This window comes from Populus alba, chromosome 2 (assembly GCF_005239225.2).
Source record: "Populus alba chromosome 2, ASM523922v2, whole genome shotgun sequence".
Lineage (NCBI taxonomy): Eukaryota > Viridiplantae > Streptophyta > Magnoliopsida > Malpighiales > Salicaceae > Populus > Populus alba.
Genome location: NC_133285.1, coordinates 12,359,751 through 12,477,653, shown reverse-complemented (window position 1 = coordinate 12,477,653; position 117,903 = coordinate 12,359,751). Strand labels below are relative to the sequence as shown.

The 117,903-nt window shown below is 32.3% G+C and overlaps 8 protein-coding genes and 2 long non-coding RNA genes across 17 annotated transcripts; 3 read left to right on the top strand and 7 right to left on the bottom strand.

Moving 5' to 3' along the window:
• Positions 1–691: 691 nt before the first annotated feature.
• LOC118046833 (probable galacturonosyltransferase-like 7) lies at positions 692–4,155 on the bottom strand. Its single transcript, XM_073407263.1, has 2 exons — positions 1,132–4,155; positions 692–1,030 (listed from the first exon to the last, which is right to left on the bottom strand). Exon 1 carries the CDS (start codon positions 3,599–3,601, stop codon positions 2,498–2,500), a length of 1,104 nt encoding a protein of 367 aa, XP_073263364.1. The 5' UTR covers positions 3,602–4,155; the 3' UTR covers positions 692–1,030; positions 1,132–2,497.
• Positions 4,156–35,922: 31,767 nt separating this feature from the next.
• Positions 35,923–36,657, bottom strand: LOC118046835 (uncharacterized). The gene has a single exon (XM_035055885.2). The coding sequence runs from the start codon at positions 36,513–36,515 to the stop codon at positions 36,054–36,056; it is 462 nt and encodes a 153-aa protein (XP_034911776.1). The 5' UTR covers positions 36,516–36,657; the 3' UTR covers positions 35,923–36,053.
• Positions 36,658–38,515: 1,858 nt separating this feature from the next.
• Positions 38,516–39,922, bottom strand: LOC118046836 (uncharacterized). Its single transcript, XM_035055886.2, has 2 exons — positions 39,473–39,922; positions 38,516–39,386 (listed from the first exon to the last, which is right to left on the bottom strand). Exons 1-2 carry the CDS (start codon positions 39,551–39,553, stop codon positions 38,880–38,882), a joined length of 588 nt encoding a protein of 195 aa, XP_034911777.1. The 5' UTR covers positions 39,554–39,922; the 3' UTR covers positions 38,516–38,879.
• Positions 39,923–41,842: 1,920 nt separating this feature from the next.
• On the bottom strand, positions 41,843–42,922 carry LOC118046837 (GATA transcription factor 16). Its single transcript, XM_035055887.2, has 3 exons — positions 42,630–42,922; positions 42,398–42,520; positions 41,843–42,284 (listed from the first exon to the last, which is right to left on the bottom strand). The coding sequence occupies exons 1-3, from the start codon at positions 42,651–42,653 to the stop codon at positions 41,988–41,990; spliced, it is 444 nt and encodes a 147-aa protein (XP_034911778.1). The 5' UTR covers positions 42,654–42,922; the 3' UTR covers positions 41,843–41,987.
• A 1,899-nt stretch (positions 42,923–44,821) lies between these two features.
• LOC118046838 (uncharacterized) lies at positions 44,822–47,610 on the bottom strand. Its single transcript, XM_035055890.2, has 3 exons — positions 46,806–47,610; positions 46,304–46,681; positions 44,822–45,376 (listed from the first exon to the last, which is right to left on the bottom strand). The coding sequence occupies exons 1-3, from the start codon at positions 47,209–47,211 to the stop codon at positions 45,015–45,017; spliced, it is 1,146 nt and encodes a 381-aa protein (XP_034911781.1). The 5' UTR covers positions 47,212–47,610; the 3' UTR covers positions 44,822–45,014.
• Positions 47,611–49,280: 1,670 nt separating this feature from the next.
• Positions 49,281–54,678, bottom strand: LOC118046839 (importin subunit alpha). 2 transcript variants are annotated; one of them, XM_035055892.2, is made up of 10 exons: positions 54,301–54,678; positions 53,998–54,186; positions 53,774–53,905; positions 53,464–53,649; positions 53,199–53,362; positions 53,019–53,097; positions 51,628–51,756; positions 50,996–51,123; positions 50,522–50,901; positions 49,281–49,746 (listed from the first exon to the last, which is right to left on the bottom strand). In XM_035055892.2, exons 1-9 carry the CDS (start codon positions 54,526–54,528, stop codon positions 50,523–50,525), a joined length of 1,614 nt encoding a protein of 537 aa, XP_034911783.1. In that variant the 5' UTR covers positions 54,529–54,678; the 3' UTR covers positions 49,281–49,746; position 50,522. The 2 variants fall into 2 exon arrangements, with proteins under 2 accessions (XP_034911783.1, XP_034911782.1); XM_035055891.2 differs by having other exon boundaries at positions 49,281–49,743; positions 54,301–54,676.
• Positions 54,679–69,580: 14,902 nt separating this feature from the next.
• LOC118046841 (uncharacterized) lies at positions 69,581–80,181 on the top strand. 4 transcript variants are annotated; one of them, XR_012169093.1, is made up of 8 exons: positions 69,581–70,108; positions 75,070–75,166; positions 75,990–77,041; positions 77,176–77,252; positions 77,345–77,436; positions 78,217–78,440; positions 78,894–79,541; positions 79,722–80,181. It is a non-coding gene; the product is annotated as an uncharacterized lncRNA (long non-coding RNA). The 4 variants fall into 4 exon arrangements; XR_012169095.1 differs by lacking the exon at positions 79,722–80,181 and having other exon boundaries at positions 75,990–76,120; positions 76,202–77,041; positions 78,894–79,088; XR_012169094.1 differs by lacking the exon at positions 79,722–80,181 and having other exon boundaries at positions 75,990–76,120; positions 76,196–77,041; positions 78,894–79,088.
• LOC118046840 (protein FAR1-RELATED SEQUENCE 11) lies at positions 79,374–85,866 on the bottom strand. 4 transcript variants are annotated; one of them, XM_035055895.2, is made up of 5 exons: positions 85,664–85,866; positions 83,821–84,830; positions 82,610–83,050; positions 81,671–82,531; positions 79,374–80,905 (listed from the first exon to the last, which is right to left on the bottom strand). In XM_035055895.2, the coding sequence occupies exons 2-4, from the start codon at positions 84,796–84,798 to the stop codon at positions 81,671–81,673; spliced, it is 2,280 nt and encodes a 759-aa protein (XP_034911786.1). In that variant the 5' UTR covers positions 84,799–84,830; positions 85,664–85,866; the 3' UTR covers positions 79,374–80,905. The 4 variants fall into 4 exon arrangements, with proteins under 4 accessions (XP_034911786.1, XP_034911785.1, XP_034911787.1 ...); XM_035055894.2 differs by having other exon boundaries at positions 79,375–80,910; XM_035055896.2 differs by lacking the exon at positions 79,374–80,905 and having other exon boundaries at positions 81,321–82,531; positions 83,821–84,781; positions 85,664–85,865.
• Positions 85,867–101,539: 15,673 nt separating this feature from the next.
• Positions 101,540–102,530, top strand: LOC140955327 (uncharacterized). Its single transcript, XR_012169289.1, has 3 exons — positions 101,540–101,877; positions 101,967–102,019; positions 102,148–102,530. It is a non-coding gene; the product is annotated as an uncharacterized lncRNA (long non-coding RNA).
• A 6,029-nt stretch (positions 102,531–108,559) lies between these two features.
• Positions 108,560–109,288, top strand: LOC118046842 (uncharacterized). Its single transcript, XM_035055898.2, has one exon. The coding sequence runs from the start codon at positions 108,582–108,584 to the stop codon at positions 109,137–109,139; it is 558 nt and encodes a 185-aa protein (XP_034911789.2). The 5' UTR covers positions 108,560–108,581; the 3' UTR covers positions 109,140–109,288.
• The last annotated feature ends 8,615 nt before the right edge of the window (positions 109,289–117,903 follow it).

Sequence of the window (117,903 nt, the reverse complement as noted above, 5' to 3'; positions counted from 1 at the left end):
TTTTTTCCTCGTTAATGCTATTAGGGCAAAATAACACTTCATCCCTTTACAAAAGGTAAGACTCATGGGCTATAAAAACCTTATAAATCCTTCAATGAAAAAAATAATTCATAATCTTCATTCTTTACTGCATATTTATTTTTAGTCTCTCCTTAAAATATCAGTCTTTTTTCTCTGAAAAATACCTATTTAAATATTAAAGAGTTCCTAACCAAAAAAGATTTTTTACAGAAATCGACAACCAGTCATCATTAAATTATTAGAATCAAAAGATTAACCAATTCTCCTAAACATAAATATTGACACTTAAACTATTTAGATTTTTGAGACATCATCAGAAAACCAACCTTCTAAAATGTAGCGTTTACCTTCTAAAATTTGCTACTTTCTTTGTTTAGTGTGTCGGCAGCAATGTTGCGAACATTTCTTGTTCAAAATACCATCATCCTGGACAATGTCGTGAGACATCCAGTCGAAGTTTATAGATTATGCCAAGGGACCGATTTGCTTTGTTTTGTTTTGAGATATTGTGTTCATTGGAGGTAAATTGGATGCTGAAGGCAGCCATGTATCTTTCATGTGTGGACCGATTGATCATGACATGCTATCAGCCTTCAGTAGCCTCTCGATCGAAGCATGCAAGATTGCTCCCTTTTTCTTCTTCTTTTTTTGAACTTCAAAAAAAAAAAAAAAAAAGCACACATCAACCTTCCATGCCACCCACATGAACAACCTACCCTCTCCAAAAGCAAAATAAATACTGAAAATCTCGTGTATTCCGTGGCCTGGAACACGTACTTCCTCACTTCTGGAGAACCATCTGACCATATCAAATCTCCATTGAATAGACTATATATATATCAATAAATTAACTTACGTTTTCAACAATTTGTGAAGCGAAGCTGTCAAAGTCAGATTCATCTTCTCTGTGATTTCATTAAACACTCAAGGCTGTTGCCATGTCTTAATCAAGCATTACTGGTATTATATAATGATGTACACAGAAACATCTCATCTGCAGACGGGCAGCCTACAATGGAAATACCCAACAAATACCAAGTTTTTTATTTCCATAATTAATACGATAGATTCAAAAAAAAAAAAAAACCCCAATAATGGTGTTGGACTAACCACATGTAACCAGCTGATTCCAGGAGAGTCCAGGCAACAGGCCACGTGTGATGCCAGGGCAAAAGGAATCGGTCCCCCTCCCTACTTTGGACATTTGCTACGCAACAATGACATATGGGTCCCTCTTTTGATGCCACAAAATAAATTTGATCACCCAACTTCCAAGCTTTTTTTATACATACATTTCTTCAAGTCGACTTGTCAATAAATAAATAAACATACAGAAATAAGACGTGGTTGCCACCAAAATGCGCAACGGGGCAGGAAGGAGAGGTGGTTCACAAGTCCTCCGCCGCTGCCACCAAAGCAAGGCAAAATACAGCCCATGGACTTCGCGACTAATAAAAACTTGACTCCAAATTCTTCCAAATTAGCTCCGACGGCCGGCACCACTCCCTTGTTTTGGATACAAGGCATTCGTTTTGGCCATTACACAAAATGGACAGCCGCCTAGCAAACAAGTTTTGGCTCACATGCCCCAGTCCATGGCCCCTACCCTTTTTGGTTCATTACACTCCACCTACACGCATGTAAGCTTATCGTTCAAATGTCTCTTTCTTCCTTTTTCTCACTTTCATTGCTACCAGTAGAGTGTCTCTACAGAAATTCTAAAAAAAGGGGTGCAAAGAGGGGAAAAAACTATTCCAAGTCCCTTTCCCAAGCACTGTAATACATTACTCACATGGCCTCCGATTCGTCCGAAAAGAAGACAAAAGCCGCCCTCCGTGAAGTCCACCCTCCTAACCCCCTTTGCCGTGTCAAGTGTGCACCACATTACCCCATACCTTCTGACTCTCACCACTAACCTCACGGGCACTACTAAAAGGAGAGAAGAAATTCACAGGAACTAAAACAAAGCAAATGGTGCCGAGACCGAGACCGACACCGACACCGACACCGACACAGAACAAGTTTACAATTGCAATTTGCAATTGATCTAATAATTTAATGGCATTAAAACACGCAATTCGGACACTTCACTGCTACTATTTGTCTATTCCATTCAATATGAACTGTCTCCCTCCGTAGGAGGAGGACAGCTTTCTCCCTCTTCTTTAGCAGATATGTTCTGTTTTGCACTAATTGCTGCAAACTTTAACTACACACCAAGATGCACCACCATAACAAATTGAATGCCCCCCTTGTTTTTATTTTTATTTTTCAAAGGCAGGAATGATAGAATAGAATACAAATCGCCTCAGAAATAACTTGAAATTAAAACTAAAAAAAAAAAAAAATGAGGTCATATGAAGAACAAATGCCAAAATATGAGAAATTATAAAACAAAAAAAAGAAGAAATAAATAAATTAACAAAAAAAAGTTCCTGAAGGGTAATTAATTTACCGGCGAGTAGAGTAGAGTTTTTCAAGGTGGGTGTCCGTACAAATCGTATGGTGCCCACAGTGCATCTAGAGGGCACGGTTGCTTTGAGTCGAGCCGGAGCCACGGCTTTCCACTACCTGACCAATGCAATAGACTAACCGGACCCGGATGCAAGTTCCGACAACTCCCTCTCACATTATCACCACCTAACCCATGTTGGTTCCACCGGTGCTCAATCGGCGCCACGTGTCCCGCAAACACCAAAAGATACGACGGCAACGAACCCAGTTCATAAATCCGGTGACTCTTCTGGATCTCCATCCACCTCTCAATCCGCTTCGTGTACCCGGCCCATCTCCATTTCAGCAGATCTATCACCATCACTCCAGTGTTAAAGTAACAGGGTTTCCGCCCCCGAAATGTCCCTGAAAACCGCTTCTCAGACCAGAAATCCGCCGTGAAATACTTGGTGAAGTTGGCGTGGCAATATTCCGGAGCCCCGATTATTCTAGAACTCAAATTAGTTGCCCACAACTTTGCAATATCATCAACGACAACTAGATCAGAGTCCAAATAAATCACTCTTTTAACACATGGCTCAAGCAAATCAGCCAGATAATTCCTAGCATAATTGAGTGGCTGCTCCAGCGCTTGCCTAACTGAGCTGGAAATGAGGCTGCGAACAATCTCCGGATCGAAATAATAAACTTTGAACTTCAATTGAGGGAAAGTGGATCGAACCAGGGATTCCAAATTGGTCTCAGATACTAAAAAATGGAAGAACACATTCTCCGGACACATTGAGTGCTGCAGAATTGAGTGAACAGCAGCAACTGAGCCACGAAGATACTCCACGTCGAGAGTAATCGCTACGTGGACCAATGAAGGATCACAGACACTGGTTTTGCCTCTGCTTCGGTGGTCGGAGAAGCCGCATTCATCAGCATTGCGGAATATAGTCGATTTTCGGAAGGATAGCTTGGTGAGGGAATCGGCAGGGGAGAGGGGAAGGGGGAAACGGAGGTGACCGTCGAGATTGGAGGGGTGAATGGCTTCAGCTGGAGGGAAGGATTGGAGAGACGGAGAGAGTATAATCATGACAAGAGCGGCAGAGAAGAAGCCTGAAAATCGTAGAATCCAAAGCATTTTAGCACCGTAAATCCCTCTCCTCCTCCTCTTCTTCTTTGATTTGAAATCGAATCGATCTGCCACTATTGAGATAAGGGACGATCGAAGGAACGTCAGGGTTCCCTTGAGGTCCGCCAGGCTTGCTTGGTCTACACTCTCTGTAGCAGCAGTTGATGGGTGGATTAAATGAAAGGATTCGATTCTCTCTCTCCCCTCTTCCTTTCAAAGTAGTATTACCGTGAGAACGAAGCGACTAGAAGAATCCATGAAACGAACCAGGGGGCACAATTAGACCCCTGGTGCTAGCGTGCGCCACCGTGAACTCTACTCCCCCTCCCCCACCTTACCTGCACCCTATCCCTCAGTAAAATGAAAAGAGAAGAGAGAAGAGAGAAGCAGGGCAGAGAGAGAGAGAGAGAGAAGGGGCGCTTTGCCTTGCCTTGCTTTGCTTCTCTTTATCCAGCTTAGCTTTGTATTGCTTTGCGTTTTCCACCATAGACAAAAGGCCAACTCCCTAATTTTATAAAAGAATAATAAGATGCAATAGTAAATGGTGGCAGAAGAATTTTAGGAAATAAAAATCTGTTATCTACGATTTGATAAATGAATATGTTAACCGTATTTGCATTGCAGGGAGTAAAACTAGCAGTGCTCTTTTTTTAGAAACAAACTTACAGCTGTCCTTTTCTTCTATCACAGTTACGATTGTGTCCCTACACCTTCACGTGCCTTCTCTCCGCGCCTCTCCTTCCTCCTGTTCTTAACCATTTATCCTGGTTCCCTTCCAAATAGAATCTCAATTTAATCTTTGATGAAAGAAAACAATGTGCGATTATTGTAGATGCATACTTTTTAATTAAGAATTAAGAATTTAATAATTTTATTCTGTAAAATAAAATAAATATTAATAAACCAATAAATTATATATAAAAAAAACAATCTTCATCGCATCCCCGATATAATAATTTAAATTTTATAAAAAACATATAATTGTTAACATCCCCAAATATTCAAATGATTCAAAATAAATATTAAAAAGGACACATGTTTTCCTTATTAATGTGCTTTTTAAAAAAAAAATATAATTACTAAAAGTTTCTTTAAAACAAAACTTAGTTACAATCTTGAAATTAAGTTTTAATATTAAAAAAAACATGATGAATTAAATAATTCTATGCGAATGTATTAAAAAATATAAAAATAATAAACTTGAGAAAAATTATACAAAATATTTACAATAAAAAATTTAAAAATATTTTCATTTTAGAAAAATTATGCATATCTAGTTTATATATAATTATTCAAAAATAAATTATTAATATCACCTTGAAAGACGCTAATATTATTTAAAATAATTACATGATTGAGTAATTATTTAAACATCATTTAATTAAATTTATTTTAAAACAATTAAATTATAAAATACCAAAAGAGAAAAAAAAAATAAAAAGTCAAGCATGTATGGGCTAGATATGCATGCTTATCTCACATGAAAACTTAGACTTATGAACTTAAAAACCTAGGCTCTCATATTTAATTTTTATTTTTTTTATTAAAAGGTACAATGCATCATTCATCATAGTTGTTTGTCAGCTATCTTTTTCTATTGCCAAAGGTGGCTCTAGTAATAAAAAAAAAAATTAGAGTCTAAGTTTTTAGATTCAAAAAACTCATATTTAAACTATTTTTTTCCACCCAAAACATGAAAAAAATAATCTCATGAACCTTTATAACATCATTTCTATCAGCAAAATACATTATAATTACTTCAAAAAACTCAAAATCAAATAAAAAATTTATAAGTTGTAATCTACTTTTTCTATTATCATTGAAGGTAAAAACCAATTTCATTGAGTTTTTCTCTCAAAATCAAACTCATGGACATCAAAATCAAAGTTATTAGTAATCGGAATCTGACCACCTAAAAACTTTCTTTCTGCTTAAATTTTTTCAATGACTTTTTCTCTCCTTTTTCAAGATATAAAAACTAAAACACATGATAAATAAAGTTTAGGATCTAAACTAAAAACCCAAAAATAGAAAAGATCAAATGTAAAACAAATTAAATTAAGGGACTAAAATGTAGATTTACACACATCTTGAAAAAATTAAGGGACTAGAATTAAAATTCCCATTGGTGTTTACCGACTGTGTTTAGTGATGGAAAAAAATTAGGTCAATAAATATCACTGCAATATACTGACAAAATTTTTTTATCGGTATTTCTATTTATATTTATTAATTTTCTGGTAGTGATGGTAAACTACAGTTAAAAATCAAAACATTACCGCGAAAAAATAATAAGCCCATGAATAAAATAATAAATAGATAAATAAATTTGATGATAAGAAAATGATTCCAAGGATTCAATAAAATAATTGATATAATTTATGCAATTGATGAATAAGAAAATTTGAATTTCTGACAAAAATTCACAAATTAACTAATTTTACAGTATCAAATATAATTTTTAGGCGGAGTTTCTTGATCACAGTTATTAAACTCAGGCCCGACCCAGCGGGTCGACCTGGGACCCGATTGACCTGGGACCTGGTAGCTGGATCAGACTGAGTTTGTTAAAAGACTGGCTGGTGCAACAACCTGGCAAAACCTGGTCAACTTATGACCGAGATGAACCCGGATGAGACCCGATGTTTTTTTTCTTTTCAAATGTGGTTTTTCTCCTATACCCCTCTTTTTTCATATTTTTTTAGTTAGTTATTAACACCTTTTAAAGTTTACTATATAAATATTAGAAAAATATTTATTTTTTCAATGTGAGATTTGAAACCCTTTAGTATCTATATTTTATGTTCCTAAGAAAAAAATTATTTTTTCAATATGAGATTTGAAGTCCTTTTATATATATACTCTATGTTCACAAGAAAAAAAGTTATATTCTTTTAATGTGAGATAAAAACTTTTTGATTTAAATACTTCAACTTAAAAGAATGATATATAGCATCTTTTCAATTTGAGATTTGAAACCCTTTAATATATATATTCTATGTTCTCAAGAAAAATGTTATTTTTTCAATGTGAAATTTGAAACCTTCTCGTATATATGTTCACATGAAAAAAATTATGTTTTTTTAATGTGGGATTTGAAACCCTTTAATATATATACTCTATGTTCTAAAATAAAAGTTACTTTTTAATGTGGGATTTGAAGCCTTTTTATATATATATATTGTATGTTCAAAAAAAAAATTATTTTTTTTCAATAGGGGATAACAAAACCTTTTAGTTTAAGTACTTCAAATTAAAAAAATAACACAATATCTTTCAATATGAGATTTGAAACTCTTTAATATATATATATATACAAAAAAAAAAGTTTTTTTTTTAATGTGGGATTTGAAGCCCTTTAGTATATATACTTTATGTTAATAAGAAAAAAAATTATATTTTCAACGTGGGATAAAAAACTTTTTAAAATATTCTTTTAAATTTTATTATGTATAACATGTATAATCTATATTCATATGGATTTTTTTTCTTAATTTTTTTTATATAAAATATAAAATTTTAAATATTTTTTGATGTTTTTTAATTAATCTGGATTGACTTATAAAACTTTAAACCCGATATTTTAATAGTGTCATTTACAAGCCAAGTTTGACATTAACCATGCCCGTGACCTGATATGATCATATCCTGGATTGTCAACCGGAGTTTAGAATAAAAACTTGTTATTTTGGCAGTAAGAATATAATTTATGTGAAAAATACAAGAGATATTAAATGAAGAGGTCAAAACTATAATTAAACATAAAATCAGCCTCCAAAAGACAGCAATGGATTTTTTTGGAGAGAGAAGGAGCTTCTCTCCTTTAGTTTCTCAAAATTTCCTTAGAAAACTCACTAAAAATGGAGAGATTAAGTGAAATGAAGGACGAAAGGAGTAAAAGGAAGGATCTATTGGCAAGGGTTTATAAGAAATAAGAGAGAGAAAGTGGCAGCTAGAGAGAGAAACAAGAATTTGAAGAGGGAGAAGAAGAAGGTCGGAAACCTTGGAATTATTGTTCGAGCATGATGGTTGTGGCTCTGCCTTTTCCCTTGGTTTTGTTGTCCCCTTTCCATGTTTCCTGGCTTCGATGCGAGCTTGGGCACCTTTTTGTTATTCTTCACAGGTTTAGTCTCTTCGTGGCCGCCCCTCTTTCTTGAAATTATTTACTATGGTTTCCAGCACTTGCAAAAAACTTAAAAAATGATGGCCTTTTCATCTGGCAGTCGAGGTCCATGACTATGCCTCTTTCTCCACTGTTTTCTTGCCAGCTCTAAGAACAAGTTGGTTTGTGTTTTTTTTTTTTTTTCTTTTTGTTAGCTTTGAGATGGTTTTCCACCTTTTTTTTCCTCAACATGTTTTTTTTCTGCTTAGTAGCTTCTTAGGTTGAAAGAAAAACTCGTTTTCTTAAGCTTCCAATGCATCTTTCGAATCCTTTTTTCGGCATTGCTAAATATTGTGCATGTTGTTTTTGGCTTTTTAACCCATCGCCTCTTTCGTTCGTCAAAACAAAACCTTTTAAGGGTTCTTGAACAACACTTCGGCATTTTTGCATGCCTTCGATACCTTTTTTGCTTTGTGTGCACGTAAACATGCCTTCTTATTGTTCAAGCATGCGATGTTCTTCTCTGTTTTATGATTTTTTGTGTTGATACACTGTTTTAGTTAGTGAATTTCAGACCAGCATTCCTACAGAAAAGGATCAACGTAGGCGAGGTTGGGTGGTTAGTGTTCCTGTAAAAGAAGAAGGTCGATCGAGAGAAAGCTAAGTGGAAAGTGCAAGGAATGGATTTAGAAAGTTCTTACTGTTTGCATTTTTACATGGAAGATGACTGTCATTTTTTTGCCCATGCATCGCGAACCATTTGCTAGATTGGAATTGATGGATGATCGACAAAAAATGCCCATGGAGGAGCGCAGGCACCTTTCCTATTTGATTTTGATTTTGATTTTGATTGTTCATATGCTTCTTGCATGGAGATACTGATTTGTTTTCCCTTTTTACTCTCTCTTGCAGGTTGCTTTGAGTTTTGAAGCCACTAGTTCACCTAACCTTGAGTGGGACTCCTAGTTAAAAAACCAAAAGATACAGCCATGAAAATAAACTAGGAGAGAAAGGTATGACAAGAGTTTTTATCAAGTCAAGATTGACATCTCAACATTATAAAAATTGACATCTCAACATTATAACCAAATAATCAATCCAGTGAATTATGATTATTCGGGCACCGGTAGAAAGCAGAGTGTAGACATGAATGTTCAATTATTCGTTCATTTGTTTTATATATATATATTTTAATTTTATTATTCAACAATGAGTTTATTAATAATTGAATTTTTTAAATTTATTTAAATTTTTTTCTATAAGATTATCACAGCCTCATTATCTAGTCATGGGCTTAGTAGGTTTACCCGGGTTAGCTCAAGTTATTTTATTTATTTATTTTCTATGAGATTATTCTGGTCTCATGACTCAAGTTGATTGTGATTTTTTTTTTGTGTTATTTTTTTATTGATTTTTTTCAATTTATTCTATCAATATTAAGTTGATTGAGAATTAAATTTTATAATTTATTTTGATTTAGTATCTATGAAGTTATCCTGGTCTCATAACCTGATTCGTGGATTTGACAAGTTTACTTAATTTATCTTGAGTTTTTTTTTTATTTAATCATTGGCTAATTGAAAATTGAGTTTTATAATTTATTTTTTATTTGCAAGTTGTGGATTTGAAAGATTAATTAGGTTGAGTCCAATCAATCTAATATGTTGTCATCTCAATATTTTAAAAAATAATATCATCTTGAAATGTTCTAGGTCAAATTATATTTTTGTTAGTTATCCAGGTTGTTTTTGGACTAGTTGAGTTGATCGGGTTATATCATATCAACTTCTTAACAATAATTATTTTCCAGTAGAAAAATATTAGCTATGCTTAGATGTTTTTTATGTAAAAAAAATATATATAACCTGTAATGGAGCGCAAACCAATAATTTAGTTAATGTACTGTGTGCAAGTGACTGAATAATTGTATAAATTTATATATTTTTTACTTATTTAATTATTTATACATAATTAATGATTTGACTATGTTATCATAATTTTATTTATGTGTTATCGAAGTTGTTATAATTGTTTGAACAAAAATAGTACACAATTTCGTACTCATAAAAATACTTAACTTAAATTTGATATAATTTTTATAGTGTTTAATTATTTTTTTTTTCAATTTTTTTATTCATTAAAATTGAATTTAAAAGATTTCTATCTTGAAACTAAATCTAAAGGTAATAAAATATTTATAATTTTAATGTGAATAAGATACATACATTCACATTTGGTACATATTTAAGAAAAAATGTTATAATTTTACTATTTAAAATAGATTAGATCACACGAAGTTTTCATACAAATTAACCTATAATTAATATTTGTAAGATTCACAATTCATATTTATTGCTCATATGAAATTTTAGGACGATTTATTTGTATGCATGATATATTTCTTCTATACATGTGTGCAAATTTTAGTATGGTTAATCTGTATGAATATTATTTTTCCTTTTCTACATATATGCAAATTCAAGGCCAGCGATAATTCATCCCCCAGGAATTGAAATAAAGAGATTTCTCAGTTACTTTGTATTTAGATCGTATTTCATATCTTACTATGAATCGGAGAGTATTCTGCCTAATTAGGTCCTTCACCAAGTTTCTTGATAATGCTAATATTTGTGCCAACGATTAATTGATTTAAGTAGATGGAGAATAATCATTCAACCCCAATCTCAAGTGCGAGTTATGTCCACTAGCTTTTTAATTAAATATAATGTTGATGTTCGATTGATTCTTTCAATGCATATATTATGAATTTTAATTTCATAGTAAATGCAATTAATTCTTTTTTTTTTTAACATATGCTTATATGAAATGCACAATATTAGACATATAATATATATATATATATGATAAACCAAGATTTTATCGGTATATCTTTATATAAAAAAAATTGGATCAACAAAAACATATGAATATAAATTTTCTAAATTTTTGGGTGCGTTGGGCTAGTATGCACCAGCATAAAACACACCCTAATTAAGAGATATTGGTTTTGACACTAGCCAGACCTAATCAAAATTGAGCCTAGCAATGCATTAGGCCCAAGTATATTAAGTTTGGCGCTGGCTAGACCCAAGAGATGAGTGAGGCTGACACCTTATTTGGTATGGCGCTAGCTTACCCTAACCATGACTTTGGGCTAGCAGTGTGTCAGGCTTATGTGTGTTGGGTCTGCCGCTAGCCGGAGCCACCCATGACTTAGCCTGGTAGTGTGCTAGGCCTAGGCGCGTTGAGTTTGGCGTTAACCAACCCAAGAGATGATTAGGTTTAACATCATTAATTATATATATTTTTACATAAAATCGTTAAGGAATTATTTCTCAATAAATAGACTTAATTAAACTAGTCTATACTCCACCAACACCAATAGGTGTATTAAAGTTTATCATGGCTCGTCATATCTCTATTTTTTAGCTGGATAAAATGAGTAAAGTATATCTCACAATACAACTAAAAAAATATCAAAAAAATGAAGTTACACTCCAACCCTTTTTTCCCATAAAATTACAAAACTCATGAGTTATAAATACAACATGAATCTTTCAAGATAAAGATTCATAATTTTTATTATCTACTACATATATATTTTCAGAGCATTCAGTAACTTTTTGCAGTTATTAGCCATAAGCTATTTTGACCTACCAAACACTAAGTACAAGCTATAATCACCTTGGTTAAGGAGAATATGTAAAATTGTTATGACCAATTGATTATCCAACCCGAAAATTCTATTTCTAGACTACTGAATGTTTTAGGAAATTAATGGTATATAAAATAATTTCTGATAAAATTTAACATACTTGTATTCAAAGTTATTTTCTCTTATATGTTAAACATGAATATCACTATATTTATTATTTCTCTTCCCATTACATGTCATTAGCATTTCTATATAGCTATACGAGCCTCATTAAAATTTTTAATTTTCATATTATAATTGAAAGAAAATAAAGCTACAACAACCTTTTTTTAGTAAAAACGACATTTCTAATGTTGATTGATGCTGAAGTTATCATGCTTGTATAATCTCTTAACAAAGAACATATAGAAAATAGTAAAAATCTAAATCCCAATTACTCTTAGATGTAATTCATCATAAATTTTAAATCATGAATTGTCTGATTTGGTTTTAAATGTGGTTATAATTGTGGTTCAAAGTGTTATTTACTTAGAAATGCATTAAAATGATGTTTTTTTTTTAAAAAAATTATTTTTATGATCAATACATAAAAACGAATCCGGAAAAAAAACAATTAATTGTTAACAAAAAATATTAAATATTTTAAAAATACAGATTGAACTACGTTTCCAAACGGTCCCACGTATCAATCCACCGAGCCAAATGAACATCATTTTCTTGAACCTTACACTCATCTACGTATCAACTAGCAAGGCAAAATATCGCTGTAAAAAGAAAATGTGCACATCGAAGACCTATTCCTCTAGAATTAAAATTTATTAACCCTTAATCCTAGAGGTGTAACTTAACTAGGCAGACTCTAGATTTGCTCTCTAAAGATCACCAGTTTGAGTCTCACAAACCTCAGAGCCACTAGAGGCTTACATGATCGTTAACTTCTGGGCTCGTGGGATTAGTCTAGATGCGTGCAAGCTGGCCTGAACACCCACGTTAATAAAAAAAATATATATCAACTCTAAGGGGTATAGCTTAACTGATTAGATCCTAAGTTTGCTTCATAGAAATCACAAGTTCAAGTTTCAAAAATCTTAGGGCCACTAGAGGCTTATGTTCGTTAAATTCAAGGCTCATAAAATTAGTCGATGTACGTGTAAGTTGACTCAAACACTTATGCTAATAATAATAAAAAAAATCTAGTAACAATCAGAACTTGAAAAATCTTTGTGACAAAATTCAAAAGTTACAGATTTGTAATATTTTTTAGTTGATTTATATATTTTTTTATTTTATTTAGAAATATTATGTTTATTTTTCAATTTTATTTAGAATGTTTTGTATTAACTTGTATTTGAGAATAAGACCATGTTTGTTTTCCGAAAGTAGTTTTCAAAAAAACCACTTTCCAAACTTTCCTGTGTTTGTTTGTCATTAGGAAAGTTGGTCAACGAAAAACACTTTTCGATCAAAGAAAAATTTGATTTGGTTTCCAGGAAAGTGTTTTCCATTTTGACTGTGTTTGTTTTCCGGAAAGTGGTTTCCGGAAAATCACTTTCCAAACTTTCTTGTGTTTGTTTGGCATTAGAAAAGTTTGTCAGCAAAAAAAACTTTCCAATCAAAGAAAAATTTGTCTTGGTTTTTTGGAAAGTGTTTTCCTGAAAAATTTAGGTAGAAAACACTTTCCGGAAGTTGTGAAAATTTTAGAAATGTCATTAGTTGTTGATTATATCAAATTTGATCCTCAAACTTTTGATTGCTATATATATTTTATTTTTGAGTATTTATTTTTCAATTTCATCTCTTAAAATTTAATTTTTATATTAACTTTGGTCCTTATTTTTATAATTATATTTGCTTTTTCCTTATCATTTTTTTATTGAAAATTTTTATCTATCAAAGTTGGTCCTCATTCTTTTGATTGTTACTTATTTTACTTGAAATAATTTATGAAATGTTGATTATTATTATTTTAATTTCTTCATCTTTTTTTTTTTTTAATTTTTTAGATTTGATCTCTATTATTTTGATTATTATTTATTTTATTTTGAGATAATTTATAAAATTATATTTTTTTTAATTTTATTCTCATTTAAAATTTTTAATTTGTAAAATTCGTTCCTTATTATTTTAATAAATTTGAGAAAAATAAAATATTAGTAAGTAATTTTCCAGCTCATTTTTCATGAAATAACCAAATACTGGAAATTGTTTTCTAACTTATTTTTCATTACATACCAAACATCAAAAAGTAATTCACTTTTCCGGAATTCACTTTCTAAAAAAAAAAAAATTACTTTTCAGCAAACAAACAAGGGGTCTAAATTGATTATTTATAAATAAAATTTTTTATGTGAAAGTTTTTTTATTTTTGTTTTTATGGTACATTTAGAACTTATCAATTATTACTTTTTTGTATCATTCATTCTTACACCTTTAATTCTTGATCCGTTGCAATCGACTTTCATCCAAAATTTATATTTTTTTTTATAATCACTTTTAATTTAATTTTTATTTTTTGAGTTGTATTTAATTTTGGTTATGAAAACGTGGTATAACTTTTATTTTCTTGGGTGTTTTTTAAAATATATTTTTATTGAAAAAAATATCGACTTAGTTTTTTTTAGTGTTTTTAAATGATTTTAACATGTTAATATTAAAAATAAAAAATTATTTTAATATATTTTAAAATAAAAATACAGTTTTTAAAAATAATAAAAAAAAAAAGAACCTAATAAATACTCTTTTTGCTCGCTTCAACAAAATATCGAGAAAGTTGAAAGAGGAAAGTAAAAAACGCTGGTCTATATGAAGGAAAGCCACTGTCCATGCATCAGGAAAACACCAGAAGTAGTCAGGCAGGCTTTTTAAGATGTTTTGGCATAGGGAGTGAATGGGTGTTAGTGTAGACCAGCTGGCATGGTCAATCCAATAATAAAATTCCAAGTTTGATAGAAGTGTATCCACTGATGTGACGGTCCCATTTACAGAATGCAGGTGCACGGTGCACCTGCGCCTCCGCATTCCGGGCAGCACAGCTACTCCAATGATTGTCCTTGTGAAGCGTGTCCCACGGTGAGCACATTTTTTACGAGCACATAATATATATATATATATATATATATATATATATATATATATAAAAAAGTAAAAGGAAGCAATTATTCTAATAAACTAAGATATAATAGATACTTATAACTAATATATAGATATTTGTCATAAGACATGTATATTGAATTGACCTGCATGAGAATTTCATACGAAGAGATCACTTATGTCTATTGAAAGACTCACGTGACAATTATATAAGTGATCCTTAGACTTGAGATCATTTAATTATCTTATACAAAGAATGTTATGCTTTAATACTATTACATGTTATCTTAATCGATGTAACAAAGAGACGGCAATTAAGGATAACATGAACTATATGAAGGTAAGTTTGAGTGATCAAGAGAGGATTCATCATCGTTAATTGATAAAATATTTTATCTATTCTCAAATAGTATTGATTGAGAAATCATTAACCAAGATAGAATGAAATTTAAAAAGAGTTTCAAATCTTATTCAAACGATCAATAACTATTATGTAAAGAACAAACATGATTTAACATGATAGACATGCTAAATGTTTTAATGTTGAATCATAATATTATTAATGAAACAATATTAATTACACTAAGAAATCGGTTATTGAGAGATTAAGTCAAACCAATAATGATTTTTCTAATATTTGAGAGATTATAACTATTTTTTTTTATTTTAGTAAAAAAGGGCCCTTCGCATCCAGGTTTCTATCATAGTCTTAAAACTTGACTTGGCCCGATAAGTCGACTTGGGACTCGATCGACCCAGGAACAGAACCGGTCTGGTTGAAAAAAAGGGGAAGAAAAAACCCGATATGACCTTTGGTCAAAAACCCGGTTGCAACCCGTTAACTTTTGTTTTTTTTTACTAAAACGACATTATTTTGATTTTTTTTTTTAAATTGACTCGAGTGATCCAATCAAAATCTAGTGACTCAAAACTTGGAACCCGAATCTTGGATCTGGCCGGGTCTTAAAACTATGGTTTCCATCAATTGTTAATTTCTTTTCTTTTCTTTTCTTTTTAAACATGTGATTTCATGACATGTGTTGTGTTTTTAGACTATCATTCACGATCAAGTTAATGAAACCTTTTTATTATTATTATTATTATTATTATTATTATTATTATATTATTATTATCAAGAAATAGTTTGAAGGGTTAAGTTCAGTTTGACATGAAGTTCACCGTAATTTTTGATAATTTACCGTTGTTTAATTGAACGGGAAGGAGTATTTTTTGAACCAACTTGTGCATCAATGGAGACTAAATCTCCTCTCTAAATGATTTTAAATAATATATTGTGCACATCAATACGGCACATTCAAACCAACACTTTAAAATTACCTCAATAACCATTAGACCAAGGCTTTAAGATTATGCCCCCTTGACATTGCGTTAAGCTATTCTTTTTTTTGAAAAAATATATTTAAAATTAATATTTTTATCTTTTCAAATTGTTTTGATGTGCTATATTAAAAATATTTTTTTAAAAATATTATTTTAATATATTTTTAAACAAAAAATATTTTAAAAAATAATCCACTACCATACTCTCAAACACCCCAATAAAAATTTCATTTAAAACACATATATGAACCTATCTCAATATTTCACTCAATTTGACTTGGAAAATTGCAAGTCACAGAATATATTAAATGTATTTTTTTTATAGGAAGGTTAAATATAATTAAAAAAAACAAGATAGCTATTGCTTTAAGAACAAGTAACAGGAAGATCAAAGAGCAAACCCATCTCAATAAAAGTCGGGTGTACACTTTGTAAGGGTGAGAACTGACAATATTATTATTATTATATATATATATTTTTTTAAAAAAAAAACCTTGCAAAGGGTGTCTATCTGTCAATAATGCAAGATAGTTTTCAACTAGTTTTTGCTAATCGTCACAATGGAATTCTTGTTCCCATCATCGTCCATCGTATGTCAGAAAATGACCTAAAGTTAGCCCATTACACCCAAAATGGATTCAAATTTGTGCATCCATTATCGCCTGAAGGGCTACTCCCAGAAGGAAAATCGTCAATGAGTTTATAATTACCATCACCATGTTAGGGCAGCATTTCGTTCAAACAATACCAATCTGTTTGTTTTTATATTTTTAAAATATTTATTTAAATATTTTTTATTTTTTATTTTAAATTAATATTATTTTGATATTTTCAAATCATTTTAATATGTTGATGTCAAAATTAATTTTTAAAAAATAAAAAAAATATTATTTTGATATATTTTCAAGTAAAATATACTTTAAAAAACAATTATAATCATTTTAAAATAATTAATGATGTTTTAAATTTATTCTTTAATAATTATGAGACTTATTAACTTTAAACTTTTTAAAATTAGTTTGGTAAATTTAAGTTGACCGAACATATATGCTAATAATAAATATAATAAAAAAATCAAGTAATTTATGGTAACAGAGTAGGTAAGATGTTGCTTGTCAATGGGTTCATTTGTAGCAGCAGTCGAAAGATTATAGACGTTGGAGCTTGGCTGTCCTTTTTGGGCAGACGGACCGTTTTTCTCTGCACCATCTCTCCACTTTCTCTCTAGCCGTTGGCTGCGCAGTTGTCACGGACCGTTCATCTCATCTGCGCAACATTGACTCCGTCGCCAGTATTTTAATGACCTGACATGACTACGATTATTTTATTGAAAAAATAATAATAAGAATACTTGTTCAGTTGTTCTCCCCTCTAATGAAAGAAAAAGAAAAAAAAAAAAAAAAAGAAGTTATCGGGTTGCATCAGGGGCGGTGTATAGAGAGGAGGAAGTTATCGGGTTGCATCAGGGGCATCAGGTGTATAGAGAGGAGGAAGTTATCGGGTTGTATCAGGGGCGGTGTATAGAGAGGAGGGTTGGTAAGCCCGCCGGTTCCTCTCTGTGTTTTATTTTTTTTATACGATTGGAATTCATAAGAAAATTCTAAAATCTTTTTTTATGGTGAATAAAAAATCTACTTCGAGTTCGTCTGTGCAGTTAGTTCTTCCATCTCAATTACACGTTGACTATGCTCAAATAAAAAATAGATTAATAAATAAATATTAAAAACCTAAAAGATAAATATAAAATTAAAAGAAAACCAAAACATGTGCATACTATAGCCAAAACAGTATTTATTTTAAGAAATAAGGGGAGAGATTAATTGTGTAGACCGACTTGAAGTAAATTGCCGGAAGAAAAAAAAAACACTAGAAAAAAAATAAAAATATGTCATTAGAAGCTTGTATTACTGGTCCAATCATAATCATATTAAATAATAATAAATCATGTTTGTTATTTATTGTTTAAGTGATCCTTGCGTAAACAATTCTTGGAATTAACAAAGAGTTGTCCGAGAGTCATTTTCCTCTTTATTTCTCGTCGTCTATTAAGACATATTTACAAGGAATAAGAGTTAGGATGGAACAACCATATAATAGGTAATAATTGGTTTAATAATAAAAATTTAAAATTTTAATTTTTTTATGATTTTAGATTTGAATTTCGTGATTACTAATATAATAACAACTAAAAATTTACAAAATCGTTAACTTTAAAACTTAAAAGATTAGTTAATGCATGTACAAATTGGCTTAAATATCCATGTTAATAATAATAATAAAAAAAATCAGGATATAACTCTTTATCATTTTCCCTTATATTATCTTATTAATATAAATAATATTAATATAGTGATCAAAATATATTTGTCATCATCTCTCTCACACGTGCATCAACTCTCTCTCGTTAAATTTGTTTCCCCCCATGGTAAATGAGTAACCTCATGTAGCAAATCCAATCCACAAAGGGACCAATAAAAAAAAGAAAAGAAAAGAAAAGAGTTGTACTATTAACTTTAATATTAGACCAGGCTCAGTCCAAAAGATCAGGAATCAGAGCCCGGCTCGTTATTGGAAAAAAGGAACCATGGTATCTGGGTCTCGGAGTGGCCATAAAAATCTGCAACTCCATATAGGTAAATTCCAACTCAAATCTTGCATATACTTCGCCAGAACCAAGAACCAAGAACCAAGGTATTCTTCTGACGCGTGCATCTACCTCTGATTTTCCTAAAGCTTACGAACTCTTAACGTCTTCGTTTCTTTATATAATCTTGTACAAATCAATATATTGCTGAAGAAAAACATCTGGGTTTTAATCATCTAAATAGATGATTGTGTGATATGTTTGGATCAACAAACATCTGGGTCTCTTCTTCGCATGAACAAACTACTAATAGAGTGAAAGAAGAAGAAGAGGAAGATTGAACATGGCATTGCATTCTGATTTATGCATAAGCTTGTGTGAATCTGGATGGCTACCCATACATGTTACAATTAACTTTTTATGATAGTCTACGTTTTATATAATTTATGCTGTCTGTAGTTTGGATGTGATGCGGTACTTTTCCTTTGAACAGTTGAATGGGACTGCGTACAGTTGGTCGAAAAACCATGGAGAGCATCAAGCTAAAATTGGCTGTAGCTGGGGAAAAAGAGAGAGGAAGACGCGTCCATCAACAATGATGGATTTGGAGCTTCTCCCGAGTGGCATTTTGTGTGATATTTATTGATTTTTTGCACAGGAAAAGAATGTATTGATTTTGTGGATATATATATATATATATAGGGGGTTGATTGTTGCAATTAATAATATTATTATAACTCTAGTTATAAAAACAAGAGCCACTTGACAGGTTGATCCGCCAGACTTGTGACTTTAATCTTACTTTCAGTAAACTCCTGGTTAGGTTTTTAAAATTATGATAATACTTATTATTATCCACATGTTGACTTTAGTAAACCTGTGTTGACTTGTGACTTAAGCTTTGCCACAATCGACTCTCAAAGTTAGGTTTTAAAATTATTACAATAACAATTTTTATAATTACATTGACTCGGGTCAACTAAGGTTGATTTTATTGATTCGTGATACTAATCTTGTCCCGGGTTAATCCCAAATCAAATGGAAAACTATGATAACAACTACTGTTATTTTATGTTAACTCCGGTGAACCCGATTTAACCATCTTGACACATGACTCTGGCTTTACAATAAGTTGACCATTGAGTTTAGTTTTAAAACAATAATAATAACCATTTTTGTTTTTATATTGATTCAAATCAATTATAAACCAACTAGTGATCCGATGTGTTGTTCCATATTAGAGTTCTATTGGAATGAAAAACCTAAAGTAAAAATTTTTTCAAGTTTGAATCAATTGACTCTGGTCTTAAGTTACGGTCAAAAGACTGTAAAATCATAACATGCCTAATATCGATTTAAGAAATGATGCATATAAAACTTCGACTGGGTATAATAATAGTTATATATTGTTATGATGGATATGAAATGATTGATAAAAAAATAAATTGTCATATTGATGTTGTACTATAGTGATCACACATATAGTATTAGCACAACCCGTAGATTGCACATATATCTACATTTATAACCATTGTTTGTGTGTTATTATGGGAATCACATTTTTAATTGTGGTTGTTTGAGAAATAAGTCTTGTCGTTGTTCGATGTGCTAATGTAGGGGGGAAATCGCCTCAAGCCTTATTTTTCTTTCACCACCTAATAGGCAAAACCATAATTTTTGGAAAAAATTTAAAGATTTCGAAATCGAAATCTACCAAAAGGGAAGACTAGGAAAGAATGAAGATAACATATATTTCAACCTGTGATCTTTAAGAATTCGAAAGCAGTGAGGCAAGAGCCAAATAGGAAGCATTGAGCTTCATTCTTTGAACTTTCTCCTTAGCATTATGTTATTGTTTATTTAATATTGACCCTCCTATCAAGAAAAACCACACTGCCACCTTATGTAAGCTATTATTGCAGGATTCATGACAGTATCATGGAAGATCACACTACCAACTCACGTGAGTTATTATTGCATGATCAACTCATGCAACGGCAAGATTCATGACAGTATAAATCAATAATCACTGTAAGCTACAATCAAGGATTAGTCACTGTAAAGCTAGGATCAGTTTCTTGTATTTTTCCTATTACTATAACTAGAATCAGGGATTCGTTTCGTATTCTTTCCTTTATAAGCCTTCCATACTTAGCACTCTGTATTTTGTATATGTATTACATTCTGCAGTTTGAATGAATTAAGCAAAATTCAAAACTTTTGTCTTCTCCTTTATGGTATCAGAGCGTTTCAATCTCTAACGAGTATCATTCCTAAATCTTCACCATGTCTTCTTCCGCATGCATCAATTCAACCCCTGACCAAATCATCACTATCAATTCTGCTATTGCCATCAATGAAAAACTTACATCCTCCACCTTTCCACAATGGAGAGTACAATTTGAAGCCTTACTTATTGGTTATGATCTCATGAATTTTGTTACTGGTGATCTCCAGTGTCCTGCAATTGATATTGAAAACTCTAATGTCTTCAAAGCTGCAAACTCTCACTGGATTCGGCAAGATAAATGGATTCTTCATGCACTGTTAGCCTCAACATCCACCACCATCACACCTCTGTTTGCTTCATGCAAAACCTCCTATAAAGCTTGGAACAAACTAACACGTTTGTATGCTGGAAAATCATGTACTTGTGCGATGCAGTTAAAGGAAGATCTCACCCTCAATCATCATGGCAGTAGGACTGTCACTGAATTTCTCCAGGAGATTAAACTCACAGCTGATGAACTTGCCAGGATTGATATCCTGTTACTGATGATGATCTGACTCTTTATGTTTTAAATGGACTAGGTCCAGACTTTAGGGAAATTGCTGCACCAATACCAGGCAGAGAACATCCCATTCAGTTTGAGGAGCTACATGATTTGTTAATTGGCCATGAAAGTTATTTTCGTTGATTGGAACAACAAACCATGAAGCAGTTAGTTTCAACAACAAATTTTACTCAACACAGGCATTTCCTTGCTGGAAATAATGAACAACGTTTTTACTTCAAAAGTCGTGATAGCACCAAACGAAACATATACAATTCATGTTTTCACAAATATAAACCTAAGTGTCAGCTATGTGATCAGTTGGATCACATGGCTAAAACCTGTTCCAAACGCAATTCATCTGATTTTTCTGCAAATTGTGCTGCATCCTCTAAAAGCAAGGATTCAAAATGGCTAGTGGATTTGGCAGCCTCTCACAATATGATGATTAATCTTTCAAATCTATCTATTCATTCTGAATATGATGGTACAAATGAAGTAGTGCTTAGTGATGGATCAGGTTTGCAAGTATCTCATATTGGGTCATTATCATTCATCTCTCCCACTCGTATTTTTCATTTAAAAGACACTCTATGTGTTCTTGAAATTAAAAAAAATTTAATTTTTGTTCATCACTTTACCAAACAAAATAATGTCTATCTTGAGTTTCATCCCTCTTATTTTCTTGTGAAGGATCGGATCACGGGGGCGACACTACTAAAAGGTGCATGTGAGGATGGTGTGTACCCTTTGTTGGAAACAATGACTATGGCTTCCAAACGTGATATTGCTTATGTTTATGAACGCACAACGACATATGGATGGCACAAATGACTTGGTCATTCATCTTCCAAAATTGCTCAACATCTTATCCACACTTTTTCCTTACCTGTCAGAAAAACAAAAGAAAATTCATCTCTTTGTGTCTCATGTTCTCACAATAAAGCCCACCGAAAAACATTTCAATCTCATGGTTTTGTTAGTACAGCACCCCTCGAATACATTTATACTGATGTTTGGGGTCTGGCTCATGACATTGGTATTAATGGTTCAAAATATTACACTATTTTTGTTGACCACTATACTAAATATATATGGCTTTATCCTATGTCCCATAAATCATGTGTTCATACTATCTTTCCTTAATTTCAAAATCTTGTGGAAAACAGGTTCAACACCAAAATCAAAAGTATATATTCTGACAATGGAGGTGAATACATTGCTCTTAAAAATTATTTATTTGTTCATGGTATTGGTCATTATATCACTGCTCCCCACACCCCATAACAAAATGGAATATCTGAAAAACGACATCAACACCTTGTTGAAACAAGTCTCGCTCTTCTTACCGATGCCCATATGCCTCTTTCCTATTGGCCTTATGCATTTCAAGATGCAACATACTTGATCAATCGTATGCCAACCTCAACTCTGAATAACAAAACACCCTTCGAACTGCTTTTCCATCAAAATCTAAACTACATGAAACTAACGCAGTTTGGGTGTCTTTGCTATCCTTTGACCAGACCCTACAATACACATAAACTTCAAACCAAAGCCATGTCCTGTGTCTTCATGAGTTACTCTTTAACCCAAAATGCTTATTTGTGTTTAGATCTTCTCAACAAAAAAGTACATCACTTCAAACATGTGATCTTTGATGAGACATTCTTTCCCATAGCTCAAACTAATTCTTGTTCTCCTGCAAAATCCCAACCTACAACCAATGCTCTCGTTTCTTCTCACCTGGTTGCCATAAGTCTTCCATTTCTATATCCTGCACGACTACCAGCATCAACTGCTTCTGCACTGGGTACCGCTGCTCTTTCATCACCTTTGGTAGCTTCACCTCCAACGTCAGTTCCCTCACATGTATGTTCTCCTGCTCAAACTGAAACTTCATCTCAAAATTTAATTGTTAGTCATGCACCTGTGGTACTTCCCACTGTTGAACCTCGTCCCCATCCTATGGTTACTTGCTCTATGAACAACATCTATAAGCCTAAATGCTTGTTCATGGTTACCAAACATCCATTACCTCCATCTTTGGAACCTACATCGGTGACTCAAGCCTTAACTGACCCTCAATGGTGTGCTGCAATGGCCTCTGAGCTTACAAATCTTATATGCTATGATACATGGCATCTGGTACCACCTCCCAAGGGTTGTAACATTATTGGATGCAAGTGGGTGTTTCGAGTTAAAAGGCTTGTTGATGGCTTAATTGACAGATTTAAAGCTAGATTAGTAGCTAAGGGTTTCAACTAAAGACCTGGTTTGGATTATACTCAAAGTTTTAGTCTTGTAGTAAAACCAGTGACTATTTGCACTATTTTATCAATTGTTGTGATGCATGGATGGCCTCTCCATTAGTTAGACGTAAACAATGCATTTCTTCATGGCAATCTTACAGAAGAAGTATGCATGTTGCAGCCTCCTGGGTTTTAGGACCAATCTTCACCAGATTTTGTTTGTTGTCTTAAGAAGGCAATCTATAGCCTTAAACAAGCACCACATGCTTGGTATACTGCACTTAAACAAGCTCTTCTGGAATTTGGTTTTGTCAATACGAAGTCTGATTCTTCATTATTTGTCTATATTGTTGCGTCCACTACTGCTTACTTTCTGGTGTATGTTAACGATTTAATTATCACCAGTAACAACTCTCATTTTGCTGCAAGTGTTATACAACAACTTGGTAGGAAGTTCTCCCTTAAAGACTTGGGACCCTTGCATTTCTTTCTTGGCATTGAAGTTATTCCCACGCAAAATGGGTTGTTCCTCACTTAGCATAAATACATCAAGGATCTTCTTGCCAGAACTTGCATGGATGGAGCAAAAGATGTCACCACTCCACTGTCAACTTCGGTCTCTCTGAAATTAAATGTGGCTCAGCTGCTATCAATCCTACCGAATATCGCAAGGTAATTGGAGCATTGCAATATCTTTCACTCACTCGACCTAACATCAGCTTTGCAATCAACAATTTGTCATAGTTCATGCACTGCCTTTCTACAATTCACTGGACTGCCACCAAACAGTTGTTGCGTTATCTGAAGAATACAATTTTCCATGGCATCTCAATTCAGAAAATTGTTAACCCTCCTCTTACATGTTATTCAGACGCAAATTGGGCTGGCAATTTGGATAATTGCAGCTCTACTTCAGCTTATCTCATTATCTCGGTTCAAATCTCCTCTCTTGGAGTTCCAAAAAGCAGCATGTAATTGCACGATCATCTACAAAGGCTAAATATCGTGCGCTTGCCACCGCTGCTTCTGAGTCTATGCAGATTCTATCAATCTTTACTGAAATAAAGTTTTCTCTTCCTTAACCTCCACTGCTCTTATGTGACAATTTTGGTGCAACCAATCTCAACTTTAATCATGTTCAACACTCACGTATAAAGCACATCCAAATTGACTTACACTTTGTTTGGGACCTTGTTCAGAAAAATTCTCTTACTATTCGTCATGTTCACACAAATGATCAACTTGCAGACCTGCTTACCAAACCACTCTCCAAGCAGCGCATAGATTTTCTCAAGCACAAGATCGGTCTCACCAATGGGAGCCTGTTCTTGCAGGGGTGTATCAAGGAAAACCACACTGCTACCTCATGTAAGCTATTATTGCAGGATTCATGACAGTATCAAGGAAGATCACACTACCAACTCACGTGAATTATTATTGCATGATCAACTCATGCAACGATAGGATTCATGACAGTATAAATCAATAATCATTGCAAGTTACAATCAAGGATTAATCACTATAAAGCTAGGATCGGTTTCTTGTATTTTTCCTATTACTATAGCTAGAATCAGGGATTTGTTTTGTATTCTTTTTTTCATAAGCCTTCCATACTTAGCACTCTGTATTTTGTATATATATTACGTTCTGCAGTTTGAATGAATTAAGCAAAATTCAAAACTTTTGTCTTCTCCTTTACCTCCTTGCATATAGGGTGGCAACACCATTTTCTCCATTTGCAGTTTGTGCCTATACTGGTTTATCTCCCCCTTCCTGTGCCTCTTTCCTAATTTGCTGGACGCAGCCAATAATTGATTTTCTTGCTCAGGAATGTACTGGACTTGCCGCTATCTTGCATAATGAGCTCCAGTTTATCGAAAGATTCAAGAGGGCGGGGTAAACAAGTCTCCTTCTGATGGTTGATTGCATTGCTCTGATCCATGAATCCTCCACCCCCTCTTGTATCTTTTCTCGGTAGCACTGCAAGATTTTCTTGCTCATAAAGAAGTAAGACCAAATACAAGTCACTGTTATTTTTGTCATCTCCACTCTGCAGTACTAAGGTGCATGATCTTGAACCAGGAAAATGCAAGTCTTTTTGATATTGATTGATTCTTTTTTCTGAAAAATCTTCACTGTTTCTGCACATGACCAGAGCTGGAAAACATTCTTGTTCAACTAAATTGCTTGGATCCAATTCTCCAGAAAATACATGATCATGGTCACTAACTTGTAAAAGGGTGCTGCTTTCAGGGTTAGCTGAGCATAGATTATCTGAAAATTCCAAAGGGTAATACATTAACTGCAGTCTGTATGGTAGACTTGGTAGTTGACTATGTTTTGGATTGTGGCTTTGGTTAATGATGAATTGATTCCATGGTGATTAAAATTTCCCAGACCTGAGTTTCCACTGCAGGTTTTGTGATTCTAAAAAGGAAATAATGTATCATAATCATTTGTTTCTCTTATGAATGATAAAAGGAAGCTCTTCGCTTGCCTTTAGGTTTCTTCTTTTAAAAAAATAATAATTGAAAACACCGATAAAATGTTGTCGGCAATTCTATTGTTATTTTTTGACGGGTCAATTTGCGAATGCAAGATGGGAGGTAAAAATTGAAACCCTTGATGGAATATTTCGTCAATAATTTCATTGGTGATTGATAATACCAATATAATTATCAATAAAATAAAAATAATGATGAGTAACTTTTGAATCACGGTATTTCATCAGCAATTTTGTTGATGACCAATGGAATTTTTTATAAATAGTGATGGAATATTCAGTGGAGATTCATTCATGATTGTATAGCTCTTTGTTCTCTTGTGGTAAAAAAAAGCAAAGACCTGCAGGTAGTTTACAGTTCTTCTAATCAGACACAGAACAATAAGCTTCAAGTTTGAAATTACACAATAACTTCCCTTCTCCCCTGAAGTAATTAACGTTCATGTAAAAGCAATATTAATGTGGCTTCCCTGTCCGTAGAATCTATCCAGCTTAAGTTGAATCAAATCTAGCTGTTTATTGTAAAGAAGAAACAATGGTGATCAAATGAAGATAAAACTTGAGGTTGAACTTAATTTTCTGGCTGTGTGTGTTTCCTAATACGTTTCAAATGTGTTTTTGAAAAATTTTAAATTTTTTTTTACTTTGAATTAGTATGTTTTTTATATTTTCAAATCATTTTAATGTGCTAATCTTAAAAATAATTTTTAAAAAAATAAAAAAATATTATTAACATGTTTTTTTAAATGAAAAAATACTTAAAAAAACAACAACAATCATATTCCTAAATACGCTGTTTTTAATTTCTAAGGTTTATGGTCATTTACGTGGAAAAGTCTTGCTGTAAAACTGATCAAATGTATGCACTACGTTTGTGGGTCAGCAACATTCCCAGTTTCATTTAGATCGTATGCATGCATATCCTCAAATGCTGCAGTACTTACATTCTTTTTTAAATTTTGCTCTCCAGACGTAACAGTCTAGGAGGACTCAAACCGGCGACAATTTGCTGGGAATAATCCTTCCTCACGTCGTGCAACCCTAAAACTATACGAGCGAGCTCGTATGAATATTCTAATGCATTTGCTTGATATATCCGAAAAGTTTTATAGTTAAAAAGGTTCCACTATGTGAGGAACGGTGAAGTGCCTGACAGTGCAATATCAAAATAGATAAATTTGCAAAATTTATAATCTAGGTTATGAGATTAAAATAATTTTATTAAAATAAAAAATTACAAAGCTTAATTTAATCAATTTTTTTATAGAAAGATGAAATTAAAAAAAAATTTAAAAAAGATAAAAAATTCCAACATTAACTCGAGTTAACTTTTTAAACCCGTAACTCAAGTCATGAAACTGAGATTATCCTATAGAAGAAAAAAAAAAATCCTAAAACTTAATTCTCAATCAACTCAATGTTGAAAAAAAAAAAAAAAAATTTAATTAAAAAAAAAGTCCCACAACAAATCAAATAGCAATAAAAAAAATAAAAATCAAATTTAACATAAAACCAAAATAACAGTCTACCTTTCTTGGCAATTATCACACATCGCTTCCTAAGAAGGCACTTGCAAAGATGCTTCGAACTCCACCAAGGAAGAAGGAATTTTAAGATAGGAGGAAGCTAGAAGGGCTGCCAGAATGCAGTGGCTTCCATCACATGTTGATACATGTTTTGCAAGAGCTAACCAATTTCTCCTTGCTCATTCATTTTATCCCTTGGGGATAAACACTTGTTTGAGTTTTGATTTCTGAAGTCTTAATTATTATAGATCCATAAAACTTTATTTTATTTTGTCAAACATGAATTGCAAGATAATAAAATTAAATTTTAATTTGACCTCTGAAGCATTAATTGAGTACCGGAATTCTTCTTTAATATTGAAAGATTCTCATATCTAGACTACCAAAACAAAAACATTTAGTCATTTTTTAAAAGAAATTCAATGTGAAAGGATCAAATAAACAAAGAATGAGCAATAAAAGAAATCCAAGGACAAAAAAGGAGCCAAAATTTTTCCATTGCTCGTCCAATTTAGTCCCTTGATGCTAGCAAAAAAATGGGGATGAATATTTATTTAAGCTTGAAATTCAATCTTTAAATCTCTAATTGTTTTAAATAAATAAAATTTAGATCGTATGCATGCATATCCTTCTAAGCTCGCAATCATGGATATAAGATTGGGATAAGCCCATAGAAAAGAAAGCGGAAAAAAAAGCATGAAGACCAATTCTCAATCTGTCAAATGTTAAAGGATAAAATTGAGATAAAAATCATTTAATTGACTATTGACAGCAATGTGGTCTTTTCACAAAGTCCATTAGTTATTCTCAAATTGATTGGGGATAACTTGATCTTTTTACATTTCTAAAGCACAATAAAATAACTAACATGCCGTAAAAACAACATTTCAAAACTATCATTCAGAGGTTTAGTGGTATTTTCAACCTAGTTTTTTTTTATTATTATTTTTAATTATAATCAAGTTAATTAAGGAGTAATTTGGTATTTTCATAAATATAAAATAAAATTAAAAAAAAAAAAAAGCGGCTAGTGCATGCATGCGCCACCGTTTGAGAGGCATCAATGGTCTTCAAGCGATGCCTTACGACATCCCCTGACGACCAATTTTTTTTTTTTTTTGTGTCATTGGAATCGTTGTGGCGTCTTCTTCTTGTTAGGATGGGCATGGCAAAAATGATAGGGCACTTTGTCACCGACAATACTTTCTTTCTCTTTCATTCTCTTCTCTTTCCTCTCTTTGAATTTCATATTAGGCATTCAAAAGTTCAAGGGTGTCATCTTATTTATCAAGATTTCAACTTTGATTTATATTCTTTTAATTTCTATTTAGGTTTATATTCTTTTAATTTCTATTTATTGGTCTTAGCTCTTTTATAAAATTTTAATTTGTGTTCAGTTTCATCTTTTAATCTCAAATTGTGATATGTTATTTTTACAATTTGATCCTTATTATTTTAATTATTTATTTTGGTTTTTTTGTTAAATTGATTTTTCTTTTCATCAACCTTCAATAAAAAATTTATAGTTGTCATCTAATTTATTTTTTTATTTCAATTGTGATTGTCATTCTTTTAAGTGATATTTTTTTTTTGGATCTTTTTGTATATTTTTTTTTTAATTTCATCATTCAATATTTTGATTAGTTGAAATTATTGAGCTTTATGATTATTTTTTTTCTAGATATAGTGTTTGATCTAATGACCTGTGTCTTAGGTTTAAAAAGTTAATATAAGCTAACATCATTTTTTTTTTAATTTCATCATTCGATATTGATTTTTTTTAGAATGGCTTTTTAATTTTTTCATTTTCTTTTCTATCGTGTTATCCTAATCTCATGACTTGGACCGCGATTTTGGCAAGTTAGCCAAGGCTGACTTGGCCTTTATTACTAGGTTTCTCAAGCTAACTCGAGTTGAATCAGGCTTTTTGTCTTTTGTTTTTACCCGATTTTAATCATTTTATATTTAATTGGTTGAAGAATTGTGTTGTATCATTGTTTTTTGAAAAATAAAAAAAAAAGTATTTTTCTAAGTTATCATGATTACTTTTTTTTTATTTAATCATTGCCTATTTTTTATCATCTAATTAAAATAAAACCAACTTATTTAACTCGATTGGGTATATAACTTATGTCATAGATTTGTCTTCCTCTTTAAAACATACATGCAACACCTTAACATTATTTTTTACAACAACAACAACAACAACAAAAAATAATAATAATAATAATAATAATAATAATAATAATCCAATCCCCTGATATAATGCAGGTCCCCGTCTAGTGGTTAGTAACTGGAGACGGTTAACCTTTAGCAAGTGGGCCTAGTTGATAAGTTGGTGTACTGCTCATATTGTCACGCAAAGTTAAGGCTGTAAGAAAATCTTTTCTTGGGAATTCATTAATGTAGATGGTCTGATTATAAAACACAGTAAATGATAGACTAAAACTAAAACTAATATTAACGATATATATACCATTAAACCAAAATAAAAGAAGGATTATAACCAACATTATTTTAACTTTACATATTTTGAATCAATAATTATTTAAAATATCAATAAAATAAAAAACAAAAAAACACTTTTCCATATTAATAACTCAGTTATATAACACAATCATCTAATAGATAGTTAGTGGTAAGACGTTGAGACTAAAAGGTTTGTTCCTTTTATAATCTCAAGTTCGAGCCATATGGTTACTAATATAATAGCCATTGAAAGTTTACGTGATCGTTAACTTTCAGAATTTGTAAAATTAATTAAAGTATGTTTAAGCTGATCTGAATATTCATATTAATAATAATAAAAAAAACTCAATTATATAACACAATTATTCTCTTCTTTCTCCTCTCCTCACCATTACAAACAACCCATCTGGTTAACCACCATAAAACATAAAACCTAGGCAAATTCATCATTAAAATAATTTTATAATGATAACTAATAATATTTTATTAATTATTTCATATGATTCATTTTAAAAAAATAAAAAAATATATTAAGAAAGAGAAATTTCAGTTGTAGTATTCTTATTATTTTTTATGAGTTATAATTTTTTTTTTTTTATTTATGTCTGTCTTTATTTTTTAAAGTAAATTAAGTTAAATAACTAATAGAATATCGCTAATTATTTTCTATCTATTATAAAGTTTACTCGTAATTATCTAATATAAATGAATTTGTTATATATACCAAATAAAAAAAAATAGAAAAACTTAAAATTTAAGATCTAAAAACCGAAAACACATGACCATTTCCATAATCTTAGAAATACTTGTTAGGGAGGATGTGGAAGCTGGTGGGAGTGCGCGTCTGTTAAAGAATCATTCATGCAAGTTTAGTCAAGTGGAATGCAACATGCCATTGTTATCTCTCTCTGTTTTTCATTTTCTCAAAAGAGTTACCAAACACATCGAAGTTTCTTGAGAGTTTTTATTTAAACCTTGCAATGGGGACAACAACGACTCGACGTGGTTGAGTGACAGTAATGATTCCGGATTTGGTGCAACCTCCGTGGTGAAGCATTGAGAGAGATGAGCACTCTATCCAGAACCAGGCTTTCCGATTATAACCACCACCGGGTTAAAAAAAATATATATATGGGTATTTGAATTAATTTGTGCGTATCTCAATTAATTTTACGAACCTGAAATTAATAATCATATAAGTCTTTAGTGGCTATCATATTAGCAACCATAAAGTTGAAACTTAAAACCACCGGGTTAAAAAAAAAAAAAAAGTGGATATTCGAATTAATTTGTGAGCATCTCAATTAATTTCACAGAACCTAAAATTAACAATTATGTAAGTTTTTAGGAGCTATCATATTAGCAACTACAAAATTTAAAACTTGAAATTATATAAAAAATATTTTTTTTAATTTTTAATTTTTATCATTAAACCATTCTCCTAGCTAGTTACCACCAGCTTTTTATTTATTTTCTCATCAGATTGCACTAAAGGCAAATGATTGACCATTTACCGCAGTGCAGACCTGTAATTATTATTCTTAGTTATGGCCAAGCAAATATATATTTATATAAAGAAACAATATGGAGAGAAGTTTTGATAGCGATGAGATTTTTACTTTGATAATTGTAATTTAGACCAGAAACAACTAGAAATTATAGTAGAGTACTCTAACACGTGTGTGTGGCTAAAACACTGTAGTAGTGCTTTCCCCATGATTTTAATTTATTTTTTTAAGACTAATGAGGAAAAGATCTTAGCTAGTATTCATGCAACCTATTCAGTTCATGATGTCTTCTAGCCCCACCAAGCATCTCTAAAATCTTGGTCATTTTAGCGCTAATTGCTATATTATTTAAAGTATAAATCTTGGATTTGCTTGTATAAAAAGCTCATTACCATGTTTTAACAAGGTAATAATATACAATGTTTTTTTTTTTTAAATATCAACAAAAACATAGGACTAACATGTGTTATGTCTATGGCAAGTTCGGGTGAGCAAAACAATAAAATAATCGATTAAACCGTGAAAACTAATAAAAGATTAACTAAAAAAACCAAATTAGAAAAAAAAATTGAATGAACTAATTAAAAAACTTTAAAAAAATTGGTTTGGTTCATTTCGTTTCAGTTTCAAAAGCATGAACTAATTAAACCGGATCAAACCAAACCAGTTCAACCAAAATTAAACCCTACTATAAGAAGCAAACATATATTAAAACTTCTCTTTCTCTCCTCTTAAACCTTAACTCCCAAATCAAGTTGCCCTCTCTCTCCCTACTCTTTCCATCTCCCTACTTTCTTTATCTTTCTCTACCAAAATATCTCCTCCACTAGAAACCAACCAAACCAACTTCCATCACAAGGTCCCTCACATGAACAACCTCTCTCTCTCTCGCTCTATATATATATATATATGTGTGTGTGTGTGTACCACTAGAGCACGAAACGAAACCCATCAACAAAGCCTGATTCGTTCCTAAAACCCTTTTACCAATTAACCCGAACCAATAATTCCTCTCTTTTATCTACCAATCACAACTCAACCCACAATAACCCTATTATTACCCGACTACCCTTGATACGATCAAAATATTGATGTCTTCTTTCAAGTGTAAGAGTGTCGAAGTAATAAATAACCCGGCAAAACCGGAGTCAAACCATATGGAGGTTAACTATAATAATAATAATAATAATAATAATAATAATAAGAGACTTTGAGATGTAAGATTAATGTGAGGATTCAACAATGACAAAAACAAATGTCAATGTTAGAGATCCACTAATGGTATTAGAAATAAGTATAGTATAAACTCTTTTTATTAATCAGCTGGAAACCACACACAAAGAAGGTTTCAATCGGATGATTTATCCTTAATAGTTCATTATAAATTTTTAACATGAACATATTAATTATCTTATTTTAGTTACACCAAAATTTTAAATATTGTAAGGAATTCATGATGCTAACTTATGTTAACAACAAATCAAGTTTCTTTCATAGCATAGGTGTAGGTTATATACCATACAGTTAACTATGAAAGTTCCAAGCATTTGTTGTACCAAGTGTTATACAACACAAATCTAGATTAATCATTTAACAAGCAAGGTATTAAGAATTAGTAAGATAAAAAGATAAGACATGTTAATAGCAAGTTGTTTAGGATATAAGCATTTAAGTCCATATTGAGTTTATATTATACTTATTCTTACACCATTAGTGTAACCTTTTCACTTTAACATAGTAAACTTAGCTAAACATAATGAAGAAAAGAAACATAAATAAACAAGATAAGAATATAAATAAGATACAAGTTAACTAAGTAAAGGAAAGGAAATAAAAAGCATAAACAAGATATTAATGAAAGCGAAACTTAAGCATTACAAAAAATATAAAGAGAGAAATAAAGAATATGATCTTGATCTGAACAACCAAGATGCCTAAATACATGGCAAATGCCTCCTTTTATTGGCCAAAATTCAGAACTATTTATTTGATAATTAAATGTTGAGTAGGTGGCCACATTTTAACTTGGTGACAATTCTTATCTTCTTGAGTGCCAAAAACATCATAACTAACGTCATAATTTGAATAGATTTATACCATGAAATTTCTAGAAAATTATCTCAGCTTTCCAACAAAAAAAGAATCGGTGCATTTGGACTTCTAGAACTCGAGATATAAGTTGAACACTGAACAGTGTTTGGGCTGCAGAACAGATTTGAACTTCTCTGTTATTGCTATAATTTAAACTTGAAAACGACCTTTTTGAATCTTACACTCCGCATGAAAGTTTTAGGCCTGTGTCTTAGCTTTCCATCCATATAGAGCAGATCTAAATCCAAGTTCTACAGCTCCAATTATGACCCAATAACAGAACAGTGTTCTAATTTGAACTGAATCAACATCTCTTTTCTAAGCTTAGCCCTCTCTTTGTCTTCTCAATTTCAATAGTTAAACTCATCAATTAATCCCTTGATTTATGTGATAAGCCTGTATTTAAGATAAACATTTATCATAAATTAAAGGTATCTTATATTATTAGATATGTTATTATAAAAACATGCTCTAATTAAAGAGTTATTGATATTTCAAATGCAAAGTGATGATATTAAACCTTGATAAAAATACACTTTTAAATACTAATCAACTCTCTCATAGACAAGACTTGTATGTGCTCCCTCCCACTCAGCCGTCTTCTTTGCTTTATGATTTATTTTATTTTATTTGTGCATTTGTTAATTTTTTTCTTGTTTTTATTCTTTTTCTGGTAGCTTCCAGGTTTTGAAACTTAATTCAAGATATTTTATTTTTTTTAATGAGGATGGGTTTACATAGAAAATAATCATGGATGGTACGTGAGCCCTGCTGCCTCTTGTCTTCTTTATTTTTATGTTTTATGGATCTATGTATGACAAGAAGTATTTTGTTTATTTTTTTTATACACCTTAGTTTATACAAATTCTTCAGTGAATTGGTTAAAATCTTACGCTTAAATGAATTTAAAAATGATTTTGTAATCTTAATGCAAGTAGTTGTGAGGGCAATGAATTTGTAATTGAAGTGCCATAAATTTCTCTCCCCACCTCAGTGAATTTATTGTTGAGCCTATTACCTTGTGATGAAAGGCTGGCTTTTGACACTTGCTATGCTCAAATGTCTTGTTAATTGATGGACTTGGAAAACATTGAGAGTATTGAAGGGTGGGGTAGCTTCTGTTCATGAAATTCTTCTCCTTCCCTTGCGACATTGATTGTCTATCACCTTTCTTGCCTCTTATTTCCAAAAATTGAATTGAATTAGTTGATTTGAACCAGTTCTATTTATTTTGTTTTTTAATCTTTTTAAAAAAGTTTTAGTTTGGTTAAATATGGAAAATGTTCACATGAGAAGCATGAAAAGCAGGAAATGATTCTAATATTGCTCAAATGTTTATACAAATATTTATGAAAGAAAGCTAGACACTAGAAAAAAAAAATAAAAAAATACAAATGAATCGTGGAATCATGTGTATTAAAAAGCACATTGACCACTCCATTACTTGGGATGCACTACGATTCATGTGTATTTTTATACTTTTTTTCTTGTTATATTTTATTAATATTTAGATTATGTTAGATATGAGTCTCAAAATATTTAGGTGAATTACTACAGAAATAATTGTTACTAGAGTAATTTTTCAATTTAGTTTTTAAGAATATTTATTATATTTATAAATTGAAAGGTTAAATGTTAATATATACTCTTATAAAACGATGCCAAAGGCACCAAGATTATGAATGGATTTGGCATCCAGGCAGGCGTGCAGCACATGTTTCTAAAAACAATTGTGCAAGCCCAAATCGTCCCGCAGTTTAATTATGGGATCCCCGAAATTTAGTCATGCCAAGTTTTAAATTAAATTAGATAAAAAATAATGTGATTGAATGTCGTAAAAACACATTTTTATTTTTTAATATAAAAAATTCAAATAATATTGTTTAAATCTTTTTTAAAAAATATTAAAACAAAATCATTTTAAATTAATACAAATTAATCTAAACTTTTATTCCAAGTTATAAATCATATTATAAACCAGTCAGATTTAATAACTTTTGTCCTCCCATAAGATTTACATGAAATAATCAATTTTCTTTTAATTTTTTTTTTTGTTATTATTTTGATCTCACTCACAAATGTACATATAACCAATTAAAACCACCTATCAAATAATTTAAAAAAATAAAAAAATAATAATTTAAAGTAGAAAACAAAGTTGAAATTTATCATTTGAAAACACACAATTTAAACCCAATTTAATATATTAAAGGTACACAATATTAATGATTCCATGTTTCTATTTTCACTAATTATACAAGTATTACGAAAAATGCTTGATACTTCTAACCAATAGTAAAACACTACAAAAGATATTTTATTTTCTTTGTGCGTTATTGATCCGAAAAAGTGAGAGATGGCTAAAAAAAGTAGTTTTCTTGCCAACTGAGAAATTAATCTTAATTATTGCAATTAATTAAAAGAACACATATCGGTGTAGAAAGAGGACATTATATTATTATTCTTCCCTCATCCTTTGGGAAATTTATGGAACGATTAACAATCTGATTCTGGATTGATTTATTTGTCCATATATAAAAAAAAAAAAAAAAACCCTCCATGCCATCTACTCTGCAATCGCAGTAAGTTTAGGCATGAAGCCAAGCGTGGGTGCATCGCGTGGCACCAACTGACCCTCTGCCATCACCAGCGACTTGTAGATCTCATTGATCATCTTCTCATCATACTCCTTGATTGGGCGGGCACCAAACCCATCGCCGTACCCTGCAGTCCCTATCGCCCTGGAATTAGCAAACCCCAGCATCATCTTCACGTAGGCATCCCGTAGCCAGACAAAACACCTCTTCGGAGAAGGCATTTTCAAGGCTTTAAGCTTTGGCTTGACCTTCATCCGCCAAGCAAACCTCCTCCTCCTCCTCCTCCTCCTCCTCCTTGAAGTAGTGCTAACCGAACCCAGCTCCAACGGCCAACTCCTCCGAGTCCGACCTGACCCATTTATCCTCTCGTACCCTCTCCTGCTCCAGTATTCTTTCATCTTCGTGTATATCCTAGCAGAAACACCTTCCATAAACACACACACACACACCTGTGTATGTTTTTTCCGGTTTTTTTTTTTTTTCTCTTTACTTTTTTGCAGTTTATGTGAGAGAATTATGGGGTAGAGAGAGGAAGAAGGAGGGCTGTTGAAAGTTGTACATAAGTACACAAATTATATACCAATTAATTCTCTCACTTAAACTGCGTAAAAATAAAGAGATAAACCAGAAGAAATCAGAATCACATGTTTATTTTTGTTTTTTCAAAATATTAACAAAAAATTAAAAAAAAAATTAAATTAATATATTTTTTATTTTTAAATTATTTTTATATGTTGATATTAAAAATTATTTTTTAAAAATAAAAATATATTATTTTCATATATTTATAAATAAAAATATTTTAAAAAATAATTATAACATACTATGCGTGCAAGAAACAGAAGATCTTGGCCCTTGGATTCTGGTTCTCGTCAGTTGATGTAAATAGTTGTTGCCCACACTGTTTCTAGTTAGGTACCTGTCTTATCCCAAATACCACCGTCTTTTCTTAAACAGAAGAAAACTATCGCACGTGTTTTGAAATTTCGATAATAATTATTTTTTAAAAAAATAATTATTTATAAATAAATTAAAATAATATTTTTAATTTTTTAAATTTATTTTTAGCACTGATGAAATAAATTTTTTTTTTTAATTAAAATGTAAAATGCTCTAAATCAATAGAAGCATTTGAATATTTTAGCATGATTAAATATTTGTAAGGACAATTATGACCATTCAAATTATAGCATGACTAAATACATAGCTCCATAAAAGTTTGCTTATAGGCATAATTAAGACATGTTTGTTTTAGTATTTTAAAAATGTTTTTAAAAAAATTTAAATTTTTTTTATTTTTTATTAATTTTAAATTAATATATTTTTAGTATTTTAAATTATTTTGATGTGTTAATTTTAAAAAAATTAAAAAATATTATTAATATATAATTTCATATAAAAATTTATTTAAAAACCAATCACAATCACGTAACAATTTTTATATACCTGCATGAAGTTTCCATCACCTATAGGCATTGGAAAGCGATATTTAATGGTGACCGTATAGAGGGATCTAAAGTCAGTGTAAGAGCGGCCGTCGCCGTCTTTCTTTTTTAAACTGACAAAACAGGAGATGAGAATGGATTGGTGCTAGGTCTGACGAGAATTGGTTTTCAATTTTAGCTTTTTAGAAAAAGGCACGCCTGTAGGGCCGCACATTTACCGGCTCGGTACCTTCTTTAAGAGGAATGTGGCGGTCGGCCTCCCTTGCTGGAGGGAGCTGCGTGGGTTTCTTGGAAACATCAGCATAGGCATCTGGTCAGGGCTGCATGTCCTCGTGAACTTGTAGCTGATTTTCTTGCTCCGGTGTCTGCAAACAAAGTGCAAAAACCGAGCCTCCTTGCCTTGTTTCCTTAGCAGAGGTTTTTAAGGGCGCTTTGTGGAGGTCCTCACATTCTGTAGGTCCAAAGCGAGCCCATAACTCTTCCTCAAAGATTGTCAAGTCACCATTCTCCCTTCTTCCTGATAAGCTCGTCGTAGCCAGTACTGCCCCCACTGGTTGGCCTCCCCTTCCAGGTGGAATGAAGCTAAAAACACCTTCTTCTTCTTCGTCGTAGCCACCGCCCACATAGCTTTAGCCTTCTTGCCCACGTATCTTCATCCTGGTTCAGGCTACATGGATGGAGCTTGGGCTTGCGTACTCTACATGACCAACCTTGTAGAAATCAATCGAAGAAAATGGCATTTACCAAACCTAAACAAAGCGTATCTTTTTTGAATAACGTAAGATGGTGAGTAATTGGAGCAATCGGCTGAAATAGAACCTGTCTAGAGGACTAAAACATGTTATGTTCTTGAAACTAAAAGGCATCTCGAAAAAACCCATTGATTCCTCAAATTTTTTCCAAGAAAAAAAAAATCTTCAATCGACTAGGTGCTTGATTTTATGGTTATAAAAGTAAGAAATACACTAAGCAAAACGTAGGAGTGATTTTATTGTGGCGCTGGCCAGCACAAGCCATTAATCAACTAAAAATGATCAAAACAAGAACCACCACAGCCAGAAAAAGCAGTTCTCACTACCATGATTCTCAAAACAGAGAGAAAGATAAAAATAGAACAATGTTGAAGAACGATTTGCAAACCAGAAACAGTCAGCCATATTTTTAACGAAATGCAAACTGGCAGGCAGCAGAAACTATGATATATATAAAAAAGCAAGCATAATAATATTACTAATCATAACAATACTAGTAATTGACTTAACATTTCCTTCTCCTAATAATTACTACAAATCAAATACTGGGATTTTCCTCTAATCACCACTGGTAACTAAGATCCACCACCGATGTGCATTACTTCTTACGGGCCCTTGAACTGGAAGAACTTCCAGCCTTCAAATCTTTCCTCTTCATAGGCGTCGAGTTCTTCAGCTTCTTGAACCCATCTGGTGTCTTCACCTGGCTCAATCTCTTCATTTTTCCAGCCTTCACTTCCTTTTTACCCTTCTTGAGAGCCTCAGGTGTCTTAACCTGACTAAGCCTCTTGGTCTGGACACCTTTCTCTGATATCTTCTTGGCAGCCTTCTTTTCCGGGGTGGTCAGGGCCCTCTTGGAAGCACCCTTGTTTTTCTGGGTCCCTTTGACATCCAGCTCCAGCTTCTCGGTTGAAGAGATCTTGTAAGAATTCTTGCATTTTACAAGCCTTTCAGATTTCACAAACTTCTTCAACTGAACAGACAGAACTTTCTTAAAGCTCGAAGGCAGAGAAGACTCCTTGTACTTTTCCTCAATGAACCTTGCAATCGCAGGTTGGCTCGATCCTTTCCTGTCCTTCAGTGTTGTTATTGCTTCAGTTATCATCTGCATTTGCAAAACAACAGAACCATAAGTTAAAAACTAAGAAAACAAAACAAGAGAGAAACGAGATCTCAGACAGAACGGAGGACCTCGAAATATGGAGGGAGGGCAGAGGGGGGTTTGCTCGTTGTGGTGTTCTTTTTCGGAACGGAGGCAGTTGGTTTCGCCATGTCTGATGAGAGGGAAAGTGGGGGAGAAATTGAGAAGAATTAAGGATTATATGGGCAAAAGAATCGTGGGTTATCCACAAAAACGGATATGGTTAATTCTAAATGCCGAGAATGAAGATGGGGTCGTGTGATCGTGGATCCAGGCCGAAGTAAACTGCGTAATTTCCTCGCTGTTGTCCAAAAAGGCACGATGGCACCTTTTTTTCAAAATCTCTAATTCTACCGTCTGATTGCATGCTGGTTGTAATAATTCTTGCCATGCGGAAAATAATTTGTTCATTTTTTATTCATTAGATAACAAGTACCCAATCAATCAATCCAAGTTCAAACTCGAATTTGTTTTAACCCTGTTTAAGAAGGAGCATATTGTGTAGTTTGAGTTGGCACCGCTACCCTTTCCGATGGTGTTTTGTTTTTTTATCATGGTTTTGGATATGCGACGGATGCCATATCGAACAAAGTAAATGATGGATATGAGTAGAATATATGTAATCGGTATAGTTACTAAACTAGATTGGTGTCTAGGGGTATTAAAGGGTCGTGCTAGATCTTTTTAATATAAAAAAAAAAATTTTTAAATGACATTGACGTTTAAAAAAAAATAAGAAAAATGTAAAACTTGAGTAATTAATTCAAGTTGGTTTAATAAACTTAATTAATTTAATAATATAATTAAAAATAATAATAACAATAAATAAACTAAATTAAACAAAATTTGATAATAATTTAATGCAAAAAATAAATGTTTAGCAATATTATAGAAAGATAACCTTTCAATATTCTTAAAAGGTCTTCTTAGCAATATTATAAAAAGATAACCTTTCAATATTCTTAAAAGTTCTTCATGGTCTTATTTGTTAATAAAATAAAAATTAAAAGAGAATAAGATAATCTTATACAAAAATTATATAAAAAAATAAATATGAAATTCAATTCCCAGCAAATCAAAAATTAAAAATAAAATCAATTTTTTAAAAAATAAAAACATATTCGAGTCCACTCGAGTCAACATACCAAATTAGCAATCTAATCATGAGACCATGATAACCCAAGTATAAAGTAAATTGAAAAAACTACGAAGCACAATTCTCAAACCAACATAACGTTGATGAGCAAATATGAAAAAAAAAATCATTTTTTCTTTAAAAAAACAATAAAAAAAAACTCGAGATCAAAATAACACAAATGAAAAAAAGTAAAAAAAATCATGAAATTTAATTTTTAACTAACTAATATTGAATGGTAAAATTAAAAAAATATAAATTAACTAAATATTTTTAACTAACTAAATAAATATTTTTAACTAACTAAACATATCCGAGTCCACTCGAGTCAACATACCAAATTAGCAATCTAATCATAAGACCATGATAATCCAAGTATAAAGTAAATTGAAAAAATTATGAAGCACAATTCTCAAATCAACATAATGTTGATGAAGCAAATATGAAAAAAAAATCATTGTTTCTTTAAAAAACAATGAAAAAAAAAACTCGAGATCAAAATAACTCAAATGAAAAAAAATAAAAAAAATTATAAAATTTAATTTTTAACTAACTAAATATTGAATGGTAAAATTAAAAAAATACATATTTAAAAAAATATCTAAAAAGGTTTAACACGCCGCGGGCCACACCTGTATAGTGATAAGTACCTATGCGCGATCTTGTTGCGGTTACTTGCAGCTGGTCCGAAAGTGTTGACGTGGCAATAACATGTCGTGCCTTGCTGTATATTACGTGTCATTTTTTAAGTTACCTTTTCTTTGTATATCCATTGTGGGAGAGGCACCTGGAAGCATGCAGAAACTTCCTTCCTGCTTCTGCCACTTTAAGGAAATAGGACATCACCCTGTCCGTCCTCTAGGGTTGGTTTAGGCGTCCAATCATAATTTTCTTAAGAAATAATACGGTCAAAAATCTATTTAAAAAAGCACAGTTATTTATTTATTTAAATTTTAAAAATACAGTTTGAAGAGTTGTCATGCAATTTCTTGAGGGAAAAAAAATGATGGGTGCAATTTTATTATTATTTTAAAATCTATTTTAAATTTTGATATTAAGAAATAAATATAATATCGCAACTTCTATTTTTAAATATAATATTTATTTATTTTTAAAAAATAATATTTTAAAAATAAATAAATATTGATCTTAATAATACCTGGCCAGCAGGAAATCTTTATCCCTAATAATTTGGGCTTTTGGAAGACATGTTGTAATTTGGCAGCCATGAAAGACTGTCTGCCTCCACAGGAACTTGGATTTAACAGCCAACACAACACGAATCTGACGTGAAGAGAAATCATTGTTTGTGTTCATGTAAGTGCTTGATATTTTGCAATTTTACACTCAGCAATTCCCCACCTCCATCAGAAAATGTTGAATTTTGATCATGGGGTTAAAGCTTACAGGCAATCGGAGGAAAGCTACTACTATGGATAAAAATGCTTTCCTTCATCTTTCTTGTACCAAGCACAGAGAGACCCACAAGATAAAGCCATCAAGAGTATGGCAGCCTGTTCTTCCTCTCCCAGTTTTCTCTTCCAATCTTCCTGAAACATCCCATCTCTTTTAAACCCCATCAAATCTAGATTCAATGAAACTCCTAGCTTGCTACTATTTCCACCCTTAGCCATCTTCTCTCTGCAGCACTCCGGTCCTCCCTTGTCCAGGCCAAGAAGAGCCCTCCTCTTCTTCCTCTGTCTGATCCCACACGCATTGCACAGTGTCTGCAAACAAGATTAATGGATATCATTAATAAAGCTAAGTCAGAATCACAATACAGAAACTTAATACTTGATAAAGAAGATGATTATTGCAAAATGAACAATCATACACACACCCTGGGACCAGCTGGGCCACCTCGCCAACATGGGGTTCTTGTTGTTTGGCAATCTGTGCATCTTCTTTTGATCTCATTACACTTGCTTGGATGCGTATTATCCATGTCCTCTGACTCGGGTCCCTGTTTAAATAAACCGATGCCATTGAGTAAGAAGTAAACAGGGTAACAGTCATCACCAAAATTAAACAAAGAAAAAGATGAGGTTTGCAAGAAGAATAAGATCACTCACTTCTGTGCGCAAATCCATGATCATTACAAAAAGGTTATGCCAGGGACTGAAGACAAGGACTTCACAGTAAGTGAACTTGAACAGACATGAGAAAAAAATAGAAGAGAGATGGGTGTCTCAATTCAAAGAGACCTAGAGCGAGGGGAGCAACAACATTCTCATCAGGAATTGAAGGAGAGATATAAATGAAGAAAGGTGTGTTAATAGAAAAGGAGGAGAGGAAACAGAGCAATAGGAGTAGAGGTTGGTAGATAGAGTAACAGCTGCCACTTCCCAGAATCAAGGCGGCTAGTTTTGTTTTTGTTTTTATTTTTTTTTAGGGGTTTGCAACCCTAATTCGAATCTTCCTTAATTGACGAAAATACCCATATGTGGTTCCTTCCAGGAACCTAACCCATTAACTCCGTTTCATTTTTGTTGGAAAAATTTAGGATTTAATTAATTAATGAGCTAAGAACCTTAGGTATTATCGTTAATTAACATGCAAATATTTTATCACTTATTTTGTTTTTTGAGTTTTGGTGTTACTTATTTGTATGTATTTTTTTAAAAGAAAATAGGATGCATTAAATGAGTAAATCTCGTTGATAGATATCATAAATTTAATGTTTGAAATAGAAATGATTAGGTGAAGATTTCTCAGTTAAATGTTTTCTGTAAAGGGATAAAATCCTGGTTCTCATGTCAATTCTAGGATTTTAGGAGAATAGTTGTTATTTTTTTTTAAGTGATTTTTATTTATAAATATATTAAAATAATATATATCTTTTATTTTTTAAAAATTATTTTTGAAATTAATACATTAAAATGATCTAAAAACATTAAAAAAATATTAATTTAAAGTAAAAAAATAAAAAATATTTAAATTTTTTAAAACAAAAAACCAAACAGGTTTTTTTTTCTTTGTAATTTGGTTAGAGGAATGAATCTGAGGAAGATCTCTATGGCAAAAAAAAAAAGGGTTACAGTTTGTTTTATTTTCCATTAAAATAAAGATTTATCTCTGTTTTATGCAACCAGAATGGGATCCCTGTGCATTGACCACACAATTTTCTTGTCGGACCCCTAGCAAGAGATTGCTCGAAGCTCGAAGCTCGAAGCCCGAAGCACTCCACACAATCTATGTAAATGGATTATGACATGTTGTCAGGATGAAAACGCCGTTTCTGGTTTAAATGATATTTCAAGAAAATTTATCTATTTTTATTTAAAATTATTTTTTAAATTATTTAAATATACTAATATAAAAAATAATATTTTCCATATACCTGAAACAGAATCAAGAAGAGAGGAGCCTTTTGAGGCTGTTTGGCATTGAGTTTCAACCTGTTTTTTAAAAAATTTTAAATTTTTTTTTTTTCTAAAATTAAGTGTGATTTGTACTTTTTAGATCGTTTTGATGTGCTGATATCAAAAATAATTTTTAAAAAATAAAAAAACATTATTGGCATGCTTTTCGACACGAAAAGCTATTTGAAAATAAACCGCTATCACACTCCCAAACACCTTCTTTGTCTCTTGAGAGTTGTTAATGAGCAATGAAAAACAAATGAAGTTATGGTAAGGCTTGAGGTGGTAGCGATTAAAAAAGAGAAAACGACGCAAGAAGAGACAAAACCCAGCCCAAAGATTCTAGACCAGACACAGACACAGACACAGACAGCCAACCATGCCTGGGAGCTTTCTGGTCCCCAGCCACACAAAAGAAAAGGAACATCCTGTGCTGTAAGTTAGAATTGCCCTAATCTAAACTCTAAACTCCAAACAGAGCTGACTAGTGACTATAAACTAATAATGCTGGTGCTTTTTGCTGATTTTCCTCCGTCATGGATGCCTGAATAATCTTTGGCTTTGCCAATAATTACTGTATGATTGAGCCATGAGACTGAACTCCACTCGTAGCATAAAAAAAAGACCGCCTTTTGAAGCATCGAGAGATCACCACCAATGCAAAGGGTGGCAGAGAGCTGCATGTTCCCCGATAACACGGAATCATGTCTGCAACTGTTCAGATATAAGAGTTTAATAAGGTGTGTAGCAGAGACTAGCAGGATATGCAGACTCTACATGGCAGATTTTACAAGTCTAAAATACTACTATTGTGGATTGCAAGCTCATCAGGGACACGTTCGTTTGAGATCAAATTGCCTGGACTGTCTTTTGGAATGCAAGAGTAAAAACACAAGATAATTGCAGAAAAATAAAATCAATGGATTTCACTGCTCCAGCCTTGGGGCATTATTTGTTCAACTGCTCCAGCCTTGGCATTATTTACATCAAATCAATAAGTCAGACCATCTAAAGTCTAATGGAGAGAGTCTTTGGTACAAATAAAATATGTGCAGTACTGGATATACCGAGCAAATTATCAGACGCTTCTTCCATTCAGTGCTTCAACTTACCCCTCCGTCCAAGTTTAGAGCAAAGATCAGCAAGGAAAGCGAAGAGAGCACCCATTAGGTACATTGACCATGAAAATAGGAACACTGCCCAGTCCTGGAGGTTTTTCTTTGGAAAATGCCCCCTGTCTGAGATGAGCAATGCCCTGTATACGGCTTCGGTTACGGCATAGGCTGTAACAGGATCAGATTCTTCAGCGAGAAATCCATACTCTGTGAGGCAAACAATGTCGTACACCCCGTTTGTCTCTGATATTCCTAGACGCTCGCATAATCTGATCCTGATGTCGATCCGCTGTTCAGTTGTCAACAAGTCACCATGTGTCAGGATCAAGATAGGATTCTCATCTGTGAGCACAATGAAGCCAACACAAAAAGTTTCAGAATTTACCATGAATGTACACTGTACGCACAACCAAATGAACCAGGCTCTGTCTATGGCAATGCTTTATTCATAGCAGCATAGTTATGTTACACATGCATGATTAAAAAATACTCAAACAGGGGTTGGATCAGAAAAATAAACGCAATAAAGCTCTGATGCAAGCAGGCGAGAACAAGGAAAACTGCAGAATGAATTGGAACTCTTCTGAGTCAAGACTCGGGGGGGGGGGGGTGTTTGAAATATCTTGACTATCGACCCCATCTGGAAAAGATTTTTGCATATTCAAACAGGTAATGAATGGAATGGTATTCAACATCTGTCAGTCTACTAATGGTGACTAGTTGTACTCGAGTATACAAGGTAAAAAACAAAATTCTCTTTCTATTGTGATATATTATCGAGAGATTCGTCAAGAGACTCAAGATCCCCATCAGCTGCAGGAGTCAAAGTTTAGAGCCCATAAATAACCACAATATCTTTAGCAAGTCCAGTTGCTCCAAGTATATCGAGATCTTCATCTATTTGCATTTGCTACCCAATAAATCTCAAGACTTTAATATTAAATTAACAAGAACACCCCTGTTTTTACTTGATAATAATACAAATATTTTAGGTAACTAGTCTATGTATATATATATATTTGTCAAGAAACCAATTTAAACACTTTTATATATTTCGATAACTTCAATCAATTTTATGAAGTTAAATTTATGATTTGATTCATTTCAATACTTCAGTTTTAAACTTAGATAATACTTGTGTTGATATTAAAAATCCATTATTAATAATTTTTAATCAAATACTAGAATCACATTCCATCAAAACATCTAATCATTCCTGCACCAAACGCCCTCTGGAAGATGAAATTGATGGTAAAGAGTAAGGCTTACTGCAATATCTCAAAGCAGGGGAGTGGAAGAGCTCTCTAGTGGCCTCTAATGGCTTGGAATCACTAGCTTTTAAAGCTTTATAGACCTCTGCTATGTTAACCACCACCATTGAGAAATTCACTGTCCTTTGCACAAACTTTGAAGATGGCCTTAGACCAGCAGTTTCTGCATCATCTTCCAGCAGTACATCATCACCTGATCTCAAGCACAGCTGGTTATGGTGTACCCCATCACTCATCCAACTTGACAATTCCTCAAGAGCATCCCCGATTTTACCATAACTAAACCCTCTAGAATCGTACACACAAAACCCACCTTGCAACGATCTCATTACATTGTGCTCTTCCATGTACATGGTGGTGTATTTGGAAGCACTGCCTACATATACGAAGTCAAATTAGTTCTAATGCTACCAGAAAATGTTTCTTAGTCCACAGTTATTAACCCTTCGGAGTGTAAATGCAAACTCATGGCTGTGCCATGCTCTGCACAATAAACTTACCAGAAGAAGTTTGAGCAAAAGGTATGAGTCCAGACCGACCAAGAACACTGTACATAAGGTTGACAAGTGAGCTCTTGCCAGAACCAGAGAAACCCACCAGGAGAATAGTGATTACTGGTGGAATGTCCATTTCTTCCTTCTTGATACCTCCGGTGGGAACCCAGAAATCACCTGAACGATACATTTGTAGCTTGTATCTGACCTCATTGAGCCCTTCATGAGCAATCAAAGCCAGTCTCTCCAACTCTCTAAGAACTCTGATCCTTGGAGAAAGGCTTGCAATGTTTGGGATGTCAGACTTAAGCCTAACACATTCATCAAACTTTGCTGCTGATCTCCACCAACAGTAACCCAGACTTGACAGTTGGTGTTCATCTTCATCATTTGAAGAGTGTTGGCTCTTCATACCTTTGTTTCAGCTCTTGAACTTCAGCAAAAAAACGATGGGAATGATATTTTATAAGGCATATTGAAATCGAACAATTTGATTTTACCATGAAGGCACCGTTGCGAAATACAGATCGGAAAAACAAAGGGATAAGATAATCTCTCACGGCCACAAGGCTTGTCCAAAGGTTACGGGCTGTACACCAGTTGGATGCTGCGAAGAGGCTATTTCCGGGCTCTTTCTTTCACTTGTGGAGTAGCTCGAGAACCACCATCCCATATTTACCGAAATACCCACGTTTCTGCCGTTCATGGTAATCAAAAGATTTGCTAGGTAGAAAGGCCCTGTAATGGTAGGAAAGAGACAGCGTACTGCTTCGTCTTGGTGCGAAGTGATGTGCAGACATAGCTAAAGAGCAAAGGGTAGACGTTCCTTCTCTAGTCCAATCAACCAAGTCGTTTTCAGCCACCGCCTTTTTAGTGCACTACTAAGCTCACGCGCTGCTGATTAGATGAATTTCAAATTAGTTTTTTCATGAACATTAAAAAAGAACTTATTTGAGTGCTGTTAATGTTTTTAAATAGAAAAAACTTAAATTAACAAAGGGTTAATTTGGTGTGAATGATTGAATTGATGGTTTTAAATGCAATCCAATAATTCATAAAAATATAATTTGACTGAAAAAAATTTAAAATAATATTTTTTAAAAAAAAATATTGAATAACAATATATTAAATCAATCTAAATTAACTTATCAAATCCATAATTCAGGAATCATGATAACCTCATATAAATAAATCAAAATAAATTATAAAATTTAATTTTTAAAACATATTATTAATTGATGTAATTAAAAAAAAATATTAGAAAATGATCTAAATCAATATGTTAAGCTCATGACTCAGGTCATAAGACCAAGATAAATCTCATGAAAAATAAACTGAAAAATATCATGAAACTTATTTTCCAATCAAACCAATATTAAATGATAAAATTAAAAATAAAAATCAATTAAAAAAAGATACAAAAAATAATCTCAGTTAACCAGTGTTAACTTGTTAAAACTATAACTTGAGTTATAAAACCAAGATATTCTCATAAAAAATAAATTAGAAAAACAACTAGAATCAACCTAAATTAACATATCAAACCGGTAACCTGAGTCATTAGACTATGATAACCTCATAAAAAGTAAATCAAAACAAATTATGAATCTCAGTTCTCAATCAAATCATTGTTAAATGATAAAATTAAAAAAAATCAATTAAAAAAAGGAACATAATGAAACGACTTAATTTTATCTAGATTAACTTGCAAAACCCGTGACTCAAGTTATGAGACTAAAATAACCTAATAAAAGCAAACCAAAACAAATCATAGAACTTAATTCTTAATTAACTAAATGTTAAATAATAAAATTAAAAAATTATATTAATTAAAAAAAATTAAAATCAATTAAATTAACCTGTCAAGTCCATGATATAAATTAGTTATGAAACAAGAATAGTCAAAGAGAAAGATAAAGTAGAACAACAAATCATGAAACTCAATTTCTAATAAATCAAAAAAAAATATTCAAGTTTTTTTGGATTAATTTATAAATTTATTATACAAGTCATGAGATAGAGATAACTAAAACAAAAATAAATAGTAATACTTAATTTCTAATTAATTTTAATGAAGAAAAAAAATGCATGGATTAAAAAAAAAATACAATAAATTATTGGTTTTATTGGTTCACACATGGCCTATGCCATTTTACATTATCGCGAAGATTATGTCAATAATTGAGCAGCCATGCAGACAAGGCTAATTAAGAAGATTGTACAAGCTGGGTATGTTAAATGCACTTGTTTGCTTATGTTAAACACGCATGCCCGCAAGGGATATTATTTTTCTTTAGACGAAGGAAAATTATGAGAAGGATATCAAAGACCTCAACAATCATATGACAGCAACAGCTCAGATGAGAACCATATGTATGAGGATGCAATAAAAGTTTTACTCATGAAACAGAAAGCAATAATAGTAAATTTTATATCAAAAATTCTTCTTTTTTGTTTCACAGTCAGCAAAAATCCCACCTCGAAACTGAAAATTGGTGCATTTTCTAGTTTCTTTTAATCAGAATGACAATTTTGAGATTCCAAACTGATATGAAAAGACCTTAAAAAGAAAGAACAAATAGCATGTGTAGTTTCTTCCTATCATTGCTCTAAATTATAAAACAGACGGATGGATGCAAGCTGTGATAAGCAGCTCCATCCTTGTGGTATGGTAAACTAGGGCATGCAAAATAATGCCCAGCAAAAGGAAAAGGAGAAAAAAAAAAAAAAGACTCAAACTTTCTGTACTCTCCACCAGCAATGGCAATTCTTGGCTTCACAAACCTATTTTAAAACCTCTGTGAAAGAGATTCTCTTCGACCACATCCGAATATGAACCAGAGAAGGATCCGGTGGCATTTGACTTCCCTACCCAAAAAGAAAAAAACAACATTCATCGATTGAAACCTGGACTCTCAGCTTCATTCCACCATCAACTTAGGTCCTGCTGGCACATAAAAGGTGACACAGTACAAATTAACCTTTGCAGCAAATTATTGTGTTAAGATATAGAAAAAGGGATGAAGGAAATAATCCAATCACTGTAATAAAATTGAAGGAACAAAATAAAATTGCAATGAAATGTAGAGTTTTAGAAAAATGTTAATTTCCTCTCAGTGATGCTATATGATGTTTTACGAAATAGAGAGAAGCATTCAACTGCAAAAAATGTCCCCAAGGGGTGTAGCGTGGTGGCAAAGAGCTTAAGATCTGCACAGCAGGTCTTGAGTTCGAGTCAGGGCATACACTTCTTGTAAGAGCCTGGGACAGCCGGGGTTTTACTCGCTTATCTGGGCCCACAAAGTGCGCTTTCCGGAGGGTGGGGTTTCCTCGAATCCAAAAAAAAAAAATTCAACTGCAAACATCACTCAAAACTACATATATATATGTTTCAAAATTTCATTCGGATATTAAAACAGATATGTAGTTTATACATGACATAAGCGCATAAAAAGGTTAAGACCTCCCCAGCATGCGTAGAAATCACACCAAATGGGAGCCCATGACAGGCAAACTGATAACCAAAATCCACATAGTTGCACATTCCCCACCAGCTACTTGGGAAATGTCAAACCTCAATTAATGAAAAAATTATCAATAGAAAAAACAAGCAATCCCTATTAAGCAGGAATTGCATAGTCTCAGGTGAAATGTCAACTGCCACTTGTAAAGAGAAATAAATAGCACCTCTACTTACGAACTAGGTGAGAGAAGTTGCATACCTTAACTGAAATTAAATCCGTTAGAAGGAACAGGAACTCCGGTCCCACCAAACTGAAATTCAGATTGGGAAGCATCACCAGGAGGAAATGCCTCAAAGTCATCACCATCCTCCACACAATACGTCTCCAAAATCTTCACTGCTTTCTCATATATTTCATTGTTGTCATGACTCTGAAGGTTCTCAATCTTTTCTAAACCCTCAACATCTTCAATCATTTGGGTGTACAGATTTGCATTTCCTGTGCTGCCCAAATTCTTTTCAGCTTCCCCAACCTTTAGAATGTTCTCTAGACCATCTAAGCAAACTGTGACAATTCTAGGGTCGGGACAAATCAAAAGATCACATAATGGCTTGATGCATCCCTGGTTCACCAGAAACCTACAATGCACAAATATAATTGAATCTCTTAGCTACCAATAAATCAAATTATCTAATCAGTGGAGAAGAATATCATGGAAGAGAAAATACTTACTTGATTTGTTCATGGCTTCCACCCGATGATGCATTTGAAATTGCCCAAGCAGCTTCTTTCTTGATCTCAAATTCAGCATTTTGAAGCAATTGGACAAGAGGACCAATAATACCTGCTTCAAGTACCGCCTGTGCAGTTTGGAAATGCAATGCCCATTACGACAAATAGCTGATAAACATCTAATAGAAAGTTGAAAGGTTTTTTAGATTGTCTGTAGCTGTCCTCAACATATCGTCACTTGGAAAAATCAAAGGATGTATATAAGTGTTCTATTGTAAAACAAACTGAGGGTATATAAACAATCATCAACACAGCATTTCAAAGCAATTGAAAACAATCATCAACACAGCCTTTCAAAGCAGTCAGACCAGGGGACAAATAACACCAGCTTTAACTACGGCCTGCATACATTAAGATATAAACTCAAACAGAGTCCATTTTACCAGATGGACTCAAAAATAGTATGAATAAATGGCCACGACAAACTCTGTAGACTCCCCTATCCCTCAAATATCTCAACTTTATAATAGTCAGTAGATTGGAGATGTTATCACAAAATTTAAAGGACATACTAAACAAATTTCAGCCAAACCATCGATGCACTGATGACATAACAGAATAGACAGGCTCACCTGTATCTGATTTACATTTCCAGCTGTGACGTTCGAGATTGTCCAGCATGCTTCCTTTTTTATGCTCTTCTTGTAATCATTTGTCAGTAAGTTCAGAAGGCATGGGAGAGCTTGATGGTTTATCATACACTGGGATCAGGAATATCATAAAGCATTACATCATTGGCTCAGAATATAACAATTTCAAGTCATGCAATCATGACACGCACACAACACATCATACCAACAAGGCATCCTGCAGATATCATCAGACAATCAATTGAAAAAAGCTGAAAACTATAAATGATATCATCTAAAGAAATTCTAAATTAAATTTTTATTGTTCCCTTTTTCTCCTCTCTATGATTATTTGGATAAGTTGTTTTGAGTTCTCACATTTCATAGTTGCATATAGTAACAGGCAGCGGGGTGTCTTACATGTCTTTTAGCTTTTCAAATCTCAAAAATTTTATTTCTCAATAGGTTCCAATTTTTTTTTCCTGATTAACATGCAAGATTATCAATTCTGCTAAGACACAAACGTAGACTTCATCTCAACCAAAAATCATTATTTATTCAAGCATATTTCTTTCAGAAATAGAAACAAAAAGTCACTTCCTTAAAAATTAAGGCACATCTGCACACATCTCAAAAAGAAAGTGAGAGGCGACTTCCATCAAACCATAGAATAACCTCCTAACAAGGATTAGACTACATTGTTGGGGCAGGAAACAATTTGATGTTTTGTAAATATGGAAATTTTTTCAAATCTCAAACCACCTTCAAGTTCGTCTCAAGACAATTGGACCTTCACATATAGGAGGTTTCACTCAAGTCAATGATATTAAATAAAAAAGACCACTTACTACTCTGTACTGATTGGAAACTGGAAGAGGGTGGTAGTGGGTAATAGACACCATAAAACCTTTAGACTCCTCTATATCAGTTTTCATCAAATGAGGCATGACAAGTATTGACTTGATAAAATAAGACAAATATTGGTTTCAAAACCTGAAAACCATAAGCAACAGCTGAAACTAACCCATTACATGCTATCATAATTGGTGCAAAACAGCATGCCAAGTTGTATGTGATAAGTTGTGAAAGTGTAAAGAAAATGTCAGCTAATCTAGAATAGTAGATTATGAACCATCAAGAAGAAAAATGCATTCCCATCTATATATTTTCAACCTGTGCATCTAAAATGAGCAATGCCGGCACATAAGTATTTCCATTTGCTAAGATCAGTACCACTGTCAGAGGAATGTGTAGTGTGGTTTTAACATAAACAAAGCTATGCGAATTATGAACTCGTGACTAAAACCATGGAAGAGAAACCAAACAGTAAGATGAATAAACGTGGGGGTGGTGAAGGGGAGAGATAACTAGGAAAATAAAGATACAACCAATACCTGAGTCTGCATGTCATCTCCAGTAACAATATTTCCAACTGTACGTAGAGCAGGGATGAGCACTGTCGGAGATGGATGACTGGAAACAGAAAATGTAAAGATCATTTCAACTTTCATAAGCAAATGCCAGAAAAAAAAAGGTCTAAAATATATGAAGAGCGAACTAAATTTAAATCTCACAGTAGAAGCTCAACAAGTCGGGGGCAGACACCAGCCTCGATAACAGCTTGGATTTTTTCATTGGATCCATCTGAGAGATAGGACAGAGCCCAGCATGCATCTGTGAGGACTTCCTCATCATTTGAATGTATGAGACGCTCTAGAGCTGGGAGGGCAGGTTTTGTCTGCTCATTGAATTTCAACAGCACATATATTAGCAAAAATTATCAAAGTGGGTAATGAAGTATCGCAACTGCATTTAAGCAGTCCATCTTAGAAGTCAAACCTGGTCGAATAAAGGTTGGGGCTTGCCCCTGCAGAAGTTTGATAATGTCCAAGTTGCATTTCTTAACAATGAATGCTTTGCATGTTCATTGAATTGCGCAAGCAAAGGCATCAAAGCCCCATGGCCAAGGACCAGATCACGGCATTTTGGTGAGTCACCAGCAACATTTCCTAATGCCCAAACAGCCTATTATCCCACAAAAATGTAAACTTATCATTACCGAACGAATCAAGGAATAATTACGGTGTCCCCTTGATACATCAGTAAAATGAAAACAAAATAAATTCCATAAAATGGTAACATCGTCTACCTGTTCCCTGACATCATCAGCTAGAGAACTTAAGAGTTTGACAAAAATTGGGATTGCCCCATGGTCAATTACAACCCTGGTGTTTTCTGATGTCCCAGAAGCGATATTCGTGAGTGCCCACGCAGCCTCAAACTATACAAGACATTAAAACAAACGTTAGTTAAAATAGTAATAATGAAGCCCGATACGAAACTGAGAGACATAGAGCAAGAACAAATTCAAACCTGAAGCTGTGGAAAATCATCCCTTGCAAGAAACTCAACGAAGCGGGGGACAACCCCTGATTGTATAACTTCATTGATCGGAGGACAGCGTTCTATCGAGAGCAGCTTTCGGAAATGAGTAGTTCCCTCAAGCTGCGAATTCTTGTCCTCTGACCAAACACCAGCAATCATTGCCGGAAGAGTATCTAACTGCAATCAGATTAGATTAGCAAAGCCATCACCTCCATTCAAACATACTGATTGCTAAATAATTGATTGATCCACCTATTATTAAATCAAGAGAGAGAGAGAGAGAGAGAGTACCGGCTTATCAGAAGCGGAAGAAATGTTAAGAGAGGAGGTGACTTGTTGTTGTTGAAGTTGTTGGGCCTGAAGTCCCTCACGTCTCTTCTTAAGCAAGCTTTCTTCTCTCTTATTCTTTCGGATCTCCACCATGTTGTCCTCTCTCCTCCTCCTCCCTTCATCTGCATCCACCGCCACCTTGTACCTGTTCCTCCTCACCTCCACTCTCGCGTTCGGCCTCAACGACATGGCGTTTGGATTGTACTGTGACGGAGGTGTTTGTACAGTGAGGGAAGGGTAGAAGGGATAGTAGTAAAGAGAGGGATTTGGAGGGGATTCTCAGATTTTGTTTGAATAGACAGGACTCAGGAGGCAGAAGGATGGTTCTATTATAGAGCTTTTTCATCTACCGGCGCCTGTGAAAGAGGGCTTGGATTTTGTTTTTATTAACGACACCTGCCATTTGGTTTTTTGAATTTGAAGTAGAGGGAGTCCTAACGGATCTCCGCCGCCGTCTATCTTTATTCCTTTTCTGCCCCCTGGATTATATTTTATTAATTCGTCTACAAATAGGAATAAGTGAAAACAATAATGAAATTAAGATAAAATAACTCAGGAGGAGTGAACCGTAATATTTCTCAATTGAGATGGATGGAAATGTAGTTAGAAGAGAATGGAAATTTAATTTCCAATACATAAATAATCTTTTTCATTGGGTGGGTGGAAATTCTCAATTAATAAAAAAAAAATATATAATCTTTTTATTTACCATAGATAATATCCAGAAAAAACACTAAATATATAAAAGTATTAAATCGTATCATATATATCATACAAGATTAAATATAAATAATTAGAATATAAACCTAACATCAAGTTTATTTTAAAAATCTAATTGTTCAAAAAATATATAAAAAAGGACCAAAAATAATATATATAATTCAATCTTTCAAGAAATATAAAAAATAAATACCAAGAAATATAAACGAATTTATAATTTCATTTATCAATTACTATTAAAAATAGTTGTAAATAACTTTGAATTGAATTAGCTTGAATATGAATATTAGAATTTTAATTTACACAACTTTATAACTTAATAATTTGTTTTGAATCCTATGAATTGAAATGTGTTTTGAAATTTTTTTAAGAATATTGATATAAATTTCAAATAAAATTTAATTCATAAAAAATACAAAAGTAAATCAAATAAGAGACTCTCTTATTTGCTGTAATAATTTTTCTTAAAACAACCAAGTAGAAGGTGTGCTCGTCCATTGCAATTTACGGACTTATAAAATGTACAAAATCTTAATATAATTTTTTTTTCTAATTCAAGTTCTTATAGATTAGTTTTGTTGTTGCTAAAATAGTTGTTAAATCAACACTTGATATGCTAAAATGTCTCACCAAATATGATTAAACTTTCAATTTATTTGTATTTATTACATATATATTTTTTTAATATTTGGGCATTTGTACTTTTATTTATATTGCATGAATATATCTATTTTCAAAACTTTAATATTTGAGCATTTATATTATAAATCATAATTAATTGGTGATTTTTTCATTGAATTCCACCTCTTCCCTTTATTTCGGCTATTTTTTTTATCAAGTGAAAACTAACAAATAATTTTAACCAAAAAAAAATATGTTTAAATAAAAAAAAATAAGAATAAGAGAAACTGAATATACATGAAACAACACAAGAAAAATAAAAAATATAAGAAAAGATAGAATTATGCTGAAAAGGATCATCATATTAAAACCTTAATTTGAAAAATATTACTCAATATTTTCTCTAATAAAAAATTAATAGTACATATCTCTTAAGCTCCTTATATACTAAAAAAAATATCCTCAACAAATCTAAAAATATAATAAAAGAGTTATAATTTTTATTAAAAAAAAATCTTAAATCAACCAAGAAAATATTATAAATTATAGATAATAACTTTTGGACTTTATTTAAAAATCTTTTTAAGCTTGATGATTATAAAGTCTTATAGAAAATATTGCATCTAGAATCTCCTAAAAAACTTTTACCACGATCCAACAAGTGGATTGAATGTTATACCTGTTAACATAAAAGTGCATTTTAGAAAAAAAAAAAAAATGTCATACATAATTCTCTCTAGGTTAGAAAGAACTCATCCATGAGTTCAAATTATTATTACTTCAATCCATTGGATATCCGCTTAAAAGTTACCAACTTTTTATATGTTCATTATTTTTATTGAAAATATCATATATGTTAGCAACATGCTTATGCAGAGACTCAAAGTCATGTGTAACACAAAAGATAATATGTTTTTCTTGTTGGTCGGCCTAAGTCTTTTTAATTCTTCACTACACACACCATATCAAAATCTCATAACTTAGCATTGAATTTAAAATCCAATATAATGTTATTGTCATTGACAATAATTAGGATGATCCCTTCTTGCAACACACCTTTATTAACAACACCAAAACCACATTGAAATTTTTCAAGCATCAACTTTAGACACTTGATTGTTGTCAATGAACAATAGGTTAGTTTATTGATTTCTTTGTAGTTGAAAATGTCTACTACTTCAGTATCTTCAAACTTAGTTCCAAAAAACTCTTTTAAAGTATCAAATAAATATTATGAGAGAATCGTTATAGATCATAATTTATAAAATTTTTAGGATTTCTACAACCCCAAGTTCAATGACATATTAAGTTTATTCATTGTCAAATTTTGATAGTTGATTTCAATATGCAAAATAACTAAAATCGTAAAAAAAAAAAAATTAGTTTCAATATCACATTTGTCCTAATCAAGAAGCCATTTCCTTTGATCATGCCTCTAAATTAAGTTTTCAAAGATGACTATGAATCTGCGATCACTCTCTTTATGATCCTCTTATTTTCTCTTATTTGTCTTTGCTAATTAACAAGATAATTATTTAACTTACCTCTGCAATTTTATAATCGCTAACTAATAAGTCAATTATGTGATTTATCTTTTCATGTTTTCTATTACCAGCTATTAAAAGTCTCTTTTTTTAGAGAGAACCTCCTTATTTTCTCTTGCACAAACACACCCTATTTTATAATGTTTTTTAACCATGGTTATTCAATAGCACATAACAACTAATCACTAGAAATTATTGGGTTTTAATATCAATTGATGCAAACAAAACAACATGAAAAAGATGATAAAAATTAAAAGACACAATAATATTGAAAAGGGTCACAACAAAAAAACCTTAATTTGAATTTTTATTACTCATTACTTTATCTAATCAAAACTCAATATTATAAATCTTATAAGCTTTTTCAAACCTCGATGGCTATGAAATTTTAATCATATAAGAAACAAAGTCTCTAAAATCTCCTAGCAAAGCTTTATCTCGATCTAGCAATTTGATAAAAAATTATGCATGTTAGTTAAGGTTAAACATTAGGGGGGGAAATCCCTTGCATTAAGTGGTTGTTAATGGAGTTAAATATAATAATTTTGAGGGGTTGGTGTCTAGTTGCTCCACATATAATTCCTATAACCAAATTTTTTAAAACGAATTAAAGTCAATCCAAATTGATCTTGTATAAGATTTGCCACAAAACAAATATGGTTATTTTTTAAACGATTCATGTCATCAAAAAAGTACACATTCCAAATTTCATTCCAATCAAATGATGTAGGTTTCAACTATCTAAGTCACTTAAAAGAGAATAGATACACAAAATAGACGGTTTGCATTTTAGATATAATAATCCATGAGTGAAGAAGTCAATTATTTTTAGTTATCCTAAAATAAGGAAAAAAGTAGAGCTGGTTGAAGTGAAGTTTTAGCGTTTAAAATAGAAGTTATTGAAAATTAAATTCAACTTTTCTGTTTTTTTTCATATATTTAATATTATAAAAAAAGGGTTCGACTCCAAGTTGTTTAAGAATAATAGTGTTGAGTTTCTCAACCCTTTGACTTAGGATTAATTAGTTTTATTTCTTAGTAGGGGCAAAGGAAGGGTTATAACTTAATGGTATAATGTCACCTTGACACGACGAAAGTCATCAATTTAAGCCTGAAGTCAATTATAAAATAAAACAAGGGCTTATAAAAAACAATCCCTCTAGTGTGATTAGAATCAAAGAGCATGCATAAGATCATTTACTAATATTCCATATCCCTCTACACTTTTTTCTAACCTGACTCAAATGGATCACATTAGAAATTCAATTCAACAATTCATTAATACACTTATTTGTTCCATCTCTTGTTACGTCATAAACAATGACTAACTTCTTAACAATTAAATGTAACTCTATCAAACTTTTTATAGTCTGGAAGAGTTATATTTCTTTATCCCTATAGGAAAAAAAGAATATGAAACATAAAAGAAAATATCAATCAAACTAATCACAAGAATACCAATTACAGTGATGATCAGCAAAACAAAAAAAAAAATCATTCCCTACTGATCTTCCTTTTAGCCAACCTTTTCTACCCTTAGTACAAAACTAAAATCGGTGAGCGACGAATCCTAAATACTATACAATTTCTTTTTCTAAAAAAAAGCATTAATTAGGATGAGAAAAACTTGTCACATGAGGAAATTGATATCTCTTTAAGATATGGCTCAATTCATATTAGAGTAAAGGTTAAGAACTACAAAGATAGACCATAAATTGATGGGGTGGATAGATAATTGGTGAAACAACCCCTCGTCATTTTAAAAATATGGCGCAATTTTTTTGTTGATTTATATGATAGCTAGACTAAATCAAGTTAATAATTGGTAGGTTCTCACAAAGTGCAAATAAGAAACATAAAATAAATTTGTATATGAGATAATTTTGGAGTGAATTTTTCCCATTTTAAAATAGAAGGTGCATAAGAGACATGTCTCCATAAACAATATTTTTTATTTTTTATCCTTAAAATACCCTTGTAAAAAACATTTAATTACAAAATCATCTAACTAAGACATGTAAGGATAAAAATGATTGTTATCGTATTTTTAAAATCCAACCCAGAAGTCGATTTAGAACAAGACCTGAGTCATAAGTTGAAAGGGTCAACCCAAGTTAACCATTTTTTTTAAAGGATCAAAACAATATTTTTTTGACTAAAAAAGTTTTTTTTTTAAATCCAACAAATTATTAATGTAAATTTTGATCGGTTTGACTTGCATTTTTTATTAGATTAGGCTAGGTCAATCATTTCTTTACTTTTTCTTAAATCTGGACCAGTTTAGACGGGGTTAGTTGAGTCCCAGTTTGACTCGTAAAGTAAGTTCAAATTTTATAACTATAGTTATTTTACTACCAATAAATTTAACACTCAATATAAACTAAAGTAAATAAAAAATACTATCTAATTATTATTTTTTAATATGTAAATTTGATAGCAATATACATATTAAGTATAATATTTTTTTGTTATTATGTCCTGTCCACCATTAACCAAACATGATACAAAGATAATTATTATATCTTATATATCACAACTAAACATAATTTTGTCTCTTGTCCTATCCTGTCTTTTTTGTCCCCATTGTCTCCATTTTTTTTTTAATCTAAGGATAGTAAGAAAAATATTATCGTAGTGACACTCTTTCCCATTTTTATCATCATGAAAGAAAAGACCCTAACCTATAGATAAGGCATTTTTTAGGAAGTAGACACATCTTAGATTAAATATCTAGTAGGTAATGAAAATCATTTTCCAAAGTTAAGAAGTATATATATATATAAAAAATAGAATTGTTCTTTTAAGGCTTTTATCCTTTGAACTAGATTCAAACTACTTGTCCTTCCTAAAAAAGTAGATGAAATCAACCCATGGCAAAACAACATACCCATGTAAACATAATTGCTCATTTAAGGTTTTAAGAGAAAAGGAGAGGTGATCTTGAGTGCTGATGTGCCAATTTAGGGTAAAGTAATGCTAATTGATTTTATGTGGTTGATGAACCTCTTTCAAGCCTAATATAACTTTAAAGGTTGATTAAAAATGACAATGAGCCAATATATCTTTCTATATTCATTCAACTTTCTCTATTATCAGATAACCCAAATATTTCTTCACCTCTAATAATAATTTTAAAGAAAAACTACATTTATCATCCTATAGCTTGGTCTAATTTGCAATTACCTGCTACAGTTTAAAAAAAATTATATTTTATACTGTGAATTTTATATATGTGTTAATACTTAACATTCTCATCAAAAAAAGTCAACAAAAAAATCTAATTATTTATAAGATTGTAATTTATTTTTCATTTAATGACTAAATAGCTTTTATGTTAAATATTACAACTTTTCCATTAAATTAAAAAAGACTCTAGCCACCACCTCCCCTTTTTATCCTCTATTTTCGCATGAAATGCACATAGATTAAAGATTTTCATACTCAGAAAAACCCATAACCCAAAAATTTACAATCAATCCAAAAACCTAGCCACCATCCTCATCATTTTTAACCTCCTAATATCAGGCCACCTGATTAGAACTTATAATTTTATTTTTATCAAGGTTTTATATTATCGTTTTGCACTTGAATTATCAATAATTCCTTAACTAGAACATGTTTTATAATAACAAGTCTGATAATAAAAGACACCTTTAATTTATGGTAAATGTTCATTTTAAATGCAAGCCTATCACATAAATCAAAGGATTGATTGATGAGTTTAACTATTGAAATTGAGAAGACAAAGTGAGGGTTAAACTTAGAAAAGAGATGCTGGTTGAATTCAAATTAGAACGCCATTTGGTTATTGGATCATAAGTAGAGCTATAGAACTTGGATTTAGGTCTGGTTTATATGGATAGAAAGTTAAGACATGGGTTTAAAACTTTAATAAAGAGTTCAAGATTCAAAAGAACCGTTTTCAAGTTCAAATTGTAGCAATAACAGAGAAGTTGAAATCTATCCTACAGTTAGACACTGTTTAGAGTTTAGCCCATATCTTGAGTTCTGGAAGTTCAAATGACCTCATTCTTGTTTTGTTGGAAAGCTGAGACAATTTCCTAGAACTTTCATTAAGACTATCTGTTCAAATTCTTATGTTAGTAATGATGTTTTCTGCAAACAATAAGATAAAGATTGTTATCAAGTCAAAAGGTGACCACCAACTCAACAATTAGTCATCAAATCAATAATTCTGAATTTTGGCCTATAAAAGGAGGCATTTGCCATACATTTAGGCATCTTAGTTTTCATATCAAGATCATGTTCTTACTCTCTTTCTTTATATTTTTGTAATGCTTAAGTTTTGATTTCATTAATTTCTTGTTTATGCCTTTCATTTCCTTTACTATAATTATATAATCATGTTCTCCTCTTGTTTATTTATGTTTCTCTTCTTCATTATATTTAGCCAAGTTTATTATGTCAAGATGAAAATGTTTCACTAATGGTGTTAAGATAAGTATAATATAAATTCAATATGGACTTCAATGATTATATCCTAAATAACTTGCTATTAACATGTCTTATTATTTTTATCTTATTAATTCTTAATACCTTGCTTGTTAAATGGTTAATCTAAATTTATGTTGTATAACATTTAGTACAACAAATACTTGGCACTTTCTTAGCTAACCATATAGTATAACCTACACCTGTGCTATGAAAGGAACTTGATTTGTTGTTAACATAAGTTAGCATCATAAATTTTTGACAATATTTAAAAGTTTGGTTTTACTTAAATAAGATAATTAATATGATCATGTTAATAATTTATAATGAGCTATTAATGACAAATCATCCAATTGGAACCTCCTTTATGTGTGGTTTCCAATTGAGTAATAAAAAGAGTTTCTATTATACTTATTTGAAATATGATCCTCTAATCTTGACAACTGTTTTTATCATTGTTTAATCTTCACATTAATCTTACATCTCAAAGTCATTGTCGTCGTTGTTGTTGTCATTTATAATTTATATAGTTAACTTCCTTGTAATTTGACCCCGGTCTTACCAGGTTATTTATTGCTTCGACACTTCTGTACTTGGGAGAAAACATCAACTCTTTAATCGTGTCAGCACCAAAACCTAACAAATCCCCTCTATTAAAACATTAATTCAATGATTTACTTTAAATGTTATTTAGCTTTCATAATTTGAGTTGTGAGTTTGATGGAAGTTGACATAAGTTTTTTCTCTTTTTTAATTGGTATTTTTTAAAAAATTTCATTCTTCAACATTAAATTAATTATAAATTAGGCTTCATGATTTATTTTGGTTGCTTTTTATGAGGTTATCCCGGTATTATGAGTCGGGTTACATGTTCTACAGGTTAACCCGTGTAGACTAAAGTTACTTTATAGTGTCATGGTTTTAGATTGATTTTTTTTCCCCTTCAATTTTAACCTTCAACAATGAGTTTATTTAAAATTCAGTTTCATAATTTGTTTTGATTTACTTTCTATAAGGTTATCACAATCTTATAACCTTAGTCATAGATTTAATAGGTTAACTTAGGCTAACACAAGTTATTTTTTTGTTTACTTTTTATAAGGTTATCTCGATCTCATGACCTAGATCATGAGTTTGGCAGATTAACTCATGTCAAAAAAATTTGTTATTTTTTTTTCTTTTTCAATTTTAACATTTGTTTGATTTGGAATTAGGCTTCATATATGCTTTTCATTTTGCTTTCTGTAAAGTTATTCTAGTCTCATTACTCGAGTTACAAGTTTGGCGAGTTAACCTGAGTTGAATCAAGTTATTTTTTTAATTATTTTTTATTTTTTTTCTAAAACATTAGGATTGTTTATCCCAAGTCGTAACTTAACTTGGGCTTTTTTGTTTTTGTTTTTTTTCAATTTCATCATATAATATTTGGTTTATTTAGAATTAGGCTTTATTTATCTTTTGCTTTCTATGATGTTATTTTAGTCTCATTACCTGAATAACGAGTTTGATTAGTTAACCCAAATTGACTTAAGTTTCTTTTACTGTTTTTTATTTATATTGTTTTCAATGTTGTCCTTTAATATTGGATTGATTGAGAATTAAGTTTCATAATTTGTTTCGCTTTGCTTTCTATAGAGTAATATCAGTTAGATGACCAGGGTTATAGCTTAAACAAATTAACCCGAGTTATTTGTTTTTTAGTCTATTTTTTAATTTTTTTTTTTAAATCTCAACATTCGACACTGGTTTAATTGAGAATTAAGTTTCATATTTGGTTTTCATTTGTTTTTTTATAAAGTTATCTTAGTCTCATGATCTGAATCGTGGATTTGACAAATTAATCCAGGTCTATCAAATATGTTTTCGTCTCAATATTTATTTTTTAAAAAAATATGTTGCCTTGAATTTTTTTAATCACACTACATCTAATAGTTCTTTAGTTTGTATTTGGACCCGTCAAATTGATTAGGTTATATCAGATCAACACCTATACGATTTAATTTTTTTACTAGAAAACAAGTTAGTAACACCTAAATATTTTTTTACATTAAAAAATTAATTTAACCCACAACGTAGCATGTGTAATGATTCAATAAACAAGTAAAAAGAATCATGGTATAGCTAAAAACAAATGGCTAGGTTAAGCATCATGAACATTTCAAATGCATCAATATTTTTTATAGGCTTAGCCAATGTGCATAAATGGTAAGTTTCTTAAGCATGCTTCTGGCCTTCCTTGAAATCTAAACCTTCAATCAATTGCTTCTTTAGGTTTCAAACCATCTACTTGAGTTGTGGATTAAAGTATCATATCATCTCAAATAAGGTATGAAACACTCTCTCTCTTTTCACCCTGTGACATACAAAAACCTTACATTAAAATCATTGATTCTTGATCTAGAACTTGCTTGTTGTAAAGACAAATTAAGATAATGAAGTTACGATTTTCTTTTCTTAATTTTTTAGGGAGAAAAAAAGAGAAAAGAAGGGATTGTTTTATTTATTGTAAATACAAATTCATATCTGAATGTTTTTCTAAAAGTAAAATCTCATTTCAAAACCAAATTAGTGTTTTGATTTATGGAGTTTTTGTTATATTATATTTGATTTATGAGTTGTTTATGTAGGGTAAGGAACAAACTCAAGATTGAATGAATTATTGTAAGATTTATGGGATTTTGTTTGTTTGTTGCTTAAAAAAACTAATTTGATTTTGATTTAGGTTCATAATCTTTGTTCATCAAGTGAATAGAAAAAAATTGTATATGAAGAGCGGTAAATATGGTTTAAAGAAAGAAATTCTATATTTTTTATAAATTATATGTATAGGTAGCTTAGTCATTTTATCATATTTAATTTTATTTTTGTAAATTTAGGATGTAAATTGTAATTTTTTAAACTATAATGGCTGATTACTAATATAATCCAATTATAGGATGCTAAAATAATTTTTTTAATTTTAAATTCAAATCCATAATAGAGTTCATTAAAAAACAAAACTCATTGTCATTTAATTGTTTTTGCTATTGCTTATTATCAAGACCAACTTGATGTACAATAAAGAAAATTTATAACAATTAAATCTACCAAAACTTTGTATTATAATCAAAACTAAGACAATCATTCCAGTTGGATTGATTAATTTTTTTTTTTGTTAATTTGAACCTTATATTCTCTTTTCTTTCTTGTTTTCTTTTCTTTATTATTTTTCCAAATATAAGTCACGAAAAGATGCTAACTTGACACTGAACATAACATTAACAAGCAACTAACAAGTTCTATTAAAAGCATTCAATTGACGAGCTTTAAAATTTTATACATTCATATAGCAAGAATAAATAAATAAATAAATAAAAGTATTGACATTCAAATAGTAAGAATAAAAGTATTGACATTCAAATAAAAAATAAATTAAAAAACTCATGCACACTTGTTGGACATTCTACCATGTATATGTCAACTTAATGATTTCATTAGTATAAAACAAAGGGATCTAATAGGAGCATCTAATTGAAAAAAATAGAAAGTTTGCATGATGAAACAAGAAAAAATAAATTACATACTCTTGAATTGGAAAGTTGCACCATATATATATATATATATATATATATATATATATATATATATATATATATATATATGTATGTATAAAGATTTTTTCTTTGTGGTTATGTAAAAATTAAAAGTTACCATAATATCTAATAATCTTTAAGATTTTAAAATGAAAGCATACTAAAAACCCACCTTACCGCAACCGATTATCTATATTTGTAAACACTAAAAAAAAAATAGAGTAGATTATAAGGTAATTCCTTAATTTATCAAAATTAATTAGTTAATCTTTATAGAATAAAAAATTATCATATAATGCCATTACCAGCATCCACAATCCTTAATGTACTAATTTTTGTTCCAAAATCCATATTTTCTAATTAAAATTTACCACCTTCCCTGCTTTACTTTTCTTGTTACTTTGTTAAAACAAAAATTGAAAAATAACATGAAATTGATGAAATAATCAAGTTATAAACATATATAATTATAGTTGGACTAACTATATGGTTTTGAAAACAACAAGGACTTATAACAATAACCAAGTTATGATTAATTAATTTCATAATGAACATGCATCCTTTGAAACAAACTATTTTAGATGAGGTCAAGCATGCTTGCCTTGATATCATCTGCTACAACTAACCAATAGACCATAAAAAAGTTAAATTGAAGAATCAAATAATAAGAAAAAGATAAGAGAGTGAGTAAAAAAAAAGAAGATGATGGAGCACAAGCTATCTTCCATGGAAAAAACCTTTACTCCTTCACCAATTAAAGAACTTTGTCATTTAGCTCAAAAAAGAAACACCATCAAACTTGTAAAAGGATTCCCTAACGATGATGTATGTTAAAAAAATCAATTTGTTTGGGCCACGGTCTATACAAAGTAAAATAAAAACCACTTTATTTATGGCCTAAATAGAGTAAAATAAAAGACCACTTTGTTTAAGCCACGACCCAAACAATGTGAAATGAAAAACACTTCTCCATTTTCACCTATACACATTACCCTACTTTCAAACTCATGCACATTAAATCATTTCTCCTCACTTTATGAATACATGCATGCAATATAAGGAAATAGGGCAAGAAATGTTAACAAACCTCACTTGCCATGAGAAAAAAAAAGATATCATAAAAAGGGAAAGAAAATATGAAAGACAGAATTAGTCACTAAAGACACATTGAAGATCCATTTTCAACACCACCAGCACCATTGAAAACATCTCGATGATACAATTCTAAAAAATACAGTGGAAGACCACCAGAAGTGGCTAGAGTAGGCCACATATGTTGTTTAAATGACCCAAACAACCATTCACTATTTTGTGCCCGTTTGGGCTTTGGCCCAAATGATTACTCACCTTTCATGGTATTTTAGGCCAACATCCAAACACCCACTCACCCTTTTCGACATTCGCCCTCTCTTTTTTATCCTCATTTCCATCTTTTTCTGTCACCATTAAGCGCACACCTATATTTTTCATCTCTAAAGATTGAGAACACGATGTCACATTCCCATTGTATATAATAGTTTTAAAGTAACATAGTCTTTGATATATTTTATACAAGTACATAATTCATACAGGGTTGACATCACCTTTACTAGTTAATGATGGACAATGCAAACACACACCACATTTAATGTAAATCAAACACCTTCTTTCTTTTCAATATTTATTTCTATCTAATGTGATGCGTGTTTGCACTATTCACCACTGGTTAGAAAAGATGACACCAGCCCATCTTTTTCTTTCTCCTTATAATTTCCATCTTTTTCTCTCACACAATCTCTCTCCTCTTTTCTCTCACCATTATACATACACCTATAAATCTTCGAGGAGTCAAAACATAATGCCATACAATCTATTGCATTTAATATTTTTAAATTAACATATTATATGATATTTTATCTACAAGTATATATTTTTATACTAGGTTGAAACCATATTTTTTAGCCAATGATAGACATTCATAATTGTCTCACATTCCTCGAGCTCTTACTACCCCTCCAACCACCACACAGACTGGGATGCTTGCTACTATCAAAGGAAAAGAATTTATGCAATATCCATCTCCCATGAAAAATAGCTCAAATACAAGAAACCTTAACAAATTCTGTCTTTTTCATCATGACCATTAGCGTGACACTAAAGAATGTCACACCTTGAAAAATGAGATAAAAAGATTGATCGCTAGAGATTACCTTCACCAGTTCAAGAAAAAAAAAACCTAAAAATAAAAGTACAAGTAAGGAAGTCTAGACATTTGTTGTTCTACCTGAAATCAAATATTACTCGAATTAGCTCTAAGAATTGTATATTTTTTTAGTTTTTCAATAAAAATAGTATTTTTTTTTTCATATCTTCAATGTCTCCATTAAAATATTTAAATATGCCTATCTGAAAGTCTCCACAATGAGATTTTCATATCTCCAAACATGTCACTATGAAAATCTACATGGCAAGATCTTTGTATCTCTAAACATGTATTCATTAAAATCTCTAAGACGAGATCTCTATGTCACCAAATGTACCTCGATTGAATTTCGATATATGTCTCCAATATCTCTAAAAGGATCAAGGATCCTATTATAGGTCTCCATGACCATTTGCCTCTAAAAGGATAAAGGATCCTTTTACACATTTTCATAACCATTTGTCTAAAAAAAGATCAATGATCTTTCTCCACTTTATATGACTACTAAAAAAAAAAAAACTTCCTCGTGTTCTGAACACTTACACATACCATATTACTTACTTGAAAACTCATTTCTTATTACTTTATTACTTCTTTTAACAAAGTAAGACAATTAAATTACTTTCTCTCTTGTATACACATTGATAAAAATTTACAAGAAATCTGTCACAATAAAAACAAAAGGTAACATCACATGTACAAATGAGTAAGCTTTCTTCTCTCATCTCTACTAGTTAAAGCCTTTCAAGCATGTCTATTTAAAAGACATAAAGGGAAAATGATGTTACATGTTAAAAAAATTAATATGTTTAAGCTATGACCCAAAAGTTTTTGAAATAAAAGGCAATACCTTTATGTTATGGCCCAAATGGAGTGAAATGAAAAACACTTCTTCATTTTCACCCAATGCATCCCCCCTACTCCCCTCACTTTCACACCTATGCACATTAACTCACTCGATGCATTTCTCCTCACTTTATATATACATGCAAGCAGGAGATGGAAACGAAGCTAGAAATGTTAACACAAACTAACTTAGTATGGGGAAGGGAGAGATGAGAGAGAAAAAAAGAAAAAAATCATTAAGAACAAATTGAAACTCTATCTTTAACACGACTAGTATCGTTCAAAAGATTTCAATAATATAATTCCAAAAACAATTTAGAAGACCATAAGAATTGCCCAGAATGGGCTTCATGTGTTGCCTGAAGATAGTGATGCACCCACTAGCATGGCTCGTGCACTTATACACACACATGATCATTTGGGATTTAAATCAAATGACCACCCACCTTTTATGTGGCTATTTTGGCCAAAGCCCAAAAACCACCCACATTTTATGGTTGTTTAATCCAACACCCAAATGACCTCTCACCTTTCTTGGTTTTGGTAGTTTGCCCAAACAACTAATCACCCTTTCCAACACTCTCCCTCTCTTTATTACTCCCACTTTTTTCTCTCACACATTCTCTCTTCTCTTTTCTCTCACCATTACACACATACCTAAATTTCTTTACTCTGCCAAGGATTTAAAATATTATTTTTAAAATGACCTATTCTTTGATATATTCTTTGTAAGTACATATTTTTATACATGATTGATACTATTTTTTATAGCCAATGGTGGATAATGCAAACACACACCACATTAATTGCAAATCTAGCATCTTCTATTTCAACCAATAATTATTTCTAGCTAATATGTTACTAACATTCATAGAATATTTTGTCAATAACATGTCATGTACTACTTTAAATGACAGACACCAATATTTTTATCAATTAATTCTTATACAACTCCTAATATAAACTGACATTAACAACAAGTTCTATAAATAGTTTGTATCACTAAAAAAATAAAATAAGTTCTCATAAATCTCATTTTCTACTAAAACACATTTTCTACTTACAGCGTGTTTGATACTGTATTTTAAAAGTATTTTAAAAAAAATTAAATTTTTTTTTTCTTTTGAATTAATATGTTTTTGATATGCTAATCTCAAAAATAATTTTTAAAAAATAATAATAAAAAATATATTATTAACATACTTTTTGGAATAAAAAATACTTTAAAAAACAACCCAACGAAAATATTATTGGGACAAAAAGTCAAAATCTATTTGTGTATCATCATGCCATCCGGCATGGATTAGACCCGTTTATTGAATCCAACAGCTTGGTTATGTTGGGCAGCCGGGGAGCAGGCTATTCAAATATTTCAATCTAGTGATTTAAACAGAGGGAGGTGAGGAAGCAATAACATAGCACAGCACCTGCCTGGTCTTCAACTGAGAAACACTGGCTCCGAGGCTACTGGAAGGAAAAAGGAATATAAAGGAGAAGGAGAACCCCTTCTTCTTCACAATCCCTTTTCACTTTCCAATGAAGAAGAAGAAGAAGAAACGACAGCACCACCTTCAACCTCATCATCCAACGCACCACCACCAGCTCAACGCCTCCTTTCTCTCGACGTTTTTCGTGGCCTTGCCATCGCCGTAATCAAGATCAATTTCTTCACAAGTTTTTATTTTTTCCTTACAGCCCATGATTTTAGTTGATGATGCTGGAGGAGCTTTTCCTTGCATCAATCACTCTCCGTGGTTTGGCGTGACGCTTTCTGATTTGTGATGCCCTTTTTCCTCTTTGTTGTTGGTGTCTCTATCAGTTTAGTTTTTAAGGTAACAAATTACTCTTCATTATCAGGTTAAACAGGTGCTTCTTTCCTTCCTTTCACGTAGCTCTTCTGCACAATTGAATTTAATAACATTTTCTTGAGCTAAATTATTTTATCGTAGTCATAATTAAACGACAATAAGTACAAGCCTCTTTAACACAACGCAGCTGAGGAGATACGAAGTCCTAATAGGGCTCAAGCAAAATTTAGACCGAAGGTTCAAAACTCATTTAACAAGCTTTTCTGTCTGCGTCAGACTGCCATCTTTCTCCATTTTGAAGTCTAGGAAGAAACTGGACTAGAGAAACATTTTCTGTGGTGATTTCTTGTACTATAATAATGATGTTGGATTCAAGAATAACATGATGTTAAAAGAATTTTACTTCTTCCATTTTGGCTTCTGGAAGGGCTTTGTACTTTGAAGCTTGCTCCCATCACCAGGCCCTGTCATTTTAGCTCGCAAAAGTCAAAAGGAAATACAAGTGACTCCCATTGTGTCAAAGTACATCCCTATTGAAAAAAAAAAGGTTTAGCTTATTGCTCAACCGTAAACTGAATGCTGGATAAGATGTTTTATACATATTGGTGGCAAAGTAAATTTAATTAGAAAGATCGTTAATTTAATGATTTTGATGATAAAGTTTATAGTAAATCTGATGGGGACACCGAACCAGAAACACTATTTACGCACGCGTATGATCATAGACGATGGAGGATAGCCCAAACCATTGAGAAATTGGGCTTTAACTTATGTTTTTGGGTTTAATTTATATGGACTTTCAGTTGAGTTTTATTAATTTGGCTTTATTTGTTGGGCTTGATTTAATTAATGTTGGATATTTTATTTAATGGGCCATAAGCCCAATTGCTTATTCAAGTTAGGGTTTTAGTATAAATACCCTACTTCTCTAAATGTGAAGGGACTTTTGATGATTAATGAAAAAAATGCAGATTTGCATATCTCCAACCCCTCTCCTTCTCTTCTTCTTAGCTTCTTTCTTTCTCTAAAGCTTCTTTCTTTTCTTGTTTTAATTCTTTTTACGTGTTGTCCCGCGTCAAATTTGGTATCAGAGCATGGGTTTTAATTGTTCTTACAATTAATCGATCTATGTGTTACAACTAATCTGAAAAAAAAAAAAGGTTACTGTTCATCCGCGACTGTAACCGGTTTTCCAGCAGCGGCGCCCCTTCCATCAGCAGCGCCTCATCCAGTCACAGCGGCAGACCCACCACCGAGAAGACCTGCACATCAGTCCACTCTCCACGCCACCTGCCATCACGCCTACACTGTTCATCTTCTCCACCAGCAAGCCGCCGCCGCACAAGCACGCCACCTTCGCCAGAGGTCAGATCGGGCGTCCCCAACAACAACCAAAAACCCACGACAGCTCTCCATAGCACCCACGGCGAGAGATTTTCCGACAACAGGCCACAACAAACTCTCGGTTTCAGCAACCAAATCAGCAGCACAGACCACCAGACGCAGCCAACCACCCATCACAGCCAGCGCCGACTGGTGGTTTACCGCAGCAAAGGCAACGCAACAGATCTCCATCTGCCACCGTCCACAGTGCCATCGCCTTCAGAAGCAGCATCGGATCCACGCATCAACTGGCCCCCGTCCACAGCGACACCAAAGCCCCTTTCCTCGCACCGCAGGTCCCAAGCAGAATCACAGATCCACTTCTCTTGAGTCGCCGTCAGCAGTGGCAACGAACTGCAGAAGACAAGGAAGAAGGCATTGGAGGTGAAATTAATTAACCCACCACGTCAGCCCTCTAAATCCACGTCATCAACCACATCAGCAGTCTGGAGCCATAGTAGTTCAGTCAGCAGCGCCACGTCATCATGCAGCGCCACGTCATCGCCTGTTGCCACGTCATCTGACACATAATTTGAGGCCTATCCGTTATAAATTTAAATCTTGGTTGGTAAATTACTCTACTCTTTGGTTTGTTGATTTTTACTTCTTTGGTATTGCACTTAGTATTCGAAATTATCATTAATATTTCTTTTTGTGCCAAAAAAAAAAAAAAAATCTCACCTACCATTTTATTGTTAATTATTTTCATCAACCTCTTTCATTCGTGATAGCTAATATCTTGTTCTATTTGATAATTATAAGTTCTTGTTTTGTGACATCGTGTTTGATTAATCATTTACAAAAAAAAAAAAAAAAATCTAGTATTACATGCTTACAATTTTATTAGTGTAATTTGTTCTTGATTAATCTCCACATTTAAAAAAAAAAAAAGATAAAAAAAAAAAAAATTAGCTTTATTTTTGTATTGTGATTTTACAGGCAAGAATCATTTGTGATCTCAATTCCATTTATAAGTTAGTATTGCATGCATTTGTGTCACGATCATCTAGTGTCTAAGCTCAAGTTTACACTTACTGTAGACTCAACCTTTAGTGATACCCTGATGATCATTTCAAAGGAACTGCAAACTTAGGTGATCAACATGTTTAGAAGAATTGAGCCCCAAGAGAGTTTTCAAATAAGGTACTCAAAGACCAATAAATATCACAAGAATAATCATTATGGACAAGATCACTCTGAGCGACACCAATATGACCATCATTTAGGTTACTCTAAACATGATGACTTTGATGAGCGAGTCTTGAGTCCTAACAAAATAGAAGCCCCCACTTTTGACGGTCGTCATGACCCTTGGATATTTGATATGTGGATTCGTGATATGGATCAATTCTTTGAGTGGCATAATTTGTCTGATAATAAGAGAGTTAGATTTGCTAAGATGAAACTCATTGATAAAGCCAAAATTTATTGGAGAGATGTTGAGGATTGTTTTAGAGATGAGAGGTAAACCTCCTATAACTGATTGGATCAAAATGAAACAAAAACTTCAGGAAAAGTACCTACCCCAGTCTTATAGGAATAAACTCTTAGACCAATGGAACAATCTAAGACAAGGGAATAAGTCTATTAATGAGTACATAAGGCAGTTTAACGATTACATGATTAGATGTGCCATAAGAGAGAGTGAAGCCATGACTTTGCGTAGATTTTGTAGAGGCTTAAATGATGATCTTAGAAGAGAAGTTGTATTTCAAGGTGTGTCTACCCTTAACCAAGCTTATACCTTAGTTAAAGACTACAAGTTGGTTACAAAGAATCAGTGGAATAATCATCAAGACTCTTATAGTATCCCTACTAGGTCCCAATTCAGAAGTAGTGATTCTTTGCTAAGTGCTCCACCCCACAGACCTAATCCTAGTAGCGCCCAACTTTGTAAGAAAGATAGAGGCAAACAAGTTGTCAATGAAGTGTCCAAGGTGAGTTCAAAGGTTAAGTGTATTAATTGTTTAGGTTTTGGTCATATCTCTTTAGATTGCACCTCGAAACCCTTAGTCGTCCAAAAACATAAAGATCTAGGTAAAGAAGAATATTGTAGTGTTGAAGTGTATGAGCCTAATCTTGAGGATTTTAGTGACCTAGATGACGAGGATGTGCAAGAAGAGGAACTTAACACAATGAGCCCACATGAGCTTGAGGTTGAGGTTAAGGAAGAATCTGATATGTCTGCTTTAATGGTGGAGGAAATTTTAAGGAAACTCTTCAGTGGAATCACCTATAGAGATAAGTATGGTCTTAGAAGAGTCTCATGATATTTGTCCTCCTGAATTATCTGATTCCTCACCCCACATGCTTGGTGTCCAGCACATCATAAGTTTAGAGCAACATGTTGAGCTTCTTAACCCCCTACCACATGCACGTTATGAGGAAGATGAAGATAATCCTAGTTTACTTGATTGTGTCCATACCATATCTACACAAGTTTCAAACAATGTTTGTCTCATTCCACACCCTCAATCATTTAGTGTTCATAGTTACAAACTTGAGGAGCCGATAGAACACCTTCCCATATCTCCTCATGATAGGATGTCTAAGTTAGCTGAGTCTTTACAAGGTAGAGTTCATAATTTGCATATTGAGATCATGAAACAAATTCAAGCAAGTAATGAACAATACAAATTTCGAGCTGATTTTCTTAAATATCATGATGCACTTAATGTTGGAGATTATTTCATGATACAGATTAGACCTGAACGGTGTCCTTTGGAAACCGATCATAAATTGCAAGTAAGTAGTGCTAGACCATTCAAAGTGTTGCAAATGATTACATCAAATAATTATGTCATTAAATTGCCATTAAACTTTGATATTAACTCTATTTTGAACATGAAAGACCTCAGTATTTATAAAATACAGCCTACCCCTGATGCTCCTTTTGATACCCCTACCTCATTATCCATATCTTTGGCACAAAAGGAACATATTAATGCTACTTTGAATGCACAAGTTGTTTTTACCAGGGATGGTGAACTTCAGCAAATCCCAGTATATGGACTCGACGACCAGATTCATACTATACTTGGATTATCAGAGAGACATCACAACAGTTTGATCCTTATCTTTGAGAGCATTATCGGAGCTGCCTTAACCTATACTCGACGGGGTCGAGTTCTTCCAACCCCGGGAGAATTGATGGGGACACCGAACCAGAAACACTATTTACGCACGCGTATGATCATAGACGATGGAGGATAGCCCAAACCATTGAGAAATTGGGCTTTAACTTATGTTTTTGGGTTTAATTTATATGGACTTTCAGTTGAGTTTTATTAATTTGGCTTTATTTGTTGGGCTTGATTTAATTAATGTTGGATATTTTATTTAATGGGCCATAAGCCCAATTGCTTATTCAAGTTAGGGTTTTAGTATAAATACCCTACTTCTCTAAATGTGAAGGGACTTTTGATGATTAATGAAAAAAATGCAGATTTGCATATCTCCAACCCCTCTCCTTCTCTTCTTCTTAGCTTCTTTCTTTCTCTAAAGCTTCTTTCTTTTCTTGTTTTAATTCTTTTTACGTGTTGTCCCGCGTCAAAATCACTTTTAATTTTCCGAGAGTGCTCACCTTTTGTTTTGTTTTGCAGGATGGTCGCTTTCTGGCTGTATGGCCTTTATGATCCAGACTTGGAATTTGAAGTTCCAAGCACACATATGTTTGGTTACAAATCTGGTTCTAAAATTGTGAGTTGAATTGTACGATTTCTACCAGTTCATCTACCATATACAGATCGCATTATCCGTATGTAAAAGTTTGGATATATCAGCAAAGATGCTGATGTGACTATTTTCTCTTTTCTCAACCTGCCATGTCACATGAATGATTAGTTTTTATCGTCTCTGGGATTGGACTTTCTTTGGTTCAGCTCTGTTATGGGCCATTCTTCACCGTAAGCATGTTTTCTGTTGATTTATCAACCATTTTCTGCACAAACAAGGTCCCTTTTCTCCGTTGCTGTTTGCTTTCTTCTGTCTTTTTTTTGACTTGTCATATAAAATTCTCTTGCCAAGAGAATCCAGACTACAAGAAAATAGTTTTGAATCTGTTTTTGTGGAATACATAATGGACGTCATGTTTGATTTCTGGACATCGGTGCGACTGTCTTTGATCTCTTTCTGTTCATTCAGTTTTTGCCCCCAACTGAAACCATGCCCAATGAAACTATCTGAACAGTGTCACAACTTTTTAATATATTGAACTGCAATCAAGTAAAAAAGGTATCAAGAAAACTGTCAAACAAGACCTGACAGCGAAGCTGGTGCATTCGGTTGACTGCCCATTCTTTATCGTTAAACAACCAGATGACTGTTTAGCATTTTCCTGAACTCCATTTTCAAAAGACTAGCGCAAAATAAAACTTGATTTTCTTTCATCAGAACATACTTATGGTTTATCAGCTATTACCATTTTTTTTCCAATGGAATTCTTGCTATTGTCAAGCTTTAATTCTATTATTCTCCCTCTGGTTTATGGAACTGACTTAAACCACTGTATCTTGTTTTAAAGGTGAATTGTGGAGTGAAGGGAAGTCTTGAAGCTCCTTGTAATGCAGTTGGCCTGATTGATCAATTTTTTTCTTGGTGAGCATCATCTATATCAGCTCCCTGTGTATAGAAGAACAATGGTGATGTTCTGAGGTACTCTCTAACACATAACAATTACATTGTTTTCATAGCAATGTAGTGTTAATTCTCCTGACTATAGACCTCTAGTACCAGATTCACCTGGTTGGTTCCTTGCTCCATTTGACTCCAAGGGCATCTTGAGGTCGGATAAACTGCAATGCTTTCTCTTGCTCCATATTCTTATGAATCACTAGATTATTTTCTCCATTATAATAACATACATTAAAGCCAAATGCCCATTTCAGATGCTTTCACTGTACTAATGTATAGCTATACAGCTCTTAGCATGTCAGCAAATAATCAGCTCCTTTTTTTTTTCTTCCAGTTTTGAAAAACTTTACATGGGTTCCTTATTTTTTGCCAATTATCATTTAGGTTTCCCAAATTTAATAATTTATCAATGACATCCCGTAAGTATCACATATATTTCAATGGAGTCCGGTCATCAGCTTTGGTCAATATTTTATATCATTTTATTCACTAAAACAAGACTGGATTGATGAGGATTTGACTTTTTTAGATGAAAGACCTAATTGAAAAATGTGTTGACACTCAAAAAATGAAACTGATAAATAGATAGATTTAGATGAATTTAAGAATTATTTATTATGTTAGGAAAGATAATTAAATGCTCTGATGTTTATCAACCACATGGAGGACAAATAGATTATACTAATATATTAAAATATAGAAATATCCATAGCAACTTGAGGGTGTCCTTCTAATTGATTGCAAAAATTGAAGTAAAATTTTCTGCTGAAATAGCGTTTCATTTACATAATCTTTTGACACCAAAAAAAGAAGAAGAAGCTTTTGTGTCAATGACAAACTTTAGTGTTGATTTCTTTTCTTAACAATCTTTTAAGTTTCTTGATGGCTTCTATAACATGTTTTCTTGGATTGCAGTTCGGTCATGTACTTGTTCATTTTAAGGTATGACACATGTTGTTCTATAATCTATAGTGCTTCTATGGGTACTTTTACTATGTGCATGGTGCACCAATTTGTGTCAACATTATTGTTTGATGGACTTGGATAACAATATTTATCTTTCTTGTTCGCTGCAGGGCCACATGCAGAGGCTGTATTTGTGGTCGGTGTGTTCTTTCACTGTACATTACTGGATATGTGTTAAAACTTCTTGGTAGATTTCCTATTTTAAATATTCATTTAATATCAATGATTTCTACCAGGATCCTCTCTTTTTCCGTTAAGTAATATTTGTGAATATTTCAGGTGTTCCTTTTTATTAACCATTACATATGTTGAGCTATGTGTGCATTACGGTGGAAGCATCAGGCTTGGCTTTAATGATTATCTTTTACATAGTAAGTTTTTCATTCGCTTACTACCTAATAAACAAATAGATAAATAATGAATTAAAAAATTCTAGCGTTGCGCTTCGTAGTTCTCTGGTTATTCAGAAAAACTTATGGTATTAAATTGATATACGATGCGCTTGCTTTCTTGTGTTCAACAAGGAGATAATATTGACTCATATCACTTAGCCTGAGCTATTCATACAATTTAATCGGGTTAAAATCAGGGAAATTATGATAATACAGAAACAGGGGGTTTCTTCTTGACATGTTTATGGACTGAAAGCTTCAGCTTAGTTTTAGTGGGGTTTTGTTTGTTCTGATCTATGCCCGCTTTCAATACATTGACATGGCTTACTTGTTATCGATTTACCACCAACATGGCAAAATAAGTAGGTCTACAGAGCTTGATTTATCTTGTTATAATGTCTGAGCAACTTCTTTATCTAAAATTTCGTTGAACTTGGTAAATCAGGTTCCCGTGTAGAGCTTTGGAATTATCATGGCTTTTGAGGTTGGGGAAGAAATAGTCTTACGAGGATGTAGTAAATCTCCATGCCATCTATAGGGGATTGGCTAGATCTTAACTTGGATTATTATTGGGGTGGTTGACAACATTAGAGTTTTTATCTGTTTATATCCATACTCTTGTTAGATACACTGACATGGCTTGCTTCCCATCACATGAAGATGTTGTAACTATACAACTCTCAGTCCCATTGTTTTGTCATCCCCTTTTCTTTTCTTTCCCACTTTTGACACTTCTGGGGCAATCTGTATTGTGCGCAGTGGAGAGATTTTGAAAAGAACAAGAGACTAAAGGAGATTGACATGAAAGAATCGTTTCAATTCAACCATATTTTATGCAGGTTGATGTCTAACATTTTAGAAAGCCCACAATGGTACTTCAGTGGATGGGAATGAATGCACTCATCATCTATGCCTTGGCTGCATGTGACCTTTTCACAGCCGCCATTCAAGGTTTCTATCGGGGTTCACCGGAAAACAACTTGGTAAGACTGTTTCCTACTTGGCTGCTAGTCCTGCTCTGAGTTATTCCTTCACCCAATCTCTCCCCCAAATAAATATTTGTTAGTGTAATGGCTGGCATTCTGCTTATTGGTGCAAGTTTCTGCACTATGTGAACACATGCAGCGGCGTATGCTCGCATGCACACACTGATGGAGGATCCACCTACATGTTTAAAACTATTATTATTACACAATCTTTCAACCATTGATTTTCTTCAGTCGAATGGCTGATACAATGTCATACCTCATATACAATTACCGCTTACAACTAAATATGACATGCAGGTTACTGTTAAAACATGCCACAAAATTATAACATACCACAGTTACTGTTGCTCCTCACTATTTAATTCTTCCCCTTTAGATCTATAGTTTGCTGAGCCTATAGTCAGTGTTCTGAATGTTTTGGTGCTTACAACTAAATATGACATGCAGGTTGATGGCACATAATCGCTGTTGCAAGCCATGTTCCATTCAAAGAAGTGGAGCACCTTAGTTTTTTGTACCAGTGGTATTGTAGATACTGCTTGTTCCCTGTGAAAGACTAAAAGATTATACATTGTTATTCCTGCAACAGTGTCTTTTAAACGATGATCAAGAGTCAGGATCAATTTGAGATTATTTGCGTCATCCTTTCACTTTAATTCCTAGATGCAACATAAAGACGTAAAATTAAAGAAAAAGGAAAAAAGAAGATCATCACTCAGGTGTTCCGGATAGGGAAAAAGGCATTGGATTGTTTCAACCTTACTCATTCCTTAGAGCTGGAAAAAAAAGATAAGGTAAAATACGCAGGCAAGCCCTGTTCGGTGGCTTTCCTGTGTTCACAAGGGGCAGCAGAGAATCAACAATAGCCCAAAAGTGTTAGTTTTGACTAGTGATTAATCATAGCAAATTGCCAAGCGTGTATTGATATTTATACCTCCACCTGCAGGAGGATTTCGAGTTCCTAGTCATGAAAAATATTATTGCGAGGTGCCTTCTTGTCTTCGCCAAAAAGGCAAGCGAGAGGCAGCCACAATAATGCCATAATGGTTGATTGTGCAGATCACAGATTAACGGTTTTGTTTCTTCCTTTTCAAGGTAAGTATCACTTCTTCTTTGCTAAAAGAGTTCTGCCATGGATTTATCTTTCGGCCGTAAAAAACTTTGCCAGCTTCAGATTCCACCAGGCAAGATCACAAAAAGTTTTATGCTCACTGCTAACCCTTTCTTTTCTAACTCGTATATAATCACCCGCCTTGTATTCCACACACCTTGTAGAGCCTACAGCCTCGCGAAACTCCTTCCCACTATTCAGGGAAGCGATTAGACGAGAGAGAGAGAGAGAGAGAGAGAGAGATGGCAACTGAAAAGGCAGATGTTGAGGTTTCTGACACCAACAACAGCATCCAGAATACCTCAACGCAAACCTCAGTTAACAGCGAGACACCGACATCAGCTGTCCCGCGCTTTGGAAAAGCGCTTGCACACAGAGCCCTCTATGGTTCAAGCAGCCGCCATGGTGGAAGTCGAAAGGCCAGATCCAGTGATGTGAAAACATTACCAAGCAGGCTAAGCAAGGTTTCAGTAGCTGATGACACAGAAAATAGGGAATGAGTGCTTTACTGTACTGATCTGTGCTAAATTTCTCTGTGTAATGGGATATTGTAGAATTCGTAACATTCCAAACCAATGTACAACTCTGATGCTTAATAGATATCAGTAGATAAATATTAGTTTCTATTGTTCTCTAATAACCAGCCAAATAGTCTAACATCAGTCAAGGAGCCGAGACCACCAAATCCCTTGCAAGGAAAAACTATCTGTGGCCACACTTGCCCCTTCTCTTCCCCTCCATGAAAGCAATACTGAAACCAGAATCCACCAGTACTCTGTATCAGCAGTATCCATAAATGCATACAACACCGAAAGACAGTATCAGTTTGTCTCTGCGTTCAAACAGGTTTGCAGCAGCAATGGTTGACAAGGCAAATGCATGGCAATCGACATCATCATCCATTCAACACGGAATTCCCTTTTGCACAAGACAGTGAATTCCATGATTTGGCTATTGCAAAACATAAGTGTGGTCATAGTATCACCACTTCTCACAGGAGTGGACAAGGGTCAAGCATCAGTGAAGTGCCTCAAGAAACCATTGTGCATGAAGTTTGAAAATGACAAGTGGAGAGAGCATAACACAAAAGAATCCCATCTTTGAATATATGCTGTATTTACTTGATAACCTGGTTTGTGTTTAGAATCACCCAAGGTAGATCATCCACCAGCCAAATCCATAAAAGAATAAACTACTGAACCAATATCGATCATAAGCAGCTCAGATCAGCAATGCACAATTCAGATCACAAAAAAATATGGGAAACCTGACAAGGCCTTATACTGCTGGATTTGCGGTTGTTCAAGTCTTGACAGAAGCCATCACCATACTCTGACCTTTAGGGTAGCTTAACTAGCACATAAGGAAAACACAAATTCTTCAATAACATTCCCATCCAATGAGGGAGAAACATAACCAGGTTTTACAGATTATAAAACCAATCAATTGCAGGGAATATATCACACGCTGACCATTCCAGACTCTTTATTGGATACATGCAACTAGTTTTCTTTTTCCCCTCAATTCCAGCTACTTTCAAATAAAGATCCATGCATGACAAGAACTAGCCTAAGAAAGAAGAAAGAACTAAATCACTGTTGATTTGACCAGCCCAGTTTCTGATGTGATTTATCAAGCTCATTCCAGAGTACGATGAATACTATTTGACTAGCTCAAATAAACGAACTATGCTAGGCAACCATAAAAAACAATCAGCAACAACTACTAGAAGTGTTTTTTTTTTTTTAAAAAAAAAAAAAACACTATCAATCTAATTGAAACATTTAGTTTGCTCCAAATATGGAGTCCAATTTTTTTTTTCCTCCACAAATGACATCATATGAAACACCAGGTTGGCATCTAATGCAAAAGAGGGGGGTAATTCTGTGCTCAACTCTATCAGAGATTAAGAATATGATCATTCAGCTTGCATTATATGACAACAATAAGCTTCTCGATTTTTCTAATATTTGATAGAATGCTTACTAGATCTCTATACAAAAGAAGTGGAACAAAATTTGCAGGAGAAATTATAAACTGCTGGTGTTAATCTGACAGCATAGGGCTGCCTACTACTATTACTTCACGCATCTATCGATCTCCAGAAACTTACCTACAGAAATCCTAGTCCATCTCCATTCAAATCACCACCTTCCATCATTGGACAATCAGTTGCATCATGTCCATACTGTCCACAGCAAGGCACAGAGCAACGCCTACGTTTCCTGAAGATATTAATGCCGTCTCTCAGTCTTCTCTCTTTCATCTTTCCCAAAGTTAAAGGTTCATGAGAATTTCCATCAGCAAAACCATGGACAAATCCATCAGAATCTTCAACTTCTGGAAGTATCAACGAGTCAGATGGACTATTGTAGCCAATATCATTACAACCATGTCCTGGCCTAGGAAATTCCTTGATACGAGATAACACCTCAGCAACTTGATCACAAGCAACATCAAGACGTTCTTCTGTCTCTATTGATTCTGTAAGAAGTGTCGAAACCATGGACTGTAATAACTGAGCCTTTTCTGCATGTTCTTCTGAAGTAAAAGTCTGGAAGGGCCTGGTCAATGAAGTACTGACATCACGCCAACGAACAGGTAGATATCGATCCGGAATGTGAAAGCAGTTGTTAGTTGATAGAACACGGAGAACATGTCTACAAAGAATTCCTGAAAACTCAAACAAATGGCAGCTACAGCTAATGAATTCATCATGAGGAATCCAAATAACTTTGCACCCTCCATCCATATCAGTATGGATTCTCACGATGAAATAACTCTCATCCACCATTAGTGATGCATATTGTGGAGCCAACACAAGCTCTTCTTGTAGTTTATTAAAGGCATAAGGTGTTAGAACAGTTGCAGCATGAGATTCAATTGGAGATCCCATTTTAAGGGAGATTTTATGAACCTTTCTTTGCATCTTTTGTCTTGGTCCTGGTTCCTTGAATTCAACAGCAGCAGCTACCTGAAAAGAGAAGGTTTAAATAACAAAATCTGACAACATTAAGCATGAGTATAAGAGAAAAGGTTGTACATCTCCTACCTGCTCCACAAAGTTATCAAGAGACTGAGCATTCAAAACCCGCTGGATATAAGCATTTATGGACTCTGACTGAAAAGTACTGGTCATTCCAGCAAAAAAGTAGCACCTCAAGTATGGCAGTGCCCAAAATGTGCGCAATGCAAATAAACTGATGATGTGCTTATTTCCATGCATTCCATATGCATCAACCATGCTTCTCCATCCAACTTCAAAATCCTCCACTGACTGCAAACCATAGAGCCGGTGGAATTCAGCCTTCCATTTATCATATTGTGATCCAAGAGGAACAGAAAACCAATCAGAGAACTTTGCAATGATATGCCATATGCAAAAGGCATGCTTGGTCCCTGGCATTTCAACAGAAATGGCTTCTTTAAGCCACATATTTTGATCAGTTAATATAGTTTCTGGGGCCTTTCCATCCATGAACTCCAAGAATGTCTGTCATAAAAAATTTGAAGAGGAAACAGCTAAGAAATGGTTATGAGACATATTCAAATGCTTCAAGAAAAAATGCATAACCAAATTTCAATAGTTGGGACTGAAGCTTTCTTGAGTTGTATAGTGAAACTGTTGGTCTTTAAGATGGCATACAAAAGTTGGATGCATCAGGCAATGGTATTGTCTTCAAGAGGATGGATCAAAGAAAATAAATGCAAGAAAATCCTAACTGAACACTTTTGTGGAAAAAAAATTAAATGTACTTGCTATCAATTATTCTAAAGATGATATCCAGACTTAGGAGAAAAAGAAACAAGACAGTGGTTTTTAGATTGAAAAAAAAAAAAATAAGAAAACAATCCTGAAGAAGTGAGAGTAAGGGCAATAAAAAACTGTCTTGTGTGGCTCATGTAGCAGGGATTTACAATGTACTAGATGCATATTACATTGGAAACGAATGGCAATTAACTCATTTATGAAAGGAAATAAATTGAATTTTTTGAATGACGTCATAAAGGATTAAAGGAAAATGTGTTTGCAGGTGTTCCTTGTTTGGAAAGATTTATTATTAAATTCATGTACCTGTAGCTTTCACAGAACCCTTCATCACTATGTAGCTTACTTGACCTCGGGCTGAATGCATGAGAGCTATTGTAGAACAAAAAGGGGATTTGATTGGTTTGAATGATTATAATGATGTCCTATGCATGAAAGTTACAACAACATTGCAAAAGATCCCACACCTAAAGCAATGCTACACAGCTCCTTACCTTCAATGCCCAGGAAAAAGACTCTGTATTTTCATCCCGCAGAAGCACACAACCAAAGAAACAATTAGTTCCATGATTGTCCACCCCAATCCAAATCCCTAGAATCATGTCATAGGTATCCAAACGGTGTGTTGTGTCAAAAATTATGGAATCTCCAAAGGCCTCATATGATTGAATAGATGAAGCATATGACCAAGCAATTTGCTCCAAGCGTTTATTTGCATCAATGTGGAAGTTGTACTTGAAGTTGGGATCATTGTCCTTCTTGTATTTGCACATTTCAAGAAGGTCAATAGCATCATTATCTCGATTAACATTCCTAAAAGATTGTAACAGGTTTCTGACATCTATTTCTGTGAATGGTAAACAGCCAAGTTTAACACCCTTCTCTAGTTCCATTAACCTCAACATTTGTCGAACTGACATGCCAGCTTTTGCATACATGCAAATCCGACTTTTTTCATCTGCAGACATGGTGCAATAAGCAGGAAGTAACTGTACTTCATTTGATTTCAGAAGTTCATGGTTGTGGATGTTGCTAAAACCAGTTATACGCCATTCAGGAACATCAAAATCAGCTCTTTTAACTATTCGCATGTATGCTTGGCATCCACATCGAGATGATTTTCGATTTCTTTGCAGCTTTCCATCATCCGAAGCTTTTATCTGAGGATAGCCACCACGATGGCATGTGAAATCCCTTCTTGTGATTCCCCTACCTACACCATCTTTTCCTCGAGTGCGGTGGCGTCTGATTGAAAAGCCACATTGCTTTGCAAAACTGCAATAAAATTCATATGCAGCATCTTGGGAAACAAATCTCTGGCCAATAAAAGGGACAAGGTTAACAGAAGTTTGCCGTGACAAAATTGTGTCCTCTGGCACTTCCTCCACAGTTCCAATATCGTCTGGGCAAGAATCCATGCCACTTTCAGAAGTTTCTTTCACTACATCTGTTAATCTGGACATTATTTCCATAGTAGATAAATGATATTGTAGATATAAGAGACCTGCACAGAATTTTTACAGCTTTAAGAATTAAAACATTTTCTTTTCATACATTTAATAGAAATGAATTTTTATATATTTTTTTAGTGTTTGCAATATTTTTCTCTTATTTCCTCATTTTGGAAAGATGAGAATAACTTTTTTTAATACTTTTGACGCTGAAAAATGTTCCTCCCTAACAATAGCTATTCTCATCTGTTGTTTTACATTGAGAAAATGTGCATTTTCTAACCATTAAACCCAACATATTTTTCGACTATTCTATACAAAATAATACTAAATGCTCATGATGTTATAAACCAATATCAGGAGTTTTTCGAGGCAGGAATCTCCAACATTAGCTGAGGGCTACATCGAGAATACAAATGCATGTTCTCCTAGATTTGTCGAAGAATTTAATGAGCGACCAACAGCATATATGAAATGCAACCACTTCCATCTCATGCATTAAGTTAATGCAAATGCATCATTATAAGTTGATTGGCAAGCTCAAACAACATAATTTTTTTTTATGCTTCTGCTTAAGCAAATTTCATAGTGCAGCAAACTTAAAAACACATTCTCATTTTCACTGGCATCAACACAGAAATGTCATTTCTAAACAATTTTTCACCAAATTCTACAGTGCAGACCTCCACTACTCATTAAAAAAACCCTAAAATTCTACAAATCTTTTACACACTTCCACTTTAACCACAGGTTTCGATTCCCATGCATGATCCAATCCAAATTTGAATCATCAAAGTTAAACAATACAATAACATTGATCACACGCAAAACTAATAAAATGCATGAAATTGAAATCTCGAGAAAACAAAAAAAGAAGATTTCATACCTATCAAATTGAATTGAATTAAAGATTTGAGTTCTGGAGAGACGATGTGCCTGCTTTTGAACAGGCGGGTAGCTTCAACTGGAGAGAGTTAATGCGCACACCTGGAAGACGATAGGTTAAATTGAATCCACAAGCTATCGTGCGCAGTGAGAGGCACCGTTTACCGAGTCACTTTGTTGATTTTCATCCATTGGATTCCTTTAATGGTTTTTGGGAATTTGGTCTGATCAATCCGTTGTGACGGTCAGATATTTTCAGTTCCTGAATCAACGGCCAAAGTGAGAAGTGGGCCGCGAAAACAAATCAGCGTATGTTAGCCAGTCATTCATTTGTGTAGCGCTAACCTGCGCGGAAGTTATGGTTACCGTTAGCAAGTAAAGGAAGTTAAGTCAGATAAGATGCGCCAGAAGGGGAGAGCTGGAAATGGGCTGGGCCTTTTGAGAGATAACAGGACCGTGCATAAAAAGGTTTTCACATGCAAAATTATGTTTGGTTGACGGTTTGTTAGGTGTGGAGAAGGGGATCACGAATTATAATTATAAAAACAACTCATAGGCATCAGTACATTGTACTGCACCGAGACTTTATTATGAATTGTTGTACAATATAATAATATTTTTTTATACATTATTGTTTTATAAAATTGAGAAGCATTTATTTTTTTATGTTTTTTTTATTGTTTTTAATTTTTTTAAAATTAATCAAGTTTATTTAACTTATTCGAATTAATAACCGAGCTCCCAAAATTTTCTTACTCTTTTAAAATCTATATTATCACCTTAATATTATTAAAAACCGCCTATGTAGTTGTTTTTATAAATTTTTTTTCCTTAGGATCCATCACTAAAAAAATAAAAAAATAAAAGATTCATTGCCACCGAAAATTTATGGAACACTCGTGGGGATCCATTTATTACAACTATCTTCGTAGTGTTTGGCACTGCGTTTTAAAAGTGTTTATGAAAAATTTTAAATTTTTTTATTTTTTTTTCTTTAAATTAACATGTTTTTTTATATTATTACGTAAAGGTTATTTTTTAAAATTGATTTTTTATATCATCACATCAAAATAAAATAAAAACATTAAAAAAATATTAATTTGAAGTAAAGAAAAAAAATCAAATATTTTTAAAAACATTTTTGAAACGCAAACATAACCATGTTTTAATAAGAAAATTCAACCCAATTTGAAAATAACAAAAAATTATCATCACCCAACTTTTATACAATATAAAAAAAATCACCAATTTATTTTCTCTTTACAGTATGAAAAACAAATTCAATAAAAGATAAGAAATAAAATTTAGAGAGGAAAAAAAATAAAATTAGAAAATATCTTAGAAGAAAAAAAAAATTAAAGGGAAAGAAATTAGTTGGCGGTGTATTTGGTGCTGCTGTATTATGCGCTATGCATGGTGCTACTGTAGAAAAATATTGTATTTGAAGATGATGATAATGTAAATACATTTCGTGCTTTTAAACTCGATTCAAACATTTTTACTTTAGAAAAAAATTGTTATTCAACCACTGAGGGGCGCGGGCCAATATGCTAGCAATTATGTTATTACGTAAATGTTATTTTCTAAAATATGTTCCTTTTAAAATATATTGAGATAATATTTTTTTTTATTTTTTAAAATTGATTATTTATATCATTACATCAAAATAAAACAAAAACATCAAAGAATATCAATTTGAAATAAAGAAAAAAAATTCAATTTTTAAAAATAATTTTTTAAATGCAAAAACAAACATACTTTAATAAGGAAACTCAACCCAACCTGAAATGACAAAAAAATATCATCAATCAACTTTTGTACAATATAAAAAAAAAAATCACATCAATTTATTTTCTCTTTACAATGTAATAAATAAAATTCAATATGATAAAAGGAAAAAAATTTAAAAAGAAAAAAAAATAAAATTAAAAATATTTGGTGGCCCAGCCAGATCCAAGATCGGTAAGTCTAGCTAAAACTCGGATCCAATAACCTTTGGTGTGGCTTCTTAACCAGACCCAAGATTAGTGGTTCTGGTTGCAAGCCGAACCCAATAGCTTTTGTTATGGCTGCAAGCTAGACCCAACAATACGTTTTGACTAATAAATAAAAAAGACAATACCCCCTAGATGCTATAGTGTCATCCATAGTACAAATATTATATGTTAACAGTGTAGTCTATGTCTATAATATTATTTTTAAAAATATTCTTTTAAAAAATATATTGAGATATTAATTTGAGTTCAAGAAAAAAATAAAAAATATATTTTTTAAAGCATTTTTTAAACGCAAAAACAAACATGCTTTAATAATAAAATTCAACTCAACCTGAAATGAAAAAAATATTATCATCACCTAAGTTTTGTACAACATAAAAAAAATCTTATCAATTTATTTCCTCTTTTACTATATGAAAAATAAATAAAGAAAAGAAAAGAAAACAAATATAAAAAGGTAAAAAAAATAAAATTAAAAATATCCAGCAACTTAGCCAAACCCAATATCGTTGAGCTCGGTTACTCAACCACACCTAAGATCGGTATGTATAGCTGAAAGCCGGACCCAACAATACTTTTTAACTAATAAATAGAAAAGACAACGCCTCCATTTGCTACAATATTATCCATAGTGCAAACATTCTCAATACAATGAATTTATGTTCATAGTATCTATACATTATTTTTCTCATGTCTTACAAAGAATAGTATAATATGTGTATGTATTTATGAAATGTTTTAAATATGATCTCTGAACAGGTAGTTAACAAAATTCACTAATAAAGGGTTAATGCGTGTCTTTGTTAAAAATATAAGAAAATAAAGAGTTAAAAGTTATGAATTTTGAAAGCAATAGATTATTGATATTTTTAATAGATAAATTACCCTCACTATTTTATAATTTGATTAATTTTTTTTATTTTTTTAAAAATTATAATTTACATTCTAAATTTTATAAACACATAAACACTTTATATCCTCGCTATGATGTACTACAAAAAATAATAAAAAAATATAAGGATTCCATTACATTTCATTTAATAACTAAAGAGCCCCACCTTAAATGTAAAAATAACAAAAACACCATAAAACTTAGAATTACTGAAATTACAAAATCACCATAATTATTAGATTGCCATAATATTTTTGTGTCGGGCTTTTGTCAAATGTGTGGTGCACACTATAACTAGGCTTTGTATCGGTATCTCCCTCCACGCCCTTGCTCCCCCCTGCATGACAACAAATAACAGAGAATTTACTGGATAAGATAAGTACTGTAGAGCTGTGCCACCACCCATCCAGTAGAACACGAAACACAGAAAACTTTTTAAAAAAAACCTAGATAAGCTGGAAAAAAAAAACCAAACTAAATCGAATCAAAATAAAAAAAAAACAAAAAAAAACTAAGCTAAACTAGAAAAAAACAAGCCAAATTGAAAAAAAACCGAGCTAAACTAAAAAAAACCGAGTCAAACTAAAAAAATCGAGTCAAAATGGTTTGAACTTGTATTTGTTCTAAAAACCAAACTGAACCGAAATTAGTTGATTTGAATCGGTTTCTTTTTTCTTTTTCTTTTTTTAAATTCTGTTTAGTTATTTTTTTTTATATAAAAATTGAATCGAACCGAAAATAATTTTTCTTTTGTTTCAAAACCACACACCACCATTTCCATTACTGTATCCAGAAGATGGAGATTTTTTTTTTTAAAGGTTTTTGGAAACAATAGAGGAAGCAATCCTCACTCTATCTAAGATGGGGTTTATTAATAGTCAACTAACCACATTATATTTAAAACCCCAATTGGCATAAAAAGTACGTCGTAAAGGATCCCAGCCAGAACAATTCCAACCATCTGCGCATGCATGGTTAGAAGCTCGGGTTTGACTTTCTATTTCTGATTGATTGGTACTTAATATAGGCTAAAAATCAGGGGTTTTAAACCCATCTTTAAGATCGACTGGCTTAAAATTGATCGAGATTACACTAGTCAATTCTATTTTATTTTTTTTATAAATTAAAATAATATTATTTTAGTTTTAAAAAATAAATAGTTAATAATTTGCAATTAGATTTTGACCGATCAAGTCACCATGTTTTTTGACTTTTTTTTTTTTAACTTGACTTGATTTTAGCACCTGATTAGCTGAATTCCAAGTTGACCAATGAAATTAGATTTTAAAATTATACTATAAATATTAGCAAAGAAAGTTTTTTTTAATGGTGTTGTTAATAACTTAATATTGATACTTGACAAGGCAATCAATAATATAACTTCATAACTACGTTAAATAAAAAAATGGCGGATCCAAGATAGTTAAACAGAATAGATTTATCATGATGTGGTGTTTGATAAAGACGTAGATATATAAATGTAGAATATTGCTGAATTAATGAGTGTGTATAAATATCTTTGCAGAGTTCATCGCAGATTGATGAGAAGTGCTTGGTGGGTGAATGTTGACGAAGTTAGAACGACATCCTCAAATTCAACATAAGAATGTTAGCTTAATAAAAGAATAATAGTTTTTGTTTTCATCGACATGACTTTATTTTCATAAATTATCATATTTTAAAACTTTTTTGTTGGGTTTCGAGATACATTCTTCTGTATCTTTGTAATACACTTGGGTTAGGTAAACAAGATCCACCCATTGAGTGTTGTCTTTAGATTCATTTTAAATATAATCGAAGAAGACAAGATAATGCCTAATTCATCGTTAATCATTCTATCTGATTCAATACTTGTATTTTAAAATATGGGTAATTATTTTTTGTTTGGTTTTTAATAAAAAAAATAATTAAATTGAAATTTTTTTTAAAATAAAAATCCGAACTGAAACTGGTTCAAATCAATTGGTTTTGATTCAGTTTTTTAAGACAAAACTAGTTCAAAACTAGTTTTAGCTCAGTTTTTTCCGGTTTGACTTGATTTTTTCGGTTTGACTCTGTATTTTTCTAGTTTGGCTCGGTTTTTTTCGGTTTGATTCGGTTCATTTAGTTTTTTTGGTTTCAAGCTTATAAAATTGAAACCGAACCGATTAGTTTTTTTAAAATTTTCATAAGTTTAATTAGTTTTTTTCATGGTTTAGTTTTTTCAGTTGTTTTTTTTTATTTATTTTTTTAGTTTAATAAGTTTTTTGATTTTTTTTCTCATTTTGAACTTTAAATATGAGGATTAAACTTTTGTTGATTTTTTTGCTCACTTTTAACTTTAAATATGAGAATTAAACTTTGTTATTAGGCCTGATCTCGAATCACTTTTTAATAAGTTTTTATTTTAATCTTTAATAAGTAAATACACACAATTATCTTGTTAAAATCTAAGATGGGGTTTAGTTTTTTATAGATACATAATGTCAATGCCAATTTGGTTTCTGAAGGACAAAACTGTTTGCCTTTCGTTCTTTTTCACGACCAAGAAGTAGGAACAAGACAACCTTATCATGCACGGCTTTATTTGTGGGTTCTGCAAGAAGCGGTTAGGAGACCGGAATTATTGGTGGTGGGGGCTATGATAGCCTGTGCAATTCACATCAAATGGTGATTGGTGTGATGATCATGCATGCCTTTGAACTGAGCCCATACGCTAAGCTCACGAAGTCAAGTCCTGTCTTGTTATGGTCGCACCCGCGCATGAACCTTCACGGTGTTAGCAATTATCATCCGCTTTACAGACAAGCATTTTAGCCATCATTGAAAAGACAGGGGGAAGAGGGCCCTGGAATATTGAACTTTCTGTGCTCACGTATGGACATAAATCACTTGAACTACGGATTAGGGTCCAACACACATGCCCCTGTATAGTCGCAAACTGATAGCCAGCAGGCTTTGCCAATGAATGGGAGCCTCCCTCTTTAACTAAAAATATAACAGTACTGAGAGTATAGGTTAATTAATCAAGTTTTGGGTTTATTTTTTAAAAAGATTATTAATTCAAGTTTTACAAATTTTAAAGTGATTAGAAGTTTTTATATTTGTTAACTTTAAAGTCCATAAAAACTAGTTGAAGTATATATAAACTGGTTCAGTTATTCATGTTAATATATATATATATATTAAAAAAAAACAGTAGTGTCTTCTTAGTTAACATACGATCATCTTCTTGTGTTTTTTTTGTTTTGTTAGCATGATCACTAAATCTGATGGAATCTGGAATGAAGTCTTACGATATCATCTCAAGTCGGGAAGCAAGGATTGTTTGGTGAGATATGATAGAAATGAGCAAGCTGGAAACGAGTTAATAGAACGTGTAAAGCTGATTAGCTGACGATACCATAAAAAAGATCGATTCACAGCCATTCGTAAGCTGGGTCTTAGTGCTGCCCCATAAAATGCATAGCAGAGGCTCCTTCTGACAAGAACTAGCTAATACATGTAGGGTCTTACAAGGATTCTGCAATCTTGCATGGTATCTTTTAACACTCTCTTGTCCCCACAAAAATTAAGGTGTGCTGTCACTGGTGTATCATCTTTTCCAACCAATGTTCTATTCCCGATGAGCTGAACTTCCGATGAGAAGTGGCCTTTAACTCTTGATCAGCACCTCTATCTATTCGTGATATCACCTTAACAATCAAGTACAAAGGGAAAGCAGGTGACGGCCCAGTTGTAAGAGTTTGAAATCAAGAGGTTTGTTTTCTATGTGGTCTCAAATTCAAGCCCTGAAATTGCTAATATGATGGCCACTAGAGGCTTACATGGTCGTTAACTTCATGGCCCGTAAAATTAGTCGAGGTGCACGCAAGCTGGCCCGGACACCTACATTAAACTAAAAAAAAAACAAGTAGAAAGAGAAAGCTCGCCACTGTAAGATTTTGGGTTTATTTTTTTTATAGTCATGAGTTAGAATTTTTTTAAAATTATTTATATGATTTTAATTTGAGGATTTATAAAATTAATTGAAATAGGTGTAAATTGACTGAAAATTTATATTAATAAAAAAAAAAGAAAAAAAAAGGTAGAAAGTGAAAGCCTAACCTACAGTTAAAACGAGAGGACGGAAACTATTGTCACATTGAATCGAATTGTTTGTAATTCGTGGAGCATGAGCAACAGATCCCTTACAGTACCAAAAAAAAAATGTCAATGTGAAAACACCTTATTAAAGTATACGAGTTAATTTCTATTAATTTCTTCTGGAATTTTATTTTTCAACTACACACGTAGGATTATTAGATTTCAAATTCAATCATTAACTTTTGTTTTAACTTTATATTTGATTTTGTAGTTCGTTAAGTTCAATTAAATATATGATTTAGGTTCTCAAATGATCACATGTATTAAGATTTCAGGTGACAATATTTTAATTTTTCATCAATAAGAACTTGATACATAAATGTAGAAATGTTGTATTTTGCATTTACCAGCATTTTGATTATATTTAGGATAAATTTTTGATCTTATTAAAGGCTAAACTACGTTCATCTAAAAAAACTATAAAATTGACAACACCTTTTGCTTCTAAATGGTTAATAATAGAGACGAAACATCTTTCCACTTCTAAGATTTAATCTGTTTAATTTAAAACTAGAAGCTATTTTATATAGTGAGTTTAATTTAATCCGTTTCTAAGACTTTTAGAAGTAGAAAAATGTATGTGTTTTAAAAGCCTTTTTCTCAGCATCCACAGAGAATATTTTAATTACAGTGTATATATATATATTTACTATTTTTCAATTATTTTTCTTTTATTGACATCTTCTCTAAAAAAGAGAAAAACACAAAAAACTTAAAAATTAAAAATTAAATTAAAAAAGAAGCGGTGACTACAACACAAAACAAGAGAGAGGGACTAAAGTGATTTGATTACTTGCTCAATAAGTAATTGGGAGAAAATGAGAAGGGGAAAAGAAGAAATCAAACCCTAGCCACCATTGAAACAGAAAAAAAAAACCGAAGAGAGAGAGATAGTTTGTGCATGAAAACTAGAAAGAGAGAGGGAGGGAGAAGAATATTATTCATCTTCTCTCACCTTTCTTCAAAAAAAAAAAAAAGAAGAAGAAGAAAAGCCAAATAAACCCTAGTTGTCTTATCCTCCCTCCACACCAGCACCACCAGCAGCCATTATTGTTGAAGCCCACAACAAAACAGTAGTGTCGTCGACAACCAAACAACCTCTCTAAATTAAAACTTCTCTCATTAATTTCTCTTCCAACCTCTATTTTTTACAAGACCACCACAATTCTCTTTGAGTGTGTTTGTCTACGTGGTAGCGTTCACGTTTTTAAGAAATACACTGATATAATTGTTTGGTTATGGTTTATCAAAAAAATCAGAAGCATGGGTTCCACTGTTTATATGCGGCAGGACCTTGATTATCAGAAAGTAGTAAAATACTGCTTATTGCAAGTTCAACATGTGGTTGAACTTTCAAGAGATGAGTTATGTGGAAATTTACCAAAAAACATCATGTTCTCATCTCGTTTGGTAAATTGTTTTGTTACCGACCTCGACAACAACAAACGAGTGCCCTTTTTAAACTCAACCTAACCTTGAACTATTCTTGCCTTCACTATTTTTAGTGTTGATTAAAGAATTCGACTGACAAATTAGTTGTCATGTAATTTCGATAAAAGAATATATGGTAAGGAAAAAATTATTAATATTATGCATAATGGAGTCATGTCAACATAAAAATAAGAAACAATATCCCAAAAGATATATATATATATATATATATATATATATATATATATATATATTTGCCTTGATATAGATTTTTTTTTTTTTTTTGCAAATGAATTATGTGATGGGATTGTTACAAGTTTAATGACATAATTATAAAATATTGTTCTAATATGTTTAGATCTATTTGCAAAATTTTATTTGTTTTAATGTTACTTTTATTTATCTATTCATTTATATTATGAATGAAGTCCTTTTAGGTAATTATACCATAACATAAAATTGAACCATAATTTTTAACCAAACACATTAAACAACTTTTTGTTCAACCTCAATTTTAATCACAGTTTTAACCAAACATATATTTTTTCAAACCAACCTCAATTAAAAGCACTTTTTACAAAATTACTTTTTTCAAATCACAACCACAACAATTACCACAATACCAAACGCACTCTTTGTCTCTAAACCTCCTACAAAACCCCTCCATCAATTGAAGAGCTTGTTTGGCAGTGTAGTTGCTTTTCAAATAACTTTTCATATCAAAATGCATGCCAATTATGTTTTTTTTTAAAAAAAAAAAAAATTATTTTTGACATCAGTACATCAAAATGATTTGAAAACACTAAAAACATATTAATTTGAAATTAATAAGAAAATAAAAAAAATCATTTTTTTTCAAAAATGTTTTTGAGACGCAGAAACAAACAGGCCCAAAGTCTTTTGCATCATCAGAGATCAAAGAGAGAGAGAAATTGTCACTAAAACTTCTCTCCTTGATTTATCTCTCTTTTTGACCTCTAAACAAGGTACCACCACAACTTTTTTTTTTTTTTTATGAGTACTACACAATCATATAAGCCATGTAACTCAATAACCTTTGTATGAGCATATATATATATATATATATATATATATATATATATATAAAAAACAAATAGTAAAGAGAGAAACACAAAGACCAAAACTTTAGTTACTTTAATTTCCCTCCACAAGTAGTGGTGGGCGACACCACCAGTATAGGAATGAAAAGGGGAAAGAGGTGCACCTAACGAGCTAGTCCACGTGCCTCCCAGCCTTACACGGCAAGTGAAACGATGCGCCAACCATGACAACCCTTTCTAGCAAGTGGCTTGCATACACCGCCATTGTTGCCACTATTTCAACCTCTTTTGGTCCATCTTAACCACTTCAGAATGTTGATTTTAAACCCCAATTAATTTTAACATATTGTTAAATATTTATGACAAAACATTGGTTGTTTGTGATGATTTATGTGTTTGATTTTGTGTGTGCCGATAATTTTACTCGTGAATGTGATTTGTGTGTGGACATTTGACTTTCTTGTGTGTTTAGTATTTTAGCATGATGTGTTTTGCATATGGATGTACATTGCGAATATGCGTTTTTTTTTTTTTAAATAAAACATGGTAGCAGCACTTTTGTATAAGCAACAAAAATATAAAAAAAATATATATATGTTATTTTGATGAATTGTGACTTTTTTTTTTCAAATAAAATTGTTTTGTTAAGTATGAATATCAATCGATGAGTTGAAGGGTGTTTTTGACGGTACCCTCTCAATTCACTTTTTTATTATAGAATAAACTATTATTTTACTAGTAGGGTCTGTTGTAACCCATTTTGGGTCCCCACAAAAAAATAATAAATAAATAATAAATAAATAGCCGAAGAAGGTTATAAAAATAACAGGAGGCATGAGCGCTCAGAAAATGGTCGAAAGATTGGTCAAGGAGGTTAAAAAATACAAAGATTGGATTTTTGGCAGTATTTTCTTGAAGGATGAGAGCCCTGTTGAGAAGGAAAATTTGAATTTTTGAGGAGAAAAGCCCAAATTTAGATGTTTATGGACTTAATTGGATTTTTATTTGAATTTATAGAGGATTGGGGTGCAAGAAAATTTGATTTTTAAGACAATTTGGGCTTTAATTAGAAGAAATTTAGGTTCTGGGGCCAAAATATATTTTTTAGGAATTTATTGGGTCAAATCAGGGGCTTAATTGCATAAATATTGAAGTTTAATGGCCAATTAGGGGTTTAATTGGGAAAATCCGAAACCAGGGACCAATTTGGAAAAAGCGGGTAGATATAGGGGGCTGTCTTGATTTGATTCAGGGGCGTAATTGAAGAAATTGGAAGTTTATTGATCAATTGAGGGCTTAATTGCATAAATCAGAGGCCAAGGACCAAGGTGAAAAACGCAGCCAACTATGGGGGCGAGGACCGAAATTGGCAGGGACTCAATTGAAATGAACAAAGATGATTGAGGGCTAAATTCGAAATTGGGCGCGTTCTGGCGCCATTTTTAAATAAAACGGCGCGTTTTCTCCGAAACGACGCCGTTTCATACATAAAAAAAAAAAAGACCGAACGGTGCCGTTTTGAACGGCACTGTTCCCCTTTCTTCTTCCTCCCCGAACGTGCAGCAGCATGGACGAAACCTTTGTTTAATCAGTCGGTGCCCCTCTCTCCTCGCGTGCGCTGACATACCAAGCCCATGCACCTCGGACGACGCGAAGCCAGGAGGGCCACGTCGTGATCGACCACGCTCACCGACCAGCTGATCGGCGCTGCCCCCCCACGTTGCCCAGCTCAACCCACCTTGTTCTGCTCCCCACGCTGCCCATGCAGCCCCGCTCCTTTGCCCGCCTATAAAAGAAGGGGAAAGATGTGAAGCACGAGAGGAAAAAGAGGACAAAAACCCGAGACCAAGAGAGAGAGAGACTGAAGGAGAGAGAAACAGTTGAACTAAAGTATTAAATACTTAAAACTCAAAGAAACAGAACCAGGAGGAGAGGAAGAGGACCGAAGCCGTGGGAAAGCTTAGAGGAAAGGAAGACCAAGCACGACCCGAGAGGTTACCGGACTGTTGGGAACCGTCGTTTTGAGCCACCGACCTCCGCTGCAGCACCATCAACCCGGACGTTCGACCAGCAGCATCGCCTCCGCCGCGCCAGGTATCATTCTCCCCCTGTTTTGTTTCGTTGGACATTGCAGTAGTTTTCCTCCTGCATGCAGAATCGTTCTGCATGCAGGAGTTAGGGGAAGGGAAAATAATTCCCTTCCCCGTTGGGTTCTTACACTGGGCCGGGTTTCCGGCCCAGTTTTGTTATTAGTTTTGTTGGGCCGAGATCGGCCCAGCCTCCTTGCGGGCCGAGATCGGCCCAATACTGTTTTGGGCTGAGGTTGGGCCCATTTCCAGCTGGGGTTGGGTTCGGCCCACTTATTTGGGCCGGCCCAACCCGAATTTTTTTATTATTATATATATTATGAATTATAGTATATTATAATATATATATATATGTGTGTGTATATTGTGTATATATATTTTTACTTAAAACAAATATTTCGAAAAAAAATTTAAAAAATATTGTTGATTTCCCTGAATATTTTGGTCAAAATGGGTTAATGTTGGTTGGTATTTTTATACTGTAAAGATACAAAACCAATGTTAAAAATACCTGGTTTTCGTAAAAATATCAAAGATTTTCAAAATAAAAAATGTTTTTGCTTTCAAAAGAATTTTAAAAAGTCCCTAAAAATGTTGTTGATTTTTCTGCATTTTTTATCAAAGTGGATTAATATTGGGTTGTATTTTTATACCGTAAGGATACAAGCTCAGTATTAAGATACCCGGTTTTCGTCAAAGCATAAAAAATTTAATATTTTCCAAAAATTGTTTTTGTTTTAAAATACGGCCTAGTCTCTCCAATATATATATATATATATATATATATATATATATATATATATATATATATATATATATATATTATGACATCATATTTTCACACAACAAAGGAAATTTTCAAAAACAATATATGTATTAGCATGCATTTTGGCTTTAATAACCAGTTTATTCAAGCCATGAGAACTAGGCCAATATTTCAAAAATTCTAAAAATCTTTTTGGTGCTATTAGTAGTATTTGGGATTACGAATTTATACGTAAAACGTATTCCTAAATATTATTAATAAAGTTTTGGTATAGACATTAGAGCGGTTAGGATTTTACCCGATAAGACAAAGACCTTCTTACCGAGGAGGATTTTTCTTGAACCATAGACAGACCAACAACTAGAAAAACACGAAAATACCTTAGATTTTATCAGACAATAAAACAATGCAGCTTACCTTAGGTAGGGCGTATTTGGGGTGCTAATACCTTCCCTTTACGCAACCAGTCCCCGTACCCGATCTCTAAGACCAGTTAGGGTTCCTAGTGACCAAAATACTAGGTGGCGACTCCCATTCCATTTTCCACCCACAAAAGACATTATTTTCTTGTATCCCCATAGATATAGATATATTTACATTGTAGATAAGAAAATGGGAACAACCATATTTTTTTTCGCCGCGACGCCGCACACGTGCGACAGGGTCACTCTCGAAGTGACAACATATGATTTTTAAAAATAAAAAAAATTATCATGATTTTTTTGTCATTTTTATTTGTAAATCTTTGTGTGCCATGACAGATTATTATTTTCTTTTCAAGTAAAATTGTTATGTCAAGCATAAACTTGTGTGGCATGCACCCTTGCATAGTTAGTTTATGACTTGACTTGCTATGGCTATTTTTGTGTGGAAAAAAATTAGGTTTTTTTTATATATATATATATATATATAATTAGGTGTATTTATGTATCTAATCTTGAAATTTTTTTAAAGAAAAAAAAACATTTTATTAATGAAGAAATTGATATGTTACCATTGACTATCCCATGTCAAATTGCAAAGAAATACCAGTGTTTACATAGAAAAAATTAGGCTGGAAATTTGGGCTACCTAAATGACTGAAAAATTATTATTATTATTTTTAGAAAAACCATCAGCATGCATAGGTTTGATCTCTACGCGATCACTTCTCGTGGAAGAATAATATCTCCAAAGCGAACATCAAAGTAGATGATTAATGTTCAGCAATTAAAAGTATATTATACTTTTTTCCTCGACGCGTAAAGTTCAAACTAATTCAAAATGAAAGGGAAAAAAAGAGAGAGAGTTGTATGTGAGGATGGAAGCAAGTATTATACATGAAAGGGAAATAAATTGAAGATCATAGGAAGTGTGTGATAGGTGAATGAATTGGTGTATGTAGTTCTTAAATGAACCTGAATGACCTGAATGTTTGCTTGGTGACCTAAGCTATTTATATACCTTTGCTATATCAATTCACCTCATAAAGAGTATTACAATGATTAAGAATACCTAAAAAGTACCAGTGGATGGGTGGTTTGAAGGTACGCTACTTAAAATATGTGTCCTTATGGATAGTATGTGATATTGCTCTAACTTCTCAACACTAAAAAAAAAAAAACACATTAAGGTGTGTACTCGAGACAAGGATATTGGACAACCCATGAGAATCACTATAGGTAAGACCATTTAAGCCTAACCCAAATAGCTAGGATTTGTTTTTTGTTTTTTTTAATAATTATGCATCATCATTTTCTCTCCCAAGTATTTTAAATAATCATGTTTTAAAGACTTAATCAGCAAAAGAAGGAGGAAAAAAATACTTATTATTTTATACATGTCATTTTACCTTCTCTTGGTTTTTGTTAGCTTGTCTTCTAGTGGAATTTGTTAATGTTTGTTCAAGAGATATGAGAGTTCGATGAGTTTGTATATTGCTCTTATAGTAGATAACATTATTATTTAGAAAGTAGAGAATGCTTTACAATTATGAAAGCAATGGTGTTTTCATCTTTTTCATATGGTTTTGTTGTAAATCTCAAATGGGGTAAGTGGTAATTAGTTGTGTGTGTGTGTGTGTGTGTATTAAAAAATAGTTAGCGTGTGGGCATCGCTTGTGCCTTTCAGCAAATGGCGTGTGTGGTGCCCAAACAGTACCAAAAGCCACCTACCAGGGTGATATTCGATGGGTGGTTAGGCGTGTATGGTGAGACGACACATGAGAGGAGCTCTAGCTGGGGGGGTTTTTTCTCCCTCTTTTTTCCTCTCTCCTTTTAGAAAACTGTGTTGACCATTACAAAAAAAACAAGTTTGTTTGTTTGTTTGTTAAGTCAATTTAGTTTCTCATTTTTTTTATTGCAATTTATTTGGCATTGAATCATTTATTGAGTTAATTTTTTTTTTCAATTTCGTCCCTTCACACTTGATTTTTATATCAAATTTTATCCTTATTATTTTAATTGTAATGTATTTGGTTATGAATCATTTATCAAGTTTTTTTTTTCTTTTCAAATTCATCCCTTTACACTTGATTTTAAATTAGATTTAGTATTCGTTCTTTTAATTGTGATATCTTTGGTCTTGAATCCTTTAATGAATTAATTTGTCTTTGAATTTCATCCCTTGATATTTTATTTTAATATCAAATATGATTTTCATTCTTTTGATTGTTATTTGTAGTTGTTCTTATTCTTTTCTTGACTGAAATTGTTTTTCAATCGCATCTTTTATGATTTGGTTTTGTTTTATTATTTTTTTTCAAATTTGGTTCGTTTTCTTTTAAATCTACATTTTTTAAACCACTTCTCTCTTCTTCTTCTTTTTTTCAAGTTTATCCCTAATTATTTTGGTTGGTTAGAAATTTTACATTGTTATTTTTTCATGTTTGACTTTCATGTTGTGACCTAGGCTCCGTTTGTTTGCAGGAAAGTAGTTTCTTTTGGAAAGTGAATTCCGGGGAAAGTGAATTCCGGGAAAGTATTTTCCGATGTTTGATAGTGTTATGAAAAATGAACTGGAAAACATTTTCCAGTGTTTTGTTGTGTTATGGAAAATGAACTGGAAAATAATTTATTAATGAATTAATTTTTTTTTCAAGTTTATCTAATATATATATAAAATATTTAATATCACTTACAATAAAAAAAAAAATTGAAATCTAAAAAGTATAATGATGGATTTTTTTTATTATATCCTATATTTATACATAGCTTATTTTATAAAATATAACTATATATGTCATATCATATTATAGAGAAATAAGCTTGTGAAATATTTTTTTACGTAAAACCTATTAATATATTTTTTTTCAATTTTAAAAGCTTAAAATAAGTTTTTTTTTTCATATGAAAAAAGCCAAATTAGTTTATGGTAAGAGTTATATATTTGGGTTTTTTTTTTTTGTATAAAGAATTTTTTAAAAGATAAATACATACAAAAATATTTTTATGGGTTTTTTGGATAAATATTTTTTTTGTACACGTAAAGGCAATTATCTTTTTAATATTTTAAAAAAAATAATAAAAAAAGAAGCAATCCCCACCAAAATTATTACAAAACCAAATTATTACAAAACCCCACCAAAATAAATAAATAAATAAAACCAAATTATTACAAAACCCCACCAAACATGCCTATCACTACAAGCTGCCTATCACTACAAGCACTCCCTCTCCATAACCGATCCCAAACATTTGTTTTCCTCCTTTCTTAATATTTCTCTCATTTATTCATTCCCTTCCAATCTCACTCAAAATGAATTCAAATTTTACAACAACACACACAGGCAGAGTAATTATTGTAAGAAATGGCGATGGCGAGGGCAAGCTCTGGCCCCACATACCCCAAGCGATTCTATGCAGCTCTCTACCAACAGGTTCCCTCTCCAATTCTCCATTTCCATTCCCGGATCCAATGCCTTTCCTTCTAATTGAATTGAATTCACCATATTGTTTGTTGTGACAGTGGTGATTGTTTGCTGTGATAGCAACAATGGCGAAAAGAAATAATTTTGCCGTGTATGTGTATGGGTATGTGTTTGGTTAATTTCTGGGTTCAATTTCTGGGTTTGCTGTGGTTGATTTTTCCTTATGGTTTCGGTTTGCTATGGTTGAATGGGTTGCCTTCCATGGGTTTTGGTTTACAGATGTTCCGGTGAAATTAACAGAGCATGGGAGGTTGCAGTGAAATACCCGGCTTCTAACCATTTACAGAGCATGGTTGCAGTGAAATAATAGATAAACAAGGGAAAAAAAATTACTTGGAAGATGAAAGATGCTTGCAGTTGATCTGCGTGAATTATTTGGGAGAGATTTGGTTTATTAAGACAAAGAACACTTTTTGCTAATAAAAAAAAGGAAAGTGTTTTCCGGTTTTAAAAACAGGAAAACACTTTCCTACGCTAACGTTTTAATTTTTCCGTTGACTGGAATTGAGTTTCCTTTGACTGATTTTCCTTGTGCTTGCCAAACATAGGAAAGTGGGGAAAGTGGTTTCCAGGAAAATGAATTCCTGGAAACAAACAAGGCCCTAGTCTCTTGATCCATGTCACAAGATCTGAAGATTGAGCCGGCTTAGCTTTAATTATTTTTAATTATTTTCTAAAAAACCTTATCTATAATCATTGAGTTCATTGAAAATTAGTATTCTTTGTTTTTTTTATTTATTTGGATTCATTTGTTAGTTTGATTTTTTTTAATTTTGCTCTTCAATTCAAATGTTTTATTTGTCCTCTCAATTTGTTTTTTCAAATGAAGTCTTTATTTTTTTTAATTGCTATTTTTTTATCCTTTAATTTTTTTTTTATCATTCAAGATTTCATTTATTAGGATTTGGTCTCCTAAGTTTTTCTCATTGTTTATAGGCCTTACTCAGAAGTCAATTTGGGACAATTATCGGGTCACATGTCAAGTGGATTGACTCGAGGTAACCTAAGTCAGTCAAATCCTTTTGTTTTATAAAAAAAAATCAAAACGATACTATTTTAAAAATAAAAAGAAAGGACAATAGTCAATAGGTTTGACCCTTTTTTGACTAGATTTTTCTCGGGTTAACTAAAATATGGATCAACCCAGGTTTTTAATCGTCTTATACTTAATCAATTCTCTTCCAATTTTTTTGAAACTCGGCCCAAGCTAAGCTAAGGTTCACCTAGGTCATGAGTTAACCTGTCAGGTTGAGCCAAGTTTTTAAAATAGTTACTTTTTCAAATGTGATGCTTATAGTTTAGACAGTACCTAGGGTTATGGATTTGAAAATTTTACACGGGTTGATGTCATTTTCTTTCTCGATTACATCCTTTGAAGTTATTCTTTTTAAAAAAAAAAAAAAAAAAAGCTTTGTTATTTTCTTTGGTTTTCTTTATAATCAAATTATCCCTATCACATTATCTAGGTGAGAGATTTATCTGTGTGGCCCAAGTTTTTTTTTTTTTAAGTTGCTTTTTTTTTTCAGTCTTTTTTTAATTTTATCCTTCAAAATTTAATTCTTAAAAAAAAAAAAAAATTTGTCTTGCCTTTTATTAGATAATCATGTCTACATTATCCTACTAACAAGTTTTGACAACCTCACTTAATTTTACTGGTGCTTTGTTTTTTAGTACTTTGTTTGCATTGATTTTTTTCTTGATTTCATCTTTCTACATTTTGATTCACGAGGATTGACAATCATTATTTTTTTTAGTTCTCTTTCTATGATGTTGGGTCGTGGATTTTTTTTGTTATTTAAAACATAATAACAACAATTGAGTATCCTTTTTTTTATTACAAAAAATAATAATTTGACTCACGATTAAACACATACCATATATCTAGTTTCGAACCCTCGTACCTTGATAATAAGGAAAGTAATATGAATCTCCACCCACCATGATGCGAACCTCATGATCACATGGTCACGCAACCCACACGCAAAGACACCAATTCCCGAAAAGCCAAGTAAATCAGGTTTGATAGGAGTGTGACACAAAGATAACTTGTACTTAGGCACCAGTACTATTGGAAACGGAGACCCCCACCCAATGAATATTGATTCGCGAATGAGAAGTATAAGGATAACGCCACGAAGACAATTGTTCTTCGATAAGTCATTTTCAGTTCTTTAGAGAACCATGGAAGGGAGATTATCTCACCAACACACACACACACACAAAATGCGGCAAACAAGAAGTTTTATTAATATGAATTGTCTCCTTACATGTCTGGTTATGTCCTTATTTATAGTGACTGCAAACTAAAATAAACCCTAATGGACCCCTTATGTGGACTTATATGATGCCCATTTACAATTAAACCCAAATAATATAAATAAACCCTAAACTAAGAAGAAAATAACAATAAAATAAATAAATCCGAATTTAATATCCTAAATATGATAGGATCAGATTTGTAGCCCTTTAGAAGTCCTATATAAGCTAGGAGAATCAAATCTAAAGGTAGAATTAGTTCTGAAATCTTCTTTCCTTTTTGTAGCTAGGATGAATAAGGAATCCTTGTAAGAAAAGGATTCTGAAACATTTATGAATCCTTGCCACACTTGGAAACTATGTTGCAGCCCATTAAAGATCTTTGTAGAACTAGGAGATTCCCAAAATAAGTTGCCGCATCCTTTTAGGAAAAGAATCCTAGCCAAATAAGAAGTCCACAAGTCAAAAGGAAGTAAATAACAAAACTCGTACAGCCTCTATTGACCCGTGTTTGGATGCCTTGCTGAACTCCGATTGACATGATATTTTAACCCAAGGTATGAAAACATGTCAGGAGCCTCCATGTAAAATTTCAGCCTGATCCAACGGTAGGATTGAGAATTATGACTATTTCCGTAAAACTGGATAGTTGCGCATTTTACGTCAAAATCCGAATTTGACCTTGTTTGGATCATATCATCACCATCAATTTTAAAATTAAATATATTATCGTGTTTTTGGATTATTTTTTAGATGTATATATATTTTAGATGAAAATTTAATTAACAATAATATAAAAAAAAGATAGAAAACTAAAATCATATAATAGTCATATTTCAAAATCATTATCATTAAAAGAAACCATTAAAATTAGCATCTAATTAAACATTCTCAAAGAGAAAAAAAACTTTGATAGTAAGTTTCCTCATAGGAAATATGTTTTTTTAACTTTATATATAACTTTATATATATAAAGTTACACCATTAAAAATTACTAAAACAATAATTACTCTAACAATTCACCGTTAGTCTTAATTAATTCATGCATGTATTGAACAAAAATATATGAATATGATCCCTTCATTTAGTTTTTGAACAATTTATCATTAATTATTGATATATGTCTAATATGTGTTAGACACGTGTCCTCTCATGTTATATTATAAAAATTAATGGTAAAAAATAACTACCTCACAACCTGGGAAATTAGTATTAGTTTCGGTTAATACTCTTACCATCATTCAAGTTTGGCTTACAAGGAAGAGTTTCAATTTTCCCATTTTGGTCCACAATAACAGTCCATAACATCAACTAATTACCTTGCATGCATGCTGCTCCTCTTCTTTGTAAGAATCTCAACCTTTTCTTAACCCCGAGGGGTATAGCTTAATTGATCAGGCTTTAGGTTTGCTCTCAAAAAATCACTAATTCGAGTCTCATAAACCTCGGGGCCATTAAAGGCTTACATGGTCATTAACTTTAGGGCCCGTGAGATTAGTCGAGATGCGCGTAAGCTAGCTCGGACACCCACATTAATAATAATAATAAAAATAATAAAAGAATCCCAACCTTTTCTTGTTCTAAGTTTAGTTTATCTACTTGTTTTTCTTGTGTTTTAAATTAAAAAAGATTATGTGTTATGCTTTTTAGTTTGAATTATAGTTTTGTCCACATACACAAAAGCTAAGGATGTGTTTGAAAGTGAAATGATGTTAGTTTTAGTTTTTTTAAAGGTACAGCTTATTTAAACACAACACACATCTCACTAAAAGCTATAAAATGCAATCTTTTTGATGTTTTTTATTTTATTTTTGTAGATCCTATCATAAAAACCTAAATTCACCTCACATGATCGTCGATATTGGTAATTGCAAGAATATAGTGTCAGAAGAAGTCCTAGAGAAGTTGCAGCTTAAAACAGAAAAACAGCTTACACCTTACAAACTGAAATGATTAAATGAAGACAACAAAGTAATCATGGACAAATGCTTTCTCATTTTGTTTTCTATAGTTAATAAATACTTTGATAATTGTTTGTGTGATATCATGTTATGGACGCATGTTATATATTGTTGGAAAAATCATGACAATATGAAATTAATGTCGTGCATAATGGAAAACATAATATATATACCCTCAGTATAAAAAAAAAAATGTATAATACTAACGATTAGAAGGGAGGAGGAAACTATTGAAGGAAAGGGTAAAAAAAAAGTTGTTTTAATCAAGATTTATGAATAAAAAGGGGGGGGGAAGAGAATGGAGAAAAGAAGAACAAGGTGGAGAGTCTGAATAAAGGGAGTAAGGGTTTGATGTTGAACAAATCATTAACAATCAATAGTGGTTCTATTAAGATCAAAGGTGTTTTAGGAATTTAATTTTTACCTTACTTTATCTCGAGTCAATTGCATGTTAGAGGCCCAAAACTAGTCAATGACAACGACATCATAATTACCAAAACTTGAGGACAAGTTCTTTTCAATCCGGGAAGAATATTGTAGCAAAGTTTGTAAAAATTATGGGTTCTTAAAAGTTATATAGGGATCTACATTAAATAAACTATATGAATGGCCTAACATATGCTTTCATATACTAGTCAAATAGTACTAAGCCTAAGAGTAGGCATGGTTCTGGTAGACCAGGGTAATGGCTAAAAGAGGTCATATCAAAATATTTGATTGATGGGTTGGGTTTAAATTTTTTACACGGTTCCTGAGGCCTAGTTCTAATGAGAAACTACTACATTACTAATTTAATGTCCAAGTCTCTTGAGATGATGCTTAAAAGATCTTGTTTGAACTCATTTTGTTATTTTCCTTTGATTTCCCATATTTTTTGTGTTATTTTGGATTTTATGTTATTTTTGGGATTTCAATTTTTGTTTTCTAGTCTAGGTCAATTTTTCTAGCCTATAAAAGGTATTGTAAACCTTTTTAGGAGGCAAATTTGGTCCGATTAATATTCCATAAATAAAATAAAAATTTAGAATTTGTTTCTAACTCTAATTTAACGTATTTTATGTCATTCTATGCTTGTTGATATGTCTTGTTGTATTTCCACTTGCATCATATACTAGGATAACATGACTAGAAAAAGAAGAAACTTATATATTTTTAGATTTTGTTTTATTAAATAACTATTTTAATCTAAAAACATAAATTATTAGATAAAATTTAATATATAATTCTATACCACCGTCTAACATAATCCAAGCAAATCACTTGAAATTCACACATGTATATAATTATCTTATTCTTAATTTTATTAATTTAATTAGAAAAAAATAAAAATGATGAAATTTAAATTTCTTCAATACCATGTTAAAATCTATATCAATCCTAAAATTTAAAATATTTAATTAAATTTGATATTACTTTTTTAATGTGTTTGAAATGTAATTAAAACGTTACCTCTTTAAACTAGCATTGGAATCCTTTAAAAAAAAAGTTCTATCGATCAACTTTCTGCCATGGAGTGAGAACCATCGAAGCCAACAATCAATGTATAAGAGTGTGTTTGGTATTACGGTAGCTGTTGTGGTTGTGGTTTGAAAAAAGTTGTTTTATAAAAAGTACTTTTAGTTGAAGTTGGTTTGAAAAAATAGGTGTTTGGTTAAAATTGTGGTTGAAATTAAGGTTGAACAAAAAGTAGTTTAATGTGTTTGGTTAAGAATGCTTTTGAAATTGAGGTTATAAAATAATTTAAAAATATATATATTAATATTTATGGTTTTTAATTTAAATATTGTAGATTTAACTATTGCTATTACATTGTGAAATAAATCATACTTTATATATATAAAAAATTATTATTCTATTAAATTATCTACAATTCTATTACATATAAAATTCATCCTACAAGAACTACAGTTTCCATGATTTTTTGAACGTGCAATAAAATTAGATAAAATATTATTAGGAATAAAATTGAGATTACAGTACAAATAAATTTAATTCACCTTAAACTAATTAAAAAAAAAAAAAACAATGTTTACTTTAGTGAATAGTGCACTCACACTCTTCACTAAAGTGAACAGTGTGGAGGGATGCTGCATGGTGCAGCCGCAAGAAGTAGGTAGGACCTGCTTTTATTTTTCAGCGTTCCGAACGTGAAATTTGGTGAGACCTATAAATGATAATTTATGTTTTTTTTATTATTAAATATTGTTGCATCTGTATTTTGCAACATCATAGACAAACACTCTCTAAGATCACCTTTGCTAATTGTCGGCTGAAACTCCATATTATTTTCATTACAATTTTCCCTAAATTATCCTGACTATGTTGGTGTAATTAATATTCATATAATTTCGAGAATTAGAATCACTATTTCCCTATAAATAGGGTGCGTATAATATACTTTCATTAATGCACATGAAATTTGAGTACTCTAGACACATGGCAGAGTGCTCGACCCCATTCCACCACTCCGACCAGAAGACCACCACAAAACTAAAGCTTTTTGGTTTTCCGTTGACTGAGCAAGATGAAATCCTATCAAAAACTGAAAATAGTTTAGAAAACAGGAAATTCGAGTGCCATTTTTGCCACCGAGCTTTCGCCAACTCACAAGCACTGGGAGGCCATCAAAATGCTCACAAAAGAGAGCGACAAAGAGCAAGACGTAACCACTACCTCTGTGACCGCCGCTTCATGGCAGCTGCACCAGTTGTTTGCTCACATGCTGTCAAATTACCACCCTCCAGATTAATTATTAGCAACAATATTACTGCTGCTGCTGCTAAATTTAGGCCCCAATTAGCTAGTGATTACCCATCGCAGCCATTGTTGTTTCTACCATCTTCTCCTGACCATCACTTTCCTTCTCGAATTTACATCGCACAACCATTTCCTGCTGCAGCTTCAGCGCCATCTTTTATTCAAGCACTTCCTGGTGAATTATGCTCCGAAGATGACGATGGAGGGGTTGATCTCTGTCTCAAACTTACTCCCTGATCTGGTTAGATCAGATCGATTGAGTGTTTAACTGTATGTGGAAGAAATTTCGTCTTTCCATGGAAAGATTTTTTATGTTTGTGAGTTTGATCTTTGGTGCAAAAGCTCAATGCCGCTATACGTGCATGTTCCATTTTGCTCCATTTTAATTAGTTGCTGCTAATCATTCATGCCAAGAGTCAATTTTGCCCAGATGCCACCGTAACAGATCAACAATGAAGCTAGTTAATTTATGTCTGCTGCTAAGCCCGATGAGCAAGCCAAAAATGCTTCAGTAGGAGAAAAGCGTCCTTAATTTCAGTAGGATTTATTTCTTTTTTTATGAACGTGATCTGATTCTAATGCCCTAGAAGCTTAATTTCAACACTTAAATTATTTAAATCGAAGAAGAGGATTTCTGTTTTTCTCTTTTTGTTTCTGAACTATCGTTCTTCGTTGACAAACCTATGAATCAATAACTGCAAACAAATTATAAAAGATTACTAAAAAATACATGCCTGATAGTAGCCACCACTATTATTTGAAATTTTTTATCTTCCTTAATTCCTTTTTAAGTTATAAAGGAGATGGGATGCAGGAATCTATTGAGGAAATTGAGAAAGAGATCACCAGTTGATCACCTGTCGATATTTTTTCACACAACTTCTAAAGTTATTTTCTCTTGTGCCTAATAATGTGAAGATTGTTTTAAATTTTTCTTTTTAAAAAGTTAAAGGATGATATGACCTAAGTCAACCTTTTGGACCATAACCTAGGCTTGACTCACAAAAACTCAACTTCTTATTTTCTATTATATATTTTTTTAGAATTCGTTATTGTTATAACTTTTTTAACCTTTTATTTCCCAATTTTTCTTCAAAAAAAAATCTAAAAAAATATATTTTTGATGCAATTTGGTCATTTTTACAAAAATCACCATCATTTCATGATTTGAGTGCTTTTATATATTTTATGTAATGTTGAGCTTTCATAAATATTAAGGGCTAACCAGCAAAAAAAATGAGGGAAAAAAGAAATAAGAATCAGGGACCAAAAAAGAGATACCAAACAAATAAAAAGGAATATATAGTGGGTTCCCTACTAACAAAGAAAAGAAGGGGCTAAAGTGGGTTAGAAAAATTCTAAGTATTTTTCTTGTAAAAGAAAACAGGATAAGAAGAAAAAAAAAAAAAGAACAAAGGAAAAAAATAAATCAAAGAAAAAGAAATAAGATTGGATAAAGAAAGAAAATGAAAAATCAGATAATTTTTCTCTCCCTTCATTGCTATCAACCTTTTCTCACTATACTAGTAGCCCACCTCTCTGATTTGCTGTCCGCCAATACCAAAAACCAACATGCACAGCCTCATATTCATGCAACCATCAACATCAACAAATCCCCCGTGAACCTCCGTTACATTCACACACCACCACCATAATTGAACCTTCACTCGTCATCATCGTCCATCCTCATCTTTTATACCATCAAACACCATCAATCGTGGTCATCTCTGTCATCATCCTCGCCAACAACCTTCCCCTCATCAACCACCATAAAATCTTTATTTTCTCGTTTTCTATTCAGCAAAACCACTTACAACCATGCTAGTACCTTTAGCAGTTGCGTCCTCCACCGATCAGCCACATCAGCCACCTTTCCCATCCAAACAAACACCACCGATAACCATGCCAACACCAAACCTAACTCCACTCCACATCACACGCTAGACACAGTTACTCAAAACCCTCACCACTATGTTTACCACCACAAATCCAAAACCCATATAATTAACAGCAACACAACACCAATAATCCAGCTAAAACTCCAGCAACAAACAAAAACATTAACAACCCCAACAATATAGAAAGAAAAAGAGAATCCAAAGCTAAAGTTAGCTTGATCTCCTTCGTTGGTTGGCAGTGAACAACATTGCATGTATCAAAGCGTAAAAACATGTCAGGATGTTGTCAATCCATTGCATGTGTCAAAGAACCATCTCAACCCAATAGCTTAAGCTGTTAGGTAAGGTTCTAGGATATGATTTATATTATTCTCTAACACACCTCCTCAAGTGAAAGCCTTTTGGACTTGAAACTTGCACAGACCCACATTACCTTGTGCTTAATTTTATCAAATAAATGGGGATGGTGAGATTCGAACTCGTGACCACTAGGTCATCAAGGCTCTGATACCATGTCAAAGAACCATCTCAACTCAATAACTTAAGCTGTTAGGTAAGGTTCTAGGATATGATTTATATTATTCTCTAACAGCATAACATGCTAAAACAGTGGTAGAGCGAGAGCCCACTTCTTGGTAATAGTTCCAACATGATCCCACACTTTGCCATGATTGTAATAGCTTCACAAGAGTTTTTTTTTTTTATATCCAAGTATGATTTTAAAGTAGATAAGAACATGAAACTTTAGCCTAATGCACATTCCAAATGGCAAGTTATATATCGTGAGTATCACCGGCTAACAAGAATATGATGCAAAAAATGAGCCAAATGGATTGAATTCATCTGTACATAACCAAGCATATATGTTTCGTGGATCCATTGAAAACTGATGATGTACCCTATTAAACTGTTTCCAGGCTTCACCATTGAAAGGGTGCATCATGACTCCATTTATAGTATCATATAACTGATGCTATGTCATATGCTTAACAGTATTTAGAGACATCAATAACCTTTACAGTGTAGAAGTGATTGGGAAGTATCTAAGTTTTCTATGTGCGACGAGTCCTTTCCCTACTAGTTTTAGGTTCATACTGAGCATGCCTACATGCTCTGTAATCGGTCAAATCTGTATATTCTAGGCACTATAACATGCACAAGATTAGACACTTATCAATTTTCTAGTATACTAAGTCAACGAGTTATCTCATGGATTCAGCAATATAAAAGTTCTCTTCTAACCTATTCCCTTTAGGTAAAAATTTCCACGCCTATTCGAAGATTCTGTCATAACAAGCCTCGCTCAACTTATAATCTGACTTAATGGTAAACACATATGCACAAGCCGATTTGTGAACCCATTCTATAATGATTCATCAAAATCTTTCAAAAGATCAGAAAACCTAGTTGCGTCTACATTTGGTTCTTCATCTATGATTGAACATTCACCTACATCACCCCGATTCATTCTCATTACATCCATAATCATACTTCTATAATGATTACTATTATCATCTACAACTTTATGCACGTTGTTATAACTAAAAGTTAACCCAACCATTCTTTCTACCATGGTTTCATAAGGAGCATATGGTTCTCGATGTGCAAACCGACACAAGTATTTCTCCATAAACCCTTTTTTGTAGAGATGCATTGTAACAACATCTAGATTGAGAAAATTTTTATTTTTACACCTCTTACTTGAGCATCTAATATAGTCTCCATTAATATTTCTCGAATTAGATAGTGTGTATTTAATAAAAAATCTTAACTACATTACAATAATCCATTTTGCGTTACCTTCAGGTGAAACTTTATACATCTAAAATGATCATTCATTATTTATATGAAACTTATATAGAATATTGATGACAACATGTATAAATTAATAATGTGAACTAATTAAATTATAGATACCCAACTAATTAGTTATCATTGGTTTAGCTAAAACTTATTCAATCTTACCCTTAAATCATTATCAATTTTCTATAAAAAATCGAATTCCTTTAAATTTACTGAAATTTTCATCTTAATAATAAAATTGATAAAATGTAAAACATACCCATTAAATAAGTCATTATTTGTTTCATTATAAAACACCTAAGTTACAAAATCAAACTCAATTTCATCATATGACAAACAATATAATTTTTCAAAATCTCAAACAAATCCTTAACATATACAAATCATACATTCATACAATAAATTTCTATGGGAAAAAGCTATAAAACAAGTAAATACGCAAACAAACTACATATACTACATCAAAATACCAAAAATTTAACATTTTAAAATGAATTAACAACAAAAATATATATAGTTTTGCTTGCTTGATGTTGCGAATCTTCAAAAACATTTAGCCATAATAAGGATGTTGATAGATTGAGTATTTGGATACCCGAATTTGTGATGATGGGAGTTTGAATTTTGATAAAATATAGGGGTGTTGTGTGTTGTTTTTAGTAGCAGCAGCAGCAGTAGAAGAAGAAGGAGAAGAAGAGAGAAATGGGGGAGGGGAAGAAGGGGGTCATCTGTCAGGTTATAACTTAAATATTATTGAGAGATTCACTTATGGGTATTAGCGACAGGTATATTTTCTCAGTAATTCAATCTGTAATAATGATATGTTATTTTTTTTTCATTCCTTCATTTCCAATTGTATTTCCTTCGGTGGTCACCGTTAAAAAAAAATATATATCAATGTATGAGCTTTTTTGTCAATAAAAGTCACCGTGATTTACTTATAAGTGTTTTTTTATCGTTATTTTTATTTGTATTTGATACTTCTTTTTTTTAGTAGTAATAGACTTTGTGCTTGAACAAAACCATCTCCGTTTCATAAAAATAAAAGCAATATGGATTTTTTTAATATGCTATCAATAGTTTTCTCTTCTCAATCAGAAGCACTTGGAATTCTGATAGGAAAATCACAATTCTTCTTGTTATTTTTACCTGAATTTTGTAAACCAATTCTGATCGGAAAATCACATTTCTTCTTGATCTTCTTTCTATTTATTTATTTTACCTAGAGTGAATTTTGCAAACCAAGAGTTCAACCATCAAAGTATTCGCTGAAGTTGTATTTTTATGGTTTTAGAGCCTTAATATATACACCAAGAACGCCCTCGCTCAGGGTGAGAAAAAACTGACATTTTTCTCTGGTTCTCGCCAGAGTAATCTGGGCCAATTAAGGTGCCTAAGTGCCTAATCCATATTTCCAAAATTCGTGAGTGCACTATTTACCGAATGATATTGTTTTTCAAGATTGTTGAAATAACATGGTGTTTAAGAAAACTCCGGAGCTGCCTTACGCATTTTTAAGCTTTTAGCTCTGTGATCTGATATCGCGGGCATAAACCTTCTTATGAGTAAAGATTTTCAGTATCAAACTCCGATGTTTTTAATATCAAATGCCAAAAAAAAAGAGAATAAAACGAATATCGAACAAGACGAGTGTCTGTAAGACAAGAAATCATGTTCTTGAGCAATTTTAATCTCTAGAACAAAACTATGTTTATTCATTAAAGAAAAGTCTGGATCCTTGCCTAAGCTTCAAACAAAATTTCAACAGTTATATAACCGGCCCCTCTTCCTCTAATTCATAATTAACTTATACCCAAATTACAGGAAAACGGAAAAATTAATAAAATGTAAAAGAAAAAAAAAAGGACACATGACAAAGATTGTTTGTCTTCATTGAAACTGCTTTTATTTCCTCAATATTGTTTGTCTTCATTGAATAAAAATCTAAAATACAAAAACACTAAAGTAAAAATCATAAAAACCAGAAAATGTTTTTCAAATATTAAACAACCCAGTTGTTTAACCCTTTACCTGAGAAGAAACAAGCATACATGGAAGCAAACAAATTGTAGTTTCAGAGTAATGACCTCAGTAACTCTTGTGTTGAAGCTTCATTTGGCCATAGAATTTAGCAATGAACTGCTCAGCCTTCATGTCTATCGTTTCGTCCCCATATTTATCATCATAATAACTATCCTCGTCCCCATCCTCATCTTCATCACTCGTATCAATTAGAAGATCTAGAAGATTTTGCGCCGATGCGTATTGGCTAGCTTGGCCAGACGAGGATGATGCTATGCTTTTGGGGGCCGGTGAATAAGATGGGGTAAACACCTCTAAATATTGCTCAACAACGTCCACGGAAGCCGCCGGAGGTGTAACTTTTGATTCTTCATCAACCTCCGTGGATGTTACAGGTGCCGGTGTGGCCTCGATGCGTTGATGGTTGCTGTGAACGTGCAAAGGACGCATGAAAGACAAGTACTTCTTCCACTTTGAAGCAACATCTGTCTGGACAGATTTTGATTTGCCAGATCTTAGAGACAGCATGTACATGGCCACCCTAAGGATGTGCATTGCACTGCGTCGCTTTTTCTTCTTGGTCTTTGGGACGCCATCTTGATGGTTGTTGACAGCACTGACAATATCAATGACAGCGTCTGATTTATGTTCCATTAATTAATTAGAGGAAGCGAAAAGAAACTGCCAATCTCTAGGGCTCTTCCCTGCAAAGAGCAGGGGGAGAAATGGTGACTCTTAAGAAAGAAATGCAAATATGGAACGCATGCATTTATATGTGCTCTTATGACCATGAGGTGGTCATTTATTTATAATTAAATATTGCCACTAATTTAGGGAGGTAGCCATTTAACCAAGAATTTAGGGATGTTAAGCGCTGAATACTCCCTATGTTTGTTTGAATTCTACAATTATATAATTTTTTAATTATTTTTATGTTTCAAAAATATTTTAAAAAAAATTGAATTTTTTTTTAATTTTTTTATTATTATTTTCAGATCAAAGTTGATATTAAAAATAATTTTTTAAAAATAAAAAATATATATTATTTTAATATATTTTTAAATAAAAATTAATTTAAAAAAACTAACAACCACAATTATATTTCTAAACATATTCAATATACATGCATCAAAATTAATGTGATGGGTTGTATACAACTCACGGATACCCCCTCATGATGCATTAATCAGTATAGTTTGTCTGTTACAAAAACTCCATCTTGAAATTTAGCTGCGGAAAATATATTAAATTTCCCTAATTTACTCGACCATCTCTTTTAATAATTACCAATGACATGCATGTTGGAGTTTGTGGTCTACAAGTACGTACTTCTTCTTCTTCTTCTTTTTTATGAGAGAGAGAGATGGGGTTTTGTTTTGTAGATTTAAAGATTAGAATTTAAAGTGATTCGATTAATTTTGAGTAATCTTCAGAAAATCTGACCTCGTATAGTTACTACATGGATACTATCTTTTATAATCTAACAATTTTGCTTCTTTAGGAATATAATTACGGTTGTTTTTTTATATTAAAATAATATTTTTTTATTTTTTAAAAAATTAATTTTTAAGATTAATATATTAAAAAAATCTAAAATATATAAAAAAAATTATTTTTTTATAAAAAAAATAATTTTAAATTTATTAAAAACACGAGTTTGTGATATTACTAAACACGATTGCTGTAGTTAATTCCTTACACTCTACACTATAAGAGCAAAAAGAACGATGGTACTTGTTGATCTTTACCATTTTTTTGTCCCCTTAAATATGATTTAGGTTCCCTCCGTTTTAAGGAAATGAGCCCACAAACTTCCCATGCATTAAGGGAGGAATGTTCCTATTAGTGAAGCTAGTGCGCTATTCAAGCTGATCTTACTCAATTTGAGCAATCATTTAACAATGTATTTGACCAAATGGAATGCCGTGGAGAAAATAGAATATTACTAAGTAATTTATTTGTGATATGTTGTGGGTTGGATTATATTTTTTTAAAATATATAAAAAATATTTAGATATTATTAATGTTTTTTTATCTAAAAGAAAAAAAATTAATTTTTTTAAGAATTGATTCGATATAATTCTTTTGAATATACGAGTTCAAAAGCACATCTATTAAAAATATAATTTGATTACAAAAGATTTAAGACAACAATTTTTTTTATTAATATTAAGATAACAATATATTGCATTAACTTGGGTTAATCCGAGTTTTCATGTCAAATCCATTATCCAAGTTATGAGACTATGACAACTTAATATAAAACAAATCAAAATATATTTATGAAGTGTAATTCTCAATTAAACAAATGTTGAAGGATAAAATTGAAAAAAAAAAATTAAAAAAAAAACAAAAAAAAACTACCCGAATTAACCAGAACATACGACTCGGGTACTAATAAGACTGAGATAATCTCATGAAAAGAAAATCGATTATAAAAAAATCAATTAAAAAAAAGAACATATAAAAACTACTTGAGTCAATCCACCAAACTCGTAACCCGGGTCATCATCAGACCAAAATAATCTCATAGAAAGAAAGAAAGAAAACCTTATTTAACTCAGGTTAACCTACCATATACTTGACTTTTTTCATAAACCTAAGATAACCCCTTAAAGAGAAAATCAAAACAAATTATAATACGGAATTTTCAATCGTTCTTGTTGAACCCAATATTGAATGATGAAATTTGTAAAAATCTTAATTAAAAAATACCACAAAAAATAAATCAAGTGAACTCGGGTTAACTTGTTAAGCATTATTCCTAATTCATGAGACCAAGATTACCTAATAAAAAATAAATCAAAGCAAATTATAAAACATAATTCTCAATCAAACACAATATTAAATGATGAAATTGAGAAAAAAAAAAATTAATTAAAAAATATTAAGTCAATTGGGTTAACCAGCCAAATCCGCGATCTGGGTTATGAGACGAGGACAACCCAATAAAAAGAAAAACCAATGTTGAAGTACAAATGATCTCGGTCATAAGACCAAGATAACCGTTTAGAAAGAAAAGAAGAAAAAAAAACAACCCAATTTAACTGTGGTTAAAACGTCAAAACCGGCAACACTACAAGATTTCACAGTTTTACCGACGGAAATATTCTGTCGGTGTGTGATAGAACGTTCGTCGGTTAAAGTATTTACCGACTATATTACCGACGGAATACGCCCGTCGGAATACCTTTTGTCGGTGATTCCACATTCCGTCGCTATATCGGATCGGTAATATGTATACAAAAAAAACATTTACCGACGTTTTACCGATTGGA

Coding starts and splice junctions, on each gene's coding strand:
- LOC118046833 (XM_073407263.1), bottom strand. CDS start 3,601: ATGCTTTGGATTCTACGATTTTCAGGCTTCTTCTCTGCCGCTCTTGTC.
- LOC118046835 (XM_035055885.2), bottom strand. CDS start 36,515: ATGGAAGGTGTTTCTGCTAGGATATACACGAAGATGAAAGAATACTGG.
- LOC118046836 (XM_035055886.2), bottom strand. CDS start 39,553: ATGGCGAAACCAACTGCCTCCGTTCCGAAAAAGAACACCACAACGAGC. Junction 39,387..39,472: donor CCCTCCCTCCATATTTCGAG/GTCCTCCGTTCT, acceptor TTGCAAATGCAG/ATGATAACTGAAGCAATAAC.
- LOC118046837 (XM_035055887.2), bottom strand. CDS start 42,653: ATGATCATGGATTTGCGCACAGAA. Junction 42,521..42,629: donor TCATGGATTTGCGCACAGAA/GTGAGTGATCTT, acceptor TTATTTAAACAG/GGACCCGAGTCAGAGGACAT. Junction 42,285..42,397: donor GTGGCCCAGCTGGTCCCAGG/GTGTGTGTATGA, acceptor TCTTGTTTGCAG/ACACTGTGCAATGCGTGTGG.
- LOC118046838 (XM_035055890.2), bottom strand. CDS start 47,211: ATGAAGAGCCAACACTCTTCAAATGATGAAGATGAACACCAACTGTCA. Junction 46,682..46,805: donor TTTTGCTCAAACTTCTTCTG/GTAAGTTTATTG, acceptor TCGTATATGTAG/GCAGTGCTTCCAAATACACC. Junction 45,377..46,303: donor CCCTGCTTTGAGATATTGCA/GTAAGCCTTACT, acceptor TTGTGCTCACAG/ATGAGAATCCTATCTTGATC.
- LOC118046839 (XM_035055892.2), bottom strand. CDS start 54,528: ATGTCGTTGAGGCCGAACGCGAGAGTGGAGGTGAGGAGGAACAGGTAC. Junction 53,906..53,997: donor ATGATTTTCCACAGCTTCAG/GTTTGAATTTGT, acceptor TGTCTTGTATAG/TTTGAGGCTGCGTGGGCACT. Junction 51,124..51,627: donor GAAATGTAAATCAGATACAG/GTGAGCCTGTCT, acceptor CAAACTGCACAG/GCGGTACTTGAAGCAGGTAT.
- LOC118046840 (XM_035055895.2), bottom strand. CDS start 84,798: ATGGAAATAATGTCCAGATTAACAGATGTAGTGAAAGAAACTTCTGAA. Junction 83,051..83,820: donor CTTTTTCCTGGGCATTGAAG/GTAAGGAGCTGT, acceptor TTTTTATGACAG/ACATTCTTGGAGTTCATGGA. Junction 82,532..82,609: donor TTGATAACTTTGTGGAGCAG/GTAGGAGATGTA, acceptor TTCTCTTTTCAG/GTAGCTGCTGCTGTTGAATT.
- LOC118046842 (XM_035055898.2), top strand. CDS start 108,582: ATGGCAGAGTGCTCGACCCCATTCCACCACTCCGACCAGAAGACCACC.